The 121,896-nt window shown below is 39.5% G+C and overlaps 6 protein-coding genes across 7 annotated transcripts; 4 read left to right on the top strand and 2 right to left on the bottom strand.

Moving 5' to 3' along the window:
* Positions 1–40,948: 40,948 nt before the first annotated feature.
* On the top strand, positions 40,949–88,585 carry LOC146393640 (chromodomain Y-like protein 2). The gene is made up of 7 exons (XM_084932324.1): positions 40,949–41,305; positions 70,394–71,000; positions 79,002–79,219; positions 84,931–85,103; positions 85,199–85,409; positions 85,497–85,640; positions 85,737–88,585. The coding sequence occupies exons 1-7, from the start codon at positions 41,282–41,284 to the stop codon at positions 85,893–85,895; spliced, it is 1,536 nt and encodes a 511-aa protein (XP_084788450.1). The 5' UTR covers positions 40,949–41,281; the 3' UTR covers positions 85,896–88,585.
* Positions 88,586–88,834: 249 nt separating this feature from the next.
* Positions 88,835–90,884, bottom strand: cmc2 (C-x(9)-C motif containing 2). Of its 2 annotated transcripts, XM_084932336.1 has the most exons (5): positions 90,587–90,884; positions 90,341–90,415; positions 89,761–89,831; positions 89,600–89,671; positions 88,835–89,484 (listed from the first exon to the last, which is right to left on the bottom strand). In XM_084932336.1, exons 2-5 carry the CDS (start codon positions 90,375–90,377, stop codon positions 89,401–89,403), a joined length of 264 nt encoding a protein of 87 aa, XP_084788462.1. In that variant the 5' UTR covers positions 90,378–90,415; positions 90,587–90,884; the 3' UTR covers positions 88,835–89,400. The 2 variants fall into 2 exon arrangements, with proteins under 2 accessions (XP_084788462.1, XP_084788468.1); XM_084932342.1 differs by lacking the exon at positions 90,341–90,415 and having other exon boundaries at positions 89,761–89,877; positions 90,587–90,880.
* A 445-nt stretch (positions 90,885–91,329) lies between these two features.
* Positions 91,330–97,080, top strand: cenpn (centromere protein N). Its single transcript, XM_084932355.1, has 10 exons — positions 91,330–94,263; positions 94,405–94,450; positions 94,586–94,645; positions 95,104–95,177; positions 95,308–95,481; positions 95,575–95,676; positions 95,861–95,915; positions 96,039–96,148; positions 96,267–96,390; positions 96,845–97,080. The coding sequence occupies exons 1-10, from the start codon at positions 94,093–94,095 to the stop codon at positions 96,964–96,966; spliced, it is 1,038 nt and encodes a 345-aa protein (XP_084788481.1). The 5' UTR covers positions 91,330–94,092; the 3' UTR covers positions 96,967–97,080.
* Positions 97,081–98,600: 1,520 nt separating this feature from the next.
* On the top strand, positions 98,601–106,161 carry atmin (ATM interactor). Its single transcript, XM_084932366.1, has 4 exons — positions 98,601–98,978; positions 101,500–101,625; positions 102,061–102,260; positions 102,367–106,161. Exons 1-4 carry the CDS (start codon positions 98,694–98,696, stop codon positions 104,129–104,131), a joined length of 2,376 nt encoding a protein of 791 aa, XP_084788492.1. The 5' UTR covers positions 98,601–98,693; the 3' UTR covers positions 104,132–106,161.
* An 807-nt stretch (positions 106,162–106,968) lies between these two features.
* c1h16orf46 (chromosome 1 C16orf46 homolog) lies at positions 106,969–109,893 on the bottom strand. Its single transcript, XM_084932372.1, has 3 exons — positions 109,683–109,893; positions 109,272–109,499; positions 106,969–107,823 (listed from the first exon to the last, which is right to left on the bottom strand). The coding sequence occupies exons 2-3, from the start codon at positions 109,464–109,466 to the stop codon at positions 107,089–107,091; spliced, it is 930 nt and encodes a 309-aa protein (XP_084788498.1). The 5' UTR covers positions 109,467–109,499; positions 109,683–109,893; the 3' UTR covers positions 106,969–107,088.
* A 677-nt stretch (positions 109,894–110,570) lies between these two features.
* Positions 110,571–115,042, top strand: LOC146393645 (protein phosphatase 1 regulatory subunit 3E). The gene has a single exon (XM_084932384.1). The coding sequence runs from the start codon at positions 110,571–110,573 to the stop codon at positions 111,492–111,494; it is 924 nt and encodes a 307-aa protein (XP_084788510.1). The 3' UTR covers positions 111,495–115,042.
* The last annotated feature ends 6,854 nt before the right edge of the window (positions 115,043–121,896 follow it).

Raw genomic sequence — 121,896 nt, forward strand, 5'->3', positions numbered from 1 at the left:
CACACATCCTGAGGGCGCACAACATACTGATTATTTCTATTTATTTAAGGTGCAACAAACACCATAAGGTTACACAATGGGCTCAACTTTTCAAGTCAATTTTTTTCCTCAACTGGTATTTGTTTTTACATTTTTAGCAAATTGGCATCATTAAAATGATTGTGAATTAGCCATTATGAGTTCCTGTTGCACTACGTTCACGGTCAATTATCACAAGATTAAAGAAAACACAGAATTTCAGGAAAAGTGTAAGATGAGTGTTGTTTTTCCAACTTAGATTATACATTCAAAATATATATTTATATTCTAAACGACACTGACTCAAGAGCAGACCTGACATACACATTGTATTTTTACTATTTTAACTATGCAATTTTCAAGCTCATGTGTTAAAAAGCAGCCCTGAAATACTGTGTGTGCATCAGTATCCTATAACCCAGCGGTCCCCAACCTTTTTTGCGCCACGAACCGGTTTATGCCCGACAATATTTTCACGGACCGGCCTTTAAGGTGTCGCGGATAAATACAACAAAATAAAACTAGTACCGGTACCGAAAAAAATAAGATTTATTCATAACACACGTGAAAAGACCCAGGAAAACCGAGTTAACGATAAAAACTATAACAAAATAACGCTGAAAACCGATAAAAACCCTGAAAACCATACATTTCACACCTGAGCCTCAACTCTCGCGGCCCGGTACCAAACGACTCACAGACCGGTACCGGTCCGAGGCCCGGGGGTTGGGGACCGCTGCTATAACCCACAGGTGGTACACAGACAACCTATTGTAGCTAATAATCTTTAATCAGACCCCCATCTGTGGTTCATTAGCACCAGCTAAACATCTTCATCCATACTTGAAAACATTTTGCATTACTGATAAACTTAATGATTTCCTCCCACAAACTACAGGCCATGCTGTCCGATCGCATCAAAAGTATGAAACAGTATACTTATTCCATCAAGTGAACTCAACTTCATTTAAGTACAACTCCCACAGTTAAAAAATAATTACATTTTTCTTTTTTTTTTAAACATGTCTAAATTTAAACTTTATTGTAGCCAGTTTTGAATGAGTGGATGACAGAGAGCAGGTTCTGCTGCAGGTTAGGAAAAGCACAAGCAAAAGTATTCTTCATCATAGAGGTTACTCAAAACCAATGGGACATTAACCCACCTCCCCTCTCGCCTCCAACCTTTATAATACAGACGCTGCCCCCAAATGAGTACTTGGGGTTGTCATGTGAAATTGAGACCTATTGGTTGTAATCACAAAATGCGACAGGCCTGTCCCCTCTGAGAGCAGGTCACCTCTACTCCCCCGCCCTGCTCCTGTTCTGGTCTGTTCAGCCTGCACGAGCCCCATGTTTTATTCCCCATTTCTGTCTGCTAACGTTGGCCTTGTCATTTTTCACCCTGCTGACTGATTACTGGTTACACTGTTTAGCCAATCTCCACTTATAGCTCCTTGTCTTCTATGGCTTTATGACATTATTACAAATCTTTATCACCACCATCAATACTCTTAGCCTCATAGTGAGGTGTGTTTAGAACAGACACAAACACTATCAGCCCAACCAACACATACTATATTATAACAAACTACATAGGAGTTGTGATTGGAAAGCAACCTGAAACAGAAGTTAGTTAATGTTTTATACATTTTGCATTATCACGGTTCATTTGCATATCAGGTAGAAGCTTACCTAAACCTTTTTTTCAATCGTTTTCTTGCACAGGCTGCACAGGTTAGACCGATATAGCAAAATTCTTGTTGTTTGACTAAACAACCTTTTGCACAAAATATTAAATCTGTTAGAAGTTAATGGAGAAATGGCAGCAGTTCCTGTTCGACTGGGTTTATCACTTTAATCGTGAAGTTGTTCTGTATCATATTTAAAATATCGTATTTTATGTTGTAAGGACATTGTTTGTCATTGCTGTATGAATATTGCCTTCTTCCTGTTTTTTAAAAAGCTATTTTTGATCTTCCACAGATCTTCACATCTACATAGACTCATCACACTAGAGCTCTCATGTAAATCTAAATCAACATGCTACAACTAAATTTATACACAGACATGAAACACTTTCCAGAGCACAAGATGAAGCTTGAGCAAAATATGTTAAAAACTGTAATATCATCCTAAACACACACACTCTAAGGAAGCGACAGCAAATTTTGCCATTCTAACAAAGATACTCTTTAGCAAACATTGTTTCTGTTGCCGTCATCAACACTACAAACAAACGCAGCCTAGATTATCACTCTAAGGTAAGCCTTTAACTTTTTAAGCTTTTAAAATATATGCATGTAAACAAGTGTATGATTCAATTGATTCCTGACCAAAGGCACTGTAATTTAAAAATCTACAAATTTCAGTTTAGGCAACATTATTTCTTACAAACACCAATAACAGATATGACTTTATTGAAATGCATTTTATAATTACAGTATTTTTTCTCCTTTGAGGAAAATAAAACATTACATTAAGGGTGGAACAATTGTTGTTAAAAATGTCGAGGGTAAGGATTTCTCAAAAGGGATGGAAAATGTTAAAACTATAAAAGAAAAAATAATTAATACTTCTCATTTTACTCAAAGTACTAAGTATTTTTATTCTGTGTGAGTTTGTATGCTTGCATTAGAGTGGGTTATCTAAGCGTAGTCACACTTGGCTACTCCTGGGTGGATGTGAGAAAGTGTCACTGCCTATGTTTGAGTAAAAAAAAGGGCGTGAACACAAAAAGTGACTTGATATAAACAGGAAATGTTAATATAACAAGTTTACGCTTGCTTTCATCAGAAGAGCACTGCACTGACAGGAAGTACAACTAACATAACATTAATTGTAGCTGAATAATTAATCCTTAACAATCAGAGTAGAATGGTGACTAACTGAAAATCGTAGACATTTTCCTTAGTAGGCAATTATAATATTATGGATTCTTTTTAGGCCACGTTTAAGGAGACCCATTAGCAATTAATACCAGCTACAACATGATTTAGAATATTCCCACACAGCATATGTCTAGTAATTGTTTATAGGTTTAGTTTGAAGATGAAAGCTGAGTGCACATTATGAAAGCAATATAGATATTTATACTATATATATATACATGCACAGTTAAGTGAAACTCATTGAACACTAGTAATGGATTTTGTAGCACTTGGCTGCCCTCTGTTGGACACAACCTTTAAATGTGCACTCCATCTTCCAAGAACTCAGTGCAACATGATATTGGTTACAATTTAATTACAGTGAAATCTGGTTGTTTGTGTATGAAACCAACTACACAGGTCTAAGATAGGACAAGAATTAAGTATAATGCATTCTATGCGTTACTTTGTACCTTTATTTGTACTTAAGGGTGGCGTTTCTACAAGTAGTGACTTACCTAAAGTCATACAACAATGTAAAAAGAATTCTTATACCAGTTATCGGGACATAATAAAAATAATCTAGTCGTTAGCAGGTCTTAAAATTGGGCAAATACAACCTCTGATAAACATGATAATATGATACTGTGTCATAATTTATTTAACAAAAGTTACAACAAAAAGCAAAAGCTGTGTACCAGGTACTGTTAATCAAATGCCCTTGATTAACTGATCAGCAGCAGTTGTAACCATCTCAATCAAAGCAGAGGTTTTGGCACTTTGGTGCTCTGGAGCTTTGAGGTGTGGATTAACACAACACCATAGAGGAGAGATATCGGCAATGTACGGTGTTCATATTTTTTGCCATTAACAAAGAATATAAAATGCATCATGTTGTAGTGAGAAAAATTATTTACAAGCAGAAAAATTTTAAGACAGTTCCCAAGCTTCACGGGAGTGGATATTCCAACAAATTTGTTCCAGAGTCAGACTATGCAATGCTGAGAAACTGCAAAAAGCACAAGAACTACATGTCAGACTCTACATGCCTCTGTTAACATGTTAAATGTTCAATAGTTCAATTTAAAAAAAAGACTGAACAATTTGAGCTTGTTTCGCAGCCAGAGGAGCTGGGCACCCTGCAGTCTGAACTCCTCTTTTTACCAGAGTATTGTAGAGTCAAATGTGACAGCGAAAGCGCAGCCCAAACGGACTCATGCTACAAGACAATGACCCACAGGGAAACCAGCAAATCTATCAAATCAAGGTGTTACACTGGCCTATTCAAACTCCAGAGTTCAAGTGATTGAAATGTGTGCAAGACCTTAAGAGAGCAATGCAAGGAAGAGTGGGCAAGATTTCTTCCACTGCTATGTAAGACACCAATAAAGTCACACAGATTCACATGATTCACAATCAAGTTATTGCTGCTAAAGGTGTTCCTCCAGGTCACTGAATCATGAAGTGGAGTTTTTCTTACACTGCTTCAGCATTATAGCTTATTTTTTGTTAAATAAGGACATGGTTTAATATTTGTTGTTATATATATGAGGTTAGAGTTACCACATTTTTTAGACCTGGTGAGGACTAGATGATTTTTCTAGTATTACTTGATATGTGTACTTACTTTTACCATGACTTTACGCATGATGGCCATAATGTGACAAAATTTCCAAATTTCCCAAACAAATGAATTTTGTTTAGAGAAATGCTCAAAACTGAACATAAACTAATTTAAAAAAGTGTAACAACCAAGTTTATGTATACAGTTTGAAAATAATATATTTTCAAGATAACTCTAAAGGCATTCTTGTCTCATTTATGAATGAGAAAAAATAGACACATTTTAAGGTTAAATATGGATATCAGCCTCAAGCCTTTGTAAAGGTTAAATATGACCTGTAAGACTAATTAGGTCTCCCGTTTTCTCTAGATGACTTTTTCCACTCTCAAAAACCTGACAAGGGCCACGTAAGGACAAAAAGTGTAACGTAGTTTGTAACGTCTGACATCTCTGTTGGTTGTTAATGGTTTATCTTACACTAACCCCAGATGGTGCAGCCTACTAAAGGAATTCATTATGACTCAGGGTGGTGTTTCTTTATGAGTCACCATTTTACATAAGAAATAGCCTTCGTTCATAAGTGACAAGAACAACTCCCTTTTTTCTTCAGCACTAAAGGAACTTCTTTAGAAACAAAGATTTAAAATTTTATTTGACCCACTTAGCGCAGTACTTTTCCAATGTTATGCAACTGAGAGACTAGTGCATTCAGTTTATAGTAAGACAATGGTGCCATCTAGTGAGCAACAACAAAACTTCTTATTTTTCCTGCTATAGAATAGTTTCGTTATATTAATTTCACTGAAAGAACAGCAGTTTGTCTGTGAATGAAAAGCCATATTTGTTGCTTTTCTTTCTCATCTTATTTATGTTACTCAACTGGATTGTATTTTATCATCTGGGAAACTAAAAAGCCCCAAACTTAAAAATAGAGTATTGTATATAAAGTTGATAGTACGGAGAATACAGCTGATCCATATATTAATCTTATCTGTGATGCATCAGTTCAAATTCAAGCGCCTTAACAAAAAATGTGTTTAGGACTGAAAGTCCCATTTTCACTGTCTCAAAATGAATTGTATAAACTCCCCATGTTTGACAGATAATGTGGTACGCTTCAGAGCCGTTTCTCTCCTCCTCCATACTTTTCTCTTACCGTCATCCTGATACAAGTTAATCTTTGTTTCATCTGTCCAAACATTTTTTTCAAGAACTTTGCAGGGTCTTTAGAAGTTTTCTGGCAGAGTCTAATCTGATTTTCTTGTTCTTTCGTGTAACCAGTGGTTTTCACCTTGTTGTAAACACTCTGTATGTACATTCATCATCCCTTCTTCAAGCAGCAGTTGCTGAATTTGTTGCCATAGTGTAATATTTGTTAATTCAGTGTGAACGTGACTAAATAGTGGAAATAAATGATGCCAGAAAACCCAAGCTGTGAGAAAATTGTTGGAGGAAGCAGTTATGATTTATGCACTGACTATAAGAAGAGTCTTTAAAAAGATGATCCCTTAGTGTATTATAAACGTACTATAAAGATCTTATATTTTTCCCATATTAGCTTCTCTGCTCTGTTTAAGCCCACTTTAATGTAAAAATCTTTTACTTAAATAGAATAGCTGCCAGACAACAGGCTCGCTTTTGATTCTCAGAGTTTCCATAACTTAAATGGGAAACAGAGTCCTGAGCTATCAGGTCCCTCTGATGTAAAAAAATCTCCCAGTTTGAGACTTGTGAGTAGGGCTGGGCTATATCATACCGTTCACGGTAATACCGGTGTAATGTTGGGCAACGATAAGAAAATGAAGTATCGCGATAGAATATGGGTAAAACGCGCATGTGCAGTGCCTTTGTTTACATACGCACATGGCAGCGACGCAGAATGAGAAGAGCAAAAGTGGATCGTTGAATGAAACGGATGAACCAGAATTGGTTTGTAAAAATGCTGCAACTTCAGTGGTGTGGAACTGGTTTGGCTTTCATCCACAAAGCACTATTTTTGGTAGAGCATGCTAGCGGGCCGTCGTTATTACCGTGTTTTTTTGGAAAATACGGCACACTTAAAATCAATCCTTTGATTTTTCTGAAAATCAACAGTGCCCCTTATAATCCCGTGTGCCTTATGTATGAATTCTGGTTGTGTTTATTGACCTGGAAACGATTTTATGTCGTACACGGCACTCGAAAATCTGTCAAATGTTTCAGTACGACTTTGCTAAGCTATGAACCCACACTGCTTGATGGATTGTCGAAGCATTACGGCTATCGTAGGCAGGCGCCTCGCGGAGTGATAGGTACTGTGCTTCAACATAATATTACCGTATTGTTTGTGTATAACCTCTTTTTAAGTTTTGTGGATATTATACATGGTTATGCTGAGGATATGTCGGCCAATTTCCACTGGAAATGCCTTTTGGTTAAACTGTCAGCAAGGATTTGCATTTGCACTGTTAAGTTTTTATATAACTTTAATGCACTTAAAAAAGCTGCTTGTTTAAGTGAAAATACATTGATGGTTTTTTTTTTTGCACTAATAAAGTTGAGGAGCTGTAAAGTATTTTGTCTAGTGTCAATTATATCGTCAGTTATATCGTTATCGCAAATTTTCAAATGTATATCGTGATAAATATTGATAAGATGATGATATGATGATGATGATGATAAGATCATTAATGCAGACAATGTGTGCTAGTTAAAAACTAAAAAAAGGACACATGTTTCACTTATTTACTTGTTAATCCAGTTCTGTTTCTGTTACTTTGATTTTTATACTTGTCTTATTTTTTTACTGCCCTTCGTTGTGATTTATGTTTTGTTACCTGAGGCTGGCATAATACAGTTTTGTTACAGTTACATATTTGAAAGATGCCATCACTCAACTAAATAAAAATTAAGCAAACACAACAAAAAATCTGACATAAAAACATTTGCGTTGAAAAATGTAAAAAAAAAAAAAAAAAAAAAAGACACTAGGGAAAAAAGAGACCCGACTGAATAATACTGTCCACTCATAAAACCAACCGCAATTTAAAAAAATAAATGAATATACTGTTAACTGTGTCAACCTCTTTGATAAGGAGTGGTGCATTTGATCACTGACCTGGGATCCCTACAGAAAGTGACTGTATTTTGTCATTTCTATTCTGAGCTTCTGAATAGTGCCTAGCAAAAACCCTCCACATTACTATAAGAAAATGAAACTAAGATTTTAACCATCAGGAAGAAAAGTAAAACCTTTTAAAATAATAAAAACAAGACTGAAATAGCAAATTCATTCTGAAAACTAGCTGACACCAAGGCAAACTAGATTTGAAATTAAACCAAAAAAGCCCTTTTTAACTATTTAGCTGATATTATGTTATGTCTACTAACTAAGGTGAGCTAAACATGCTGTATGAGAAACATGCTTTGGTACTCTTCCACTGGTATTTATATACACATTACTCTCAATTCATTCTGTAAATGGGAAATGGCCAAAATAAACTACCCTATTACCTCCAAAATGTGCAGTAATGCAGTATAGTGTGTAGTTTACATTAGCCATCCCTTATGTAAAGGTCATTTTGACTGCTCCCTGTATCGCCATAGCAGATAGATCAACATGCTGCAGACATCCTTAACACACAGCTCACATTTACAACAGGAAAGTGTTCATCAACATTATTCTGACAAACCAAGGAGAGAATAGTGAAAGTAAGTCATGCAACTGAATGCATAAACATGGTTCCTGCCATTTTTAATTGTAGACTTTTTGTAAAGCATGTAATAAGTTTCCAAGTATAAATTAGCAAATGGGGCAATCTTTCTCAATGCAAAAATTACTGCCGAAATGACACACCGTTACAGCGAGGAGGCATCTATAATCCATGTTATCTGTCATAACATGGATTATAGATGTAGACATAAACGACCACTTACTGGACAGGCAGCTGAGCACCTTCTCTTAAAGACCGATTTAGCTCCACTACCAAAACAGCAAATTCAGAAAAACTTTAATTTCTCTATTTGTAACTTCCTGCAATGTCACATTTGTGCCTAGCAGGGAACGATCTGATAACAGTTTGTTTCAACTCTCACAACATTTAACCACACAAGGCATTTACTGCACTGCGCTTCCCAATGCATTTCACTCTGATTGCATTGTGCCACTAATACTTCCTATTCTGCTACTGAGTTTTGGAAGGCATTTTATAATAACTGTTAGTTGTTAGATGGCTTAGTCAATGCAGGACCACCATAAAAATGGATACGATCATAGCACACATTGAATGAAAAAGTCAGTCTGTATGCCACGGCCTGTCAGAAGAGAGCAAAACAAGGGGAAGAAAATCAAAAGGTTTAACAGAAGCGACAAGTTTTTTCCGACCAAAACCGCAGTGAAAAGCAAATCAGTAAATACATCCACCTCTGCAGTACTTCAGCCCAGTCATTTTACACCGGTGCACACAGGCTGAACATTATTAGATCATTGTAAGTCAGTGAGGGAATTTCCCACATCAATTGCTAAATCGTTTAAAGTATACCAGATACCAGAATGAAATTCACCCTATAATTACGAATCCTTTTTGGAGCAAAATAGATGATAAAACATGGTTTGCACGAGGGCACGGTTATCATGGTTATCACACAGCTCCTTGACAACTTATTGTTTGTGCATTGTTTTATTCTGGCATATATTTTGTTTTTATACATTATTGGCAGAGATATGAAAGCACTCTTGAACCATTCGGGAAGCAGGACAAAGTTTCAATAGCATGCTGTTGATTACTACTAAAGCCCTCATTAAACTGCAGCCAGCATGAAACAATTGGCATGCATTTTCTATCAGAACATGTCCATAATGCTGCTGTTTGGCTACTACGTTTATATGGCCCATTTCCCTTAAATGTGTTACATGCAGTTTTTTTTACTTCACCAGCTCTTTTCATATCAAGTGGTTGTTTTTCGTTGTGGTCCAAACACACTTTCCCACAGGGAACTTGCAAAGTGCCCTCTGGTGGACAAATTATGCATTGTCAACACTCACAACATGGTTGAAAAGTGTTTCGCCCATGTCTTCTTTAATTTTTCAACTTTTATTTACCAGTTGTTGTAAATGTAACATCAAGACATCAGCCAAAACTATCGGCCAGCTAAGAAATTGGTTAGGTTCTTCTTTCTTTAAATTCTTCTCTCTTTCCTTTCTGGGCTTTGTTCCATGAAGCAAGTACAAACATTCTCAGGGCATCTTTCCATTACTTCACTTACCATCACTTATGGTAGCAATGCTAGCACCCATACATTTTTTGACAATCAGGAATTTCTGATTCATTTTATCCTTGGAAGTAGTGCAAGTTCTCTTAATAGAAGAATGCTACAGAACCCAATGTCAAAATATTTGCATGGCTTACAGTCCTATTGGATTTGTATGTTTTTCTGGTTACATTTAATAAACAGAACTTGTCCTGTTAGTAATTACTTGCAGCTAAATATCATCTCTTGGTTTGTAACCTAGTTCTAAATCACAATGCTTGGCAGATTGTATATTGAAATTAACTGAGTGTGCCCTAATATAATTAATGACCTAACATAGTAATAATGTTTACCCTATTTGAAGTGAGAAGAGGAAGTTGCCAAAAAATGCTGTGTAAGTTAAGAGTGTTAATGGTCTGTCATTAAGACACACAAGAATCTGATGGATCACAACTGTTATTCCATTAAATTAATATTTAGATGTGCATAAGACAGTTCTATTTTCTTTCTTTTTTTCAGCTGCAGTCCTGGTGGTGTTTAATGGTATGAAACTAAGAAATAACTGTTAAAAAAAAAAAACAGGATTTAAAGGGAGGCTTAGTCTACATATTTAATCAATTTAATAGAAGGTCCACAAGTACAAACAGGCGCTTATTGAACATGTATGTTCTTATAGAATAAAATTAAAAGTCCAAAGACATGCACTTAGTGGGCGAGTTTAATTGGCCTATCTAAATTGCCCATGGGTGTGAGTGTGAATAGTTGTTTGTTTCTGTTTTAACCCTGCAGAAGTGGACGTTATTCAGTTTCAGCAATTTTAATGTTAATTAAACTAACAACAAGTAACAATGACCTAATCCCCCAAACAACAATTTCTTTACAGGTGTAGGGCACTTACACTTTTCCCCCTCTTTATGTTTTCTGTTTTTTTCGTAGTTTTGCAATTGGCTCGGGTCAGTGCCAGTAGTGGCAGCATAAAGTGATGCCTGGACCCTATAGAGATTGCGCAGGTAGTCCAATCCCTTCAGAATGGGACATCAATATGTGCCATTACAAAACAGTTTCCTTCGCCTCCCAGCACAGCCTCAAGTGAATGCGATTCCAGGAGACAGCCAGTTACTCTAGGTGAGCTGGACAAGCCCTTAGAAGATCCTTAACCCATCAGCAGGACTGGTATCAGCTCTTGTGCAAGGAGGAACAGGATGACTGCTGCCAGAACCCTACAAATTGACCTCCATCAAATGGCTAAACAATCAGAATCACCTATTAACCTAACACCCTTAGATGCATGTCTCTGGACTGTTGGAGGAAACAGTAGTACCTGGAGGGAATCCACACAAAAACAGGGAGAACATGCAAACTACAGATCCAAAGCCGGTCTGTTCAGACACACTCCTGAGCCGGTTTTGGGAAAGCATTTTTGATGAAGAAAAATATAGTTTTAGTATGTACAGACAGCTGAAAGAAAAGCCATTTTTACAAGTTCAGTTTAGTGTGTGTGTTTTTTGTTTGTTTTTTTTAGGAAGGGTGCTTATGTAATCTTCAGTATATGTGCTGATAAAGGTTTTTTTTGCATTGGCAACAGAGAAGAGAGACTGGGTCTTGTAAGAAAGGATATTTGCTACAAAATATATATTATTAATAAATACCAGTATTTCTTTTAGCTTTTTTTGCCGGCCTGCAGTTTTTCCAGACTTCCACAAGCACTTGGATAAACTAAATACGGGTTTAAGGGGTGATTAAAGTTTTAATGAATGCAGCCTTGACAGTAATTTAACATACTCGTTCCTTTCACAACAAAAGGTTGGTGTAGTTTGTGATTCAAATTCAATTGTTCTTTACTCAAAAGTAATTTGAAAATTCTTAATTTAATCAGGATAATTTAAATAACAAAGCGATCTACTGATGATCAAATAGCTCTGGATATAAAGCACTTTTAATTGCCAGGCTAATAAAAATAAGCCCTCCAGAGCTGTAACTGTAATGTAGTAGTATATCTATATAGATGCACATGTACATCCAAAAGCTTAGGTTCCTCTTAATCTCCTAAGATTGCTTTATAAAATGACATAAAAATCCATCTAGAAAATTAATAAATACATTTTGTTAAAAAGAGAGAAAGAAAATCTGGGACAAAACAACATTCTTTTAGTACTCAGGCAACTGTAAGGATCAGGAAATCATGTACACACAAGAAACAGAAATTCCACTTTCTCTGATGCCAAAACCCACAAAAACTCTAGCACCGACGTCAATAAAACATTTAATTCTGTTTGCCCAATCAAAGTAAATATTGAATGTCAATAAAGGATTTAGCCCATAAAAATAACAATGTCACACAATTTCACTCCAGTGAACCACACACTGCCTTTGTCAAAGAAAAGCAAACTACAAATTCACAGCGGACTATGCCCAGGATTATTTTACCAGGTGGTAAAACATTCATCACATAGCCTCTAAAACACTGCAGTAATTATTAAATCAGCATTAAATATTACTATACCAACGCACTTTACCTTTAATAGGCCTTTGTTGTACTTTGCCTTCCTCAGTTTGCACAGACGGATAAAAGAAAGAAAAAAATCAGGGTCACAGTTTAGGGCAAAAATCAGTCGTGTTAATCTCAGCAGGTCAACTTCACACTGTTTTTCCGTTTATCAAAGTATTCATCATAAAGCCCTAAAAATGTCACAATAGTTATTAAACCAGTGATTAACACAACCAGAGTGGCTTTTCTTACCTCAAAGACGGTATTATCATGACTTCAGTCTGCTTCGGGAAATGTTTTGACCAAGTCTTGAAGAAAGAAAAGAAAAGGCGCTCATGTGAGTACAAATATTTGTAAGCTAGTTGGTTTGCTAGGAGGCCTATTAGCAGGCTACATGAACTTTACCTCGAGAAATATAGGTATTGTGTAAGATAACTTTGTGTTTAACTTCACAAGGCCCTTGTGTTTTATCTAGACAGTTTGGGGGTTTGTTTGGTTTGGTTTTTTGTCATTTCATTATTCCTTTGTTTTCCATCAAAAACTGGTAGATGCTGGGCAGTTATTCACAATCACCATGTGGTTGAACCGTGAGAGACAAACAGGTACAAGAACATGCAACACGGATGGTTACCAGCTACTTTGGGCTTTGGAGTTGACGTCACGCCGCAATGCATTGTGGGAGCGCGCCACCATTTTAGCAGGTCACGAATCAAAACAAACACACTGTGTTGGAAGTAGTGATGGGATTTCCGGCTCTTTTTAGAGATCCGGCTCTTTCGGTTCGGCTCACTAAAAAGAGCCGGCTCTTTTAAGATAAGACTTTATTGATCCCACAACGGGGAAATTTTTTGCGTCACCTCAGCTCAGGTACAGATATATGATGGAAATACAAAAATACAAATAAGTACAATCAATGAAAAAAGTAAGATAATACACTATATACAATGGTAGCATACACAGATTATGGATATAGTTGGAAATATGGAAGACATAAATTATATAGCTTGGAAGGTCCATTATGCATGAAGTGGTGACCGTGGATGTTCACAGTGTCCAGTGACTTATGACATCGTGATTGAGGAGTTATAGAGTCTAACTGCTGTTGGGATGAATGATCTGCGAAAGCGCTCCTTCCTGCAGCGAGGGTGTTTCAGTCTCTGACTAAAGGAGCTGCTCAGCCCACTCACAGACTCATGCAGTGGGTGATGTGGGTTGTTCATGATGGATGTCAGCTTTACTAACATCCTCCCCTCACCAACCACCACCACAGACTCCAGGAGACATCCCAGCACGGAGCTAGACCTCCACACCAGTTTGTCAATCCTGCTCCTGTCCCTGTCCGTGCATCCACTCCCCCAGCAGGCCACTGCATAGAAAAGGGCAGATGCTACCACAGTGTCATAGAATGTCCTTAACAGAGTCCTGCAGACTCCGAAGGACCTCAGTCTCCTCAGCAGGTGGAGTCGACTCTGGCCCTTCTTATACAGGACGTCTGTATTTGTAGTCCAGTCCAGTTTATTGTTGAGGTGAACACCCAGGTACTTATAAGAGTCCACTATCTCAATGTCTTTCCCTTGGATGTTCACCGGTGTTGTAGGGGGTGACTTCCTCCTGAAGTCTATGATCATCTCCTTTGTCTTGCCGGCGTTGATTTGGAGTACGTTGGTCTCACACCAGCCAACAAAGTCACCAATGACCCCCCTGTATTCCTGATCATTCCCGTCTGATACGCATCCAATGATGGCTGTATCATCTGAGAACTTCTGTATATGGCAATCGTCCGAATTATAACAGAAGTCTGAAGTGTAAAGGCTGAACAGGAAAGGTGAGAGAACCGTGCCCTGTGGTGTCCCCGTGCTGCAGATTACCACCTCGGACACACAGTCATGGAGCCTCACATACTGTGGTCTGTTGGTAAGGTAGTCGATGGTCCATGCAGTCAGCTGTTTGCCTACTCCGGCTCCCTCCAGCTTCCCTCTCAGTAGTGCGGGTTGGATGGTGTTGAAAGCACTGGAGAAGTCAAAAAACATGATCCTCACAGTGCTCCCCGCCTGCTCTAAGTGAGAGAGGGATCGGTGTACCAGGTAGATGACAGCATCATCCACCCCAATTCCAGAACGATAGGCGAACTGCAGGGGGTCCAACACTGAGCCCACCAGTGGCTGAAGGTGGTGCAGGATGAGCCTTTCCATGGTCTTCATCAGATGAGAAGTCAAGGCAACAGGCCTGAAGTGGTTGGGCTCCCTGGGGTGTGCGATTTTTGGCACCGGAACCACGCAGGAAGTCTTCCACAGTTCAGGAACCCTCTCCAGGCTCAGGCTCAGGTTGAAGATGTACAGGGCCACCTGACAGAGCTGGTCTGCACAATCCCTGAGCAGTCTGGAGCAGATTCCATCCGGACCTGCTGCCTTCCTTGCCTTCGTCCTCTTGAGCTGATTTCTCACCTGATCAGCTGTGAAGTAGATGTGAGGCTGGGCTGGAGTGGGGGGTGGGGCTGGCTTTGTTGTGGATAGATGTGTGGATAGGGGTGAAGCAGGGTTGTGGTGAGAGGAGAGCTCAGGTGACAATGGCATTGCGCCCGGAGGGGAGGGGGGCGGCAACTGGAGGGGGGTTAATGGAACCTGGGGGGTGGGAGAGGTGATAAGTGGGCCATTGTCAAATCTGTTAAAAAACAGATTCAAGTCGTTAGCCCACCCCCGGCCAGCAGACACTGTGGCTCCTCCATTGTCCTGGAAGTGTCCAGAGATTTTTTTCATGTTCCTCCAGACTTCTCTGACATTTTTCTGTTGGAGTTGGTTTTCCATCTTCCTCCTGAAGCACTCCTTGCCTTCTCGGATCTTGAATTCAAGATCCTTTTGGACTTTCTTAAGTTCCTCCTTGTCTCCCGACCAGAAAGCACTCTTCTTCTTGTTCAGCAGGGCCTTCAGTTCTGGGGTGACCCACGGTTTATTGTTTGAGAAACACTGTATCTTCTTGGTAGGCACAGTGTTCTCAACACAGAAATTAATGTAGTCCGTGATGCAGTGAGTGAGGGCGTCGATGTCCTCACCGTGAGGCTTGCAGAGTTCCTGCCAGTCTGTGCATTCAAAACAGTCTCTTAAGGCCTCAGTGCATTCCTCAGACCACACCCTTATCACCTTCTTCGTGGGGGGGTTCCTCTTCACCATAGGAGTGTAGGTGGGGTGGAGAAGGACCAGGTTGTGGTCTGAGTGGCCAAGCGGGGGGAGGGGTGATGCACTGTAAGCCTGCTTTGTGTTGGCAAACAATAGATCCAGGGTTTTGCTGTCCCTTGTATGGCAGTCAATGTACTGGGAGAAGTTTGGGAGAGTGACAGAAAGTGAGGCATGATTGAAGTCCCCAGAAATAATAATGAGGGACTCCGAACCGGCTCTTCGGGTTGTTTTGTTGCTTTAATTAATTTATTATTAACAATAATATAAAATTCTGCACAAAAGGAATTACTAATGTAAAAAAAAAGTGGTTTTATTTATATATGTTTATATATGAATATATGCGGTGGCCCCTAGAGACAAAACACGTACAAACTTCAAAACACATTTCTAGCATGAACTGAACTTCCAAAGCAGAGCTACTAGATCACTTAAATTACACAATTGAAAGCATGTGTGTATTGTTTGTGTATTTATACACAGGCACTCATATATATTCAAATAATTTAAAAAAAAGTTAATTTACCTGTTACTACCACACACCAAATCCGGTCGTTGGTACTTGCTGGCTTGTGTAGCCACCAGGTAACAAAAGCTCAACACTGCGCCCTAGCATCCTGGAGCACTTCTGTTGTCTTTTGTACGTGTTTTGAGTTTTTATGTGCTTCTGAGTTTTTACGTGCTTCGGAGTTTGTACGTGTTTTGGAGTTTGTACGTGTTTTTACGTGTTTTGGAGTTTGTACGTGTTTTTACGTGTTTTGGAGTTTGTACGTGCTTCAGGGTTTGTACGTGATTTGAAGTTTGTATGTGCTTTGTCTGTAGGGGCCACCGTAAATATACTTTTATTTATTCACTCCACATAAAATGTAATAAATAAATGTTATAATACAAAAATCAACTATTCACATTTCAACTTTTAACTATTTAAATTTTCAGCTTTTTCCTTTTACAAATTTAAAGTGAAACAACACAAAACACTGCAAACCACAACACAATTAAATATAAATTAAAATATGAAAACAAAAAGAACATGCATATTCTCTGTCATATGGACCTGCATGAATAAACTTTCTGAATCCTTTATCATCTGCAACTGAAAATAGTTGTGGATGATTACTATACCTTTCTAATGTGACCTTGTTGTCCCTGGCTCTCTTTCTCTCTCCTGCTCTGTTCCTGTGCTACTGAGTGTAACTACCGCCCCTCCCCCCTCTGCCCAGCGTAAAGCACAAGGCTCGCATGCTGAGTGAAGCAGAAAAAAAGTGCGAGAGAGAGAGAGGGGCTGAGAGAAAGAAAAAAAAACCACGTGACGGCTCGCGATAAGGAGCTGGCTCGCGTTGTTCACGTCAAAGACCCGGCTCTAAGAGCCATTTCGTTCGCGACCGACCCATCACTAGTTGGAAGGAAGATTGCTACTAACCATACTTAAAAGTAGCTCAAAAGAAAAAGGACGTTATAAAGACAGATTGCATCCGGGTGCAAAGAGACGGTGCTTGCAAAAAATAGCGTGCATTGGAAATGTGGACCTGTTAGCAGAGACGGGTCTTCCAGCAGAATCTGCATGAATATTGAAGATACTTATTGTCTAGACGGAGGAATAATCACACGTGGGGCATCGGCTTTCACCGGAACATCACACCGAAAGGTGACTTTGTTTATTGAACTCTCGCGTGCACTCTGCAGCATAACAGGAAGCATCCTTTCAAAATAAAATCACAACAGATGACAATGAGGGCATACCTATTAACTAGCTCAACACCCCCACTTGCACTCACATTGTCAGCTTTACATGCATTCCAAAAGAAACAGTTTTTCTTTACTATTTGTTTACACTCCAAACATATATTTCTCAAACTTCAATAACTTCCCCTTTGTTGCTGGCTTTGTCATAACATCGGCCACCATCAGACCTGTCGAACAATATTCCAATATCAAATTTCCAGCATTAACTGTTGATCTCACAAAATGATACTTGATATCGATATGCTTACACCTCTGTCTGTTAACAGGATTCTTTGCCAATGCAATAGTCCCTTGATTGTCCTCAAAAATCTTTGGTGGTCCCTTTTGATGCTCATACATGTTTTGCAACAGTCGTGTCAAGTACAAACATTCTTGTGTTGTTGCTGCCAAAGCTATGTACTCTGCTTCACAAGTTGACAAGGCAACAGTTGGCTGCTTCTTTGTTCGCCATGAGACCAAAGTACCTTCTTCATTCAGGCTTACGCAGTAACCTGTAGTACTCCTCCTGTCAGTCACATCTGCAGCCCAGTCTGAGTCACTGTGACCTTGTACTCTCAAATCTTTGTCACTTTTCCTGTAGCACAATGTCTTGTCTTTTGATTGTTTCAAATACCTTAGAACATGTTTCACAGTAGTCCAATGTTCCACAGCTGGTTCTTTGAAGTGCTGTGACAGCTTACTTACAACAAAACTCAAATCTGGTCGTGTGCAAGAGGTCAAGTAAATAAGGCTACCTACTGCCTCTCTGTACATTCTGACATTGTTCATTTTCTCAGCATCATCATTGTAGTTCAACTTTTGTTCACAAGGAGTTGACCTTGGTTTACAGTCTTGCATCTGAAATCTTTCCAGTATGTTTTCTACATATCTCTCTTGTGACATTTTTACACAATCTTTGGTTTGCTCAAAATCAATACCAAGAAAATGTTTGAGTTTCCCCATATCTTTCATTTTGAACCTTGCAGTTAGCATTCCCTTCACAGTTTTCAAAACCCTTTCATCACTGGCTGCAATAATAATATCATCAACCCATATGATCATGATCACTTTGTCTTTTCCTGTTTTCCTTGTGTAAACACAATGATCTACAGGACTCTGCATGAAACCGTTCTCTATCAAATAGTCATGTAATGTCCTGTTCCAGTTTCGGCCTGACTGTTTAAGCCCATAAAGTGACTTTTCCAGCTTGTAGACCAGTTTCTCATCTGTTTTTCCTTTTACTTCATAGCCTTCTGGCTGCTCAACATAAACTTCAAAATCTATTGGTGCATGCAAGTATGCAGTTTTTACATCCATCTGATGCAAAATCAGGTTTTCTTGTATTGCACACTGCATCAATACTCTTATGCTTGTCAGGTTAGCAGTCGGAGAAAAAGTTTCATCATAGTCTATCCCAAAACACTGGTTGTAACCTTTAGCTACGTACCGTGCTTTATATTTTTCTGATCCATCACCACTGTTTTTCTTCACATATACCCATCTACCCCCCACTGCTTTCTTTCCCTCAGGTAAGATTGTTAGGGTAAAGGTGTTGTTCTCTTTTAAGGATTGCATTTCCTCATCCATAGCTGCTTTTCACTCTTTAGAGTTGGGTGACTTTACAGCTTCACTGAATGTCACGGGTGAGTTACTTATCAGTCTGTAACAGTAGTCTATGTTAGTCAGCACTTGATCATCAATGTCTTCTCCTGACTCATATTCATTTAGATAATCTGGTTTCTTTCTTGTTCTAGAAGGATACCTTCTGGAGTTTTCAGTCTCATCACTCAGTGGCATCTGACTGTTCACTTCTGGTTGGTTGTCAGTACCTGGTTCCTGTGAACTGGTACTGGGGCTTTCCCTGTTCATGTTTGGTCTCTCCCTCACCTGTATGTCCTCATCCTCAGATGTCGTATCAGTTTGTGTTTGCTTTTCCTCATTGTGTTTGGTTACAAACTTAACCAGCCTAAACTTTTGCACTTTTGCGCTGTCTGGGAAATAAACCTTGTATGCTGGACTGTTTTTGTCGTAGCCTACAAAAATCCCTTTTGTACACCTAGAATCCAGCTTACCCTTGTCTTGCTTGTAAGCATAACACTCACACCCAAACTTTCGCATTCTGGATAGATTGGGCTTCCGCCCAGTCAGCAAAAAGTAAGGTGTCTGTCCTGTCCGGTTGTTAAAGCACCTGTTTCTCACAATAGCCGCTGTTTGAACTGCATACGTCCATAATTCCTTTGGTACGGCACTCTCAATAAGCATGCACCTTCCCATATCAAAAAGTGTTCTCCAGCCACGTTCTGCTGTACCATTCTGGTGAGGGGAATATGGGGCTGAAGTTTCATGTCTTATTCCATGTTTGTTTAACAATGCCTGGTAACTCTTTGCCATGAACTCTGTGCCGTTGTCTGACCTGATACACTTTACCTTCCCGTGTGGGGCTGTATCGGCCAAAAAGATTTCAGTTGCTTGCATCGTTTCACTTTTGTTTTTGAGAAAATATACAAATACTGCACCGGAAAAGTCATCGGTAAACAATAATGCATATCTGTGTCCATCTCGTGATTCTGGATCTATCGGCCCTGCTAGATCTGTATGTACCAGCTCGAGAGGTTTCTCGGCTCTTCTGTCAGGGTTTCTATTCCTAGTCTGGACAAATTTTCCCTGGATACACACCTCACAGTTCAAACTTTGGTTGTCTGTTTTCCCCTTGATTTTCATACCTTCAACCACATTTTGTAACTTCTGAATGTCACTATGATTGCAATGTCCCAAAATTTCGTGCCATGTCTGCACATCAAAACAATTATTACACTTATCATCATACTCACTTACAGTTTCAAGGTAATAAAGTCTGTTGTGCTCATGGATGTAGAACTTTGTACTGTCTCTGTGTTGAAGGACGTTCTCTCCATTCTTAAAGATGATAGTAGCTCCATTCGCGGTGGCTGCTCTCACAGAGAAGATATTCTGTGGAAATGAGGGAATGTATAGAGCGTCTTTCAGTGTTGTTTTACACTGTCTCCCTCTGCTGTCAATCAAGCACACCTCTGCATCTCCTCTGCCTTCAGCCACTCCTTTACACCTGGTGCCATCAGCTAATTCCACACAATGTGTTCCCGGCTGGAAGTCGTCATTAAATTTCTTGAACGCTGTTTTATCATTCAGGATGTGTGATGTTGCGCCAGTATCCACCATCAGGCCTTTGGTCCTGATGTCCTGTCGCTGTTGAGGTTCCTCGTAGTCATCGCTCATCCGGAAGACATAGGTGTCGTCGCTCTCTGCGTTGTCGCCCTCTGCGTTGTCGCCCTCCTCCGAGGCTGTGCGCGCTTCATCATTCCGTTGTCGTCTCCTGCAAGTCGACTCTCGATGGGTGTTGCTTCTACAGTGACCGCACCACTGTTTGTAGCGGCATGCTCTGGCCTTGTGTCCCCGCTGGCCACACTTAAAACAGACTATGTCTGACATGTCTCTCCTGTGGTCATTAGCAGCTGCTGCGGGTCTCGCGCTGGGTTGCACTCTCGCCTTCATGATGTTATCCTCTTGTTCCACTAAGCGCATTTTCTCAGTGTCCTCATAGCTGCGGAGTTTTGTTTTAAATTCCGCAAACTTGATTTCTGATTCACTTTGCGTAATGTGAACAGAAAAAGGTTTAAATGCTTCTGGTAAACCTTTTAACACCATCGCTACAAGCAGACCATCACTAAGTGTCTCTCCAGCATTCCTCAGGGCTGTAATAAATGTCTCTGCGCGTATGATGTACTCCGTGACGCTCTCACTGCTTGCTTTCTTCAGAGAAGTCAGTTCAGTATAAAGGCTGATAATTCTTGGTTTACCTTTTCCCGCATAATAGTCTCTTAAAATTTTCAGTGCCTTGCGTCCATCATCGGCAGCTTCTCTCATCACGAGCGATAAACTCTTATCATCCAGGAACTGTATTAACTCTGCATAGGCCTGGGCATTCTTATCTTCGTCGTCCTCATCTTCGTCATCACTTTTCAATATTGTGTCTTTTAGACCTTGTAATCTAAGATGTCCCAAAAATTTTGTCTCCCACAGTTCATAATTCTTCTCGTCTCCGTCAAAAACCAACCTTGCCCATCGGCCACTGGGTTCACCAGCACGCTTACTCATGGTGCTAACTTAGCATGCTAGTCCTCACCGAACACGCTGTACTTTGCGACTTTTCTGGTGGTAAACTTTCCCCTGGCGTAGCTTCAATGTTTTCCTGGGCCCATAACCTGTTAGCAGAGATGGGTCTTCCAGCAGAATCTGCATGAATATTGAAGATACTTATTGTCTAGACGGAGGAATAATCACACGTGGGGCATCGGCTTTCACCGGAACATCACACCGAAAGGTGACTTTGTTTATTGAACTCTCGCGTGCACTCTGCAGCATAACAGGAAGCATCCTTTCAAAATAAAATCACAACAGATGACAATGAGGGCATACCTATTAACTAGCTCAACAGGGCCCGTATGAAATATAGCAGTTTGTTTTTTTTGAAGACCAACTGCTATTGACTTAGCCTGAAATAGTACCTTGCCTGTGGAGTCAGCGCATATAGGGCGAACCAATTTCGCAATTATAAATCTCTGGAGGCGCACATCCACAAAGGACTGGGTACAAGACTTGGCTATTTTTAAGCCTCCACGTTGTGAATTCGCCGTCATTCAAACAAAGGTAAGTCAGCTTGAGTACTGCCAGTAAAATGCGTTTGATTTTCCCCTGAACATTCAGATTAGTGCAGCATAAATTCATTCATGAGGGGGAAATTACAGTGAGAACATGTGGAGGCTCTGTCAGATGGATAACACAGTGAGTTCAGTGCATTGATGTGACATTGTCCTGAAGGATTTAGTTATTCTCTATGGTTAAAGAAATTGCACTAATGAATTCAAATTTATTATAAATAATCCTAATTACACATCTTGCTTCCGTGTTTGTGCGCTGTGTCACTAAAAATACATTTTATTTTAGTTTTATACATTGATTAATGACCTGCAGAATCTCCTTATCATATTAAGTGATTCATAATTGTCACTTAAAGTCAAACTGTGCTTTCTCCCTCTTGAAGTGATTACATCTTTGCATTGCATACTTTAGGTTATTTTTTTGCGGTCAGATTTAAAAAAAAAAAAAAAAAAAAAAAGCTAGGCAGATTTAGAATATACCATGCAGCGTTCTATAGATGGATACATAAAAAGATAAAAAATTATATGTGCTAACTTTCTAAACACTTTATTTGTTACTTTTATGATAAATGGATTTTAAAGTAGATAAAACACGTTTGTGTCAGCCTTGGCTCATTAAAGTCCTTAAATTAACTTTGCTGTGTATGTCTCAGGTACTGCACTCTCAAAGACTGAATGAACCAGCATTGCAGCCATGGGTCATAGTGAGCATCACAGGGAAGGTTGAACTGCACCTGTATGGCCGGAGTCGCGGAGACCTGCACCCATGTCGCTGCTCTTCTGTTTAAAGTAGAAGCAACAGTTTTGATCCATGGCTCGAGGACTGTTACAGATGAACCTGCATACTGGGTTTTGCTGGGTAATATGACCAAGATACAGTCAGTGGTCGGCTATAAGATAGACTTCTCCTCTTCAGCTGCCCCAAAAAAGGTTCTCAAAAACATAAACAGACCATCTGTAGTGACAGGTAAAAAAAAAAGCCATCCTCAGAAAAGAAAAATTCCACCTGCTACTGCGGAGGAGTTGTCTCAACTGATGGGAAGCATAGTTCTGTTCTGAATAACCCATAATGTTTTATTTAGGGGGTCTACATTTGTGTCTGAAGTGCATTGCCATGTAAATAATTTGCATTTACTGAATATGTACTTACTAAGTAACACTGTTCAAAAGTTGAATAAAGAAACAAATGTTTGCCTTTTTTTTTAAATCAAAACCACTTTGTAGAACATCACATCAGTTACAGTGTAGAATCCATGTCATGTATAGTTTACAAATGACAAAATGTTCACATATAATCATGACAGCGTTTAAATTACAGAGTGCTCTCACCCACTACGAGCACTCTGCAATTTACTCTCTTTTGAAAATTTATCACTACATATACGGCACAAGACTTTTAAGAGTATTTAACAAGAGCATTTTTCCCTGGTTTTACTACCACACTCGGGCACATGTTCACCAAAACACAGCAAACCTTCATTATCTTATCCAGAAGAGTCACCTCTTCACCCTCACATGGAAGATGTAATCTGATTGGCATGGTGGTATGTAGCATGTAGTTTGAAGCAGGGATTTCGTAGTGCCCCATGTGTAGTGTTGAAACCCAGTCAGGATTTGTTTCATCCATTTCATAGGCTGGTTTGCCTGCAATAATGAAAAACAATTAGCAAGTCTATAAATAGAACGTATACAATAATTATAATTCTACAACTGTTTATAACTTGCATAGTTCATATTTCTGTATAGTTTTCATATTTATATCCTGTTCATAGCCTTGTACACCCACTACAGCCTCTACATACTTATAGTTATAGCATATTCATAACATACCTTCATACCGTGTACATTGTAACACCCATAATAGACCCATATTTTGTACCCTCATACCTATAACAGACCCATTTCTGTAATATATCTATGTTATTGCTAATATATCTATATTATGGCTAAAGAACTTCTGGATGGATGCAAACTGCATTTTGTTGCCTGTACTTGTGACATGTGCAGTGACAATAAAGTTGAATTGAATTCTATTCTATTCTATTAGGATGTTTGTTCTAATTTGCTATGACCTCAGACCGCATTAAAAATAAAACTAATAAGCTATAAAGAGTAATATGAACTTATTTAGATCTTACCTGAATGAAAATGTCTGGAGCACCAACAGATATCTGTGGATGGTAGAGAACTGGGTATGTCAGCTCGTCTCACAGCTGCTATCCAGGCGATCTAACATTACAACCGACAACACAGCAAGTGCAAACTATTGCTGATGCTTTCGCTCCTTTAGCCTTTTGTTTGGCCTGCTAAAATGGTGCCTCGGCGGCCACACCCCCTCCCGTGACATCACGCTTCAAAGCGCCCCTTCTTTGTCTTCTTCTTCTTCTTCTTCTTTATATTGTTTATCGGCAAACAACGAAATGGTGCTTTACCGCCACCAACTGGTGTGGAGTGTGGACCGAAATGTCTAACAAAAAAAAACATTCAAATCCTCCCAAACAAATGAGTCTGTCCTAAAAACCAAAATATGGCCTCATAACTTTCACTTCTCGAGTTCTTACAAAATAAATCAACCAAGTCCAGTTTCACTTTCATATCGCCAAGGTTTTTGATCAATTGTCTTCTTTCTGCGTCATGTTTTTGACAATGCAATAAAACGTGCTATTGTTTCCTGTTGTCTATTGCAGTCACACTCCTCTGTACAGTGTTTTCCTATTAAAAAAACATGCTATTCAAACCAGTGTGTCCAAATCTAAGTCGAGATATAACTGTCTCCTCTCTCCTGTTCCTTCTTGTGCTTCTCATTTCTCCTATTTTCCTTTGGATTTTGTAAAACCATCAGCCTTTCCTCTCTTCCTCCCATTGCTTTTGCCACCTTTCTTTCATTTTGTGCCATATTCTACTCTGAATTTCTGTCCTACTAACACTGATATCCATATCCGCCAATGGTCTCCACTGCACCACTGTGCCAGCCACTTCCTTATAAATGCTCAGTGCCACTTTGTAGCCAGGGTGTATAACATGAACTGGGTTTCCCTGGTTAGATACGGTTTCCTCTCTGCGCTCAGCATAATACAATGACCACAGTAAGAGCACAGACATGGAACCCCATAATGATGGCATGTTGTGGCCTGCAGAGAGTCATATTTAGAACTCCATAAGAACTACACAAATAAGAGCAACAACAACAACATTTTTTATCTAACATTTATTTATTTAAATCATCAGCATGACAAAATGTTTATTTAAAAAACACAAGAAAATGGGTTTACACAAGAAAATGATCACACTGTGACAAATTTGCTTTTCCATCCATGTCACTGAGCGAAGAGAAGCAAAGATGTGAAGTCACACAGTGTTTCTAGTTTCTAAATTAATTGGTGAATATCGCTTTCACTGGGATGACGGCAGATGTTCAGACTTAGTGTGAGCAAATGCAGCGGGGGATCAAATAATTATTTCCCCCTCTCCATATATCCAAGGGCTGTACTATAAAAAGAGATTAACAGTTTAGTGAGCTATGTTGAGCTTTAAGCTTTCTGTGTCATGAAAGTGGATCAGCTTTAACTTTGCTGGATCACTGTGTTAATTTATGTTACACACAAATCATGGCAGGTAATGTTCAAAGATTCGATTTGCAACTGATTGTAAGCGCCATATTTTTGCTGATTCTTATATTTAGAGGATCTTTTAAGTAAACTATAGATTTTCTGCGGTAGGACTATGTTTTATACATAGTTGCAGCAGTGCAAACTGTGCTTTGCATTATCACTGGAATTTGCATGGAATCAATTGGTGATGCAGAAAGTTTATAATAAATGTTGTTTATATGTGGTTTTAATCTGTTGCAGAGTCCCTTTTACAGTTCTGGAATCGCAGCTACTAGTGCAAAGATTAGGGTATTTATCACTGATCAATCAGTAAAATTGATTTCACTTTGATCTGGCAACAAACTGATCTGTTTTTTTTTTCCGAAGAGGCATATAATGCTTGAATCCCCATTTTTATGTGAAGGCACACAGGGCCTAAAGCAGAAAGCTGATGAACAAAGTTAATGACCACTGCTGTAACTATAGCCCTGTGGACTCATCTGTTTATTTTTTATTTTGCAAATGTTTCAGTTTATTTCTGTGGTGCTAATGCTTAAGAGATTTTGACCTAGTTAAGGTGTTGCTTAACCTGTTGAGCTGCTACTTGTTTCCTCGTGCTTCCTACGCATTGTTTCATGTACCTGCAACAAGGCAGCCTTCCACAGCTCCACACTGACTCTGCCTCCAACAGTCATGCTTGTCTGTCTAGCACTTTCCTTTAGCTTCATATATGTTTGGATAAAGGTTTTGTAAACAAAGGATGCTTTCAGAAATATAAATGATTGGAACAATGACCCCAAACATACAGCCAAAGTCATTAAGAACTATCTTCAGTGTAAAGAAGAACAAGAAGTACTGGAAGTGATTGTATGGCCCCCCACAGAGCCCTGATCTCAACGTCATCGAGTGTCTGGGATTACATGAAGAGACAGAAGGATGTGAGGAAGCCTACGTCCACAGAAGATCTGTGGTTAGTTCTTCAAGATGTTTGGAACAACCTGCCAGCTGAATTCCTTCAAAAAATGTGTGCAAGTGTACCTAGAAGAATTGATACTGTTTTGAAGACAAAGGGTGGTTACACCAAATATTCATTTGATTTAGATTCCATTGTTGAAAGCATTCTTTGTTACAACATTGTTTCTCACCTGCCTAAAACATTTGAACAGTACTGAAGCTCAAATGCAAGAAAGCCGTCCTACATATTTGTTTTATATGCACATTGAATATTGTGGTCACAAATAATTCCAAGGTTCCTGGAATGTGGCTGGAGGCCAAGGAAATGCCATCCATAGTAAGCATCTGACTAGACACCATATTTCTAATAGTTTTAGGGCAGAGAACAAGAACAATAGTTTTATCTGAATTTAGAAGCAGGAAATAAGAGGGCATCTAGGTCTTTAAGTCTTTAAGACAGTCCCAGACTTTGTCCAATTGGTGTGTGTTATCTGGCTTCGTGGATAGATAAAGCTGGGTATCATCTGCATAGCAATGAAAATGTATGTTATGCCTTCACTCAATACTGCTAAGGGAAGCACAGAACCCTGAAACTAATAATTAATGTTCGCTTGTGAAGAAGAATCCCCATTTACATGAGCAAATTGGTGTCTGATAGATATGAGATATATATTTATATTTATATTTCATAACATAAGTTTGGCTCACTGGGGGAGATTTTGCATAACCTTTTTTCATCAAACTTTTCTGAGATTGTTAGAAGGATATGAACATTATTTAAGTTACTATTGCTGCGGCTTTGGATTAGGTGATAGACTAGATTAAAAAAGAACAAATAGAGCATATTAACTAATTATTATAAAGTTATTGCAATTACTTTATAATTTGTGCTGTGTTAACTGTATCTCATAGAAGTATTGTAAATCACAGCACTTGCACTGAGATAGGTACTTTTAAAACATTGGATAAAGTTACAAGTTACAGTAGATTATATACGAGTCCCCAGATAGAAACCGCAACTTAAAAAAATATCACATCATAATTCCTATCTTATCTCATTTTGAACCACTGTAACTTAGATATTTGCTTGATATTTAAAGACCCTGCAAATACCTGCACAGGCTGAGTTCAAGTAACTCACCCAACCTCTTCTGTGGGCATATGCTGGCTGTGTTTGACCTATATGCAACTCTCACTTTTAAACTTGGACAAATAGGATTTATTTTACAGTAAAGAATTTAACATGTCACTGCAGGAAATAATAGAGGTATAAAAATGGCTTATGGAGACACTTGAATGGAACAGAGCTATCATTCACTCCATGATTTACACCTGTGGTCCCAAGCCCAGTCAGAATTTCTGCAATGAAAATGATTTACTACACCGTTATCCGTAACAGTAGGTATTTATTTTCAGAAGGTGGTTTTGGGGGAGGCACACAAGTGCATTTACTTGTGCACTGTAGCACTGCAGGTAGGGTTAGGTCATGGCATAAAGTGTCAAAAGCTGGTTAGCAACTGTATTTTACAAGCTCTTGGTTTAAATGATAAATTTATTGATTTACTGATCTAGTGCTTTTCTGCTACATGAAAACTCAGACACACATTGATAAAGTGCTTTATTCTATCACTTTAAGTGCTTTTTATCTATTATGCACACACTCAAAGTTGAAAGTGTATCAGGGGCAATCAAGGACACTAAATGTGGAGTGTAGAAGCCAGGAATCAAAATGGAATGGCTACAGCCACCAAACTAAGTTAACTTAACAAAGTTTGTTTTGTGTTTGAAGCTACAGTAATAGTGTAGACAGCCTAACTCTAACAAAAACATATTATGAAAAGGCTAGAGAATCACTTCTCAACAGGACTGTGAAAGCAGTGGATGTACAGGGAGTGCAGAATTATTAGGCAAATGAGTATTTTGTCCACACCATCCTCTGCATGCATGTTGTCTTACTCCAAGCTGTATAGGCTCGAAAGCCTACTACCAATTAAGCATATTAGGTGATGTGCATCTCTGTAATGAGAAGGGGTGTGGTCTAATGACATCAACACCGTATATCAGGTGTGCATAATTATTAGGCAACGTCCTTTCCTTTGGCAAAATGGGTCAAAAGAAGGACTTGACAGGCTCAGAAAAGTCAAAAATAGTGAGATATCTTGCAGAGGGATGCAGCAATCTCAAAATTGCAAAGCTTCTGAAGCGTGATCATCGAACAATCAAGCGTTTCATTCAAAATAGTCAACAGGGTCGCAAGAAGCGTGTGGAAAAACCAAGGCGCAAAATAACTGCCCATGAACTGAGAAAAGTCAAGCGTGCAGTTACCAAGATGCCACTTGCCACCAGTTTGGCCATATTTCAGAGCTGCAACATCACTGGAGTGCCCAAAAGCACAAGGTGTGCAATACTCAGAGACATGGCCAAGGTAAGAAAGGCTGAAAGACGACCACCACTGAACAAGAACAAGCTGAAACGTCAAGACTGGGCCAAGAAATATTTCAAGACTGATTTTTCTAAGGTTTTATGGACTGATGAAATGAGAGTGAGTCTTGATGGGCCAGATGGATGGGCCCGTGGCTGGATTGGTAAAGGGCAGAGAGCTCCAGTCCGACTCAGACGCCAGCAAGGTGGAGGTGGAGTACTGGTTTGGGCTGGTATCATCAAAGATGAGCTTGTGGGGCCTTTTCGGGTTGAGGATGGAGTCAAGCTCAACTCCCAGTCCTACTGCCAGTTTCTGGAAGACACCTTCTTCAAGCAGTGGTACAGGAAGAAGTCTGCATCCTTCAAGAAAAACATGATTTTCATGCAGGACAATGTTCCATCACACGCGTCCAAGTACTCCACAGCGTGGCTGGCAAGAAAGGGTATAAAAGAAGAAAAACTAATGACATGGCCACCTTGTTCACCTGATCTGAACCCCATTGAGAACCTGTGGTCCATCATCAAATGTGAGATTTACAAGGAGGGAAAACAGTACACCTCTCTGAACAGTGTCTGGGAGGCTGTGGTTGCTGCTGCACGCAATGTTGATGGTGAACAGATCAAAACACTGACAGAATCCATGGATGGCAGGCTTTTGAGTGTCCTTGCAAAGAAAGGTGGCTATATTGGTCGCTGATTTGTTTTTGTTTTGTTTTTGAATGTCAGAAATGTATATTTGTGAATGTGGAGATGTTATATTGGTTTCACTGGTAAAAAGAAATAATTGAAATGGGTATATATTTGTTTTTTGTTAAGTTGCCTAATAATTATGCACAGTAATAGTCACCTGCACACACAGATATCCCCCTAAAATAGCTAAAACTAAAAACAAACTAAAAACTACTTCCAAAAACATTCAGCTTTGATATTAATGAGTTTTGTGGGTTCATTGAGAACATGGTTGTTGTTCAATAATAAAATTATTCCTCAAAAATACAACTTGCCTAATAATTCTGCATTCCCTGTAGTAACTGATTGCATTCTCTTTATCAAAATCGGTCCCATAACCCACAAACATTGCATGATGTTTAAAGCCTTGAAATCTTTTCGTGTGAAGCTACTTTACCTGCAGATAGTATAATCTGTCTGAGTGAAATTGGAAAGAGGGCTATCAAAGTTAACATATTATGAAATATTCAAATGTCACTTGACAGAAATATTATTACACTGACACAAAAAAAAATACTACAGGCAGTCGACCCATGATTTTGTGTAAGTTTGATATTAGTCAGCTATTGTCAACTAAAAAAAGCTTGTTTATATACGGGGTGGCTGTAGCTCAGGTGGTAGAGCAGGTCATCCATCAGATGATCCATCGGTTTATTTGGAGAGTTTCAGTCAGGTTTCAGAGCTCATCACAGCACAGAAACAGCTTTAGTGAAGGTTACAAATGATCTTCTTATGGCCTCTGACAGTGGACTCATCTCTGTGCTTGTCCTGCTAGACCTCAGTGCAGCGTTCGATACTGTTGACCATAATATCCTATTAGAGCGATTAGAACATGCTGTAAGTATTACAGGTACTGCACTGCAGTGGTTTGTATCATATCTATCTAATAGACTCCAATTTGTGCATGTAAATGGAGAGTCCTCTTCACACACTGAGGTTAATTATGGAGTTCCACAGGGTTCAGTGCTAGGACCAATTCTGTTTACATTATACATGCTTCCCTTAGGCAGCATCATTAGAAGACATAGCTTACATTTTCACTGCTATGCAGATGACACCCAGCTCTATCTGTCCATGAAGCCAGATAACACACACCAATTAGTTAAACTGCAGGAATGTCTTAAAGACATAAAGACCTGGATGGCCGCTAACTTTCTGCTTCTTAATTCAGATTAAACTGAGGTTATTGTACTCGGCCCTGAAAATCTTAGAAATATGGTATCTAACCAGATTCATACTCTGGATGGCATTACCTTGGCCTCCAGTAACGCTGTGAGGAACCTTGGAGTCATTTTTGACCAGGACATGTCCTTCAACGCACATATTAAACAAATATGTAAGACTGCTTTCTTCCATTTGCGCAACATCTCTAAAATTAGAAATATCCTGTCTCAGAGTGACACTGAAAAACTAGTTCATGCATTTATTACTTCCAGGCTGGACTACTGTAATTCATTATTATCAGGATGTCCAAAAAACTCACTGAAAAGCCTTCAGCTAATCCAAAATGCTGCAGCAAGAGTACTGACAGGGACTAGAAAGAGAGCATATTTCTCCTGTTTTGGCTTCCCTTCATTGGCTTCCCGTTAAGTCCAGAATTGAATTCAAAATCCTGCTCCTCACATACAAGGTCTTAAATAATCAGGCCCCATCTTATCTTAATGACCTTGTAGTACCATATCACCCTATTAGAGCACTTCGCTCTCGCTCTGCAGGCCTGCTTGTTGTTCCTAGAGTATTTAAAAGTAGAATGGGAGGCAGAGCCTTCAGTTTTCAGGCCCCTCTTCTGTGGAACCAACTTCCAGTTTGGATTCGGGAGACAGAAACTATCTCTACTTTTAAGATTAGGCTTAAAACTTTCCTTTTTGCTAAAGCATATAGTTAGGGCTGGACCAGGTGACCCTGAATCCTCCCTTAGTTATGCTGCAATAGACGTAGGCTGCCGGGGGATTCCCATGATGCATTGAGTTTTTCCTTTCCAGTCACCTTTCTCACTCACTATGTATTAATAGACCTCTCTGCATTGAATCATATCTGTTATTAACCTCTGTCTCTCTTCCACAGCATGTCTTTTATCCTGTCTTCCTTCTCTCACCCCAACCGGTCGCAGCAGATGGCCGCCCCTCCCTGAGCCTGGTTCTGCCGGAGGTTTCTTCCTGTTAAAAGGGAGTTTTTCCTTCCCACTGTCGCCAAAGTGCTTGCTCATAGGGGGTCATATGATTGTTGGGTTTTTCTCTGTATCTATGAAGTGCCTTGAGGCGACTTTTGTTGTGATTTGGCGCTATATAAATAAAATTGAATTGAATTGAATTGAATAGATGCATCCATCGGAGTATAAATGTATGTGAATGTTAGATAGGGAACACTTGGAAACAGCCTAGAAAAAAGTGCTTGTGCAAATGGGTGTGAATGGGTGAATGAACAAGTTGTATGTGTATGCTACACAGAAAGTCTTTGTATAAATACGTGTTTATTGGAACTGAAGCATGTTTAAGCCTCCACATACACTGGGGCACATTTAAAGGTGCCAGAGAAAACCCAGGAGCAAATTTTCAATGCAGTGTTGAAGCCGCTGTCAGTCAATTTGAATTAGTCAGAAACTGATTCAGTTCATGCGACTGCAAGTGTGCAGGTTTCTGTTGTTATGGTCTTAATTGATTGTGGGTAATTATGAAATCAATAATGGATGTAAACAAAGGAAGGGTTCAATGCTGGGAAATGGGTGCATTAAGTATTAACAATTTCTTGCACTTCCTGGAGAGAACAGTTTACCACTTGTGGTGGGGGGTAGGGTTCAACAATGTGGACTCTACAATTTGAGGGTGGATTGGACCCTCAAACATTTACATGCACTCAAGATCTTTGTTTCATATGCTGTAAGTCTTCATAAAGTGGGATATTTAGTTATAAATAGGGTCAAATCCTAAACCTGTAAAAACATGACGTCTTGCTCTCTCTATGCAACTTGATTGAACTTGTCAGTGGATTATTTAAAATTAATCCCTTTTTAAATAATTATTTATGCTTTAACCACCATTTTCCTTTCTCATTACATCCAGTAAGTATCTTCATATTGCTCTATTTGTTTCTCCTCAGCAGATTCAAATCCAGTTTGGGGGAGAAGCAGACTGTGGGCCAAAGAGCAAGTAATTACTTTTTGGTGCAAGTGCCCTCCTTTGGCAATTTAGCAAACACATTACATTCTGGCTGACAACTGCTTAACCACAAGGCTATTTGGTCCAAAGCTGGATGAGTAAGCATGAGATAACTGTTCAAGAGGCAAAGCCCTTTAGCAGCAATATTAATTCTGAATATTGCTCATTGGAAGTAAAAGAGGAAGTTGGGTGATGAACTGTAGAATCACAAAGTTGGCAGAAGGAGTAGGATGGGATGGATGCCACTGGAAGCAGCTGTTCAAATCCTGACAGTCAATTTTTGTCTTCTTTTCATCATTCCCATGAAAGTTTAAACCAAAACCACATGGTTAACTGACCATAACTAAATACATGTACCATAACACAATGGAACGGTTTTGTCTAAACTCTCCCAAATCAGCTATATATAAGCAAACTTTGACAGCAGCAAGGTTTTGGAAGACTTCAGGCCTCCCAGACTGTGTGAACAGTTGGCTTATTTTCTGATATAAAGATGCATGATATAAAAGCAGACATGTTCATAAAAATATTGCTAGTATGTCTTGTCTTGTAGTTATCATGACACAAGGACCAGGAGAAATGCCAACTTTCAACAACTTAGTAAATGTTGCAAAAACAGTAAGAAATGACATGCCCAAAGATTTAAATTTATTACTTTTACCTTTTCTCATAGGTGTGCTGCAGTTTAACAAAGTCACAATAGAGAGCATGAAATAGCTGGATTGTATAAAGGTTTTTAATAGCCATAAACTCAGAAGATTTAAATTTATACCCTTTGTCATATACTTGGGCATTTAAATAGACAATATAAAAAGTTGCAGCTAATGTGCTTTTAGCCATGCTTTAATCTTTACTGTGTGTCAGAGTTTGTAAACTGAAGGGCCCATAGGCAACATTTTTAATTTTAACAAGCCTTTTTTTAGTTGAATGCAAAATTCAAAATCCAGATCTAAAACTAAAAGGAAACCAAATCCAGACATCAAATAGACATATCATAGACACTTTGACAAAGACTAAGAGGAAGAAGGGGCCTATTTATACACAGAAGGTAATGAGCAAAACGGAGATAGGTGGGGAAAATGGGACACAGGTCCAGAAAATCAACACAATCATAAGGGGAAGAAGTAAAACTCAAGCCCAGACACAGGAGACAGCAGTTTTGAAAATAATACAGGAAATTAACCCAAGCAAACTCAGAGACAAGTATAATGTTGCTGCCTGAGTTGGACTCAGCGACTCGGGAGACTGAGGAGACTTTTTATTAGATTTTAATAGCTTTTATTGCATTAAGTTCACTGGAAAAAGTAAGTGGACACAACTCTACATGAGAATGAAAGATCTAGAGAGAAACAGACTATAGAGAAGAGAGACAAACACCCCAAGCCATTCAGGACCATAACAACAAGATGACTCACACTGAACATTAAACATGGGAACAGAGGGAGGCTGGAATACTAATGAACAAAGCAGCAACTAAGAAAAAATCTAAACACACAACACACACAAATCTAAACTATAAATAATAAATATAAATAACTATAAATATAAAACTGAGATATATTTAATCAAGGATACAAAACTCAAAACAAATACAATTCTGAGAATCACAATTTCTTTATAATAAATTAATTAATTAATGGTAACGTCGCGATCATTGGTGATGTGAACATTGAACATTACAATAATATAGTAATATGGAGAGTGCTGATTTTTCAAATTTATATCTAAGATGTATGATGTTACATTTGTCATTCACTGTGCTCCAAATGTCTTGTCGTTGGATGAAAAAACTCTGTTGGACTGTGTATTGTGGCGAGCTCAGACAAGGGGGAGACAGAGGTGTTGTTTGGTCTTGCTTCCCCATATTGCCAGGGAGCACAGCCGTTTATTTTCAACAGAAAAACACCGCCGCTAACCCAAATGCTCAGCGTAGCTCTATAGCATAACAACAACAAAAAAGGGCGCTCTCTCACCCAAAAAAAACCCCACGCAGTCGCAGAGAGAGCGCGTCACATGGTAACCAAAGCAACATAACACTACCGCCTGAAACAACAGAACACAGCTGTTAAACAAACCCCAAATGTTCCTGACCCGTTACATTATATTTGTGAATGCTAAATTAACAAAACAAAAGTATGATCAATAGTAAAATGTGTGATGGCTTTTTCCACAGCTTGCCATTCACAACTGGTACAAAGAATACAGTTACAGACTTAGTTCTAATGATAGAGGAAAGAGCACCTTTCTGATGAAAAAAGAAGGCACTAGTTCTCCTGTTTTTGGAATTGTAAAGCACTTTGGGTGCCTTGAAAAGCGCTATATAAATCCATTGTTATTATTATTAAACTAGTTTTCAGCTAACAGCTGAAAACCAGCTGAAAACCCTGTATATCTCAGCATGTTATTCTGTATCTCCTTAAAAGAATCTAAGAAAAAATGACAATATACAAAGAAAGACCACCTAGTTTTTTGACAAATCACCTTCATATGGTTAAAAACTATATTCTATATTAGTCTCATAGTCCAGTTGGCAGGATAATTCTCAAAGAGATATTGGTTTAAAATTTATCTCAGCATGCTGTGCTGTGTGTCAACAAAAAAAGAAAGAAAAACAAAGTGGAAAACAGAAGACGAAATGGCAGGTCTTATTGTACAAAATGTTTATGGAAAACTCCAAAGAATCAACACAGTCTATTTTAGAGGCATGGAGGGATGATTTGCAAATGGATGTATCTGATGATAACTGGTATAAATCGTGCTCCTTGGCCCAGAATCAGACAATCTAAACTATTTCAATATAAATGGTGCACAAGACAGTATATTACCCCCTCAAAATTGCATCATTTTATCCCAAACATCCCCGACACCTGTACTAAGTGTGGAGTGGATAGGGGCCCTTTGTTTTATTGCATATGGGAGTGCTCACATGTGAAAGTGTTTTGGGAAAAGGTAATAAATTTGTTAAGCCAAATCATTGGTGATGTGATTCCACTTGATCCCAAACTATGTATTTTAAATGTATACCCGAATAATTTTGTACCTGCTGCAAACATTAGAGCTCTGTTAACGATCGAACTTTTGGAAGCCAAGTGATGTATTGCTAAGTGCTGGAAAGATCAAAAAATATGTGGACTATCTCATTGGCTCAATGGACATATATACTAACACTGGGAGAAATAATGTCACGGTTATGGGTCAGTTTGACCCAGTATTTTGAGTTATGTTTTGGTGTGTTTTTGCATTTTGGATTCTTTTCTTATTATGATGATTATGACTCTATGTTTCAGTTATTCTTGTTTAGGGATTAGTTCGTAGGTTTTGTTCTCATGTTTATTGCAGGTTTAGTTCAGTGTCTAGTCTGTCTTTCAGTGTCGTGTCTGCGTCTTTGTTTAGTGGTGTCTTGTTTCCTGTTTTACTCTGAAGGTTCATGTTCCTGTCTTATGTCAGTGTTTCTAGCTTTGTTCCCCCTGTCTCATTAGGTCTTATTCCTCCCAGCTGTGTTCCCCTTCTGTCTCTAATTCCTTGATGACTTCCTCAGTGTATTTAAGCCCAGTGTGTCTTTGTGTCAGTGTCGCCTCGCCTGTTAACATTCCTGTCATTCTAGCTACACGTCATGAGTCATAGTTTTTCAGTCTCTGTTCTGGTCATGTTCATAGTAATCTGCTCCTGTCATGTTCTCATAGCCTTTCATGTACCAGTCCAGAAGACTGTCCTTTGCTTTTTCATGTCGTGTGCATAGCTCTTAGTTACAGTCTGAGTCTTAGTTTTTCTTAGTCTTTAGTTGTTTCCCAGTTTAGGCCCTTTGTTTAGGTCATTGCCATAGTTTATGTTTGGTTCTTTTTGCTTTACTGTTTACCGGCCCTAATAAAGGCTCACTTTAAGTTCAGTAAACGTTTTGCCTCCTTCGTCTGTGTCCGCACCTGGGTCCTCCAAACACCCTCCTCACGGTCTGCGAGGGCAGACCGTGACAAATAACTTGTGCATTAAGAAACAAACTGGACAAGTTTGGAGGTTTTGGGCCATATGGTCAAAATTCTACAACTTGAAAACTTTAAAACTTGTTAAAACCAATAAATAAATGTGTAAAAAAAAAGAAAGAAAGAAAGAAATGAGAAAAAAGGCAGGTCTAAAAAGTATCTATTCCAGATGAACAGTTTCTAAAAGTCATGTCCTTAAGAAATAGTTGGGAAAAATCCTACAAAGACCTAAAAAAGGACACGTGAAATGCAGCTGGCCTTTCGTTGATTCAGCTACTGTTTACTGAAACCTCACCAGAAATGGCCTCAGTGAAAGGGTGGCTGTCAACAAGCCATTCTTAACTATGGGAAATGAGGAGAAAAAGCTATGATATGCCAAATTAGAACACAAGAACTGGACTAAAAATTTGTGGCAATGGATGATAAGGACTGATTAATCCACATTTTATTTTTTTATTTCAAGTCATTATCTTTATGATTTTCCTCATGCTGTGCATTTTCCATTATTATACCTCTCTGACCTGTCTTCCCCATGTGATGTTTGTGTAATGAATGTATGGTCGGAAGGGTGAGATGGCGCTGGCAAGGCTGGCAGCCTTAACCCAATTTCCCTCGAGATGAATAAAGTATTATCAATCAATCAATCAATCAATCAATCAAACAATCAATCAATCAATCAATCTTTAGAGGAGTTCAGTAGAGTGTCTACAGCCATATTTAAAACATGATAGAGGTTCTGCTATGATTTGAGGTTGCATTTCAGTTAGTGTTGCAGATCTTATCAAAAATGGAGTAGCATCACAGTTTAAATCATTGAGCTATACTGTCTAAAATGTGTCTGACTGGCTTGATTTGTTAGCATGACAGTGATCCCAAACACACTGCCAATGCAATAAAAGTAAACCTGAATAGTAAAACACACACTGACTGGAACACTATCAGTCATGAGCCCAGACCTCAACATTATTTTTCAATACCATCTGGACACTGTCTGATTGGCAGCGGCTTCATTTTTCAGCATTACAGTGATCCCGAAGCCAGTGCCAAAGCAGTAAAAGCAAACCTGAATAGAACAAAAACACAATGGAACACTATGAGTCATGGATTGGCCTCCCCAGAGCCTGGACCTCAACATTAAAACACTGTGGGATCATCTTGAGAGAGAACAAAAAGCAACCAACATCCATAGAAGAGTTTTGAATGCCCGTCAAGAAGCCTGGAGAGTTATTTCTGAAGGTTACTTAAATAAATTATTAGAAAGCTTGCCTAAGAAATCTCAGACTTTTAAGCTTGTTAGAATTGCACACATTCTGTTTATGCTTTACATACTGTAGTTCCACAAGTGTTTGCACAAGTTTTTCCATAAGTCACTGCATTCATTTCCCTTGCAAAGTATTTGGAAATGAGGGTGGGTTAAGAGTTTTGCACAGTAGTGTAAATGATCTGAAGCTAACACTTCAGCTAATCCCAGTACAACCCAACTGTTAGTAATTTCTCACTATTTTAAGGGATTTTTTTGGCCAGCCACCAAGAAACATGAGCAGATCGTCAATGCTACGGAGATGAAGATGCTCAGGTGGATGGTGGGCTTAACCCGCCTGGATCATGTGACGAGTGAAGGAGTTGCCCCAATGAAAAGAAAATGAGGGAAGCGCGCCTAGAGTGGTATGGACGTGCGCAGAAAATACGGTGTCAAGAACAGCCCTCCAACTCGACACTGGAGGCCGCTCACCTCGAGGAAGACTGAAAAAGCAGTGGATGGACGTCATCATTGAAGACATGCGCTCAGTGGATCTCACCCCAGAGGACACCCAAGACCGACCCAAATGGAGAAGACAGAGCCACACAGCGTACTCCGTGCTGGGAAGACGCTAAGAAGAGAGGAAGGTGTTTTTTTATTAGTAAAGAAGACAGTTCTTTTCTATCTTTTTTTTTTTGTTTTATTGTTTGTTTGTTTGTTTGTTTGTTTGTTTGATTGATTGATTGATTGATTGATTGATTGTACTGTTTCATTTTAACTTAAAATGTGACGATATCCTCATATACCACTTGGTATCTGTTGTAAAGACCCACCTTTTAGCACATCCCAGCACACCCACTCACTTCACCAGATGCACCTTGTTTAGTTCTCTCACCTTTGATTGGGTGTGGTGCTTGTCCTTAATTGCACTTACCTGTCACACATTATATAAGGACTGCATTCAATTTGGCTCACTCTTTCTTCACTCCCACATGGGGCGGCAGCAGAGCATTGGCAGTCCATGTGTGTCTTTCCTTCCTTCCTTCTTTGCTTTATTGATTTGAGAATAAAAGGAGAACCCTGTGAATGATTAGATGACTGCTTATTCTTATTCTAATCGGATGAGCCCATGATGCTGATTACTCAACCCTGAGCCTTCCTTTCCTTCATAACAGTATCAAACTCTAAATACACAAAAAGTGATGATATTTGTTTTTCCTGAATATACGCATTAAATAAATACATCCCTACAGAATATTTGTATTCTGTAGCGCAAGTGGAAAACTGTTATATGTAGCAAGGCAAAAACAAATAATCCTGTTCATAATCTCATATCATATTGTTAGCTAATGAAGGCCTATAAGCATAACTGCAACAAAGTAAAATTCTGGTATTATCATAAAGATGTTTAGTGCAGTAATTGCTTATGTATGTATGTTATACAAGAAATTAAGGACAAAATATGGGGGCAAATTGCATCTCTGTTACATTGAGATGGTCTTCTTAGTGTTTTGAACAAATATGTTAAAATGTTAGTATTCACTTTTATACGCAGATATTTTTTGCTTTGAGCACACATAGGAGGGATTATTATCCAAATCTTGTGTTGCCTTTTATATGGTTTCTGAGACCTATAGCTTTTTAGACTATGTGTTATTCAACGTTTACACAGAGGTAATGAGCATGTGCAAATGTGTATGTGATCAGTGTTTTAAAATGTCTGGCCTGTCATTGTCCTGTAAAATCACTTGATGCAGTGACTGTGTAGAAACACTGAAATATTTTGAAATATATTGGGAAGCGACAAGTGCAAAGATTGCAAAAGGACTGTCACTATACCTAAGAGTATTTGTATTCGATGTGTATCCTAAAGATTAAAGTTATAAGAGAAATGAACAAACATTTATAAACCTCAGTTTTGTAACTGCCAAAAAGGTAACAACATTATTTGGAAGGAAAACCTAGAAATCAGCTGCTTCACGCTGGATAAGACATGCAATATCGAACATTTTACTAGAAAGAATGAAATACATTTAAAGACAAACATCTGAAATGGTCTGAGGGCCCCAACTTCAAAGATCTGGATCTGACACAAAGTCAGACAGAATAACTGTTTAAACCATGCAGTGTTTGGATTATTCTTTCTTTTGAACTAATACAAATAATATTTTTATGCTAATTTTCATTTCTTTATTTTCATGTACTTGCATGAATTTCACTAGAAGAGTGTGGATTCCTATTTTTCAGTTGACAGGAGCAATTTGTTGTTCATTTGCTCTTTTTTATTTACAGCTTATTTTCAGATTTGTTTCAATCCATAAAATATTGTTGAAAACAGTTTCAAGTGATACAACTCTGGATTAATTTTCATATAATGACTGAAAACTTTTTCAGTATTTTAGGTTGTAGTTTTGGTGTCCTAGAGAAGGAAAAATACTCAAATTCTCCTGTTTGAAGTCAGTGTCTCTTTTAAGGTCTTTAGCAGCATTTTCACATTTGCTCTAAGGTAGAGCGGATATGAAAATGCTGCAATAGCATTCATACTCTAAGGTTTTCATACTCTAAGGTTTTCATACTCTAAGGTAATTCATCCAAGGTTCTGCGAAAGATGTTGTGATCAAGACCTGGTCTGTGCCAAACAACCAGTTATTCTTCAGATTTTAGATAGGGGTTCCTACCCGGTTGTCATGGGACGAAAGATGGCCACACCCTGGACAGGTAGCTAGTCTGTGGAGGGCAAACACAGAGAGACAAACAGCCATTCACGCTCTATGGCCAGTTTAGAAGTGCCAGACTCAGAAGGAAGCTGGGTGACCCAGAGAGAACCCATCAGAACCCCTGGAAACAGGGCAAAACAAACCTTTTGTTTTTAATCGTTTTTAATTTATTAATAAATAAATAAATATTTTAAAGATATTTGATGCTGATGCAAAGTTCAGTAAGAAGGTCTACCAACATCAGTAGCTAGTGATGAATCATTACAAATAGTTCCGCTTAACTTGTTCTAGATATTTCCCGGTGAATACAAATAAGGTAGGTCAGATCTTTCTATGACGCCACAGTGGACAGGTAAAGGGGATCATAGAAAGGGATCTGACCCAGCTGGTGTGTGTAAACACAACGCGTATAACGTCTCCCGCTGAGTGGATTGCAACAGAGCTCAGATGAGCTGGGCGCATGCAGACCGTCAGGCTACATTCTTAGTCCGGGACTAATTTTTAGTCCTGTACTTCGGTATATGTAAACAGCACCGCCCCGATGGTTGCTTGTTTTAAGCGTGGAACGATCCGCCGGGCTCGATTGACACTGTCTGATCTGCTGCTGCGGATTGCTCAGAATAACAAGGCTGCTCGCTAATTCCCGTCTATCGGGGCTTTCGCCGAAACACCGAGAGAGTAGGGTCCAAAAAAAGCCAACAAGGCAGGCAAGAACGCCGCGCCGCCGCTGTCTGCACCCAAGAATGGCTTCAGGAGACCTTTACGAGGTAGGATAAAAACATGTCTAAGGAAAATGCTCTGTAATATTGACGAATAATGGAATTAGGAAGTAAAGGGAAGGGCGTCGCGTATGCAAAAAGCGGTGTCCTAAGCCCTTTAACAGGCGAAACTAACCCGTTTTCAAGCTTGGCAAAGACAAGATTGCCTAATTTAAGCTTATACTTTATGTCGCTTTTGATATACTTTGTCATAATTCTTCACGACTGTAGTAAATGGATAAGATGTAATTTACGGGCTGAACTCCTCAGTGTGTCGCCGAGTTGAAAGTCGTGGTAAAGTGACAGCAGCGCTGAGCGAACGGGCATGGTGAATAGCTACAGACGGAGTGATGGTTCTGAAGGTGCACATACGTGCCAAAAGATATTTTGTCATCACAGCCTCGACAGCGGCGTTAGTGTCACAGGCTGTTTGGCAGACAGAATCAGACACCGGTTTATTTTTGTCAAACGGCGTACGCAACTCGGTGCGAGCTTCTTTCATGGTTGATGTGTGATTTTTGTGAAATTGTGACTCTCGTAGTTATGGGCTTAAAAGTTGCCCGAATGGGTGACAGGAAGGTCAAGCTGCCCCCGTGCGCAACATCACTCTGGGAGTGTGTGGGGGCCCGGCGAGGGGGGGGGCGTTCAGAAATTGCACAAAGGCTGGCTCCCTCATCAGTTTTGTCAAATCTGACACATGCTGTCATTAGCTTTTGTCACTCTGGTGTGGTGTCTCTGTTTGAGCTCATGGTAGAGACACAGATGGGTCTCCCAAGGACAAACAAGTGTACTTATTTAAAGTAATGTACAAAGTTTAAACATGTCAAAAAGTCCATCTGAGGAAAAGCTTGGGCATCCACTGAGTGTTTTTAAGTAGATAACATTATCAGCTCACAACACTGCCAAATAACGCATGATGAGTGAAGCTGGATGTCAGCTAAAATACAATAGACTGAATAAGTGAGTGGCATTAATTGCATTTTCCCAAATAGTTAGAACCACTGACTTTAATATTCAGTAAATGAGTGCTCTTTGTCCCAGAAACACATTAAAACTAAAGTAAGATAACACAAGGTTTCCAAAAAGAGAACACATTGGGTTACGTTTTACACTTGATCTTTACACCACCACCCTTCCACTCTCTTACTACTGCCACTATTATTTAGGGGTTTTTTTGTTTTTGTTTTTTTTTTAATATTTACTTAATTGCTCCATTTTGTTAAGCATAAAGTTTGGCCTCCTCTACTGATGAATCCAAGGTCCACTACTGACGATGTGTCCCAAATTTTTAAAATTTAGATCAGATCTCTAATCCCTAAACCTAACCAGGGAAAATGGCAGGCTAGCTTGGGTAAAAGAATGAAAGTTGAGGCTCACAAAGATGTGTGCTGCTGGTAAAGTTTCTGGGCTGCTTTCCTCATAAGCCATCCCTCAAGATTTTCTCCATTAAAAGCAATGCGTTGTCCAGGATTGTAACATCTAGTGCTTTACTGAATCATTACATTGGTGTCATGCATTCATGAACTACCACTGAGCTATGAAAGCTACTTTCAAGACATTATGCAGTAATTACTGTTGATGTGTGGGGAAAATCCGTCAGCATGCTGTTCACTTGTAACTGTGTGAGTGTACCCTTACACAGGTGAAGTTATTCTGAGCAATTCTGTACTTTTGTTTTGAAGTTTGACTCTTGACACCTCTTCTTGTTCTAAGCGGGCTGTTGCCTTTATGTGAAACCTGCCTCATGTGGCAGCCTGTACTATAAACTTCAAGACGGATCAGTTTTGTATAGAGCTGAAATGATTGATCATTGCTGAGCAGGTTTTGCTAACAATAATCTGTCTTTGAGTCATTTCTCTGCTAAAATGACTACAGCTGCATCTGATGCCACAGTTGCCAACTGCCACAAATAAACTGTATTTAACTGGAGAAGCTGACCAGTGTTTACCTGTGCTGCGTACCTTTTAGTTTAAAAATGACCATGGAAAGGGTTGTTTGACATTGCTGCAAGAGTTAATTAACTCTTGCAAATTTAATTCAGTAATAAGTTTTGCGGCCTGTTACCTGATCCATAATAAATTAAACATGATAAATTGAATGTCAGTTCCTCTCGCACTCAGTTCCTTCTTCCATTGTACTTGGAGCTTGGTACCCAATCTCGGGTGGGAGTGATGATATCTACCCCCTGACCTGTCGTCCTGGCTCCCCCTTGCCCTACCTAGAGCAGGGCGATATGACTAAAAATATTTATCACAATATACATTTGAAAATTTGCCATAACGATATAACTGACGATATAATTGACACTAGACAAAATACTTTATAACTCCTCAACTTTATTAGTGCAAAAAAACCCCAAAAACATCAATGTATTCTCACTTAAACAAGCAGCTTTTTTAAGTGCGTTAAAGTTATATAAAAAACGTAACAGTGCAAATGCAAATTCCTTGCTGACAGTTCAGCCAAATACATTTCCAGTGGAAATTGGCCAACATATCCTCAGCATAACCATGTATAATATCCACAAAACTTAAAAAGAGCTTATACACACGGTAATATTATGTTGAAGCACAGTGCGTATCACTCCGCGAGGCTCCTGCCTACGATAGCCGTAATGCTCCGACAATCCATCAAGCGGTGCGGCTTCGTAGCTTAGCAAAGTCGTACTAAAACATTTGACAGATTTTCGAGCGCCATGTACGACATAAAATCGTTTCCAGGTCAGTAAACACAACCAGAATTCATACATAAGGCACACGGGATTATAAGGGGCACTGTCGATTTTCAGAAAAATCAAAGGATTGATTTTAAGTGTGCCGTATTTTCCAAAAAACACGGTAATAACGACGGCCTGCTAGCACGCTCTACCAAAAATAGTGCTTTGTTGTGTATCTGACGGATGAAAGCCAAACCAGTTCCACACCACTGAAGTTGCAGCATTTTTACAAACCAATTCTGGTTCATCCGTTTCATTCAACCATCCACTTTCGCTCTTCTCATTCTGCGTCGCCGCCATGTGCGTATGTAAACAAAGGCACTGCGCATACGCGTTTTACCCATATTCTATCGCGATATTTCATTTTCTTATTGTTGCCCAACATTACACCGGTATTACCGTGAACGGTATGATATAGCCCAGCCGTAGCCGTAGCCGTAGCGTGTGTGTTGTATTTCGTCAACCTCTAGCTGTGAGACCAGTCCCTTCTTCCGAATGTTGTTTCACCGTCAGTAGTGGGTATCAAAGATTCCATAGGTCCCTCATCCTATTCATGTAACCCGTCCGCTGGGGTTACTTGCCTAGTAGCATTCCAACAGTGCCCTATTTTCGTCTCTTGTCCTCTGATGGCTTCTTGTTCCAGTAGCCCACTTCTCATTGTTAATGCGGGCGACGTCCGAGCCAGTATGGCTTCATATTTATCTGTTTTGCTCATGTTTGCGGTGGGCTTGGTTAGCATAGTGGGTCTAGCTTAGGACCCTTACTGGATACACACGCCCCAGTCGGGAATCGAACTTGCGACTCCCGCTCTTACCACTACGCTATCCAGCTGCTTAACGGTAATAACAAGATCTGGGCTATCAACACCTAGGCCCTGCCTGTCATCAGGTACCCTGCTGGGATAATAAGCTGGCCAAAGGATGAGATGGAAGCCACTGACATCAAGACCAGGAAGCTCTTGACCATGCATCAAGGGTTTCACTCCAAGTCCAGCACCCTGAGGCTTTCTGCTAAGGGGAAGGAAGGAGGCTGGGGACTGGTGAGCATCAGTACCACAGTCCAGGATGAGACCACAAACATCTATGAATACATCAGGAAGATGGCCCCAACCGACCACATGCTCAGTCAATACCTCAGGCAGCAGAAACCCAAGAAAGAGGAGGAACCATCATGGAAGGAAAAGCCCCTGCATGGTATGTACCACCGGCAGATAGAGGAAGTGGCTGACATCCAGAAGTCCTACCTGTGGCTGGACGAGGCTGGACTGAAAGACAGCACAGAGGCACTAATCACAGCAGCACAGGAACAAGCTCTGAGCACAAGATCCACAGAGGCTGGGGTCGAGCACACCAGACAAGACCCCAGGTGTAGGCTGTGTAATCCAGCACATAACAGCAGGATGCAAGATGCTAGCAGGCAGGGCATACATGGAACACCATAACGAAGTGGCGGGCATAGTATACAGAAAGATCTGTGCAGAGTATGGCCTGGAAGCTAGTGGAAATGGTGGATGGAAAAAAACAGAAAGGGGACACCCCTCCCCATATAATACAAATGATTATTATTAACTGAAATGACAAAAGTGGCCCACTTATGGAAGAGTTTAGGGTAGAGTCACTCATGCATCTAAGGGTTAAGAAAACCTCTTCAAAACATCTCGCCCATTTAAGAACACTGTCAAGTAGGTAGGTGTATGATTGTCACAGTCTACAATCAAGAGGCTCTTTCATGAATTTAAAGAGGGTTTACAACAAGATGCAAAGCATTGATTACATTCAAGAACAAGAAGGCCAGATAAGACTTGGCCAGAAAACATCTTAAAGAGCCTGCACAGTTCTGTAAAAACAATCTTTCAACAGATGAAACCAAGATTGATTAGTACCGGAATGATGGGAAGAGTAAAATATAAACAAGGAAAGTGAAACAGTTCATCGTGTGAAGAATGCCACATCATCTGTCAAATATTGTGGAGGCAATAATATGGCATGGAAATCTATTGCTGGCAGTTTCTAATGATGATGTGACTGCTTATAAAAGCAGCAGGATGACTTCTAAAGTGTGCAGGACTGTACTCTCTGCTTAGATTCTGTCAAATGCTGCAAAACCGATTTGACAGTGCTTCACAGTGCAAATAGATAATGACCCAAAACATACGGAAAAGCAACTCAAGAATTTCTCAAGGCAAAGAAATAGGATATCCTTCGATGACAAAGTTAGAAACCTGATCTAAACTCATTAGAGCATGCCTTTCAGTTATTGATGACATAACTGAAGGCAGAAACCCACAAACAAATAGCAGGTGCAGGTTGCTGCAGTAAAGGCCTAACAGAGCATCTCAAGGGAGGAAATGGAGCATTTGGTGATGGCCGTGGGTTCTGAAACTTCAAGCAAGTATTAAAAACAACTCAAACTTCACTTTATGTATCAGTGACGTTAGTCACTTTATAAATCATTTTGATCCTCTGTAAATGGGAAAGTACTTATAAAAATGGCTGCACTTCCTAAACACCTAATGCAACATTTCTCTCAAAGGCTTTAAATAAAACCTTTAAACAAAGCGTACTTCAATCAAATCATTGATTTAAAATCTGCTGTGGGGGGCAAAAATACAAAAATGTGTAATTGTCCAAAAACTTATGGGCTGTGCATTGCATTGCATTTAGCATGCTCATTAATATTTAATTTCATGATGAAAACAAAAGCAAGGTGATCACCGGCAGCATTGTTTTTCACATTTATAAAGAAAAGCACCAAGTCTTGATACTTTTATTTGAAGAGGAAAACCTTAAGGTTTCTCATAGGTTTCTGTTGGAATGTTTGGAAACCCGTGTTTTTATCTTTTGCTGTGCAAAGTTCTCTAAACATGTTGAGGAGTCAATGAGATGGAATCTGTGCCAAAAGGCATTGGAGTAAATATGTAGTCATTTCCAAGAGTAAGTGAGAGAGGCTGAGACCAGTGCTGTATATTAAAATTCAGAACTTCAGTGGTATCGTTTGACGTTGGGGAAAAAAGTTAAATATTTGACCTGTAATTATGTGGCTGGATTCAATATTTGGTCTGTAATGCTTTCTCTGGAGGGTGTTTCTTAAGTTTGTTTCTTCTTCTTAAATTTGGTGTTTCTTCTTAAATTTCACTTATCTATTGATTCCTTTCTTTAGTTCTCAGTAAACCATATAATTGTTTTCCTTCTTAGCTGAAAATAGTTATTGGTGAGTTGTGTTGAGCACGCATGCACGCATGCACACATGCCACTTTGTTTGGTACACTTGCTTAACTGCTTGTTAATGCAAATATCTAAAATATCTAGTCTGCCAATAGCATGGCAGCAACATGCATTTAGGAATGTAGATATGATAAAGTCTGCTCTGGTTCAAACCAAACATCAAAATGAGGATGAAAGGTCATTTAAGCGTTTTTGAATGTGGCTTGGTTGTTGGTGCCAGATGGGTTGTCTGAGTATTTCAAAAACTGCTGAGCTGCTGGGATTTTTCCATACAAGCATCTTCAGTGTTTACAGGGAATGGTGCAAAAGAGAGAAAGCATCCAGTGAGTGGCAGTTCTCTGGGTGAAAATGCCTCGTTGATGTCGGAGGTCAGTAGCCAGTCTGCTTCGAGTTGAGGGGAATTAAAAAGTAACACAACCCAAGGCATGCAGACAAGTGTCTTGGAATGTACAAAACACAACCTTGAACACACAAAGCCCTCAAACCATCACAGACTTAAAGTTGTTGAAGTTGTCAGGGCAGCCAGAGAGAAATATGAATTAGCTCAGAATGGCAAATGACCAATAACTTATACACAGATAACTTTATTTTTTATTTTTATTTTTTGCCTGTCCTGTATGACACTGTAGCAATCAGAATTATTGTCTCAAGGCCAAGAAAAGTGCCCAACAATTTACTTTCCCAAGTGGACCTTTTGCCAAACTGCTCCACTTGATTTTCATAGTTTATTCGATCTTTATTATTTATTTTTATTTTAAGTTATTACAGTCAGAAAGGACTGGACTCGGGGATGGGAAAGAGAAATAAAAAGAACAGAGAAGTTGGGAAGAGAGTTAAGAGAAGGAGAGGGAAAGAAAAATGGAGGAGGAGAGGGATAGAGAGAAAAGACACTAAAAATCTGCTTCACTACCTGCTGAGAAAAAAAAAACAAGCAAAAAGAAAACAGCACAGAAGGGAAACTATAGCAACAACCAACATAAGCATAGGTATCTGTAAATAATAAATACTGAATCTTACTGAGCAGCACACAAGACCGACAATGCATGATATGTTTAGAGGCAGCAGCCAACCAAGCCAACCTGGAAAGAGCTGACGAGAGCTCTAGATGCGGGGGGGGGGGTCACCCAGCAGCCATGGTGCAGAAGCTACAGGGGCTGCGGCAACGTGCCTGCAGGCTCGGCCATCAGACAGCTATGCCAGAGTGGACCGAGCCCCGGGCCAGGAGGCCTGAGGTCCGAGGGCCCCCCATCCCCCGGGAGGGGCCTGACTGAGCCAGGCCCCGCCAAGCAGCCACTGGGAGTGAGCTAGTACATACCTGAGCGCCCAGCCCCGGACACCAAGAACCACCAGTGGACTGACGGCTGAGGGCATCAGCCACTGGCAGGGAGTGTAGTGGGGGGGGGGGGTCTGGCACACACAGACACAAGCATGCATTTCCACCCTCATGCACACATATACGAATATTCAGCACTCCTCCAACGTGGAGACAAGCAGAAATGAACACTGTACGCACACCCTCACTCCCCAAACATACTCTATAACCCAGGTCCAGGTACCATCACCCCCAGAGGGGCAATTCGCCCCCAGACCCAGGAGATGTTGCCCTTTTCCCTGGGGTGGAGACAAGCAGATCGCCCCGGTCCTGCAACAGCAGTGAGGCCCAGCATCCCAGACCCCGATGGCGAACAGAGAACGGGGGTGTGAAGATCGCATAACTCTCTCCGCCCACTCATATGTGGTGTTGCTGCGTGCTGTTCTAAAGTGCATTTAAAGCACGGGAAGGGCATGGTGCTTCCTGCCCGGAAGCAGCAGGTGTCAGCACGGCCCCTCCCGAGAACCCTCAATGTCTACATGTATTTAAAATTGAGAGGTGGGCACCGGCGCCAGAGGTGAGGTTGAATACACAGACCGTATTCAACCTGGACGCCGTATACTGTGCCCACCCCCACGGCCCTGTATGTATCTGCTATGAGAATATTAGTAATGTGGATGTCTAGGTTGTGAAATAAAATTGAGGCACAGGTGGCCAGAAGGGGACAGAGGAGGAATGTCTCCCCTGCACCTCAGTGATGCACCTGTACACCAAGGCCCTGCATCTGTGGGGGTGTGATGGAGTGGGAAGAGGGAGGCAGTTGGGGGGGGGGGGGGGGCTCAGCTCAGCTCAGATAACTTATTTTTGATTGACTAAACGGCACGCTGATGACGGGTGTGGTTGGCAGTATCATAATTTTGGATTATTGGATAGTCTGCAATCTGCAATTCTTTTAGGGTCCGCTTGGGTCTCAGTGATGTAAATTTCGTCATCAGATAGTGAGCATGAAGGACCACATAAGCAGGGGTGCACATAAGTGGTCCGCAGGTGCGCATACACTGTCAAAATAAAAAACGTGCACCAGATAAGAAATTGCAACGCGTGTTTGCGTACATAAGATTTTCTGGAGGAGGACAAACATTTGTTTAGAGCTCTTAAAGATGTTGAAGAAGCAAGCTCCTTTAAGCAATTACTTTGGTGTTCCTCCACCTCCAAAGAAATGTGAGAAGGAGTCCGAACCACAAAAGAAGCGCGTATTCTCGGAAAAGTGGTTTCAGGAGGTGAGCTGGCTTCAAACAAATGATTAACGCACAGAGATTTGGTGCAGAATATGCCGTGAAAATCCCACTCTAGCGGACAAAAACAGGGCCTTTTATATGTACGCAAACGCGCGTTGCAACTTCTTACCTGGTGTGCGTCTTTTATTTTGACAGCGCATGCGCACCTGCGGATAACTTATCTGCACCCCTGCACATAAGCATGTGCCTGCCTTTTTTTGTGACCATGCTGATTCGTCCGTGGAGAGCTCAGGTGGCAGAGCAGGTCAGCCACTAATCAGAAGGTCGGTGGTTCGATCCCAGGTTGCCTCCTGGCTGCATGCCAAATATCCTTGGGCAAGATACTAACCCCATGTTTGCCTACTGGTGGTGGTCAGAGGGCCCGGTGGCGCCAGTGTCCGGCAGCCTCGCCTCTGTCAGTGCGCCCCAGGGCAGCTGTGGCTACAACGTAGCTTGCCATTGCCAGTGTGTGAATGGGTGAATGACTGAATGTAGTGTAAAGCGCTTTGGGGTCCTTAGGGACTGAGTAAAGCGCTATACAAATGCAGGCCATTTACCATTTAAGAATTAGAACAGGAATGCCTACACGGCTGTTGGGTCTTCAGTTGTCTATGTCCATGTCCGCAACATAGTATAATCCAGGCTTAAGTGAATACAATACTGTGCAAAAGTCTTGAGCCATGCTTCATGTCTTTATAGCTTGATGAGAAATGACTGCCACAATTTATTGAAAGTGGTGCAAAAATACATGAATATACAATATATAAAGAAAAAAGCTTTATACATAGCCTGAACTCTCTTAGACAGCTTTTTTTTTGTAATTTCATTATGTAGTCTTTGGTAATAATTTCCCAGGCTTCTTGAGGGACGTTCAGGAGATGTTTACTCCCTTTTGTTCTCTGTCAAGCTGATCCCATAATATTTTGTTGTTGAGTTCCAGGCTCTGACTGGTAATGTTTCATTGTGTTTTTGTTTTAGCCAGGTTTGCTTTTTACATTACACCATTAAAACAGAAGTTTTTATGTCTGAATTGGAACCCAGCATAGAAATAGAAGTCAAAGAATGTGACACAAGCTTGTGTGTGTGTGTAAGATTTTACTATCATGGGTTTGACATCATTGTTATGCAATACACAATGGAGAAAAACCATGCCATTGATTAAAAGATAAGCCTACGATTCCAATGGACTGGAGAATTTGAAACTTGCTCTCGCCTACAAATGTTCTCAATTTCCAGTACTAGTCAAAGATCAGTGTGACTTTCCAAAAGACATTTATGTCCATAGCTCACAAATCTTTAATAGTAGGAAATAATAGGTTTTTTTTTGTTTTGTTTTTTTAAATTAAGGATGTATTCACAGGATTAAAGCAAAAGCATATTTTATCATTAGCATTAATTCATCCGACGGCCAGAAACAACAGGAAGGTGCTCAGATTTATGTAAGAAGCGCAGACTTTAAAGCTAACATAAGAGGAGTCATGGGTAACTTAAAAAAAACTCATAAGAAGTTGTATTAGCCAGTGAGGTCAATCTTACATCTGTTGATAATTTTGATGAATCAATAATTTAAGATGTTAATCTCTCCACATACGCACTGTATCAAGAGGATTAGCATGCTCCCCAAAGACCAGTGCAGCAGAATATAGGTTTACAGAGTTGGTGAAGGAAAAAATTGTAGAGACTTGTAGAGCTGGATTTCCCAAGAAAATGAAATTGTGCTAATACGCACTGTGGATTTTGTTACATTTGTGTCTGCAACCTGTCTGCATTCAGTGTTTGAATAACTCAGATTATTATGCAGTCAAGTGCTGGACTGAGATCGTGCCTCTGCAAGTGAAGGAAAATGTTCAGCAGTGGAAACTCTAGTTCAGCTTGGTGTTTCTGTGATACAAATGCTGTTGCAGACCCAGCATGCCTGATATGTGAGGTGTGATGGTCCTCTGCCTCAGCTAGGCCTGCTGCATGTTTCCTGCTGTTTGCTCCTCTGTGTTGCCCTGTTGCAGGTTCCTGCTAGCTGGAGTTCATTTCCTCTGGAGCACTGAAGAACCAGCTGTCTCAGTCTTGCTGCCTCTCTATACAGCCGTGCCATTTGTTTGGTTCTCCTCAACCTAATTATTTTAAGCTTTCCACTACACAACACCATATAACCTAATATTCAAATTTATCCAACTGCAAATACACTAACAGCACCACAGGTCTCATAAAGTTAATTATGGTTTCTCTTTCAGTGAATACACTGGTCAATTTTGGCTAAAGCTGTATTTCTCCTGTTACTTGTTCTGGCTCATGAGTTGTGTCGAATCCTGGATGCAACCCATTGCAGTTGTTTTGGTTTGTGACATGTAGAATAGTAAAGTCCATTATCTGCTTTGTGTGCTCGAGAATATAGTGTATTAGCATATTTTGTTAAGGCACCATTGGAGGTAAAATATTTTGAAGTTTATGTCAATTCTGGTGTGCCAGCTGTGGTATAACTGCTTTATTAGCTAAAATCTATCAGTGTGCATTGCCAGTACCTGCAGGCATTGATAATAGAAAACCAGTTCTAATATTTCCTAAGTGGCAACAATTTTTGATTGCCATCCCTAGGTGGTGGTGGATGGATTATCTACAACTACTTACAGGTGGTTTGGGCAAATGTGTGTGTGTTACCTACTTGGTTTTATCCTTGCGTCCTCTTCCCACTTATTTTGCTTCCTTGTGGTATCAGGTTGCTGAGGATGTGGTGAAAGGGGTTGAAACAATGCTGGGTGTCGACCATCAACTTTTGTTTTTAGAAACGGTTCATTGATTATTCGGCTAGTTTTTGGTTTTGTTTTGTTTTGTTACACCTGTTGAAAAGTCAGAAGTAATGTTAGACTGGCATTGAAAACATTCCGTCTCCTATTGTATTTCATTTGAGATCAGTCTGTTATTATGGCTCCATTCTTATGGAGAGGCGTGTGATGGCTTACTGCCTTGGCTGGGCCTGCTGTATGGAACCTGGTGTTTGTCCCTCAGTATTTCCTTGCAGGTTCCTCCTAGGTGGAGTTGATCAGTTCAATTGGGAGTACCTGACCAGTCTTACTGGAGCATTTAAGACCTGCCTTTCTTGCTCTCCATCCACCCAGTATCATGCTATTTGTTTGGGTTAAACCTGGTAATCTTAGATTTTACATTACACAACACCATATGTATTTTACACTCCAGTATTCTTCCAACTGTTGACACACCTCATAAAGTTAATCATGTTTTATGCCTCTTTTAGTCAATACATTTCTAAATATTGGTTAAAGTTGTGTTGTGTCACACCTCATGAGCCAGAGTATGACAGTGGTTAGAAATCCACTCTAACTACTGTCACTATCTGTCGTCTCTTTATGGTTACAGCTGTAACCATAAAGAATTTGTGGTTACAGCTGCAACCATAAAGAATTTTCACATTGTATACCTGTGTTGACATCCTTCACAGACCTTTGTATATGCTTGTTCCCACTTGTTAAGTCTGAGATGATGCTGAAAATGAAATTGGCAGTTGAGGGAGGACATGCCCACCTCCACTCTCCCAGCTCATATTTAAATACTAATTGTTACGAAACCTCTCTGGTGTATGCTACTTAGCCCTTCTGTCTACCTCCTCCACTTTTATATTTTTCTCTGCATGTGATTCAGTTACATTTCTAAGTGCACCATTATGTTGGACTGTAAGCGTTTAACTCGCATGCATGTTCTAGCAACCACCTTAAAGCTCACCTGTCAAAAGGCTGTTTACACCTCTAAATGATGGTTTCAGAGTATGGTTAAGGTCACAGCTGGACTTTCTAATTATCTGTTTCTTGGTAAACAGACAATAACAGATTTCAGGTCCACTGTAATTTCCGTTTAAGTGAATATTCAAAAATATCACTGCACGAAAATCTGAAAATCTTTTTTAAAGGGCTTGGTTTTCACTGGTTTTATGTGTGGGTGAAAGGGCAAAATGCATAAAAAAAAGCTACATCTACAAAAGTACCCATGTAGTCCTTGATGTAGCTTAAATATTTGTTTTAAAAATATTTTTACACCTAAAGCTGAATTTAATATAGAGTCCAGAGGTTGGACAAAAACTAGAAATGCAGCCGAGACAAATCATGTTATTTTATTTATTTTAGGTTAAAAAGCCAATGTAGAGATGATCTGAAATGGTTGACTTAACATTACTTGCTGGTCAGTATTGGCAATAAAAGCCAATCAGTGTCATTAATTTTTTAACGATGTGCTGGTGATGAGCAGCAAGAGAATCTGATTGAGAAAGCAAGGAATGCTGCATGTTCATACAGTAGGGATGTCAGTCACAAGGTGGTCTCACCCTAGTGGAGACTATATACCCACTAGGGATGGCTATAAGTCAAGAGGGGGTAAAGTAGGTCATCTTCTAATCGGAAGGTTGATGGTTTGATCCCTGGTTGTTCCACTTTCCAGTCTGAATGTCTTAGAATTCTTCGGCCGGATCTTGAACCCTGAGTTGTTCTCTGATGTGTTCATCAAATTATGAATGTGTGTGAATTTAAGATAGAAAGCACTTAGGTATAGAAACAAATGCTTGTGTGAATGGGTGAGTGAGGCATGTTTTATGTAAGAGTTTTGAGTGAACTGTGATAGTGTTGGGATGGAGGCTGTTTGCCTTCAGGACTGCCTTATTTCTGTGTGGCATAGATTCAACAAGTTGCTGAAAATACCTCACATCTCCTGTTTTCACCAAATCCCAAAGGTGTTCTGCTGGATTGAGATCTGGTGACTAAGGAGGCCGTTTCAGTCTAGTGAATTCATTGTCATGTTTAAGAAACCAGTTTAGATTATTTCAGCTTTGTAACATGGGACATTATCCTGCTGGGACCAGTCATCCAAAGATAAATGCACTGTGATCATAAAGAGATGAGCATCGTTAGCAACAATGCTCAGGTAGGCTGAGATTTACATGATGCTCATTTGGTACTAAGGGCACTAAAGTGTTAAGAAAATATAAATATCCCCAGTACCATGCATGTCATCTAGTAATAAGGAATTTAGTGCTTTGATCCTTGAATGGTACAGTATGCAGAATACAGTAAGCACTTGGGTGAAGAAAAAAGTGCTTGTACAAATGTGTTTGAATGGGTGAATGAAGCAAGTTTTATGAAATTTGAGCTCTGGTTGCTCAAGTAGAGTTTAATAGCACAATATAAAAACCAGTCCATTTACATTTACCATTAAATTTTGGTCAGCCAGGGGGAATTATTGACTCAGTTTCCTGTTCTTGGCTGACAGGAGTGGCATTCAGTGTGGTCCAGTGTGGTATTCTGCTGCTTTAGCACACCTCAAGGTTTAACGTGTGATGTTTTCAGCATACCTTGGTTGTAACAAGTTGTTTTTGGGTTACCCTTCTGTTGGCTCAAAGTAGTCTGGCCATTCTCCTCTGACTTCTGGCATCAACAAGGTATTTCACCCAGTGAGCTGCCTATCACTCGATATTTTCTCTTTTTTTGTGTATGGGAAAATGCCAGTAAATCAGCAGTTTCTAAAAAATTCAAACCACTTATCTGATGCCAACAACCAATGCAATAAGTCACTTAAATCACCTTTCATCCTCATTCTGATTCTGGGTTTGAACTTAAGCAGGTCTTCTTGATCATGTCTGCATGCCTAAATGCATTGAATTGCTGCCATTGCAGATATTTCCATTAACAACCATTTAAACAGGTGCAGCTAACAAACTGATTGGTAAGTATAATTTACATAATGAACCGAATGTTGTATTCAGTAAAACATGATCTAGTGATTGAGACCATAAACTCATCAGGAAAGTGTTTACTGAGGCCAAAGTTCATTTTCCTATCGACCTCTATACAACTAGACTCCCATTTTGCGGCCAGAGGAGTTGCCCACTGCTGGCCAATAACTGTTACATTTTTTACATTACCACTAGGGATGGGTATCGTTTAGGTTTTATCCGATACCGGTGCCAAACCGGTACTTTTGAAACGGTGCCGGTGCTTAAACGGTGCTCAAACCGGTGCTTAAAGAATGGAGAACACAAAATTGGTCCAAAAACCTCTCATGTTCAGCTGTTTTTTTTGTAAAAAGATAACAATGTTAGCCTTTTCTGCAGCTATGGGGCATATATGGTATCGCTCTTGGCTGGAAGCAGTGCTTAAACAATGGAAAAAACACAAACTTTGTCCAAAAACCTCTCATGTTTAGCTGTTTTCCACTTTTTCTTTGGTCATTTTAGCCTTTTTGGCCAGGGTGAAGGGAGTATCTGCCATCAAACAAGAAGACAGCCGCATGTAACTACGATGGTGTTTGCTAGTTCACCTTACATGCATTAATTTAATAACGTGGTTAGCCTACTCAACGTAAATTACACACGAACAACATTAAGCTACTCACGCAGAGAAGAACGGCTGCTGCTGCTGCCATCATCATCCGTCATCATTTCTGCTACACTGGCAGGGCTAGGGGCCAGGACTCTCCTCTTCGTGTTTTTGGGGGATGTTGCTAACTCCGGGTCCGATAACAGGCACCACACCGGCAGTAGATGTGCTCGGTGTGAGGTCTCGCAGCAAGCTATCAAATACGGCGCATTTCTCGGCTTTAAAAAAAAACGCTATGCGTCGCCAGGTGTTTCATCAGATTTGAGGTGTTACCTCCTTTGACAGTATCACAGTATCAGCTTAAAGCACTTGTTGCAGGCTGCTGAGTTTGCATATTTTGCTGTGAAGTACAGCCAGACTTTGACCGCTTCCCCTTGGGCATTTTTAATCTGTAGCTCTGCTCTAAAAGAACGTACGTACCTGGCCCCGCCTACTATCCTCGGAAACATAAAATGATTGGCTAGAATCTAAAGTGTATCACAGCTCAGGAAAAAAAGCACCGAAACAAAGCACCGAAATGTGCGCTGCTTTTCGGTCTGGTTACTACCGTTTATGTCATCATGGCACCGGATACCGGTACCCATCCCTAATTACCACATACAGGATATTGCGTATTTTTTATTTTATTTTTTTTGATAAATGCTATTTTGGGGGGAGTCTCACCAAAGAAATATGCAAAGTCACTAAATCTAGTGACGGTATTGTAAAGCTGGGAACATTAAGAAGCAATGCAAACCAGCCACCTTTTCTCCTTGATTTTATGGGCTTAGAACTTCATCACATTGCTAAAGCTTGTGATGAAGCTTTAGCAAATCCTAACCAGTTACTACTCCAAACCAGTAGTGACTGGTTAGGAAGGTTTAAAAAAACTGTCATTAGAAATTTTCAGTTAAAGCCATTTCCAGAGTTTGATCTTTCTTTTAATTAAATTTGTAACATCCAGTGACCACAGGGTTCACAAAGCAAAGGAGAGAATGTGATACTGAAGCTAAATGATGCTTTAAAATCAGACAAGGGCTATAAAAATATGTCTCTATCTTGCAGTTTTCTATTATTCAATTCAATTTAATTCAATTTTATTTATATAGCGGCAAATCACAACAACAGTCGCCGCAAGGCGCTTTATATTGTAAGGTAGACCCTCCAATAATACATACAGAGAAAAACCCAACAATCAAATGACCCCCTATGAGCAAGCACTTTGGCGACAGTATGAAGGAAAAACTCCAGTTTAACAGGAAGAAACCTACAGCAGAACCAGGGTCGGGGAGGGGTGGCCATCTGCTGCGACCGGTTGGGGTGAGAGAAGGAAAGACAGAAGACAGAGATTAATAACAAGTACGATTTAATGCAGAGAGGTCTATTAACACACAGTGAGTGAAAAAGGTGACTGAAAAGGACAAACTCAATGCATCATGGGAATCCCCCAGCAGCCTATGCCTATTGCAGCATAACTAAGGGAGGATTTAGGGTCACCTGATCCAACCCTAACTATATGCTTTAGCAAAAAGTAAAGTTTTAAGCCTAATCTTAAAAGTAGAGATAGTGTCTGTCTCCCGAATCAAAACTGGAAACTTTTCAGTTTCCATAGAAGAGGGGCCTGAAAACTGAAGGCTCTCCCTCCCATTCTACTTTTAAATACTCTAGGAACAACAAGTAAGACTGCAGTGCGAGAGTGAAGTGCTCTAATAGGGTGATATGGTACTACAAGGTCATTAAGATAAGATGGGGCCTGATTATTTAAGACCTTGTATGTGAGGAGCAGGATTTTGAATTCAATTCTGGATTTAACAGGAAGCCAATGAAGGGAAGCCAAAACAGGAAAAATATGCTCTCTCTTTCTAGTCCCTGTCAGTACTCTTGCTGCAACATTTTGGATTAGCTGAAGGCTTTTAATGGAGGTTTTAGGACTTCCTGATAATAATGAATTACAGTAGTCCAGCCTAGAAGTAATAAATGCGCGGACTAGTTTTTCAGTGTCACTCTGAGACAGGATATTTCTAACTTTAGAGATGTTGTGCAAATGGAAGAAAGCAGTCTTACATATTTGTTTAATATGTGCATTGAAGAACATATCCTGGTCAAAAATGACTCCAAGGTTCCTCACAGCGTTACTGGAGGCCAAGGTAATGCCATCCAGAGTAAGAATCTGGTTAGATACCATATTTCTAAGATTTTCAGGGCCGAGTACAATAACCTCAGTTTAATCTGAATTAAGAAGCAGAAAGTTAGCGGCCATCCAGGTCTTTATGTCTTTAAGACATTCCTGCAGTTTAACTAATTGGTGTGTGTTATCTGGCTTCATAGATAGATAGAGCTGGGTGTCATCAGCATAGCAGTGACAGTATATGCTATGTCTTCTGATGATACTGCCTAAGGTAAGCATGTATAATATAAATAGAATTGGTCCTAGCACTGAACCCTGTGGAATTCCATAACTAACCTCAGAGTGTGAAGAAGACTCTCCATTTACATGAACGAATTGGAGTCTATTAGATAGATATGATACAAACCACTGCAGTGCAGTACCTGTAATACCTACAGCATGTTCTAATCGCTCTAATAGAATATTATGGTCGACAGTAACGAACGCTGCTCTGAGGTCTAGCAGGACAAGCACAGAGATGAGTCCACTGTCAGAGGCCATAAGAAGATCATTTGTAACCTTCACTAAAGCTGTTTCTGTGCTGTGATGAGCTCTGAAACCTAACTGAAACTCTTCAAATAAGCCATTCCTCTGCAGATGATCTGTTAGCTGTTTGACAACTTCAATGATTTTTGAAATGAAAGGAAGGTTGGAGATTAGCGTATAATTAGCTAAGACAGCTGGGTCTAGAGATGGCTTTTTGAGTAAAGGTTTAACTACAGCCAGCTTGAAGACCTGTGGTACATAGCCGATTATTAGAGATAAATTGATCATATTTAAGATTGAATCATTAATTAATGGCATGACTTCTTTGAGCAGTTTTGTGGGAATGGGGTCTAAAAGACACATTGATGGTTTGGAGGAAGTAATTATTGAAGTTAACTCATGTAATTTGGCATGTAATTCAGAAAGGGGAGCTAAGGAGAACTGTGGATATAAAAACAAGATCTGGAGGGCAAAGACAGTTCAGATAAAGCTTCATGTCTGCTTGGAGGAAACCCCCTCCAACCGTTCTAATATTCTAATATTCCCCATAGTTGTGCATCTATTTATCTTGTATGCATTTAAAGCCATTTTCAGAATCTGAACTGTAGAGAGTGTATCTGTTACTTTCCTTTTTAGAAATCAAGAAAATATAAAATTTGACAAATGTGCCTCGTTTTTGGATTATGTTTACGGCTTGTGGCTATGGTTTGAATATATTTCACAACATATGGTGCAATGGCAACACAAGATGTGCATATGTATTGTACATAATCAGGTCATATCAAACTTTCAATGCCATAATAGTGTTTATGGGATTGAAAAGCTTTTAGAAGGCTAAATGTATTCTACTAAATAGGAGACTACAGTGAATTGTCTTTTGATCTCTGGCTTTTTGTTTCAGTGTGTAAAAGTTCTTGGGCAACATACCGAACCCTAAAATTGGGGTTTCGGGTTAAGCACTATGGGTGGTTAGTAAGATGAGAAAAAACACACATACAGTCTATTTGTAGTGGTCAGAAGTTTGGGCTTTTAATGATTCCTTTGAACGTTTTTTTCCAGCGTCCAACATACATCTTGAATTACTTTAAAAAACAAGAACTTGGAACACAAGTTGGAATTTATTTTTATTCCACACAGGGTCTAAATGATACACATGGGCTCAAATGTGTATATATACACCTCATCTAATAATTTTGATTCATTGTCCTGTTGGAGCTCCCAGTGTCCAAGTTTGAACCCCCGTTTTAGCATGAAGTTGAAGAATTTCTAACTAGTCTTCCTCCTTTATTATTCCATCCACTTGGGCAATGTATCAGTACCACTGACACCAAAATAGCCTGAACATGATGCTACCACTACCATGCTCAACAGTTGTTACAGTGTTCTTAGCTCTAAAAGCGTCAACTTTAGCAGTTCAAAAATAACGTTTGAGCCATTTGGCCACAATGACACTCTTTATCTTTTTCGTCCATCAAATTTTCACCCAGAAGGCATTTGTCATATTCATGTAGGCAGCTGCAAATTGCAGTCAGTGATTCTTTCTTGGTTGGCAAACTCACTTTACTGTGAACAGTGATGGTGGTGTTCCTGCAGTTTCCAGTTTATGGCAGGCTTGACAGTTGGTAGTTCCTGGGTTGTTCCTGAGCATCATAACCAATTTCCTCTTATCTGAGGGTGAGAGTTTGGGCTTTTTTTCCAGACCTTGGCAAAGTGGTAACACATCCGAATAACTTTTACTTAAGTTCAGTTGTTTGAATCACTGATCCGCTTTCTTTTTGATCAGAGTATTTGTCAGTCTGGAGAACGCTGTCAAACAACACATAAGATAATGTTTGTGCTGATAAAGAGAAACTAGGAGTTGCAGTTAATGTTAAGGTAATATTTATTTATATAATAGACTTAAAACAATAGAGTTCACTAAATTGTCTTACATTGAAAATATATAAGTATCCATTAAAACAGAGCAGAATCCACAACATTAAAATAAAATAAAAGCAGAACATGCAATGCAATCTTCTAAAATTATGTCACACTGCAGCCAAATGCCAAGGAGAATAACTGGCTTTTTAATAAAGCTTAATTGCCTGTAACGTCTAGCACTGCTGATGAGAGGTTAGATTTGTAGGTTTGCTGCTGCTGCTGCTGCAAAAGCACAGTCATCTCTGTTTTTTCAATCTAGTTTTAAGAGCTTGTGTAAAAGCAACTGGTTAGTTGAGAGAGCTCTTAAAGGTGAATGAATGTGAAGCAGCTCAGATAGATACAAAGGGGCCAGTCCATTTAAAAGTTTTAAAAGTGAGCAATAAAATCTTAAATTCAATTCTAAAAAAGACAGGGAGGCAATGAAGCATGAAAGGACTGGGTAATATGTTCATTCTTTTCACCCCTCATCCGTAAAAGGCTGATGGGGTGCTGTTGTTACCCTGCAGGGCAGGCGGACAGGAGTGTGGACCACCCAACTTTGTGAACATGCTAACTCAAGGAAAATGATACACTTATGGTATCTATTAAAACCCCCGGAGTGTCACGATTCCTGGAATATTACTTCTGAATCCTTTGTCTTTCTGTGATGAATATCAATACGAAAAATTGAGTTTTGGAATCAGTTTTATTCCTGCTATTTTTTGTTTTGGCTCCAAGCTTATTTCATTTTTACCCCATGGCCATAAAAGGCTGATCAGGTATTGTCACTCTGCTGGGTGGGCGGGTCTAACTTTCCTTAAGACTTTGGAAATTGATCCTCATCCAGGACTTAATGTAACAAAGGCGGGTTAAGCAGAGGCTCTCATGGATCTCAGCTGTTCAGTCGTTTAATCAATCTTCATCACTAACAAGACGTTCCTAGTCCTTGGCCTTGTCAAGTTAAGACATTGTAGGACTTTTAGCACCACTTACTAAAAGACTGCACGTGTGCATGATGTGTGTTTATTTTTGCAAGACAAAAGGGAGAAGAACGGTAGTGCACAGACCTTTGGAGATGGGCGGTCATTATAAACATAGCAGACAAAGGATTTTGAAAGCTACAAAGGTTGTTTGAATTCCTTGAGTCTCTGAGTTTTCCTCTAACACAGGTCAAAAATCAGAAGTGAGTCTATGTACAAGAGTGAGAGAGAGATGGACAGAGAGAACAGAAAACTATCTCAAGTGTTGGTTTGAAATTCAACAATGACCTGTAAACAAACTCGGTAAGCGTCAGCAAGAAAAGCGGTTATGATAATAGTGAAATAGAAGGAAAAATTAGTTTTTCGTTTTGTTTTTTCATTCTTTTAAAACCAGTCCGTGGTTTGCGTGGTGAGTGGATATGTGTAACTATAAACTACTAGAACAAAGCCCCATTATCCTTTGGTAACTGGATGCTGGCAAGGCAAGAAAACATTCATTTGCTCATGGCGAAAAAAAAAACATGTAGTGCTATTAGGGGTGGGCGATATAAACGATATATGATAAAAACTATATAAATTTGGCTAACGATAGAGATTTTGACTATATCGCTCTATCGCGATAGCGCATGTTGATGATGTCATCAAGCTGCGCCTGTTTTGGTCGAAAGCTTCGCAGCGGCTACAACCATTATCATCTGCAGATTATGCCGGGCGACAGTCATAGCAAAGAGATGAAGCACTTTTGAAATATGGGGAAAGCCAAAAACTGCCGTTCCTCCACTTCCGTAACATTGATTCATTAATGTTGAATTCTCTCGCAGCTGCTCTATTCCCATGTTGTTGCAGTATATTAATGACTAACCTTGTATTGTGGATGAATAATCTCAGGTGTTCTCCTGACTGAAGTTTGGCCCATGTATAGCATCCTGCTATGCGATTGCATTTGTCCCTGACCACCAGAATCCCTCACATTAACTTTTATTGAGTCGAAAAAAAGTTAGCGTTCATCCTCCAGCTTCACTGTGCTAATGTTATGCTAACATAGCTGTGTCGCTAGCAATCACGTAGCACAACATTATATACCAGGTAGTCCAACTTCAGTAACCCTGCAAACGCCACTGCTGTTTAGTTTTCTGTCTTCATTTATGTTGGAAGTGGTAGCAGAGCTGTACGTTTTAATTAGTTTCAAAAGTCTCTCAGTCAGAACATGGTATGAAATGTTTAGGTGTAAACTAGCGAGCTAATTTCCTGTTAACTTCTAACTCCATTAAATTTAATAAATTCTGTTTTCATGGATGCACGGATGTAAAACTTAATTGTTACACCCGATAAAGCAGCAACGCTGATGATTTAATTAAAGATGAAAGAATTTAGACTGTTTTTAACTCTGTGTTCGTTTAACTTTGGGACCTGAAGCGGACGGAGTTTTGGACCCAGATTACTCCGCGAAGCTCCTCACTACGGCAGCCGTAATGCTCTGACAATCCATCAAGCAGTGCGGCTTACCAAAGTTGTACTAAAACATTTTTTAACAGATTTCTGCACACCAAAATCGGTTCGAGGTCAGTAAGCACAACCAGAATTCATACATAAGGCACACTCTCGATTTTTGAGAAAATTAAAGGATTTTAAGTGTGCATTATAGTGTGGAAAATACGTTATACAGAAGAAAAGAATATATCGCGATATATATCGTTACCGCACATGCTTCAAATTGTGTCGCGATATGAATTTTAGGCCATATCGCCCAGCCCTAAGTGCTATCAGGAAACTGACTGATGTCTATGTTGATCAGATGATACCATGAATCATCAGTTACCATCACCTCTGGACACAAACGCTTGTGTTGGATTGCCAGCCTCCTTGCTGATTGTTGTAGAACATTCAGGATCTTTACCTGTTTTGCCTTTGCGGTTGGCAGCGAGCTTATTTCGTCTGTACACCTGTGCAATATATGTTAGGGCGTGCTCACACTAGGCACGGTTGCCTCATTCGAAGTTTGAGCATGAATGTCCCTCCTCACTGCCTGCCGTGCTTACACTGTCCTTAACAATCTGAGCCTGAGTACACATCAGTTTGTCTCAGCATCTCAACTCTTCTCATTCTCTTTCACACATGTGCATGCCTTCCTGTAGAGGAAAAGCAGGACTTTTTTATGGCATTCTCTAGGACATATTTGTCATTTACTTGAATTGATAAATAATCAAACTGAACCAAGCATTTTTTTTTTTTTATCCGAGACATCAGTCGCACTAGCCAAAAGAATTGGATTGAGCACCTCCTTTGAGTTTTATTATTATGCTTTTATACGTCTCTTTAATATAGTACAGTGTAAACATTGCTACTTAGCCATGGAACTCCAATTATTTTTATGATAGCTCCCAAACCTATAATTAAAATGTAATTACACATAATGCAGTTAAAAACTGTTTAAACTCCTGCTTAGACTACTTGTCCGCTAAGAAGCTTTGCTCCGAGGCAACCCCAATTTCTGCTTTTCCTAAATGAGATCAGTGTCATATGTTTCAACTGAAGTTGCTGTGGAAATGATGCCTTCAGGGGATGTTGTTTACACTGTAGGTTGTTGGTGTAGCTTAGATGTCCATTTCAGTGGGATGATTTGTTTGGATGTGCTCAGCCTTCCTGTCTTAGCAGGTTGAGTTCCGTGTTTGGTAAAACCATTGAATTTGGAAATAAAATCTTTATCTAGATTAACTCTGAAACATTTTTGCAGTGATTTGTGAAATGTGTTTACTGGACTGCTCTCAATTATTTCATTTGAAATAAAAAAACTAAAAATTTCCAATTCTCCAATGGTGGTTGCAGTACCTTAAATTTCTCAATCATTCATTTTCAGTGTTGGGACTAACGCGTTATTAAGTAACGCGTTACAGTAACTACGTTATTATTGTGGTAACGAGCACGGTAACTAGTTATTATGCCAAAATCAGGAACGCGTTACTCGTTACTGGGATTTAGATAGGCTCGTTATTCGTTACTTCGTGTGGTGGCTATCGCGGAGCTTCCACAGATTCAGTAACATTAGCAAGTGGTGGAGGCCAGCAGGTGGACGACAGAAAGGGGACGCAGGAGGAGGAGAGACCCGAAGCGGCCGCCCGTCCGAGTGTCAGGTGAACTGAACTTCAGGTAAGACGTTATGACCTGCAGTCTATCTGGGTCAAATATAAACCAAGTTTAGTTGGAGTTTATTTTCGTTGTGCTGACTTTTTCGTACTGCGTGCTAGCTAGCATGACGGGGTTTCTATACAGCTGGGTGGGTGCTATGATGTTACTGATGTTGAACTTTATTTTGTTCATACGGTTAGTTGCCAACCGTTCCCTAAAAAACGGAATCGTCTCGTATTCAGAGAAATTATTACGCGTTTCGTATTGAGGTGAAAAGGAACAGTTTGTCCCGGACTTCAGCTACAATGAAAAAGACACAAAGCTGGAGTTATTTGTCTTTGCTGCACAGCTGCCTCTTCTTCTCTCATTCTCTCCCCTCCCTCTCCTGTTGCTACTTTAATCATGAAACTGATCAATGATCAGCTGATCGGCTTTTCTCTCTTGTTTATTTATCGTCCACTTTGCGCCAGAAAGAGGAAACCACCGGATGTCGCGTTAAACAACAGCAGCACGTTTGATCAGCTGTTGTTAGAATTTATTTAATATTAATTTCTAGTATCAGCTGATGTTTGCTGGAGCCACAGCTGTAAACCTGCTGGTCATGATATCGTTTTGTATATCTGGTGAGTGGGAAACCAGATGTCCTTACTGAATCATCAGAGCTGAACAGGTGATGGAGAAACAGGTTTACCTTTTGGGTGACATGAATGAGTTGAAGGGAAGTTATGAACTGTTTCTGAGAGACAAATAACACCAGGATCCTTTTCTATGTAGCTGACAGCTGGTAACTGTGCAGCAAAGTGTTGCCAGGGGGCCAGGTAGGGCATTAACAGGGAAAGGGGGGCACAAAGAAATACTTTCTTATTCTCATTTCAAATGTCTAGCTTTTAATAAATAATTATCTGAGTCTTACAACAAACGATAGATAGATTGATGCATATATACCATCAAGACAGTGTACATCACTGTCACAACAGTGTTTGTTTTCATTCAAAGGCTTTATGATATTTGCTATAATGGCGGGCTGGTCTCTAGTCAAAATGCCCGGGCTTATTTTTTGTCCCAGTCCAGCCCTGTATGCAGCTCATCTGCAGCCTGGTGTTACCTACATCTTCCTATTCGGATGGCAGAATTTCTGAGTTCTGAGTACAATCGAAAGCACCACGACTGCAGTTTTTGTGTTGGATGTAAAAAGCGCACATGATGCTGTGACGTAGGCTAGAATCATGGCGGCGGTCAATGACGGTCCAGGCGTGGGATTTCTCTCGTGGAAATATGCACATTATTTTTTCCTTTGGTAGGTGGCACAGTGCACTTGTGGCAAGTAAGCAAGCTAGAAGACTGGCACTCTTGCTGGGTATCCAGTTAGCAACACATTAACAAGAGAAGTCTGAGTAAAACCAAAGTTACTTTCCCTAGTAACTAGTTACTTTGAAAGTAACGAGTAACTTGAAGTAACTGAGTTACTTTTGATGGAAGTAACTAGTAATGTAACTAAGTTACTAATTTAAAGTAACTTACCCAACACTGTTCATTTTATGCTGATATTGCTGAACATAATATACACTAGTCAAAAATTAAATTTATGTTGTTGTCATATGAATCTTGTCTCTTGAATCTTAGTTCATCTTAGCTGAAATTGTGTTTTTATCTTGTTAGACTTCTTCTTTTTTTTGTCTATCCCACTTCCCAGATTGTGACATTTCGTTATTTCTTTCCAATTGAAAAGAGCATGAGGTAGAGATTTATTCATCATTTGTTTGTTTAGACTTTTTATTTTTACTATGGGCACAAGTCTCTTTGAAAATGACCAGGAAATTATAGTGTTGACACAAGTTTATCAATAAAATGGTGCCATTCCAAGAAAAATTAGACAACCTAATGTAGACACAGTTTTATTGCAAGAGCATTGTTTCAACATTGCACATTCATGCCACACATGAAGTCATTCTCTGCAGCAGATGCTTCAGCATCAAGAGTGTTTAAACCTCTCCTTTCTGTGTATGCAAGTGCACACCATGTTCAGGTTTTATCCTTCTTTCTCCTCTCAGCATGTATCTCTCTGCTTGGCTGCTAACTCTGACATTATCTTAGACTGTAAGCAACCTAATCATCTGTTCATTTCGCTGCCACCCCTGCAGCTCACCCATCAAAGGCTGTTTACTTCTGTTAATGTGCACGGCACATCTGAGAACGTGATGAGCAGTTATTACCACAGCTATACTGAAGCCTCTGATAAAACCTCCCAGCCGATTAACACGGGTCTCATGACTCAAAACCTGTTTCTTCAGAAGAAGTCACATGGATATTTATTTCATATATTCTTTTTGTTTTATTGTTTTTTTCTTGTCATTGGCAGTAAAAGACATAAAAGGTAGATTCAAAATTTGTTTTAAGAGCAACTTGACTGCTGTAAAACTAGAAGATCCTCACATGATACCTAAGGATGTACTATTTTTGCTACTTTTCTTTTTTTTTAGCATGACTGTACTCTCACATCTGGCAGTGATTATTATGAAATCTCATCAACCTTTTGATGCTTCACATAATTGAGCCTTCCGTGTAACAACAGTGGAGCTTCTGTTTATTTGTATGTTTTAAAAAATGCCATCGGTGACAGATTTTACTGGGATATTTCAGTTTGCTGTGTATGTATGACTTGTTTTTGGTGTGATGTGGATATTATGGGTGTTTTGTATTCTCTGTGATGTGATAATGTGCATGTGGGTGTTTGCGATGGACCGAGGGATCAGACAGAGAGTGATGCCCTTAGTTTTGTCTGGCGGTGACATTGTATGTTTTGTACTTAGTAGCTTTTATTTAAAGATATTGTGTGTTTTCTTTTAGAAAAATTCCAAAGTGAAAACCAGTAGAAGTTACATAAATGTAACAAAATACATAAATGTAATTTAACATAACATTTATTTACATACATTTATATAAATATAATGTTGCATAAATTAAATAAATGTTGTATTTTGTCTTTCATGTGAAAGCCTCTTTTGACTTGTAATTTCACCTTCAGTCTAATCAACACCTTTTGCGAATCAAGTTGAATGCAGTCAAATTGAAGTGCAAATTAATGAGTTGTTTCATTATTGAAGTGATTAGTCACACATTGTGTATACCACAATCATGATTCCACATTAAGAACACCATGGACTTTGTATTGTTTATGCAACAATAACTTACTTGTATCCATGGTTTTGATTAAAAAAGAATGACAACCATTGACTATAGCCATTTTTTAAATTTAATCTGAGATATTTGCTTGTCTGAGTGTCAGAAAGAAATTATGTGATGTGTGTGTTTGCTTTGTACCAGTTGAATTTCTATTTTGTTACTCTGAATTTATTCAGTTTGTAACAATGACTTCAGAAGCACTCCCATTTTAGACCCCTGCCAAGAACAATTATACACACCTCGGTATTTTTCTCAAATAACTGATTTCCAATTAAATGTAAAAGTTTCTTCTTCTGCCTGTGTGCCACCTGTCCTCATCTCTTCTCTATAGAATTATAAAATACTGGCTCGTCTGGTGTTTGGCTTCAAAAAGCCCATTTTTAAGGTTTCATCATGAAAACAGCCTGCAGCTCATCTTGGCTTGGCACCCTGGTTCTTATCTTTCTTATACAGGGAGTTAGCTCTTATCTTGAACTTGACACATGTCACACAATGTTTCTCCTTTTTTTCCCCTTCTTTTTTTAACGATCTGGCACTCCTTGGCAATGTTTCAGAATATAAGGAATCATCTTCTGGAAAACATACTAAATATGGTCAGGCAATTCAGTGTACCCATTAGCTTTTGATTTTAGTTATGTGCAAATTTGGTAAATGACACAGAATCAGACCTCTGAAGGTGCATCATCATCAAGTTTATCCAAAAGTGCGGCACACACTTTCACAAAACCCTCTTTTTCATCAGCATAAAATCATATTAAGGGCCTCAGACCTTTTAAGATAAATTAAAATAAGTAGGCCACAAAGATAAATCAAATTTACCTGGTACAGATTGCTATCTGAATGTAGACAATAAATAAATATATATATATATATTTAATTTAAGTAAAACAGTTCTGCTTTTTGTTATTTTCATGATAAACCAGGTTTTAGCCCAATAATCAAGCATTACCAGAGGCCTGTACTGTGAAATAGGAATTTATTTAACCCTTATTTAACCAGGAAGTCAACTCTTGACTTTAGTCTTAGATGGGTTTGAACCCTCTTAAGAGCGGTGATTTATTGGTTAGCAGGTAACTTCAGAGTTAACACTAAGTTTTCAGTGCTACATAGGTGGTTTTGCTTGGGTACATGGTGAATTATGCTGAAGACCAAACCTTAATATATGGAGCAGGTTATGTTCAAGTGATCAACAGGTATGAAATCAGTCTGCTGAATAATTAGTTATCTGAAAATAACACAACATGCCTAGAAGATCCCTTCTGAATCCTTTGTGTTTCCTTCATGAATATCAGTAAGAAAAAAAGATGGTTTTGGAATCAATTTTATTCCTGCTATTTTTAGTTTTGGCTGAAAGCAATATTTAATTTTTAATTTTTACTTAACTTTAAAGCTGATTAGGTGTTGTCGTAACCACAAACGGTGGGTGGGTGTTCAGGCGGTGTGGACACCTACGTTTGTGAATGCAAGAATGAGGCAATTTAGGATTTTTGAAAATGAAACCATAGGCACAATTGCTAAAAATCTCAGACAAAATTGAATCTCAGTGATCTCAAACCAAAGGTTAAAGGTTAGAGATCAAGTTTTATGAAAATCTTGTGAATGCAATAAATTAAGAAGTCACTTCAGATTTTCAAATCGATATCATATGTGTAAATGTGTCTTAAAAGTTTGAATCCCAGTTACCTCAAGGTCAAAGGCCAGGTTTTCTGAAAATGTTGTGATCATAATGAATTGGAAAAAGGAGTCACCTAAAGTTTTCAATATGATAACTACGGTCGAATCTACTAAGACACAGACACTGCATGCTCTTTGTTATTCATTTAAGTTGTGGTCCGGCAGAAGGATATTCATCTAGGTGCCAAAAAAGAAGCTGCTATACTAAGTCTGTGAAGAAGATAGTCCAGGGTGACAGGTTGCTACCATGTGAGCATGCAGTAACCTTCATTCCTTCAGTCAGATCAAGTCTCCACTTGTCACATCCAGTTTCAAGACTATGAAGTGATGATGGCTAAAATACTCATGTTCAGGCTTCAGGACAGAATGTGTGACACCATGGTGCCAACAACCATTTTTATTTTATTTCGTTTTTTAATGTCTATCATCCGTCTTCTAGCTTTAGCTGTGTTGCTTTTAAGTTGGGCTGCTGCATAACTCAAATGGGTTCCCAGAAGAAGCTGGGAGGTGGTGCTGTGGTATTATCTGAACTGTAAACTCTGAGAATCTTTAACACCCCTATGCCATACTCGTGACTAAATATTGGAAATAAAAACAGGGTTAGAGACTCAAACACAAATGCATTAAGTGTTTTGTGATAATTTTTGTCATTAGAATATTGTCTAATAATCTATTCTTCTATGTTGTACTGTTTTTTTTAAAGGTGGAGCAGATCGTGGATAAGAGGCGGAATAAGAAGGGTAAGTGGGAGTATCTAATTAGGTGGAAAGGCTATGGAAGTAAAGAGGACACCTGGGAGCCAGAACACCATCTACTACACTGTGAAGAATTTATTGATCAGTTCAATAGCTCAAGACTGCACTCACATAAACGGCCCAAAGTTTCCAAAAACCGTGGAGAGCCCTTCATTCCTAGCCACCTTTCTGCAACAGATGACTCAAGAGCTAGATCTGAAGCTCGAAAAAAGAAAAGGACTAGTGGCTCAACTGTGGGGGTGAGAGTAGGGACTGTTCTAGGGATTGGAAGTGGAGGATCAGGAACCACTCAAAAGCAGAAGAAAGTGGGTGTAGGACCTGGAAAACATGCTTTAGGGGACAGAATGAGCAAAGCCATGACATTTAAAGCTCCTCCACCAGGCGGACCTCCCTTTGTCCCGTCATTGAGGGTTCCTCATAATGGACTACAGAACGGAGAGATGGACTCTCTCATGTACAGGACTGCAGCAAGGTCACAACGACTGCCCTCAGACAGGGTGGATGGAGAACTAGGACATATGGAAGCCAGCGGACAGCAGTTTACTACTGAACTAGGTAAGTTGTTAAGAAAAAGCAGATAGTATGGTAAACTGAGATGAGGTGGTGCTGGATTTTTGAGGCACATATTGTTATAGAAATGTGATTGTTGTTCTTATGCATGCCCGTTCAAACCCGTGCTCCTAAATCTTGTTTTTAAAACTTAATATTGGTACAGTAAGTATTTTATATATATATATATATATATATATATATATATATATATATATATATATATATATAAAAAGGTTTTGCTCATAAATATAGATTTATTGCTGTGTAATTACATCTTTCAACAACTTAATGCATTCTCATGAACTTAGAATTAATCTATTAAAGATGCGTAGGAGTGGGTGCTGGTTCCTGTAAGCCACCATATTGCCCTGCCATCTGGAATATAGTGGCCAAGATGAACACTGCTGTTCTGCCTAATCATTTTTCATTCGTGTGTCTAAAGACTGGCTGCATGCCTCTATGTTACATTTAATGTAAAGATCATATTTAACTCTTTAAAACAATTTATGAGTATTTAACATTTTTGCATCTTTCTCAGTCTGTAATTTTCCTCCTCCTCTTCATCTGTATCCTCAACCACTGCTGGGTTCTCTCATTTCCACCCCATCCTATTCCTCCTCACATCAACTCTCATCTCCTGAACTGAAGTCAGGGTTCTAACACACAAAAAATGTGCATAAACATTTTTTTTTATTTATTCCCCAAATTGTCGCCATTAGTTTTTGTCAGCAGATTAGACTTGCTACTGTCCTGTGCACAGCTGACAACAAGCCAACCAAACAGCAACAACAGCTTGTTAACCTTATGCTAGACACTATGAGGCTTGAGTGTCCTAAAAATCACACTTTCTCCCTGATAAACAGTTTGATTACATTCTCGCATCATATCACAATTAATTCAGTTAGTTTCCCTGGCAAAAACAGCAGCCCTCACCAACAGAGGAGTTCAAGATATCCTCAACACCTCACCTCAGTATCACTGTCATTGGATAGAAGTGAGAGTCACTGACTCGGCGACTCAGTTCACAAAGTTTTAAAACCTCCTCCAGAGTAAATAAACGTGGAGTTATTTGTCCTACAGTGTCCACTGTACCTGGATTTATGCACTTGAATTGGAAGTGGTAAGAAAACAGAATTCAGTTGACTGCAGTCTCAAATTTGCTGACATCTGGTGGTGAGATTTTACTTACTACCTCTTTAAGGAAGTGTGGCGTACAATAATTCCACCAAAAATAAATAAAGTTCAAATAAATAATTAAAAGCCCAGAATTACCAGGATAATCACACCCATGATAAGTGTACATAAATTTCTGACAACGACTGTAAATGTAAAATGAATCCAGTTTTGAGCATAGCTTTTCTGTATTATCACAACACCATGTCCTGTAGTGGCTTGTATATAGATAAGGATGATTTATTATATTTTTCCACCTCACCCATAACACTTACTACACCATGACAATAACCAGTAACCTGTAGTAGAAGTAATAGTGGCAGTAGTAGAAGCTATTTATTTATATATTTTAATGTTACCACAGTACCTCAGTCGCTCTTGTATCATACAAATGGCCTCACATACCTACTGTGGTTCTTTCGTGCTGATAACACCTTTGAATTTCACTCCTGGGTCACAGTCCAGTGCCTCAACCACTATAGTTAATCATTAATTGTGTTTTTAAAAAGTCATCTTGATCTGTTTTAGCAGAAAATCAGAGAAAAAAGCTGAATAACTAAGCATACTCGTACATAGTTGTAGATTGAGTGTTTCCATTTTGCTTTTAGTTCAGAGGATGTTTTAAATTTTCTGATATAAAGATACTAGCTTTATGGCCACTTGCGTCATGTGCTTGTTTAACTGTGAGTATCTGCTTTACAGTCATGAAACACGCTATGTAAGGCTTTATATTGTCTTTTCATTCAGTGGCACTGTAGCAACATGAACAAGATGACTGTAAATAAATATGCCAAAAACATGTAAACCATATTTACCCCATATAGAACAGATCATCTGGTTTGATTTTGTTTAAATTACTTCATAAATAAACACAATTACACAATTCTGAGGTAAAATGTAAACAATTTTCACTTTTCTTTTTAATCAGCTTAAGTCAAACTAAGCCCTCTTCTTGCTTTTTGTGGATACAATTTTTCTGATAAGCCTAAATTTCCAGTTGCAAACTGAATTTCTATTGCTTTTGGATATGATGACATCACTGTCATGGTAACATATCAACATATCAATTCAATTTCTCAGTTGTTCATTAATTTCAAAGCATCCTAATTTAACAAGTGACTGTGATACTTTATAAAAATCTGTCGTTTATTTATGAGGATGGTAGGGCTGCAGCACTAACCATCCTAATGGTCATCACTCTGGGAGCTATTATAGATACTAATCTCATAAGCCTCAAAAGACTGCCCTGCTCACCTCATCCAAAATCCTGTGCTCCACCCATTAACCCGTTGAAGTCAAACGGGTCCCTGTAAAGATGTCACTGTTTTGCAGATCATTTCTGAAATTGTTAGTTATACACTGGATCAGTTCTTATGTGGGATCCAAACTATCCAAACAACTAATCACAGTCAAGTGTCCCTCCAGTTGCTTCACTCAAGCTGTATTATTTTATATCCATTGTTCACGTCTAATGATATCTGTTTAGGTTCTCAGCCATCCACGTCATGGTAGTCTTGAGACCTTGTAAAGAAGACAGGTGGACTTCTTTGAGTGTTGGACCTCTTTTTACCGAAAGAAATCCGGTTGCCTTCTTTTCAAGTGCTCAACACTAGTGGATGATTGCAGAATTGGTTAGGAGAAAACCTTTTCAGTATCTAGCCAAGTCAAGACCAGGTACATAGACCTGCTCGAGAACCAGAGGAATTGGAACCAGAGGAATTTACTATAATGCAAGATTAATGGGTTAGAGTTATGCTCAGGTTAAAGTCAGTGTTCTGAAGTGTCTTTTTACCTGCCTAGATCACTGTAATAACTTACAGATTCTCTGCCAGGGAAATATAATTTTTGCATGTGCAAGTGGTAAGGCTGTACCTTACTAAAACCACTGAATAAAGCGCAAACTCTCCATCATATTGTTACAGGAATACCTGTATATTGATTTGCTGATGCATAAAATGTATAAATATTACCAGTAGATTAAAGTATCGCTTGCACTGCTGGAATTGCAGCGATTAGAACACAGAACTCTCATGAAGAGTACCTATTCAATCAGTAAAAAATATGCCAACAAATTAAAGTGATTCCCATTTTCCTTTATTAGATATTAGACAGGAGATGTGAATGTTTAAATGTTTCAGTTTAAAGTTTCGGAGCCCTAATATGCAGCTGTCACCTTAGAACAGCGGCACTCTGCAATAAAAATAATTAACTTGAACTAAAATGTAGTGTTAATCTCTTTATTTGTGTAAGTGTTGCATTTCACTGTTCTGTTTTGGGGTTTGTTTGTTTTTTTATGTTCTTGTGAAGATATGACCTGAGTCACACCGTGCCACTTGGTGAAGAGTGCTGTAAAAATAAAATAGGGGAGACATGATGGAATTAATGAAGGCCAGCTGATATCCATTCTCCCCTAGCACTGCCCTCTGAACCCACTGCTCCACCCCTCCCTTGCAGCTGAGCCCGCCACTGTTTTTTATAGAGTTTTAATTACCATTTTATCACCATCCTTATCATCTGTCTGTGACTGGAGTAGGTGGCACTCATAGGGATCACTTTTGTGGGAAAGAAGTCATATGACCTGTGAAATGCCTTTTTTTTACTTTAAAGTGAACACGCATTAAGCATAAGGCAGGAAGCTGGCCTTAGTGGAGAAAGCTGACAACTGCCATTGTAATAGCTGTTATTTCTAACTGGGGTTTTAAGTCAGGCCAGCTAATACGAAGAAAGCCTGGCTGTGTAAGTGTGCAGTAAACCCCTCAGGCCACTAGTGTTTATTGATAATATTACCTCTGATGGAAGTAGTGACATCATGCATGGGGCTGTACTCTGCTTGAATTCAGCCATATGCTGCAAAACTCTTTGGCCCTTCACAGTGCAAATGGATAATGAAGCATACTACCAAAGCAACCCAGGAGTTTCTCAAGGTAAAGAGATTGGATAGTCTTCAGTGGCCAAGTTAGTCACCTGATCTCAGTGTAGTAGAACAGCCTTTCTGTTACTGAAGGCAAAATTGAATACAAATAAACAAGCAGAAACTGAAGACAGCTGCAGTAGCCTGGAAGAGCATCTCAAGAGAGGAAACACAGCATTTCATGAACTACAGGAGTTCTAGCCTTACAGCAGTCATTGACTGCAAGATTTTACATACAAGTAAAAATATAAGTAAAATATTTTAAAAAGTCATAATATTTAAAATGATTTTAGCTTGTTGAATTACTTCCAAGTCTCTGAAAATGAAGACATAAGTATCAAAATGGTTGTAAGCACTTAACAATGTATGCAATAATTTAGTTTTGAATAATAGATGAAAGCCTGCGCTTCAATCACATCTTTTTTGTTCATTTAAGTTCTGCTGTGGTGGTGCACAAAGTCAAAATCACAAAAAAAGTCATTGTCCAAACATTAATGGACCCAATTAAGGTGGTGACACCATTTCAAAATTGGCACCCAAAAAACCCCCACAGTACCTACAAATTAGTTTTGTTTTCAAGCTTGCTGTAAAAATTTAATCAAATTAGCTTTTTAAATTAAGTCACTATTAGTCAAGTTTCAGATTGTGTTAATTAAAGAAACAAATCCCCAATGTATGATGATTATTTAAAAGTGCATTCTTATATTTTCAGGCAAGAAATACTTTACTTTTTTCTTCAGTCAACATGAACTTTATTGTTTAAGGACCAGAGTTTTGTCTCCATATTTTCATCAGTCATAAATTTGGCTGGAAAAGCATCACACCATTTGTTCTAGTAAAAAGACTCTTGTGTGCCTGAGTAATTTCTGATTTATTCTGGTTATTGTTTACCAGAATAAATGTTGTTCTTAGATGAGGAACATGTGCTTTGTCTGACTCATTTTTCTTTCTGCCTTTAATCATTTATCTCGTAAAAGTCTACAGCTGAGAATGTGGTACTCGACCCTCTTGGACATTTCTTTTTCTTTCTCAGTGCAGATGAATCAGTGATTTCTGTGCATTAGATATTACACTGCTCCTGTACGTTAATGCTCCTTTGTGTGACAAGACCTGAAAATTACACTGATTGCTTTTCAAATGTGAACATGAGATTGCATGTAAATATAACTGTGGGCAATTTTCAAGGTTGAAATGTTAATGCAATCAAGTTGAAATTCATTGAATCACACCAAGAGAGTTGTGATATTGTGCAGAGAGAATACCCTTAGATGACACATGTACATGTAAAAGTAGGTGTAATTGTCCACATCGCATAATAACACTGGGAATGACTAAGAAATTCAAAATTAATTAAAATCATTGCTAGTATAAAATTATTCGGGCTAAAAAAAAACAAAACAAAACGCATTACTGAAAAAAAAAAAAAATCATTTTTTTGAGTTCAGATAATGTAATATTTTCTAGACTTCTGTATATGGACTATGTATCTTTTTTCTTTTTTTTCCTTCAGCTTTCAGCTCTAAGTATTAAGAAATAATATTATAGTATAAAGAAATGTAGTAAAACTAAGAAGATGCATTTTTTTTATTAGGAACTTGTAGCCTTGATAGGCTAAACACAACACCACAGCCCTCCACGCTGTGCTGAGTCACCTAGAGCAGCGGCAAAGCTACGTCCGAATGCTCTTTGTGGACTACAGCTCAGCCTTTAATACAATCATCCCGGACATCCTCATCACCAAACTGGTCACTCTTGGCCTCCCTCCTCTCACATGTGCCTGGATAAAGGATTTCCTCACAAACCGGCCCCAGACTGTAAGACTCGGCCCTCATCTCTCCTCCACTCACACACTGAGCACCGGCTCCCCACAGGGCTGTGTGCTGAGCCCCCTCTTGTATTCTCTCTACACCCACGACTGCAGTTCGACCCACAACAACACTCTCATCATCAAGTTTGCTGATGACACCACGGTAGTCGGACTCATCTCAAAGGGAGACGAGGCAGAGTACAGAGAGGAAGTCCTGAAGCTGGCAGCATGGTGTTCAGAAAACAACCTGGCACTGAACACCAAGAAAACCAAAGAGCTCATTGTTGACTTCAGGAGACACAGCACCGACTTGGCCCCCCTCTACATCAACGGGGAGTGTGTGGAGAGGGTCCACACTTTCCGGTTCCTTGGTGTCCTCATCTCTGCTGACATCTCCTGGACAGGAAACATCTCAGCGGTCATCAAGAAGGCCCAACAGCGGCTGCACTTCCTGAGAGTCCTCAGGAAGTACAAGCTGAACTCCAACCTGCTGCTGACCTTCTACCGCTCGTCCATTGAGAGCCTGCTAACCTACTGCATCACGGTGTGGTACGGCAGCTGCACCAAAGCAGATAGAGTGAGGCTTCAGAGTGTGGTCAAGACAGCACAAAAGATCATCGGCTGCCCTCTCCCCTCCCTGATGGACATTTATTCCTCCCGCTGCCTCACCAGAGCAGCAAACATTATCAAGGACAGCTCCCACCCTGGCTTCAACATGTTCAGCCTGCTTCCCTCAGGGAAGCGCTACAGGTGCATCAACACAAAAACCCACAGACTAAAAAACAGTTTCTTCCCCAAAGCGATAACCACCCTGAACTCACACATGCACAGATAACACAGCCCCCCCACTTCCCACTTCCTCTATGGACCACCACTGTGCAATACCAATTCTATGTGCAACAACTCAACTGTATATACATAACACTATTTATACCAATTCCATGTGCAATAACTCAACTGTATATACATAACTCTATTTATTACATATTACTTACGGCTTGTATATTGTACATTTTATATATATATATGTTTTTCCCTATGTTAATACTGTCCATATGTACATAGCGCTGCAGAACTGTACCCCCCCCCCCAGCATGTTTACACTGAGTAGGAGATGCTCTGTATCTCATTGTACAACTGTATAGTGACAATAAAGGCATTCTATTCTATTCTATTCTATTCTATTTATTTGATAGTTGGAGTAACTTTGCAGGATTTGTTTAACACTGTGACGTGAAAAAGACTCAGGCCACACTGTGGCAGCAAAGATAATTTGCTGTAAGGAAGGGTTGGGTGTACTCCAGATTTCAAATACACTGATCGGGCACAACATTGTGGCTGCTGACAGGTGAAGTGAATAACACTCATTATCTCTTCATCATGGTAGCTGTTAGTGGGTGAGATATATTAGGTGGCTAGTGAATATTTTCTCCTCAAAGTTGATGTGTTAGAAACAAGAAAAATGGGCAAGTGTAAGCATTTGTGCGAGCCTGAGAAGGGCCAAATTGTGATTGTTAGACTAACTGGGTCAGAGATTCTCTAAAACTGCAGCTCTTATGGGGCTTTCCCAGTCTGCAGTGGTCAAAATGCAAGAAAAGTGATCCAAGAACGAAACTGTGGTGAACCAATGATAGGGTCATGGGTGGCCAAGGCTCACTCACACATGGGGAGCAAAGGCTGGCACATGTGATCCAATCCAAAAGATGAACTACTGTATCTTAATGCTTGCTCAATCATCCAGGTAAGGAAATCCCAAAAAGTTGATTACATTCATCTGAATGTAACGTTTTCAGTGGAAGAAACATTTCGTCACTCATCCAAGTCACTTCTTCAGTCTCAGACGCTTTTAAAAGGTCCGCAGTCTAACCAAACTAAGATTTACCGAATAATTTCTCTGTGTGAAGTGCAAATCAAAGTCCCTTTTTTAAATGCTCTTTCTTAAAAAATATATTTCACCCTTAAACTTGGATTTGGAAGCACTTTGTAATTGCAATAGCAATAATTGCAGTAGCCAACTGTAATAGATTTTTTCTTTTCTTTCAGTTGCTGTCAATTATTTTAAAATGTTCTAGAAGACAGACTGACCTATTCTGTCACTTCTTGTATGAATCAGGCTCACCTTTAGCCAATGGGAAGATGCACCTACACAGCTCAGTGAAGCGGAAGCTGGCTGAGGAGAAAGGCTACGTTTTTGACAAGCGTCTCAGGTACAACGTGCGACAGAACGAGAGCAATTGTCGATTTCGAGACATTGTGGTCAGGAAGGAAGAGGGCTTCACGCATGTCCTGCTCTCCAGCCAAACAACAGATAACAATGGTCTGACGCCAGAGGTGAGAACAAAAAAAAAACATGAGTGCTGTGCCCATGTTACATTTTTCATTTTGATTAGTGCATGTCGGTTTATTTATATTTACATAATTTATATTTTGTGCTTCGCTGACACGTATTAATTGGTGTTGATTGTATCCTAGTTGCCATGGAGTTCTGTCTGGGGAAAAAAAGAAACCATGAAAGTTTGCCCAGTAACTGTTGTAGAGATGCCCTGGAGCAATGCAGTAGTTCCCTAACTGCTCAAGGGGAGTTTTTCAGGAGACGGTTTTAGAAAACTGTGGTTTTATTTGACAGCTGCCAGGTGTGAAAGTGCTAGCTGCATAAATCTAACACAGGGCACTGCTGAAAAGGGGGCACAGTTTCCTCAAAGCTGCCTCCTAACAAACAAGGCTTCAACAAGTTTAGCAATTAGGGGTACATATAATGCAGTGTTTTGCCATCTGTTGTTACTGCAGCAAAATGCCAGTTGAACTAGTGAGGAAATTATGCTGCAAGATCATTGAGGAAGTCTTTATGTAATTATTCTTAGAGAGAGAACTGGATACCCTAGAGATAATCGCCAATGATTTCTTCATAGCTGTTTGCTATTTAGGAATATCACTCCCATTGCTTCTACAGGCTATGGTCTCCAGGAGGCATGGGCATCATTAACATAAACATTATTCATTTAAAGAAATTTAAACCTAGTATGTAAATGGGACAACTGGAATATTGTTTTAAGAATATAGTTTGGCTGTCATTAATTTCCCGACTTCTAAAATAGGAGTACCCTCAAATAGTTAATGAGAAATATAAACCAGTGTTTGTTCTTTTTTTATTTGCAGTGCATTCTCAAAAAATATATTATTTAAAATGTAAATTTGTGAGTACAAAAAGAAACTTTTAAAGTGAATTCTGCCTTTTCAGTCTCTCCATTACTTGATAAGATTAAGGTATAAAATGACAAAAAGTTTTTGGTTGATTTATTAATAGATTATTCAGGGCCTTACTGTTTTGAGAAACACTTCTGATTATGTGTAATGATATACCAGCTGAGTCTTCTCTACAGGCGTTTAGGGGGCATAATCTGTACCAAGCTGTGTCCTCCCACTTTTGATGAGTTTTCTTACGCTCTTGTCAGTAATTTGGTGATCACCTGCTAACTCCATGTCAGTCAAACTACCTTAAAAAAATCATAATCTAGCAGTGAAACAAACTGTAGATGTTGAACTTTATAGCCATAGTAACAGACGGTGTCTAAATCTGTAATTTAAATCACTGATCAGAACCTGTAACCTATATTTGTATATTCAGGTTTTTTTGTGCATAAAGGTTTTATTTATTGTTTTTCTTAATGACCCTATGAAGTGAGAACAGAAATGTTTGAACTCAGTGTAGAATTTGCTTCAAGTTGCATCTATTTGTGGTCATTCTTTTTGCTTAATCAGACATGGTTATTATCAGTATATCCAGGTGTAGTGCTTCAGTGGATTAAAGTGTTGGGTTATCCTAGTTGCACACTTTCCACAGCCCATGTGTATGTCCACATGGGTAGAAGTGACTTGAGGGTGAATCAAAGGATGATTAAGGGTAAATGCAAGGCTGTCCAATTTACTGAGAGAGCACAGATTTGTCAGCACATGCCACACTACTGGGGTAACAACTTTGCATTTGCCCTCCAAGTAGACTCTAAATAGACTGGAAGACGGTATTAGTCCAAACATAGCTGACTTTGTGTGCATCAACAAGGCAGATACAACATAGACTCATTCGTCTAAAATACATCACTATAGTTTTACTCAGGCTTTGCTCAATGGAGGCATAAAACTCAAACTTAAAAAACTGGGTGAAGAGCTTGAGAAAGGCTGGAGCATGTGCATCTGCAGTACTTGATGTCATTTAATGGCTCTCTTCTATGCAGCTTTGTGAACTGTGATGATTCACTCGTTGATCTGGCTGCCTGCAGGAGTCTTCCAGCCCATGATTGGTTGCTCACTTCCACACTCCAATCAACAACAAGCTGGTCTATTTAAATTTCCTATGAGTGATTTCAGTAACTTGCTCTCCCCAGATGCATACCAGCAGCTGAATTTTGATTTCTGTTTCAGTTTTAATTTAAAGGATTTAATGGAGATACTGTTTAAACTGTTTAGTAATTCAAGCAATTTCCAGACCATTTTACTGTTTATAGAATAGGTGTGTACTTTTGCTTGAAGCTGAAATATAATTATTATCCCGGATGACCCCCCCAAATTAAGTTCCTCAAAAGCCTAAGGGATGAGGGGAGTAACAACAGGGGAAAAGAAACTGAGAAAAGAAAAAGAGTAGCCCATGAAAATGTGGTTTTCATTTAAAAGAATAGAGCTGAAAGAGATGACTACACCGCTATACCCACCAAACAAACGACAACCACGAACTAAAATACACTGAAAAGAAATTGTTAACAAACAAGTTAATAGAGAAAAAAATTGCTTTCGACAGACATTAGGTACTCAGTAAAAGCTCCAAAGAACCACTAATCTGACAGTCAAATCTCCGGCCAAAGACACTACTACAACTCACCACTCTCAGGGCTGGCCCACACACTGAGACCAAACCGCTTAACACCAGCGTTTATAGTGTTGAGTGGCTAATTGCTGAGTTCCTCCAAGGGAAATGGATGACGGCTGAGTTCAGGGAGAAACAGGACACATCCACATGCACGCAAGCCCCAATATGTACTAATATACCCACCGACATTTAAAAAAAAAAAAAATCAGGGTTATTAACGGGGGCACCACAGATGTGTAATAATTAGCAGTGCTGCCACACAGGAAGAAGGTCCTGGGTTCAAATCCAGATTGGGGTCTTTCTGTCTTGTATTAGCATGTCCAAAAACATGTGTGGATTAGGTTAACTGGCCATTCTAAATTAGCCATAGTATGAATGAACAGAATAGTGACTAGTGTCCAGGTTGTGACCGTTTCTTGCTCCATGACAGCTGCAGTGGCCTCTAATAACACGTTAGTACGCTAAAAACATTCAGCTGTTCTTTTTTTGTGCATCATTTGCACAGTTGTGGATAAACACTTTTTCTCTACCTCCTGTCATTTATATTTTGAGAGTAATTCATTCTGGTCTGTAACCATACAGAAAAACATTTATTTATTTTAAATTTCATCTGTGTAAAATTGAACCTCATTAATAAATGAATGAGGTTCAATCTGTCAATGTTAACAGGTCTGTTTTTAGAGGTCTATTAAAATATTATGGCATTAGCCACAAATTACATGCAACCCAAAATCATCTGCCTTCAAGCAAACAGGATTTTCATCTTCTCAGATTGTAGGATGTGTCTCACATCTTCCACAGAGGGTGGTTCTGGCTTTGATACAGCATCATAAGCACGGCAGTCTGTACTTCACAAGCACCGAAGTGGCCTAAACTATGTGTGCACATGTGTGTGTACTTTCATCTGTGACACTAAGCTCGTAAGCTGTGGGCTCATCAAACAGCTCAGATAGCTCCTTCTATGTCTCTCAGTCTTTGAAGCCACAGGAACAAGAGGGTCTACGGATGTGCTTACTGGATGGCTGAGAAAATCTTGAAAAATATCCCAGTTCCTTTTTCTTCTAAACACTCAGTGTTGGCTGTAAGTGAGAAAGTCCCCCTATCTATTAACTGGTACACTTTCTATCACCTTTCTGGCCTAAAGTATTGTAGCTTTCTATTATAATCCCATTGTTTTTCAACCAACTGGGGTTTTTTCCCCATTTCATCAATAAATGAAAGAGAAGTAAGAAATTAAAAAGTGAGAAATATCCTTAACATTTTCTTTGAAAAGGCTAGTTCTTGCATCCACAAGAAAAGCAAATTTCTGTTCTGATAAATTTAAAATATTTTTACTGAAAAAACTGCTGATGCTGATCAGTTTTCTATGTTATTTGCCCTTTTCTAGTTTTATTATACATTAACATATAACAAGCTGTTCAAGAAACATGTAGCAGCCAAACAACTTTTTTTGGACCTTCTCAACAGTTCTTCAAATATTGAGGAACACCTTCTCAAATTAAAACCAAGACTCAGCACTTTAACACAACATTTTATTCTAAACTAAATGTCCTGAAGATTAAAGCACAGAGCATCTCATTAATTGTCTCAATGATAAACATGCCTAAATGCATACTGCAGCAGATTTGTCTACTAACGTCTTCAAGTTCTCCGACTCCTCATGAATGTCACTTTGATCGCCCTCTTCTTTCTCTGTTTGATCGAGTGGAACTAGCATCTGTTCATTTCTCCTTCATGTATCTGAGCAAGTGTTTCATTCACCTCCTAAAATAATGACATTTGTAATTTCTCACTTTCTGTCATGCTCGTTTACACACACACACACACACACACACACACACACACACACACACACACACACACACACACACACAAATGGTTTCCATCATTGTAGAGGATATTACATTGACTTGCATTAATTTCCTGGAGACTTATCCTAACTTTAATCAAAACGTGCTTGCCTAACCCTTACATTCACTATTAAATTTCATTATGAGAACGTGCTTTTTGTGCCCCACCACGTCACTGTGTAAACGGACTTGTGTCCCCACAACATGAGTAATTCAAATACGCAGACAACACAGTACACACGGTTAAAACTGGGGTCAGATTATGTGCTTGGTGAGACATAGAGAATTAAGTTCACTTTTGAGGTCGAATGGTTAATATGGGTCAGGAGTGATAATCTGATTAAAATGCAACAACACAGTGTGCAGACTGACTGCAGAAAGTGACATGGTGGTGTGGGTGTGGGGCTGGGGTTTGTCAGGTTGACTGCCTGACAATGTCGGCAAACTCTCTTGTTTATCAGATGAGACAAAGGCCAAACTCTTAATACTGAATTTTGCATATATTGTTTTAACTGGCAGCATGAAACGTGTTTCTTTTCAGACTACTAAAATGTACTGGGCCCAGTTGTTGACATACCATACTGCAAGGAGGTTATATTCAAGTAAAGTCTGACCAATATTTTCTTAATATACCCTTCTTAAAAAAATATTTCTTATTATAACATTTAGAAGTTTACACACACAGCTTTTCTTCCTTTGTAACGCTAACGCATGCAGCCATAAGGAGTGGGAATTGTTAACATACAGTTAAGCCAGTTGTTGCTGATGGGCAGCAACAAACAAGCTGCATAGTGCTAGTCGTCACATTAACATCTTACCCACAACAACCCCTGCTCACAGAGTAACATCAAGTAACTAGAAACCATTTCACCGCTAAGCTGACCTTCTACACAGAAACTAAGCTTATTGGAGCAAAAGTCCAAAATCTTGTTTTGATTTATTTTTTGCCCTTTAAATTTAAATAGAGAATGTAAATTGTATAGTATTTATGCAATATATATATACAGTTATATATATTTAGCATTAGCATGTTTAAACTGAATATCTCAAGCTTGTTCCTTCAAAGTGAAATTTTGTTAGATGCTGTGATGTGCTACACAGTTTTCAGTCTTTGTTAACTGTAAGGACGCAGAAGGAAGTCTTGTAGTCCCAGTGCTGGTCTTTTTTTCTTTTCTCTGCTCTGGGCATTGCAATAAAAAATAATGATGTACCTAGTGGATCTTCAGTTTTACTCTGAGCATTCAGAACCTATATTTAAGCTTTTTCCTTCCCAACCAGTCCTCTTTTGTTGGTTAAGAATGTAATACACATTTGTTCTTCTTTCTCTTCAGATCATGAAGGAAGTTTGTCGAGCTTTGGGTAATGCCGCTGCGGATGACAGTAAATTACTACTGCTCAGTTCAGTGGGGACTGTTTTCTGCAGTGGCCTGGAGCCATCGTATCTGATAGGGCGTCTGTCCACTGACCGCAGAAAAGAGAGCAGCCGCATCGCAGATGCTGTACGGTAAGAAGAAATCACTCCACTACAGGCAGCAGCTCTTTTGTGTGTTACCATTAGTCTTGATAGAGTCACTGCTGATCATTCTGTGACCCCTGTAGGGACTTTGTGTTGGCATTCATCCACTTCAAGAAACCCATTGTGGTGGCAATAAACGGCCCTGCTCTGGGCTTAGGAGCATCCATCCTGCCACTGTGCGATGTGGTGTGGGCCAGTGAAAGGGCCTGGTTCCAAACTCCATGTGCAGCCCTGCACCTCACTCCTTCTGGATGCTCCTCTTACACCTTCCCTCAAATACTGGGCGTTGCTCTTGTGGGTCCCATCAAAATAAATTTTTTAGCAAAATTCCACGTAATGTTATGTGGTTCCACCGATAGCATTTTTTCTCCTTCATTCCAGGCCAATGAGATGCTCTTCTGTGGAAGAAAACTCACAGCACAAGAAGCATGCAGTCGAGGGCTCGTGTCGCAGGTCTTCTGGCCAACCACATTCAACCAAGAGGTGATGCTGCGTGTAAAGGAAATGGCATCTTGTAGCGCAGTGGTAAGTCTTGTTGATCTACACAATGCAGAAGGCAAAGGTGTCTCTTAAGGATGGAGATGAAATAACTCTTTCCCCTTTTGTCTGTGTGTTTTAAAGGTCTTAGAAGAGTCTAAATGCCTGGTGAGGAGTATCCTCATGTCCGTCCTGGAGGAAGTGAATGAGAAGGAATGTCAGATGTTGAAGCAGCTATGGTGCTCAACTAAAGGACTAGAGGCACTCTTCAGTTACCTGCAGAACAAGACAAGTGAAAAGTAACCATCCCACCACAGAAATTATAGATGATCAGTGTGGGTATGAAGCTACCTAAAAAAACAAAAAAGGGGGATCAGGTAGGCAGTGCTGTGGTGTCAAACTCATTATGGGCCTTTATTTCCATCTATCAGCAGGAGAATTCTTTCTGATTTCTTTCTGTGTATATCTGTTAAAAATTAAATTCAGTCATGATCACTTTTCTAAAACAGGTTTTTGTTTTGTCCCTAAGTTTTCCCAGATTTCCACACTCTGTGTTAATGAGGCAAAGGGCCAAATATGCATTGCGTAAGCGCAGGGAGGTACAGAGTGCATCTGTACATATGTGAGACTTATTCAACAAGATGGATGAAATAATAAATGTATTTCTGACTGCACATGACAAAGTGATGATAATATATAGAAGAATAATATATATTTATTACAAGCGTGTAAAAGAGTTGCTTTGTGTACATAGGATGCATTTTTCCAGGATTTTTCTTTTAGTCTCTTACTGTTTTGAATTGAAGTGTAAACCAAAGTTTGCATGAGGACACAGTTGCTTGCTCCTTATCATGCACATTCTCTCCTATTTGTATTGACTGTATGTAGTCATGAAGTAGTGTGGAATTTTTTTCCCTCATAATTATATTTTCTTACATAAACATCTTTATTAAAAAGAGCATTTCTGTTTGCTTACATTATTAAAATAACCTGGTAGATGAAATTAAATTCTTCCATTTAAATAAAATAAAAAGTATTTCAGGTGATTTTTTTTTTTTTTTTTTTTTAACAATAAAGCTATTGTGATCCATTCAACTTTAGTCGTTTCCGTCTTTAACAATATAGGCAAGAATACTGTCTTTAATTTTTACAAATAATCACACGAAGGCCAGGATTTCTCTTTTCTTGCTGGAATAATGCACCGATAATTTTTACAAATCTGTGAATGCTAGCACTAAATAGAAATGCTGAAAGTAACTGACTGCAATTCTCACAGGGGAAAATTGGTGATGAATCCGATCAAACTCTGCGCTACATATAGGAGCCTTTATTGAGTAATTGATGTGGATTGTCATTATATAAAATGTATGAACATTTTTTAAAAAAACAACAACAAACAAACCCCAGATGGTGTGTTTTTTTTTTTCCTTAGTTGTGTGTTTTTAGAGCACAGAAGAGATGAAAATATCTGGATTCTCAAGCATCTTCAGCTGTCGTTGAACAATAATGTCGAAATTGAACATTTTTGTTGCTGGAATCCACTTCCTGTCCTAACCTGCATGTGATCATTCAAAGTTTCAAGAAGTTTTATATTCTGTATGATATTTAGGGATCTATTTTGTTTTACCAAAATGTAAATGTGTCTAGCTCTGTGTACATTTTTTAAAAGGTGTCCATTTTGCAGTTATATATGATAATATATATATAATGTAGACTGTTTTCTGTAACTAATTGCATGTAATATGCTGTAAATGTGCTGCTTGTCTGAATTCCTTGTATTTCAGGGTATGTTTTGTACCACCATTGTAAGTACTGTTAGAAATGTTGCGTTTTATTTTTGTATTTATTTGAGATAACTGTTGTGCCGTGCCATGTGGTTTACTTTGCTCCAGAGGCACCCCGGCTTCTTTTTCGTGACCCTGCAGAAAAGTGAATTAGCAAAATAGGCCCAGAAAACAGAAAATGTCTACATAAATACATACGTCCTTCATGACCGAAATGTTAACACTATTGTCACTTGAAGATATGATTTACAAATAGAGGTGTTGTACATGATCAGTGAGAGACATGGGCTCATTTAATTTACTTTACATTGTGCTTTAAAACCTTTGTGAGTATGAGCTGAGGTCTGTGGTGTAAACAGATTGTTAATATTTGTATAAGATTTAATGCAATGTGAGATTGTTAAATGATTTTGTGGTCATTGATTGCTGGGATAATAAGGTTGGAAGCTTTTTTTGTTTTGTTTTTGTCAACCAAAAATTGACAAAAACAAACAATGCCAGACTTCCACCTGAGCGCATTAAATCTAAAACCTTTACAGTCACACCAAATGATTTTACACTTACTGTCTAAAGGAAATGTGATTCATGTAACAAAATCTAAATTGCCGTATACTCAGGTTTCTGTACAAAAAATTTTATTGTGGTCATTAGATCCATGAAAGGAGACCCTGTCTTTACTTCTATTGTACTAATCTGATGATAGATTATTTATATTGTGTCATTTTCTTCATAAGAAGAGGTATAATATGGCTTCTGTACAGCATCAATGAACACAAGTCACTCAGGTCTGCTGAGCGTTGCTCACGCTGAAGATTCATGGACTTTAATTTATTTATTTTGTAAAATATCAAATGTCTTTGAGTGTCAACTTGGACAGAAGCATTTCTTTGGTTTGAAACTTTATTTAGGGCTTTGGGAGTTTATAATGGATTTGAGCCCCAAATCGCCAGCTCAGCATGTGTTTGAAGTGTGCTTGATGAAAATATTTGAAGTAGATCAGTTATAACTTGCTCCATTATTTATTACAAATTGCAGGTTTATATTTTATTTTACTTTTTAAATACACATACCTACATGTGTATTTTTTCCCTACACTGTCTGAAAGCACACCTTGGGTTGCCTTATAATTTAAATGTTTGTCAAGGAGTTATTGATACATTGTGATGAGTAGAATGAGCTGCTTCAAATAAAGAAACAATTCTTTGACAACATGTTTTTACATTTGCACAAACACAAGGCTCCTGTGTATGGTTTGCACAGCTAGCCTAACCTTACCTAACACTCAGAGAAAACCTCACACTTCTGATGTGGTTTTAATTACCAAAAAAAAAAAAAAAAAAAGACTCATGTCGATCATTTTGTTAACAAAATGCATATAAATGCTACATGTGTTACATGCTGCGAAACTGTGTCCCGCGTTGTTGTGGCACCATGTTAAAGCAAGAACAGATTCTTACATTAATTCAGAGTTTTACTTTATTCAAAAAGAATCAATATGATTCCCAATTCAAAGAAATCTTCAACAATAGATACTGTTATATGTTAACAGAGTAATCCTTGCTGTGGTTTTGTGCCAACAGACACATCAGTGATGGAGCAGTAGTCCGCTGCAAGAGATGGGGTGGGGGAATAATAATCCCCAAACTCAATCTTCAATCTCAAGTACTAGATGTTTTTTTTTATGTTGACCTCTTGACATTGTTGTCAACACTTCAAGTTTTAGTCTATGTAGCTGATACAAAGTACCCATGTAAGCTTAATTGAGCTTACTTGCTGTTCAATAAAACTTTAAAAATACCAGTAATATAAGCATCAATATGGCAAGATTACCATTTTGTTCTTGGAGACGCACACCATTAAATGAAATCACACACACTGCTTATAAAGAAATAGCTCTTCATCTGTCCTGACATAAAATGTCAGCTGAGGAAGCCTGGTACAGAGTGTCAAGCTTCATTCAGTGTGCCAAAATCTCAGTAGGTTTAACTTGCTGTGCCAGTGGCACAGTTGCAGTAAAATGTCCCTTAGAGACGGTCTTTAGGTCCTTCTTTCAGCCTCTTCTTCATCTCTATCGCATGCTGCTTGCTGCGCTCCCGCTTTTCCAGTCTCTGTTGAATAGTAAGGAGACAGAAATGAATGTAAGAGACAAAAAAAAATCTTTTAATAAGATTGATTGTTGTGTCCTATCCATAAGTGGAAAAAAAAATTAAAAAGCTGACAGACCTCTTTCTTCAGACACTGACGCATGGCACGGTCCACATCGTTACATGTGCCAAAGAACTTCAGAATATTGTGCTGATCGTAAAAGCAAACAAGGTTTTACACAATTTTATATCTATGCATGTGAAGCATAGAGAAATAGTCACATTTGGAGATTGACTTACCTCTTTGTGGCACTGTCTCAGTTGACTTATTAGTTCATTACACTCATCTGTGTGAAGGTGAGGTGACAGGTCAGGGTGCATTTTGAGTTAAGGGCTTACTGAAGAACTGCAGAGACACTGAAAGGCAACAAGCGAGAGATGAACTGAGGATATACTCTCATCTATAAACAACGTAAAATACTCAGCCCAAGGGGGGCACCTTAGAAGTAATATGATTTAAGGCTAGTATACAATAACATATAGCAAGAAAGCAAAATATTGCCACATCTGGAACTGCTGATGCCCAACCAATAACAACTAATGAATCAATAATTAAATTAATTATTTTAACTGTTTGAATGAATTATTCCACAGACTGCTTCAACTGCACTTTAAATACCGTATATCAGGGGTATTAAACATAAGGCATGGGGGCCAGAAGCATTCTGGGAAGCACTCCAATCTGCCCCACTGGATGGCAATGGAAAACAAGGAGTGCATAAACATCCTGTCAAGATCAAAGTGGGTTGTATGTGCCCCATGATGTAAAATTAGTTTGACACCCCTGTAGTACGTCAGCAGCATTTCCTCTAAAGGATACTAACACCTCCCCATCCCTCTCCATCCTGATGTGTCATAGTGATGACCGAGATTGTTTTTTCCAGTGGACACTTACCTGCAGACACAGAGGCAGAGACAAGAGCATTGTGTCAAATGTACACCATCTACATTTACTTTGGCATTATGTTAGCTAGACTAGACTTTGAACTGGGGATCTGTACTGCGTATGTAGTAATTTATAATAAACTTCATGTCAACACTGGATTATCAGCTGAATTACACTTACCACTGCAAAGGCTTAATCATCTAAGAAGTTTCCAGTGGGTAAAAAAGTCACTGCTTGCTAACTACTAGCTCCAAGCTAACTTCACAGAAGATGAATCTATACAACCATTAAACAACTGCAGAAGCTTTATGGTCTGCTGCAAGTCACTAACGCCTTAATGAACTGGACTAAATGAGCTGTAGTAGTACTATCGCCGGTTTAACCTACAAGAAATTACAATCTAAAGGACGTGCCTGCCTGTTACTGGACGTGAAGCTTTCGTAACTGTTTCGCCTCAACGATTTGAGTGACAAGAGTCGAGGGCGAATCGTAGCCTATATTCTTCTTTGGCCTCACCAATGGCGTGCGTACTTTCCACAAAAGGCGGGACAAATGATGACGGGAGTTTGCAGGAAATACAAGAAGGCTCCTCTCCAAGCACCTCCGTTTTTGTGAATGGGTACGGTACTATTTGGTCACCTGTGCTACACATGTTTTTTTTTCCGCCATTACTTACTATTACTGTAATGCATTGAACCTTGTTTCCGTCACTAAGTTTTATTGTTTTTGTTTTTTTCTTAAGTCAAATGTTCATGTCATTATTTAACATGAATTAATTAATAACTCGAAAATGTCAACGATGCTTAATTACCTACTTACGGTTCTTTTGTTGTTTTTTGCTTGTTTGTGTGTGTGGCGTGTGTGTGTGTGTGTGTGTGTGTGTGTGTGTGTGTGTGTGTGTGTGTGGGAGGGGGGGGGGTTGTATTTTGTGTGGTTTGTGTTTACGTAATTTGAACAATCTGAGTGATGGGTTTTACCGTTTTTCCTCTGACAATATTTCCTCTCTTTATTTATTTATTTAGTTAGTTAGTTATTTTTGGTTGTTATTTTGTCCTTTTCATTTCGGAAGGTGCATGCATAAATGGGGAAAATTCACAACTAAATTGACTAAACTAAAAATTAATAAATAGTGTTCATGCTCTGAGTAAACTACTCATTGGTCAAACTTAGCCTAACCTAACTAACCCCTGACCCTAATTTAGTTAGTAAGTCAAAATTTCCAAACCGTGACCTGAACTTTTGACTTAGAGATGACAAATTTTCTTCTATTTTTTTTTCCAACAGTTTCTATAGCAGCATATGAACTTTTTGTATGTCATAATTAATTTCACTCAATGACGGTCACTCATTTCTTTCAACATTTAACTCTAGGTAGGGACAGGCTCAGGGCGTCGGGGGGTTCCCCAGAAGCATCTTCCTTTGGGGGCAGGGTAGCGGTCATGGCCAATTAGGGGCTCTGTTGGCTCATAGGTGACGGTTTCCTCGTGGCTGCGTGCAGCGGGGCTAGGGGAGGGTCTGTGCTGACGGACGTGGGTTACTGACCTGGTAGCCTGGCTGCCCCTGGGTGGGTCCGGGATGGGCGTGAGGTTCTGGGGGCGCTCCGGCTCTGGGCCTCTGCCTCAATTTTATCCCACAACTTAGACATTCACATTACTCACACTCTCATTACACATACATATAGGATCTTGGGGGTGGGCACGCTACACGGAATCCAAATTACCATCAGGGTGTACACCTCACCCCTGGAGTCGTTGCCCACCTCTCAATTTTAAATACACGTAGACATTGAGGGCTAGCAGGAGGGGCTATGCGCTTACCTGCTGCTCTCTGGCAGGTAGCTCCATGCCCTCCTGGGTTTTAAATGCACCTTAGAACACACATGCATCAACACTACAATGAGCGGGTGGAGGGAGGTTTGGGGTCTTCTCTCACCCCCGTTCTCTGCGGCCTGCTGGAGCGGGGGGCTAGGAGGAGGAGTTGGCCCTCCGGCTGGGGTCTGGAATGTGGGGCCTCCCTGCTGCTGCGGAGTCGGGGCGGTCTGCTTCTCCCCACCGCAGGGAAAAGGGTAACACCACCTGGGTCTGGGTGCAGTTCCCCCCTCCAGGGGCAAGGGTACCTAGACCCGGTTCGTAGAGTACGCTTGGGGAGTGTGATTGTGTGTACAGCGTCTCTTTATGTCTGTCTCCACGTTGGTTGAGTGTGGAGTAAGTGCATATGAGAGCATGAGGGTGGGAATGGATGTTTGTATCTGTGTGTGCCTGTATGTCTGTGTCTATATGTCAGGTTGGGTATCAGACACCACCTCTCTGGGGACATCTCAGGCCCTCCAAGGTTTGGAGGCCTATCTCCCCCCACCACTTCCCCTGCCGGTGGCGGACTCCCTCAGACATCAGTGCGTTGGTGGTTCTTTGTGTCCGGGGATGGGCGTCCAGGTACACACCGGCTCACTCCTTGGTGGCTGCTTATCGGGGCCTGGAGCCTGGGGCTCGCTCGGGCCACTTCGGAGGTGGGGTGCCCCCGGCCTCTCAGCCTGGGGTTCGTCACTCAGGCACAGCTGGCTGCCAGCGGAGCTCACGGGCGCGTCACTGCAACCCTCCCTGGCTTCTGCTCCGCGGCTGCTGAGTGACCCCTCATCTGGGACTCTCCTCAGCTCTTTCTGGGACAATGGCGCGGCTGCCCCCCTGTTGGTCTTCCTTGGTCTCTTGTGTTCTGGGGGCCTCTGGATGTCTGGAGTTTTGATCTCCTCCATACCTGCTTCATGTCCTGGAGGACGGGGCAGTGGCTCCCCACACCCTCTAGCAGATCATTACATGAAGGAACCTTTTAAAAACAAGCGCGTCCATGCTCACAGGTGTACACACGGGAGCTCACACACACAAACTACACCCTTTTTGGCTCCTACCTCAAAGCACACTGTGTGCTGTCGATCTTACGTGCTGCACAATAATGTTTAATATTTAGTATTTACTGTCATATTCCCATATATCATTGTGATGTTGTTTATTCTATTACTCTCGTTTTCTTCTGCTTGTTTTCTTTTTTCTTTCTCAACAGGTGATCCAGGTGATCGATATATGTATTTTTTTTTCTGCTTATTCTGTTGGTTTTTGTTTTTTTGCCCTTCTCCCCCGTCCCTCTTCTCAGCTGTTTTTCTTTCCCTCTTTCTTTCTCCCCTTCTTTCCCCCAGTCAAGTCTGTCCCGTATTCAGCAAGTGAAAATAAAATAAACAATAAAAGGTGAATCAAATGGACCATTACAGCAAGGCTGGGATGGTCAATTTGGTAAAGTAAATCCGTTGGGCATCTTTCTTCGCCTTTAGACAATAATTCTGATGGCAAAAGAGCCAAACGGGACAGGCAAAAAAGAAAAAAAACAAAAACATTTAACTCTTTATGTAAGGGTCTTATTAAGGTCATCAATATATACAGATTCGTATAAGCATGATGGTCACGTCAGTAGCAGCGGCACTTAAAATTAATATGTAACTCCAAGACAGCAGAGGGCGCTAAAGGAAATACGTTAGTCCGTTTTGCAAATATCTAATTGGTGGATTCGTGTGCTTTTATTCTGGGCGGGTTTGTTTGGAATCGATCGACTGTGGTGTACGTTATCGTGAAAGCTGAACAGATCGACTGTTTTACTCAAATTCAAGCTGTCTGTCTATTTCGGTCACTTTTGAAGGAAGCATGGACAACACTGTTAAACGTTTACTGGAGCGACTCGTAAGACGGATACCGAGTCGAATGCTGAAGACAACGCTGGATAAGTGGAGCCGTTTGACGGCGACGCAGCGGCAGTCCATAGATTACACAGAATCAAAACGGGCGTTAACAGAAAAACTACTTGCCATTTGCGAGGTATTTAGCTGGTTTTAGGCAATATAATTTGTTGTTATTTCTGTGTTCATTGTACACTGTAAAAATGTTCACATTGAAACTACTATTAAATATTATGGTGTTTGCTCTATTAGTGTTTAACATAAGTGTTGTGTTTCACAGGAAAATGAATTGACAGTTAAACACATAGCTGAGCTCGAAATGATACGTAAGTCGAGCGAAGTTACTATATTATATTATTACTATCATATATTATGTTATTATTTTGGCTTTTTGCTATATCAGTGGTAAGGACAGATTTACAGTTTACTAACAGTGCTTGTGTCGCCCTGGTTTCATACAGATGTCATCGAGAATCCCAACCTGGGCATGTGGTATGCCTTCCAGCTCATGGACCCTCAAGGTATGTTGAAACAGTAACCTGCTCTGTGTCGTCAAGGGCTGAAAGCCTATAAGTTTTGAACCTTCGTTGAATATCGAAGCTCTTGGGGTTTTCAGGGAATGTTCTGTCTTCCTCCCCTCACCCCAACCGGTCGCGGTAGATGGCTGCCCCTCCATGAGCCTCGTTCTGACGGAGGTTTCTTCCTGTTAAACGGGAGTTTTTTCTTTCCCACTGTCACCAAAGCGATTGGTCATAGAGCGTCATATGATTGTTGGGGTTTTCTCTGTTTTATTATTGTAGGGTCTACCTTACAATATAAAGCACCTTGAGGCAACTGTTGTTGTGATTTGGTGCTGTATAAATACAATTGAATTGAATGGAGGTTTTCTTTATTAAATTATTGATGGCTTTAAGTGCCTAAATAATATTTTAATTTCTTGCTGTCTTTATAAATATCTTCATCTTTTTTTGTTTTCTAGATGATGCTCACTCTGTAGAGCTGACACAGTTCAAGGAACAATTTAAATCCCACCTCAGTGAGCTAATAAGAAACGTAAGCTATTCCATCTAATTTACACCAAAAAAATCCTATTTTTTAAAATCGTTTTATCAGCAAATTCCATTTCACGTGCTTCTCTGTTAACCTCCTGCATTATCAGTCCGTTTTCACTTTATATTTGAAGGTTTCTATCAAGATAAAGAAACACACAGATGAAGCTGTGTGGATTCGAATTGCATGGGGAGACACCTTTTCTCGCCCCAACCACCTGAAACCCACATATGTCGTTCACTATCTTCAAACCCCTTACGTCTTTCTGAGCAGCCTAACTTCAAAACAAAAGCCTCTGTTGTCACAGGTAAGGATGACTTCTGTGGTTAATCCTTCACATTGTTTATCCAGTTTCCTTGTTTGTTTCCATCCTACTTTAAGAGACTTGTTTGCTTTGCAGGCTTTGGTTCTGTCCACCCGATATCAAGCTATTAAGGATGCTAACCTCAGTGGACGGAAGCTCACTGCCATCAGAGATCTGCTTATGAAGCAGTATCTGCAAGTATGCCTGATTATTTTTTTAGAATTATTTACTAGTTAAGACTGACTTTATTTTTATTTTTTTCATTTCTTAGATTTTGTGGGCTGCATGCAGTGTTTTCACCCTTTTAAATTACTGCTTTAGAGAGTAAAATGAGTGGAATTTTGCTCTGACCTTTTTTGTTTTCCCTTTTAAATCCACCTAGGTGTTTCCCACCAAGTTTCCCAGCCCTCTGGCAGAAAGGAATCGTGTTGTCTCAAGTATGTTTTAAAACTTTTTGATTTTCTTTAAGCCGTTTTCTCTATGCATTTCTGTTGTATGGTGAAACATGTACTTAAATTTTTTAATGCTGGTTTTATGTATGTCTTTATTTATATGTACAGACCTTCACATAGAAAAAGAGCAAGCTGGGTCTGCAGCAAACAGACATCAAATGGCTTGTGAGGCATTTGGTGATGGGCTATTACCTCAACTACAGTCTGCAGTTTACAAGGTAGCTGGACAACACCGACTAAGTAAAAGAAGTTGAATATCTAAGTTGTTGTTTCACTGCTTCGCAGATACAAATGTTAACCCAGATGCTGCCATGTTCCTTGTTAATGTTTCTTCAGCTGGAAACAAAATTCAGAGATCACACCAATACGACCATGACAGAGCGGGACGAGCCATTCAGATGTGTTGTTAAATTTGCAAGCACCAATCTCCTCGAGTCACTCAGACACTCTGCATCCTCAGGTACACAGAAAGTGTTTAAAAACAGTCATAAGAGTAACTATCATCGTCTTTTGTAAGGAAGTAAGTTATGTTACTATAACCTGGTACGTCACAAAGTCATGTAGAATACTAACTGCATCTCTGCAAGTGTCCACAAGAGGGCACCCAAGTCCTGGAAGAAATAGCCATATAGTAATGCTGTTACATTAAGCTACTTCACAATATTCATGATACTTTGGGAAGAGGAAACTTTTCTAAGGAAGTTTGCTTTTATGTTTAATTGTTATGTCCCTGAATCCTCCTCACTTTGCAACTCTTTCCCACATTTTCTGGTGTGGGTGGAGACAATCAAAATACTGATAGTGACAAGGTAATAGACAAATTCTCAGTTATGACGCAGGTTAAAACCTGATCCTCATTGTTGTCTTTCTGGTTTCTCTAATGGTTATTTAAACATTTTTTTTCTACTTTACAGGAGTTGCTTCCACCCCTGTGACACCTCTTCTCTCATCCGTTCCCTTAAAGGGAAAAAATTATTTTGTTATCACAGACAATGGCCCTGGACCTTCATCACAAATGAAGCCATCACAGAAATGACCATCAGACACTTGATTTAACTTGTAGCATGCTCAGTCCATTAGTCCATTCATTTTACTTCATACTTTAATGATGTCATTGTTAATAAAACTCTCAGTCTGTTTCAATAAGAAATTTTTATTCTTGTATTTTTATATCTTCAGCTGTAGGTATACTAGTTGCTGGCAACTCTGTCACTTTATTGTTTGTCAGCATTGCATATAAAAGCAGAATTTTAAATATTCCTGAGGTTTGTCATTTGTTTTCTGGTATTGATACAAATGTGTAATTTTACCACACATTAATATAAAGTGTTCTTCTGCGTAGCAATCAGATGAAACCAGCCCCTCACACCTCACATGCACATTATTTCAAAGTGCATTTTTACTCTGTTTGTGTCTGTATACAAAACATTTAGACAAAAGCTTTAGTCTCAAGTTTATTGTAAACAATCCTTTCAAGCTTATTTAAAGCATCATTGGTCAAAGCAATTCTTCAGTCCTGTTAAAACATGTGTCCATTTAAAAAAAAAAAAAAAAAAAAAAAGGAGGGGGGGGGGCTTGTAAATATGATGTGATTTACACAAGTGAAAGGTGTGTATTAGTTAAATAGATCTGTCTTTACCAACCATAGTAGCCTCTTCATATGTTAACTAATAAACTTAGACTGGGGGAGTTTGGGAGATATGTGAAATTTGAAAGATACTGGACCCCATCTGATGTAAACAGAGGTTTACATCAGATGGGGTCTGATGTCATGACAAACCCAGACACTGAATCTAAACGTTTTGAGAGGACAAAGTGAAAGCTCTGATTTGATAAACAGTATTCTTTCGAGTGTTTTGTAGTGGAGGCCAGTAGAATTAAAAGCAGAGTAATGAGTCTGAAGATTTGCAGAACATGTCTCCAAACATTAGTGACATACAAACAGAGAGCACAAGTCCCGCCAAAGGACTTTGCTGTTCTATGATGTTTTTATTACAATATGATGATGTGTGCAGTTTTCCCAGATTATGTGTGTTTATCTCATCCTGATGACATCAGCGGTTTCTATGGATTATGCTGATGTCAGCATTGTTAATATGGAAATATATAGTATAGTATATTAATCTTTTTGTGTCACTGTGAAGTCATGTGACCCTAACCCTATGACATATATGTATTAATATCATAGGTTTTATCATTTTTATCAACATGAGTGGAGCAGAATTGGCTGAAATATTTGGCTTATGTCTCCAAAGGTCTATCATATTGTTGTGAAGGTTGCAGGTGTTGCACATTTTTTATTTATTTATTTTTATTTTTTACTGATTTTCACATTTAGTGCAATCTTAACCCGATTTTCACCTAAATTAATTACATCATTTCTCACTTTGGGGGAGAATGAAATGGGATCATTCATCAAAAATAGTTGCTGGAATAAAATATAGAAAAAAATGAAATATTCAGTTTTCAATTAGGTGGGTCGCATTCATTAAAAAAATCCAAAACAAAACAAAAAATCTAGAACTTGTCATTAGTAATGCTGAACCGGGTTAGAGTCCGCGCTATATGCACTCGAAGTATAATTATTCGTCCATCCGTATATGTTAAAAATCACATTATTCTGCAAAACGGAAATGCGAATGTTATCTAGGATGTGACGTAAGCCAAAATTCCCTGCTGCAATTGAGCCCGAACAGGAGAGTGGAAAGGTGGCAATGCAGCCTTACAGGCAGCGTTGAGGGACGGAATGATCCTTTTCATACAATGCTGCTGCTGGGGCTCTCTGCCAAACACGGAATGCACTGTCAACACAGAAACATGGCTGCCTCTTCAACGGGCAAGGCGAGTAACAGTGATAACGCTAATGCCGGCAGTCTAAACTGTAACGAAGAAGCTCTGCCGCAGTCTCGGGAAATGATAAAACCCACCATCGTGGAGCTGACCAAAGAAGTGAGGACGAACATCCTATGTACCGTGGAAGGATGTGGCAAGATTCTCCCCAACACACCTGCGTTGAACATGCATCTGGTTAAGTCGCACAGAATAAAGGTAACTAATTACTAAATCAGGTTATTCCGATGGTTTACAAGTGAACTCAACTGCGATGCTAACTTGGCTAATTCGGTTTAGAGAAAACTATCATTTAAAAAAAAACGCAAGTCATCCTTAACTTCGAATTAGCTAGCACGTATGGTCGTAGTAATGTGTTGCCAATAACGCTGGGACAACATAGTCGAGCTTTGGTAAAAGTTAACTAAGTTTCTTCTTGACTGTTATTTAATTGGTGACTGTTTACTATTAGCGAGTTAGCTATACTGCACCTAGCCGCTTATGTTATCAATTATTGCATTTGTCACGAGAAATTCGGTGCTTATTGCATTAATAATATACAGATATACCCCCTTTATTATTAAATATTAGTTTTTAGCGAGTTGTTAATCTAGGGCAGGGAATTTGGGAGTATCTAAATTGGCTGTGTGTGCGCAAAGCTAGAAATCTATTTGTCGTTGTATGGTTACGGTCTCTCAGGAATACGACCGCACAAACAACGTGCTGTCTGTCACGAACACAATACTTAGACTTTGGTCTAAATGTTTAAACCGCCTCAGCTGTACTAACTCCTAGTTCCTCTGTCCTCACTGGACTGGGCACTTCGTGGGACGCAATAATTCACTGTCTCCCAATGAATGAAGTTCTTTGCTGGGAAAGACTGCCTTTGTCCTGCAATAGACTAAGCTCTTTGTTTAAAATAGGTGAATGTTAGAATTTGAATTAGCTCCTAGAAGTAATCCATGCTGGCCCAGCAAGGAGAGCGTTTAAAGGCCTAAAGAAACCACAAGTTTTACTATTTAAATCTGAGTTGCAGTCAGGAGTAGTTTAAAGTTAAGCAATCAGTTTCTAAATATAATTCCATTTTTACACCAAAACTTTAAAAGCTGCAGTAAAGCTGGATGAACTGTGTTTGGTCCATGTTCGTTGCAGTCCATGAATAAAGGGTTATATTGGTCACTGTGTTGGGTTTTCATGGTGCATTCACACTTTCCTCAGACAGTGCCTGTAAGAGGCACAAAGGAAAGAAAAAAAAGCGAGCAACAAGAAGGCAGCACAGCTTGCCTGTGTTACTTTTAATCCACAGCTATGTGAAACTTCTGTCAGCAGCCGTAATGATATTATGGTTGACATAATGTTAAAGTGCATAAAATGCCACAGTTGCTCACTCAGTGCTTCTGCATAGTTGATGGAGCTAGAGTTGGGCTATATCTGTTTATTTTTAACAGCACCATAACGTCACTGCATCGCTCCACAGCTGTTTCATCGCTGTTTATGTTGTTTCCCTATGAAGACTTAAAAATAAAAAAAATACACACAGATATATATATATATATATGTGTGTGTGTGTGTATATATATATGTGTGTGTGTGTATATATATATGTGTGTGTGTGTGTGTATATATATGTGTGTGTGTGTGTGTGTGTATATATATGTGTGTGTGTGTGTGTGTGTGTGTATATATATGTGTGTGTGTGTGTGTGTATATATATGTGTGTGTGTGTGTGTATATATATGTGTGTGTGTGTGTATATATATGTGTGTGTGTGTGTGTATATATGTGTGTGTGTGTGTATATATATGTGTGTGTGTGTATATATATGTGTGTGTGTGTGTATATATATGTGTGTGTGTGTGTATATATATATGTGTGTGTGTGTGTGTATATATATATATGTGTGTGTGTATATATATATATGTGTGTGTGTGTATATATATATGTGTGTGTATGTATGTATGTATGTATGTATATATATATATATATATATATATATATATATATATATATATTTTTTTTTTTTTTTTTTTTATATATTATTTTCTTATTTATTTATTTTTTGACTGTGTGCAGTCAGGTCAGTCCATAAAACTCATGAGACTATTCTAATCCAGAATTTGCTTGCCTTTCAAACCATATCACTTCCCTTAGCAGAAAGAACAGTTTAGAGACCATTACTTTGATTTACCACTGTATTGGCTAGTCTGTTGGAGAGAAGATTTGACCTTTATAATTGATATAGGCTAGCCATGCCATAGGAAAGACAGTAAATCTGCTTGGTTTCTCTTCTGAGCTACAGCCAATCACAGAGTCGTGACATGACTCAGGCTTCAGCCTACGACCATATGATGCAGTTGAGAGAAGCACAAAATTTGGATTTGCTGTCTCCAAAATTTGGCTTTTTAGTTATATTCTTATCACGAAGCAGACAGTGTTTGTTAGCTTTATCTTTTCCACAGCACAAGCACATGAATCTCTTCAATACTATAAATCAGAGACAATTGTATGTACAACAGTCATCCCATGGTGCTTATAGTAAGGTAAAGACCCGACAATATTGGGAGGAAATCAACCTTTATATCATTAGCAATTATATTGTAATTTGAGTTTCTTAAATATAAACACAGCATGGGAATGTGTGTTTAAGTCTTACATTCACATGTTTCTGATCCAAATATCTGTAATGCATATATCTGTATTTTGTCCTCTGTTAATACTTTGTTGTCATTATCACCCCCAGGATGGTATTGTCAATCCCACGGTCAGAAAGGACATGAAGGGCTCTCAGAAGCTTTACTGCTGTCCTATTGAGGGTTGTCCCAGAGGCCCTAACAGACCTTTCTCCCAGTTCTCCCTGGTTAAGCAAGTAAGCATTTCCTCTGTGAAATGTAATCAGTTATTGTTCTATTTTTAAGAACCACTTGTGCAACTTAAAAAATAACCTTGCATTTTTAATGTAAGCAGTGTTAAATAATTTACTGCATGATTAAGTTGTATACAGTGTCCTGTAGTCTGAACTGAAAGCCTCTGATACAATAAGTTGAGGAAAAAAGAATTGCCTTATGTGAAACACATGTATCAATATGAAATACCATCTTAGCATTTCTACTCTGATTCTTGTAGCACCGCAAAACACAGGGAAAAGCTGCCTTTCTTTCCTAGTTTTGCCTAAATTATACTGTGACCTTTAACTGGGTGAATCACTAGAAAGAAGTAAATGGACATGTGCTTTCCTTTTCAAATTCTGTTTGGACATTTTTATTTTAAAGCTATTTTCTGCTTTTGATTCATTTCATTTCAGCACTTCATGAAGATGCATGCAGAAAAGAAACATAAGTGCTCCAAGTGCAACAATGGCTACAGTACAGAGTGGGACTTAAAGAGGCACATAGAAGACTGTGGAAAGACCTACCACTGTACATGTGGCTGCCCCTATGCTAGCAGGGCTGCTCTACTCTCACATATCTACAGGACGGGTCATGAAATCCCAACAGAGCACAGGCATGTACAGGGATAACCCCAACACTTTCATTCATATACTATATTTTGTTCTCTCCATGTATTTATTATTGTTATCATTTTATCTAATTTATTTATTATTTTGCAGAATTCCCCCAGTAAAAAAGAGAAAGATGGAAAAACTGTTAAGTGGTTCTGAAAAGGTTAAGATCAATGATTCAACCTTCCAGATCATCCCTGCTGCCACAGAGCAGACAGACACTTCTCTCCCTTCTGATACAACCATTACTATCCCAGACTCCCGGAGGAGCCTGCAGAAGTTGCTTTTACCAAAACCCAAGATGGCTTTGGTTAGTGTTCCTGTGATGCAGGTGGCTCATTTGCCTGTACTCCTTCCATCTACAGAAAGTGGGGCTCTGAGGTCTGTAGTGCTTGCTGTAGATAGCCAAGGTTCTGTTAGTGCCCTTCAGCTCCTTCCACAAGCCACAGGAGCAGTGGTACCCCAACTTGATGCTAAAAGTTTGGGTTTCAAGGATAGCATGCCTACTTCCCGCTCTAGCCAGGGGCCTATTAGCACAGGAGTGCAAGTCAATCTGGATCCAGTAGGTGCAGAGGATTCAACCATCAGCATGGCAGCACAGCGAGGAAGGAGCACTTCCACCAACATTCAGACAGATAAATCGTACTTGTCAAAAATGCCCACAGGAGTAGGGGTTGGGGAGGGACTAGGCTTGTGCTCTGCGGGTGAGTCCTCTGTGTCTTCTTGCTCCCAAACAGACATCAGTGTCAGTGCCCAAGTCCTTTTGCCAGTCAGTGTTGAAACCCAAACATTCTTCTCCCGAGCCAAATCCACATCGTCTATTGGAGCTCAAACAGACAGCCAGTGCCTGAGCCAAATTCCCTGCTCATCCTCTTCTGTGCTTCCGTACAAAACCAGGCAGACACAGACATACTTTGCCATGCCACAGTCAGAGGAGAAGGCTCAGAACCAGGCTGTCATGTGCTCAGACCTATTTGGCAATGACTCCCTCAGTGTGTCAACCCAAACAACTTTGGACATAGATGACACCCTTTGTGCTGCAGGAAGCACTATATATGAGGACTCAAAATCAGAAGGTGGTATGTGTTTTGGGGTGCAGACGCATGAGCTGAGTGCAAACAACATGGCAGACAACCAGACCCAAACAATGACCTTGTTAAATGACCTGGAAAACATCCTGTCTGACAGTATGTCAGGCCATCAGGTGCTCACAGAGGCTTCTGCAGGCTGTGGGTCAAGTCTCAGCTCTGTTCAAGAGCAACATAACGGCATCGACTTTGATTTTGAAGAATTCCTCAATGCTGTGCACATCCAGACACAGACCGAGGAGAGTGAGCTGGGAGGACTGGGTGGTGACACGCCAATGGAGTCTCTAGACATTCAGACACAGACAGACTTCCTACTGATGGATGATCTGGACCAAAGTGAGGGACCAAGCCGAACCCAAGCCAGCGACTTGGAGCTATTTGATACTCAAACTCAGACTGACCTCAATTTTCTGCTGAATGCCGGAAGCCACATGCCCCTGAGCAGCATCTTGCGACATTCAAGCTTTTCTATGAGCACAGAGTCATCAGACACAGAAACACAAACAGATCTCCCTTCATTTGCCACGAGTCTCTCTGCTCAGACTCCTGTCACTCAAGGAGAGAATGCAAGACTGCTGAACAGCACAGAGACACAGACTGTGACTAGCCAAGCAGAAGGCCTAGGAAACCTGTTCCTGACCAGCAACGAAACCCAAACTGTCATGGATGACTTCCTGTCAGCGGACTTGGCGTGGAACATGGAGTCCCATTTCAGCTCTGTGGAAACCCAGACATGTGAAGAACTTTGTGCTCTGTTTCAGCATTCTGAGAAACCCAACAGCTGAAGCTTCCCATGCCTTTACAATAAAGGTTTCTGATATCTGCCTCTTCCTATAAGAGGAAATGGTTGATGCTGTCCTCTGGCAAATCAAACCATAGTCTTAGCAGCAAGAAGTCTGCAGATATGTTTTCAACCATTCCACTGGGGGCATAATGTCCAGAGTCCTTCCTGGTGTCTATCCTGACAGCATTGCTGCACTTTATTAGCTCAGTGGGCATGACCCATGAGCTCCCGTGACAGTTTACATATTTATTTGCACATAAGGTAACATTGTACGTGTCTTGTCTAAAATGCAAGCTTACTTGTATATTTCAGTGCGTAGCCGCTGTGACTGGTCACTGTTTGGTCTTAAGAAGTTGTAAAAACATTTAACATTACATAAAGTTTATCTCTGCACTTAAAAGGGATGACATACATACCTATATATGGCTGTCATGAAAGGCTTGTAAAATTGCTACCTTGTATGACAGCTTTCAAATATAGATGTACTGCTGTAAAACAATCTCATCTCAGCTGTACAGTATACAATATTGTACGTTTAGTTTACATACGTATGCAATGCGCATGAAGCCTTTAAGCAGCACAACATAAAATATTGATTCTGCACATGTGCATCTGAATGCTGCATCTTCAATGTTACCTTGTCAGTGGCAACAAGACTATAAACTCTGACATTGCAGGCAGCTGAAAACATGACAAGTGAGATTTTTTTTTCAAAGTAAAGGCTTTGCATTGCTCAAAGCAGAAGATGTGTCGTTGAAATATAACCTGGCACAAAGTAAAAAAAATGTTTGTCCCGTGTTGCGCACCTTGCATTGAAATGTGGTTCTGAAGTCCGATGTTTTGTAAACACTTTTTGTGTCAAGGCCTCTAGTTAAGACTTAAGTCAGTAAGCAGGCTAGGCTGTCATCGTCTTTAACTTATTCATTAGCTGGATGTAAGTGTATACATTAGCAGTACACTGCTGAAGTGATCCAGTAATGTTACCATACACAAAAACAGTGGATTAGAGCTAGGATTAGCACAGATTAGCACAGTGTTTTGTTTTGTTCTTTTAACTTAAAGGACTTACATTTTAGACCCAATTTTCCACACTAATTTTTTCATATCACTAAATGTAACTTTTTTCCACCCCCACGTTTATTTTTTGTTATATTGTGACCTCAGTTACCTCATAGGCACCACATAGAGACTGTTCTACATGAGACCATAGAGCTATAGGCCTTGTTTATTTTCCATTTTTGTTGTGTTGGTGCCTTAACCCAAGTATTAACTTGAGTTCTGTTACAGATAATTTGCTGCTTCAAAGTCATGTTTATACTAGAATATACCATGATGAATAAACAATGAAAAATATCTGAATCCTTTCAGTCTTTGTTTTGCATGTTTTATCTGTTTAGTATTGATGTTTTTATTGTGATTGCATGCAATGTGCGAATGCCTCTGCTCCATGTTTATGGAAAGATTTACGCTGTGTCACATGAAAATATTCCTTTGCAGCATTTGATTGAAAATAATTACTTTGATTCCATCACATCTTAAATGAATAGTGTTTAATGTCATTACACTTTATGGATGTTTATTAAAAGTGAAGAATGTACACAATGATGACTCTGTGCCCAGACATATTATGCTTTTTTTTTCTCCCACTATTCCCAGTTGGTTTATGGATTATTTCTCTATTTTAGTAAGGTTCACGCCTATGAAGTCTGAACATGTTTTGTTTTAAAGCAGTAATTCCAACTTTTAATTCCTAAATTCTAATACAATAGAGCTGTTTCCTTGCAGGTTTAGTGGAATGGGGGAAATGCCTATATTTGAATGGGTAGAAGCTATGTCACTTTCTGGTGTCTGTTACAGTGCTTTACTTTCTCTTTGTAGGGAGTGCATGCAGATATTTTTCCAGCACAAAATGTTTGTTTTTGCAGAATTTATTTGATTTTTCTGTTGCCTAAATGTGTCGACTTAATGGCTGCCTTTAATTATTGTTCAAGATACATTATAGATGTTGTTAATAAACTGCTGGCAAGTGTTGATTGTGTTCATTTTTATTTTTTTCCCAAAACAAAAATAGGAAAGTAGTTGCTGAAAGATGGACAAACATGATCAATATCTGTTTTTTGTTTTTTTGTTTTTTAAAAGGTCATAAGTGGGTCATACATGTTTTATTCAAGTGATCTTGAGTTCAGTATTTCAATTGCACACATGATGTCATCGTCTCTTAAGATTTGGTTGTGCGAAACAAATTTTGCACTATTAGTTTTTTCTAAAAAAACAAACAAAAAACCTTTATAATATTGTACCTTTTTTCTTCTGATGCAGTTACAACCTGCCCAGTATAAACCTACTAAATCCAGGCCTGTGCATTTATTTTACATCTGTGTAGGTAGGGAAAAGAATTAGAGCAATACAGATAAATGTAATAAGGTAACAAAATTGCCACAGCTTAAACAGTATTATAACAACTGACTGAAAACAGGCCATGAGTCATGTTGACCCTGGAAACCAACATGACCCTTGGCATTTTTAGAAAGAACCTTGGCTCCACCCATAATCCATAACCATTGGCTAAACTTGTATTAAGCAGATGCAGTAGTTTGGCCACAGTTTATATTATGAGAAACAAGCTGCGGTGCAATGTTAAAGTTCTGACCAAGTTGTAGTCTGCTTAAATTTAAAAATATTAGCGACCACCAGTGCCACTATTATGCCAGGCCGAATTTCTTCTTCCAGCTAACTGTATTTTAATGGTATGTGATGAGTGAGGATGCCCTTTATAATAAAAGATGTTGCCCTTTCTTAGTTGTACCTGAGAAACTAAAATTACTGCATACTTAAATGTTCAAGTGACAGATTTTTATTTCACATGACTCGTTCAGCTTAAAAGTGAGGCAGAGAAAAGGCAGCTTGGGTGCATTTGTGAAATTCCTTGTGAAAGACTTTAGTCCTCAGTGCATTGAGTCAGGTTTGGAAGACATTGTATTTAATACCTCTTGGTATCAAAACATTGTGTGGGTTTTGCCAAAATGTCTGGTACTTGGAGGTCAGCGCTGCAGAGAAAGTGGAAATATCTGAATTACTAGCAGTGTCCCTTGTTCCACGTTGCTTGTCTAAAAGGAAACAGTTTTTCTCTGAGGTTTGTTTCTCTGGAGTCTTCTTGTCTCTACAGAGATGACCACTGGCCTTGGCAATCAGGTGAGGTGGGTTAATAGGTGGTAGAAATGTGAAGTTTTTAATGGGAACCACTCTGTTATTGGGACGATGACTATGTTTCCAAGGCTTAGCAGGCTTATTCTCTGGCACAGAATATTTTGAAGACAGATGGTGAAGCTGAGAAAGTGTCTCTTTATCCATCCCTCTCTCGTATATCTTTTCTTCCAGTAAGAGATGTGTCGGATTTCTCTGCATGGCTTTAAGGAAAGGACATTCTGCAGCATCTGTCTGTTGAGCTGCCATAGCAGTTTGACTCCAAGATCCTGTCTGCTGATTTACTGACACAAACTTCTTAAAATTATCCAGGCCTGCATGAGACTCACAGTGTTGCTCTGTAATGCTGGCTGAGCTGTCTCCATTAGAAAGCACTGGGTCATCAGATGAAGGAGTTCCATTGTCAGCCTCCTTATGCTTTGGTTTCTTGTATGTGTTTGAAGTCAAAAGTATGCAGCTCAGGGGAACAACTCTGGCCCAACCACAAACCTGTTGCAAAACCAAGTTTTTTTTGTTAAGTTCGGATATGTTTAAAGCTAAAAATCACGAAGTAAAAATATTTATTGAATCAAGTAAGAAACATGCAAATAGAAGGAAAGCAGTAAAAGCACAGATGTGATTAATAATACGTGAATGAAGATATTCCATTTAGTCAGATTCTGTCCGTCATTATAAAACGTGACCATATTTTTTGCATTTCGCATTTTTGTCATACTTAGATGCTTCAGATAATCAATACTAATATCAGAAATTGTCATTAATTGTTAAGTGATGATTTTTTTTTAAAGAAAAATAGGTATCCAAATCACCCTCACTCTATGTGAAAAAGTAATTGGCTCCTAAACCTATTAGCTGATTGTGCCACCCTTGGCATCAGGAAATGAGTCTTTCACATCGCTGTGGAGGAATTTTGATCCAGTCTTATTTACAGAATTGTTTTAATTCAGCCACACTGAAACGTTTTCAGGGATCAATGATCATGTCATGTCAACATATCCCAACCTCATTTAAGACTCACTAGGCCACTATGAAACCTTCATTTTGTTTTTGTTTTTTAAAAACATTCTGAGGGGGACTTGCTGGTGTGTTTCAGCTCATCGTACCCAGATCGTCACATTACAACCACCATGTTTAACTGCTAATATTATGTTGTTTTTATAAAACTCTGTGTTAGCTTCACATCAGATGTAATGGAATGCGAACCTTCCACTCTACAAAATATTTTCCCAAAACTTCTGGGAATCATTGACATGTTTTCTGGCAAATTTGAGGAGAGCCTTTATATTCTTTTTGTTCAGGAGTGATTTTTTACTTGGACCTCTCTCATGGATGTCTTTTTTTCCCACTCTCTTTGCTGTTGTTGAATCATGAACTCTGATCTTAACCTTGGCAAGTGAGGCCTGCAGTTCTTTAGATGTTGTTCTGAGTTCTTTTATGACCTTCTACATGAGTCATCGACGGGCTGTGGAAGTAAATTTGGTAGTCCGTCACTAGTGGGAAGATTCAGTACTGTTCCAAGTTTTCTCCATTTATGGAAACTGGCTCTCACTGTCTTTCACTGCACTCCCAAAGCCTTAGAAATGATTTTGCAACTGTTTCCAGACTGGCTTTGATAGATTTCATAGATAGATGACTTTGATAGATTGGAGCAGATAGAAATGGATAGCCCTTTTCCCTTAATGAATTAATAATTGTTTAAAAATTGCATTTTGTATTTGCTAGGGTTATCAGTGACTAATATTACAATTTGATTATCTGAAACACATAAGTGTAAAAAAACACAAAAAATAAGAATTAGGGAAGGCGCCTAAATACTTGTTCAATTTATCACTGAGTCCAAACTGTGACATAGAAGACACTTGCTTAAAAACAAAATTGCAACTACATATAGGTAACAAATTAAGAGAGGTACAGTAACAGGATATTGGATCACTTACAGCATCCTCCCAACCAGAGTAACAATGGAACTCATTTAGCTCCTTCTCATTCAAGAAGTTCTCCTCACTGGTATCTAAAAGGCTTTCAACAAGTCTCCTTTCTGCTATTTCGTGCTCGCCAGCTGCGTTCTCCGGTGCTGACAGCTCCCCGTCTGCTCTGTCCACAGCTGTACGATCCCTTTCTTGCGAGGTCATGATGTAGTTAGGTCCTTTGACTCATGGTGAGATCTCGAAAGGGTCATAGAAACCAGAATTACCTTAATTACTTAAAAATGCATCTTGAGTAGCACTTTTACTGTAAATATGATCAACTTAACAAACCTACCGCTGATTTGCTTACCAAAATAAAGCAAACTGGATTATTAAACGGGGAAATTAAGAAATACATGAATAATATTTGTTGCTACTCACAAACAACTTCTGCTGTGTGCTATCTGCCGTGGTGGCGACTTTTTTATTTCCCGATTGAGAGTTTTGTAGGACAAAAGCGGAAGAAACGGTGAATGCCTTTAGAGACCAACTGCAACACCGTCGTCATGGTGACACTTAAAAGCCCGTACCGTCAAGACGTAGAGAAAGGGGGAGGGGTTCCTGCGCCCCTGAAGCAGACTACTACCGACACATTACTGTCCTATATCTAGTATAAAAAAATCAACACAATAGCTTTATTTTTTACACGGGAACGCTTGATAATCTAGTTATGCACACAATATCTGGATGTACCAGACTGAAGACAAAAGCACATAACTGTTTTTGATGCACCTAAATTATTTATCTCATGCGGTTTGTTTTCAGTGTCGCAGCGTTCAAACGGGGAAGTAAAACAGCTTAAAACTTGTGAAGAAGGAAACCATTTTGGTCAGTTAAACGCGCATCTCTGCACGTAAATGTAGATGAGACGTCAACCTCTGCCCCGGGAAGAAGAGATCAGCTGTGAGAGAACACGCATGAATTTCCCCACATTCAAGTGGAAACGAGGAGATATTTGATGTGAAGAGGAAGGAATTTGTTTTTTGTTGTTGTTGTTTTTTGAGCAAACAATTCTCCATATTTATTTTATGATGGATTTTTGGTTTTTAGTTTTTTAAAGAAGCATCTGCAAGAGGAGAGTCGCGCTAATTGCGGAAAGCAACAACACTTTGGTTTATTGGTCCAAGGCTGCAGAGTGTCAGCTTCTGACGCGGCCAGAGCACCTATCCTCGAGTTGCACACTAACACCTGACGGCTCCATCTCTTGCATCGCCGGTTTTTCTCCATTACGACTACTCCGGCTCTGCAGTTCAGGGACTCCAACGTTTTATGGAAGCGGAAACTGCGCACCCTGTCGCGGTCATGCTTCCCCCAAAGAACTGCCTGCCGAGGAACTACAGCTGCATAGCTGGACTATTCGGGAGTCTTGCAGCGGCAAATCCGAGGCTTGAAGATGGGGAGGATTTTGACATGGTGAACGCCACTTGTGAGCCTATCGAGAGCGCAGTGGTGAATGAGAGGCCAAGGGGCAGGGAGATTTCCCTGAAGCCCCCACAGAGCCCTAATCTGCGTCGCAGGTGCAAGTCTTTGCCTACACCTACAGAGAGAGCAAAGTTAGAGATCGCCCGCAGCAGAAGCCCAACCATTAAGAAAAAAGTCCGCTTCGCAGACTCCCTGGGCCTGGAGCTCATTTCAGTGAAGCATTTCGACGACACAGATGTTCCCGAGGTGCCTGAGCGCATAATGGCAAAATTACCCAAGGGACCCCTTCACCTTCATCACTTGGAAACAAAATTCCCCCGGGCTCCTGCGCAGTCTGTGTTCATGGAATTGCAGTTCACCAACCCAGGCACATTACCCGGCTTCGAGCAGAAAGTGAGGGAGGTAAACGTCCTGTTGGAGACCGTGGAAGCAGACGAATTCAGCCTCTCTGGCTTCGTGCGCGTGTTGAATCTGGCTTTCGAAAAGAGCGTCTCTTTGCGCTATTCCCTAAACAACTGGATAACCTTTATGGACAGTTTGGCGTCCTATGTTCCTAACTCGAGCGACGGTGACACTGACAAGTTCTGTTTCAAGATAGTTATGCCCACATACCCAGACAACGGAGGAACATTGCAATTTGCAATTAAGTACTGTGTCGGCGGGCAAGAGTTTTGGGACAATAATAACGGCAACAACTACAAAGTCCGTCGTCACCGGTTTAAGATGTCTCCACCTCGGGAATGGGAAAACGGATGGATTCATTTTATCTGAGCTTTGACGTATGCAGTGACACACTTGCGCCATTTGAGCGCAATTGATCCCCGGGTACCTTATAAGCCTGTAAAACAAAAGATTCATATTATTATTATTCCGTCATTGTCAGCTGTATACATTCCGTGACAGAGAAAATATTTTACCACGATATTTCAAACAGTGACCCTGTGGTGGCGACGCACCGAGGGTTGAAATGGCCTGCTGTTTAAGCCTGATAAGCTTCCCGGTGTGGGATGCTGTTCGATATGTTGCCTTGATGTCAGGGCTCTGTACAGCTTGATGCCCTTTGGGAGGGCATGTTCTCGTTATGTAATATAAAAACACGCGCCACGGAGAACGTACCGGGTAATGCCAATTTCAGGCATCACTACTCATTTCAAGATGCTGTAACTGTCAGTTTGCATGTGTGCAAACATCGACTCAAAAGCAAAAAGAAAGCATTTTAGCTGATGGTAGCATACGCCCCAGGTGGTCACCTGCAGACTGGGGTAAACATGTCTTACCCCCCCCCGATAAAAGATGGAGATATAAGGTGGTTATTTAATTTAGATATTCAACTTATTATTTCCTACTATCACGCCATTTAAATGCCTTATTCTAAGCCATGATGTAGGGAGTTGTTGATTTGTGTTGTACAGTATTTTCTTCATTGGGCTTGAATGGAGTTAAATGCATTAGACGTTTAACGTCATTAAATTTACAATGTAAAACAATCCAGGGACATCATACTTAACCATACAAAAAGCTGCCTCTTAGCAATACATTTGTAGCCTATTCAACATAAATTATTTTACGTTTTGCATATTTAAATTATGAAGAATAAGCTGGTTTGACAAAGTTCAAAGACAATGAAGTAATGTTAAAAAAAATATATATATATATATATATATATATGTATATATATATACATATATATATATGGAATTTAAGAATTCTTTATAAATATAACGATAAAGAACAGGTTTTTCAGGACTCGTATTCTTTATTCTTTACAGTAATTTCTTGTTTTATCTGAATGAAATCCTCCAGCATAGCTTTTATCACAAGGAAAATGTCTGAAGTGGCTGTTTGAAAGGTTAAGTTTACCTCTGATTACCTGTGGACCTTTTTTGTTTCTTCTCCTCTTCAGGTTGACTGCTAAAGAACAGATCTTATTTTCACAACAATTATTTTTTAACTAATATATTTAAAGAAAAGCATCTTATTGTACATGTACAGCCTTGAAACAAAAATATCTAAGATTCTTGACAACACTGCTTAACTATATTTTTCACAGAGCAGGTCTGTCTATAGTCCAAGTAGCTATCACACAGGTGGCTGTGTTTAAATATCTTTAGCTGCTTTAAATGTACACGATAGTCATCGGTGCAAGAATAGTGCTGCTCCTCACACTTCTTATACTTTATGTGAACGGACTGACTGTCTTTCGTTCTCAAATTGCAAACTGTCTGCTCGCTTTCATCATACAGTACACCTTTATAAATGTTATTGTCATTTCTGGACAAAAGCGTGTCTCACATCTAAGGTGTTTTTACTTAGATCACAGGCGAGCAGCCTTCCAAACTCTCTCGCCTTCACTGTGGCTGACGAAGCTTGTCTGTTGTTCAAATCATTTTAGTTAAATGCCAGTATCCACCGCGCTTTTAAAAATCTGTACAATAATATCAAACGAGCATGTGCAAAGTTTAGCCTTTAGCTGCTAGAGGAACAACAGACATGTTGCTTTTAATTCCAGTGCTCAGACTCTAATATGAACATCACTTTGGCCTTTGTTTACATCATCATGGCCTCAGAGGGAAGCTCTCCGTTTAATGAGGCCATCGCCCCGGGATGTTGACAGAGACTATTCCTATAACCACTTAGTTTTTGGAGCACTTCCACTGTGAATCCATCAGTATCGTTTGTCTCCAAAGATGACATAATTTATGTCAGGGCTACGGTGCTCTACCTGATCATATTAGATCAGTTTTGATGAGATGAGCGATGATAGTTCCAATCATGCAACTTAACTTTAGCACGTACAGAGCTGAATTTTTCTCATTGGTTTATTTAAATACATTGTGAATATCTAATGTCCTGTCATAGCAGAATTTAGTGTATTATGCTGTTACACCAGTGGGTATTTGCATATTGTCTGCTTTGGTCTGTGTAAACTTTGTTCAAGCATCCATGCAATGCAATACCAGAAAGCATTAATTATCCAGGCTGAGGTGACTGATGTGGGCTTAGAGAGATGCATCAATAGCCAACTGATCACTGCCAACATGGACTGTGATTTTTGAATTTAATGTTTGGCTCATATGTGGTGGTATTTGCTTACTAGATAACAATAAAGTGTTGGGGTTGCTTGACACAAGAGACTGTGTGAATATAATTGTCTTGTCTGTTATCTGTTACATTTGAACCTGTTGGTTTAGCGTCGCAAAAACTGTGAAAACTGTGGCGATCCCACAGCCCTGTTAATGCAACTGTCGAACTAGTTTTGCAATATAAAAATGTCATTTGTAGACGACAAATCTGGATGCTGTTTTTATTCTGGCATCTCCAACACTGCTGTTGCTATTGGTGCATCTCTACTACAAAGAAGATGGGTCTGTGGTCTTAGATTTTCACCATAATCAATTCATAACTCACTGATATATAAGTATGTATGTAAATGTGTTAATGTTTCATATTGAATGTCTTGCTGCTATGTTGTGTGTACTTTGAATCATTTTAAAGGCAGACTTGATAAATTAGAATGGTACAGGCTTGTTGTCCTTTGGTGCTGTAAAGTGTTATCAAAATAATGTGTTTTAAAAAAAAACTTGTTAAAGCAAACAAATTTTTCTCCAGGAACATTTGAGTAAATGCTATTGTTAGAATTAGGAATGTCACAAATTGATATTTTCTCCCGAAATGTTAAAGATTATCCCGAATATATGCATCAAAATGTAAAAGAAAAACAAAACATGAAAATAAGGACTATATTGGACACTATGTACACAAATATAGGTGTACTCTCATCTTACTAAGCTGTGAGTTCACTTAGAGATGTGTAAGAGAAGTTTAAGATGGTGAGTGTAAGTGACTATAAAATACGTAAACTCTGACGGTGAAGAAGGAGGCGACATGAGATATTTTAGTGTTTGATAACTTTTAATATGAGCGACTTATGATTGTAGCTGACTAAGTGAGTGCAGTCTAATCCAGCAAGAGGAAGGAAATGTGATGTTGTAAAGCTTTTCTTGTGAATAGTTACCGAACAAAATGTTTGCCATCGTTTGTCGTATTTTTGCTTTTGCTCACCATCGAAAGCCTAACTCACCTCTGTCGATGACCATTTTACAACATTTCTTCCTTGATCTGATGTCTTGTCAGTGATATTTTTGATTTCTGTAATTCCTGAGCAACCAGTTTTTGCTGTAACATCTACACCCCGAGGTATTTTCTGCAATGGAACGTAACTATGTGCGCATGTGTAGCTGAAACATACCTTCATTTCATGTTCGGGTTTTAATGTAACTCATTTTGTTTAAGGTTAATAAAGGCATTTTCGATGGAAACCAAGTGTTCTGCGAGTTCCTGTAGCTCACATCCACCCGGCATGATCTCTGATATCTGCGATTTAGAGTACTGTGCCGTCAGTGTTAGGGCAGCTGCAGAGCTGTGCATGTGTGCATTCCAAAGTGTCCGTTTTGTCGGTCGACTGAGCATCTAATTTTCAAGGAGCTGCTGTTGCTCCCCATTCATAAAGGAGCACACTGCAGCGGGCTGCAGCCATCGCCATTGTATACCAGGCTGAGGACATGTCCTTTGAATCGATTGCTGCTGACACCCTACCCTTATTCTGTTTACGATGGGGAGGGGGTTGCAGCTCGAAGCAGGGAAAGGTACAGCCAGACCTGAAGAAATGCTTTATAAACTGATAATAAAATCATCCCACCTTAATCCTGTTTCAATGTTATTTATTTTAAATAATCATACTACCATAGGACAGTAAAATCAAAGAGCTGGTGTATTTTATTTTAGCACTAATACAAAAGGTCAAGAGGGCTAAGTTAAACCTTTGTGTGTGACTATGTATAGACATACTACACATGAGCTTTGTTTTGGGAGATTGGTGTCAGATTAAGAACAAGATCCTGCTTAATCTTCGTGTTAATCTCCCAGTGATGACTGATCTGCGTTGGCCAACAGTCAAAGGAAGTTGAGCCAAACTTTGCTTACTTAAAGAAGTGCTGAAGGCTTCCTGACACTTTGGAAGTGTTCTGCTTATCAGATTAATACTTTCAGCCACCAATCAGTGGGAATCCATATGGCCAGTCAGTGAAAACCTGCTGTGAGACTCCAATTTAATTCTGTTAATAGGCATACTCAGCAGCTTGCTCCAATAGGTGGGAAATAAGAGTGCAGATGAAATGAGATTCAGATATTCAGAAGCAGTAAGTGGTGAACCGGGAAATTAACGCATTCACTGTTCGATTTGATTTGACACGTTTGTCTTGTCTGCATTTTATTTAACTCCTTGAAAGATACATTAGATACATCATATGTCATCAGTCATGTAATAACAGAGTTCTTTTGGCATGAATGTGAAGACAGTAAAATGCAGGACAAAACAAACAAACAATAATACCAGCACGCGTGGATCTGTGTAATTACCAAGCAGTGGTAATCAGCTCTGGTCTCCATGCTGTGTACAAAGTGCTGCTTCTATAATGGCTGCATTCCTGTGATGACGTTCTGATGAGCTTCTGATAACATTCTCCCTAAGGCCTTTTGGATTATTTTAGACTGTAACCACAGGCCCACTTCTGCTTTTATTCCACCTGTGCAGCTTTCACCTGTTCCAAAGTTTGTCCTTTGGCTCTAATAACAGAGTTCACCAATGCTCACAAAGAGGTTTCCCGGGTCCAGTTTAAATAATTTATGTTAGGAATTCAGAGAAATGCTCTGATGACTCAGCAGCAGCCAAGGCTGCAGTGTAGCCATAAACGTGTCTTAGTGATCCCTGGACCTGAATAATTAATTGGAAAAATGAGCCTTGGAAAAATCTGTGGAAAATTCATTATGTTGTTTTGAAATCTCCTGCCTACTTTATTTTCCTTACATTTCTTGTCTCTTTTGCCTAGTAACACTGTTTTGGATTTATGTTTTTTTTTTATGTTGGCAGTTTTCTTAGTTTATTTGCTTAATTTGTTTATGAGTGCATGTTGAGTTTGCTGTAGAGAATTTGCTATATTAAATCTCTTTTTTTCTGTAAAGTGATATTCATATATTTATTCTTCTGTCTCCTTTATCTGAATTTTTTTTTCAAGCACATCTGCCAGGTCAAAACATTTTGCAGATAAAATGCATATATATATATATATATATATAGACAGCACACACACAAGTGTGAGTGCACTAGATTTCACTGTTGCTAAGTAGGATTGGAGCTCACCCCTGTGGAGACAATGGTTTTCCACCCTCCCTATAGCTGGTACAATTGAGGTGTGAGAAGTATGTCACATACACACTACTTATCTCCTTTGGTAGATGACAACCTTTTTTAATTGGTCTGAGGTTGTTTAATCTGTCCTGATCTGTTTAGTGTGGTTGTGGTTGGACCACAAAGGTTCTAGGAAAAATGTAATGTGGTGATGCAGGAAAAATGGGCTGGTTGTATGATTCAATATCATTTTGAAATTAAGGTGATAAGCTGGCCTTACAGGATAAAATATTCCTCAACTAGCTTGCAAATAAATGAGCTGGATAACAACAATAAGTAGAGATCAACTACTTGCACTGTAGTTGTTATGGCTGGCTTTCCCTGCTAAATGAAGCTACTATAGATTAAAAGTTAAGTTTACATGTTACTTCGGGTTTTGATGTTGCAACTCCAAATGCCTGCAGGTTGTGTCAGATGTTTAAATTTTAAGAGATGTATGGATTGACTTTGCTGCAAAAGTTGTTATGTAAATGTAATGTGACATGTCTGACACTGTAAACTGAAATGAATTATATGTGTGCTCAAAGTAACTTCAAAAAGCTGTTTAGCCAGCCCTCTCAATGGCTGTTTCATGTCCTGCTGGTTTCCTCCAAACCCTTGGCTGGCTGCTACGCCTTAAATAATAAAACAACATTCTTTCTCTTATGAGTGTAGCTGGAGTTATTGCTCCGAGGAATATTACTCTGAATAAAACAAAAGGTAGCGCATTATTCCCTCCATCAATAAAAGATTTTATTCTCCTTCGTTTTCCTTTCACTGCATACTGTTATTATTATTCTTTTTATGCATCACTACACTAATGTAATGTTTTTGTATATACAGTTCTTCTCATACCACACATTTGTTCACGTATGGGGTAATCTTGATCTTTTGTTTTCGCTCTCTCCTGCTCCTTTACTGTGTTTCTTCATTTTTACCTTCTTCACTGTCTTTCTGGGCTCTGTATTTAAATAGTGCAATGAGTATTCAGACTACTGCAGACAGAGTAAATTTCTTGCACTGGCACCAGGGGAGAACTGTGGGCCAAAGGAACACTCATAAATAATCCACAGATCCAAAATACTTCCTCCTTCTTAGGAGCACATCTGACCTTACACAAGTAAACAGAGTGCACCACACTAACAAGCAGGTGGAAACAACCACTTGCTTGGCCCTTATGTAAAAGCATACTTTGAAGTACCAGCGCTGCTGCATTGAAGAGCCATGTGTTGAGAGGAGATAATGACTGGGACACCATCAATTTTTCAACTGACAGGTCTGCCACAGGCACTTTTAAAGTGTCTTCCTATCATTTCTTATTAAGGACACAGGAAGCATTTTCTCTTCAGCCGTTACTGACAACAAATTCAAGTTTGCAGTGATCTATGGAGGATTTGAAGCTGAATGACACTGAGTCATTGTGCACTTGCCATAATAGCAATAACATACATACATTACTACTGTGTTATATAACACTGAAAGTATTATTTAGTCAACAAGAGGTATTTCTTTGTGAAATTTGTATAGCTTCCTTGCGCCTGTGTGGGTTTCCACCAGGGATTGTAGATTCTTTCCACCTTCCAAATGTCAAGGGTCAGTTGGTCATATGCAGTTGTATGCACAGTACTTTATTCTATGCAGCTGGTGAATAGAATAAAGTACAAATATATAAAAAAGTGAAAATGCCTTGTAGCACTTGAAAAGTACCACATATAGTACTAAATAAATGCCAGTCCATTGTATTCCCTATCAAGTATTGATTAAAAAACAGTGCATTTATCTCTATTTAGTCCCACAATTTTGTTGTACATGTACAATCACAGTAAAAGGCTATTCTATTCTTCTATTCTATAAGTATGTGGACACTGCAATAAAAATACACTGTCAGATGTTACAGATGTTTACTGGTCACATGAGGATGTTGCTGAAAATCTCTTCCAATCCTATTTAATATGAATGTCCTCTGTGACTTGCTATAGGATTTTAAAAGCCAGCTGCATGTTGTTCTTTTGTTATTTTTTCTATATATCACCAGAGCATTAGTCATTAGTTATGGATAAGGCCTGGTATTCCAATTTCTCCCAAAGGTGTCGGATTGGGGTTGAGGTCAGACTGCCACACCAAACAGTAGTGATCCCCTATAATTAAGAGGCTAAACCATAAAAAAGACTAGACCAATACACACAAATCCAATTAGGCTCATGGTGGTCAGATGATTGCCTTTGGCAGGCTAGTTTGAGTAAGGGAAATGTAGGGGGGGCGATATTGATTATAGGCTGACAGAACCGATCTGAAGAATAAATGAACAGAGTTGAGTCATTGGGCTGAGTGAGATGCGTCATGAATGAAGGAACAAGATTTGAGTGAAACAGTCTTGAATGAACTTGCTGGTCAAGCTGATTTGGCAGGCATCCAGGACATGCTGAGACAGTAAAACCATTTAATTTGCCATAAAAGCATAGAACATGTTACTCTTTCTGAATGCAAGTGAACTGGGTAGAAAGAAAGATTGAATATACTTAGAAACATATGGAGAAGGTCACCCTTAACAATGCTCAACAGAGCTAAAAAAAAAAAGATGCCTATTGTGTGCCTCCAGTGTGTTTGTAACAGGAGCCAAAGACGTCAGCCTGTGTTTAGCTGTGTGTTGCTGTACATGCCCAGTGGGGTGACTTTAGCAGCCCATCATCTCTCCCTCCTCACCAATGCCAACCTTGTAGAGATGCCACAGGCACTTTGTCACAGGGAATGATGTCACTGACTGCCACCCCCACCCTAATTTCCAAATAGAAACCCAGTCTGCCTATTAGAAGCAGGACTGGGCGTGTGAGTGATTCAGCAAAACGTGACTGCTGTCCGTACAAATATTTGTTGGCTTGTTCGCGGGCATCTCTTCATGCAGATGGGTCCTTCAGAGTTGAGATTTATTAAGCATGAAGGAGCAGCCATGCGCGAACACGAAAATACAGTGAGTTTGTGGAATGCATACATAGCTCATTACTGTGCTTATATTTAGGTTGCCCTTTCTCTGTATGTCCATTCCTATGGTAACCTGAATCATATCATTTTCACCCTAGTGGCTAGATCTCTGCAAGCCCTGTTGCCTTTGGGTGCAGTACACTCACAACAGGTCTCATGAAATAATTATGTTGGTGCACTCTCTTACACCTCTCTGTGTGTCTGCCTTCCATCCCAAAGCTCTCTCTTATGTCTCTATGAGTCTACAGGCACTGGCAGGTCACATGGTGCAAATGTGTGACTGGATGTGCTGTAGTCTTCTTTTGCCTCTGATCCTTAGCATTTACTACTGATACAAATGCTCGCTCCACTCACTTATATGTGAAGTGTGGGTGTAAGTTTAGTATCATTGTAGTTTAACCACGTTGCTAGTTTAATCTTTGTATCACTTCTACCTGTTTCTGCACCTTTAAATGCATTTCTTGCATTTACTGCATTTGACACTGAAGTTCATTTTAATGTATCATGTAAACACTGTAGAGTAATACAGTTGATGAAAATAGAATTATTACATTATAAGCCTGCTTGTACATGTGAAAGATGATTTTTTTTTTAGAAGCACGTGCACACGTGTAGAAGAAAATATTCCTGTGTGGTGAACCAAAACATGCTCTTCTGCATGTGTGCACTGATACTGCATATGGTGACTTTTTCTGAGGACTGATAAACACCCTCTGCTGCCATCTGCAGTGCAAAAGTGTTAAAACAAATGCGTTCGTAATTAGTGTCTCAGGGTCTTCAGGGTCATTCAGTTTAGGAATACATGATACTTATCCATGCAGTGTTTTTTGATGCAGATCATAATCTGCTTCCTCCTAAAGGCTTCAGTATTGATGACTTAAATGACTTATGAGTAATAATGGTCTAACAATGCTGTGGCTATTGCAAAACACCACAGCACAACCTGCTAGTTTTACACACTGTCAGATCTTTTTGTGTTTGGTGTAAATCCTCCCTGCCAGTCTTTTCAGATGAGCTACAGGTTAGAAGATTAAAGAGAACAAAGCCCAGAATATGAAGCTGCTGGCAGCTCAGGTGACTGTCCCTGTCTCTGGGTCTCTGGAGCCCATTCATCAGAAACAGCATCAGTGCTTCCATCTGTCTGGATGACTGTATTCTTTCCCCCTCTCATACTCCACTCCACACCATCTGTTTTTTTTTTCTGTGCTATTTTCATGTTATTGTGACTGTCTGTGTGCATGTGCGTTGCCTGAGCCTGACCATTATCACCACAAAGTGTGAAGCCTGATCGCATTCAGGCTGTCATAGCTGTGTTTCAACTAATACAGCTCTTCTCATCAGAGAATCATGCTGAGATTTTCTAATTAACATAGCCATACCAACATGCTGAAGTGTGCCCCTCAGCGCAATGGTGCTCTGTTATTTACTTATCTGTCACTTCATATACACCCCTCTGTCCTTTGCTTTCACCCCTCCAAAGACTCTATAGTTGCCATGGTGACTTGCTACCTCATCAAAGACGAGATCCCATTCTGATGAAAAACATTCATACGTGTGTTAACAGGTGTGTTGCTGTCCCTTTTCCCTGTAGAGTACAAATACTGATTTAAACAATGACGTTCGCGGCTAATTCACTGCGGCAGCTGTCAAATGCAGCTGACATTTTGTGCCACGAGTAAGAGGTTTTGGCAGGAGATGAGGGGAGGGTTTAGGGTTTTGGCGGTGCCATGTGAGAGAGGATAGAGCAGGGCTCTTAAGTATCCCCTGCTCTGTGTTGTTTCAGCTGGATAACCTCAGGGGCATAAGGGAGGGATCCAGAAGAAGAGGGTATAACAGCACAACATACTGCAGACAGATAGAAAGACAGGCAGTCAGGCAGGCAAATGAACAATGCTACATCCCTTATGACACAGAAAATCCCACAGAGCAAGCCATTAATTGCTGTAGGCTTAAAATAAAAATGCATGT

This window comes from Perissodus microlepis, chromosome 1 (genome assembly GCF_051167445.1).
Source record: "Perissodus microlepis isolate ML-2025 ecotype Zambia chromosome 1, ASM5116744v1, whole genome shotgun sequence".
In the NCBI taxonomy this organism is placed as follows: domain Eukaryota; kingdom Metazoa; phylum Chordata; class Actinopteri; order Cichliformes; family Cichlidae; genus Perissodus; species Perissodus microlepis.

Excerpts from the sequence above, each read along its gene's own strand:
- LOC146393640 (XM_084932324.1), top strand. The coding sequence starts at position 41,282 with ATGGCTTCAGGAGACCTTTACGAG. Across the intron at positions 71,001-79,001 it reads GCAGTTTACTACTGAACTAG|GCTCACCTTTAGCCAATGGG; the intron begins GTAAGTTGTTAA and ends TGTATGAATCAG. Across the intron at positions 85,641-85,736 it reads TGGCATCTTGTAGCGCAGTG|GTCTTAGAAGAGTCTAAATG; the intron begins GTAAGTCTTGTT and ends TGTGTTTTAAAG.
- cmc2 (XM_084932336.1), bottom strand. The coding sequence starts at position 90,377 with ATGACACATCAGGATGGAGAGGGATGGGGAGGTGTTA. Across the intron at positions 89,832-90,340 it reads AGAGGGATGGGGAGGTGTTA|ACCTGTCACCTCACCTTCAC; the intron begins GTATCCTTTAGA and ends AAATGCACCCTG. Across the intron at positions 89,485-89,599 it reads GTCAGTGTCTGAAGAAAGAG|AGACTGGAAAAGCGGGAGCG; the intron begins GTCTGTCAGCTT and ends ACTATTCAACAG.
- cenpn (XM_084932355.1), top strand. The coding sequence starts at position 94,093 with ATGGACAACACTGTTAAACGTTTACTGGAGCGACTCGTAAGACGGATA. Across the intron at positions 94,451-94,585 it reads AGCTGAGCTCGAAATGATAC|ATGTCATCGAGAATCCCAAC; the intron begins GTAAGTCGAGCG and ends GGTTTCATACAG. Across the intron at positions 94,646-95,103 it reads CCAGCTCATGGACCCTCAAG|ATGATGCTCACTCTGTAGAG; the intron begins GTATGTTGAAAC and ends TTTGTTTTCTAG.
- atmin (XM_084932366.1), top strand. The coding sequence starts at position 98,694 with ATGCTGCTGCTGGGGCTCTCTGCCAAACACGGAATGCACTGTCAACAC. Across the intron at positions 101,626-102,060 it reads AGTTCTCCCTGGTTAAGCAA|CACTTCATGAAGATGCATGC; the intron begins GTAAGCATTTCC and ends ATTTCATTTCAG. Across the intron at positions 102,261-102,366 it reads GAAATCCCAACAGAGCACAG|AATTCCCCCAGTAAAAAAGA; the intron begins GCATGTACAGGG and ends ATTATTTTGCAG.
- c1h16orf46 (XM_084932372.1), bottom strand. The coding sequence starts at position 109,466 with ATGACCTCGCAAGAAAGGGATCGTACAGCTGTGGACAGAGCAGACGGG. Across the intron at positions 107,824-109,271 it reads ACTCTGGTTGGGAGGATGCT|GTTTGTGGTTGGGCCAGAGT; the intron begins GTAAGTGATCCA and ends GTTTTGCAACAG.
- LOC146393645 (XM_084932384.1), top strand. The coding sequence starts at position 110,571 with ATGGAAGCGGAAACTGCGCACCCTGTCGCGGTCATGCTTCCCCCAAAG.